This window comes from Podarcis pityusensis (genome assembly GCF_964106645.2).
Source record: "Podarcis pityusensis genome assembly, chromosome: 6".
Taxonomy (NCBI): Eukaryota; Metazoa; Chordata; class Lepidosauria; order Squamata; family Lacertidae; genus Podarcis; species Podarcis pityusensis.
Window position 1 is genome coordinate 930,233 of NC_138030.1, and position 140,506 is coordinate 1,070,738.

At 48.0% G+C, this 140,506-nt stretch overlaps 6 protein-coding genes and 1 long non-coding RNA gene across 9 annotated transcripts; 1 reads left to right on the forward strand and 6 right to left on the reverse strand.

The window, feature by feature from the left end:
* The first annotated feature begins 8,090 nt into the window (after positions 1-8,090).
* LOC308480216 (eppin-like) lies at positions 8,091-17,690 on the forward strand. Its single transcript, XM_081011667.1, has 4 exons — positions 8,091-8,252; positions 9,987-10,172; positions 15,515-15,682; positions 16,529-17,690. Exons 1-4 carry the CDS (start codon positions 8,156-8,158, stop codon positions 16,537-16,539), a joined length of 462 nt encoding a protein of 153 aa, XP_080867793.1. The 5' UTR covers positions 8,091-8,155; the 3' UTR covers positions 16,540-17,690.
* A 3,650-nt stretch (positions 17,691-21,340) lies between these two features.
* Positions 21,341-43,165, reverse strand: LOC308480027 (uncharacterized protein). Its single transcript, XM_081011240.1, has 14 exons — positions 43,008-43,165; positions 41,881-41,955; positions 40,802-40,945; positions 39,172-39,327; positions 37,535-37,762; positions 34,662-34,796; positions 33,721-33,861; positions 33,429-33,584; positions 29,350-29,487; positions 29,058-29,240; positions 26,107-26,154; positions 24,097-24,264; positions 22,806-22,973; positions 21,341-22,085 (listed from the first exon to the last, which is right to left on the reverse strand). The coding sequence occupies exons 2-14, from the start codon at positions 41,921-41,923 to the stop codon at positions 22,075-22,077; spliced, it is 1,719 nt and encodes a 572-aa protein (XP_080867366.1). The 5' UTR covers positions 41,924-41,955; positions 43,008-43,165; the 3' UTR covers positions 21,341-22,074.
* A 3,833-nt stretch (positions 43,166-46,998) lies between these two features.
* LOC308480032 (uncharacterized protein) lies at positions 46,999-69,827 on the reverse strand. 2 transcript variants are annotated; one of them, XM_081011251.1, is made up of 14 exons: positions 69,632-69,827; positions 68,664-68,852; positions 67,064-67,204; positions 64,865-65,008; positions 62,595-62,738; positions 61,155-61,265; positions 59,604-59,714; positions 58,788-58,934; positions 54,867-55,019; positions 53,144-53,308; positions 52,075-52,137; positions 50,985-51,050; positions 49,465-49,602; positions 46,999-47,165 (listed from the first exon to the last, which is right to left on the reverse strand). In XM_081011251.1, exons 1-14 carry the CDS (start codon positions 69,696-69,698, stop codon positions 47,122-47,124), a joined length of 1,683 nt encoding a protein of 560 aa, XP_080867377.1. In that variant the 5' UTR covers positions 69,699-69,827; the 3' UTR covers positions 46,999-47,121. The 2 variants fall into 2 exon arrangements, with proteins under 2 accessions (XP_080867377.1, XP_080867378.1); XM_081011252.1 differs by having other exon boundaries at positions 53,159-53,308; positions 69,632-69,825.
* Positions 69,828-74,842: 5,015 nt separating this feature from the next.
* Positions 74,843-79,771, reverse strand: LOC308480135 (waprin-Phi1-like). Its single transcript, XM_081011507.1, has 4 exons — positions 79,578-79,771; positions 78,401-78,550; positions 77,605-77,757; positions 74,843-75,572 (listed from the first exon to the last, which is right to left on the reverse strand). Exons 1-4 carry the CDS (start codon positions 79,684-79,686, stop codon positions 75,541-75,543), a joined length of 444 nt encoding a protein of 147 aa, XP_080867633.1. The 5' UTR covers positions 79,687-79,771; the 3' UTR covers positions 74,843-75,540.
* Positions 79,772-84,889: 5,118 nt separating this feature from the next.
* LOC308480329 lies at positions 84,890-85,714 on the reverse strand. Its single transcript, XR_013988047.1, has 2 exons — positions 85,278-85,714; positions 84,890-85,244 (listed from the first exon to the last, which is right to left on the reverse strand). It is a non-coding gene; the product is annotated as an uncharacterized lncRNA (long non-coding RNA).
* A 3,723-nt stretch (positions 85,715-89,437) lies between these two features.
* On the reverse strand, positions 89,438-97,111 carry LOC308480221 (WAP four-disulfide core domain protein 2-like). Its single transcript, XM_081011678.1, has 4 exons — positions 96,943-97,111; positions 96,481-96,630; positions 90,565-90,717; positions 89,438-89,619 (listed from the first exon to the last, which is right to left on the reverse strand). Exons 1-3 carry the CDS (start codon positions 97,049-97,051, stop codon positions 90,566-90,568), a joined length of 411 nt encoding a protein of 136 aa, XP_080867804.1. The 5' UTR covers positions 97,052-97,111; the 3' UTR covers positions 89,438-89,619; position 90,565.
* A 17,742-nt stretch (positions 97,112-114,853) lies between these two features.
* Positions 114,854-121,425, reverse strand: LOC308480225 (WAP four-disulfide core domain protein 18-like). Of its 2 annotated transcripts, none has more exons than XM_081011682.1 (4): positions 121,201-121,425; positions 120,233-120,367; positions 117,472-117,606; positions 114,854-115,520 (listed from the first exon to the last, which is right to left on the reverse strand). In XM_081011682.1, the coding sequence occupies exons 1-4, from the start codon at positions 121,292-121,294 to the stop codon at positions 115,504-115,506; spliced, it is 381 nt and encodes a 126-aa protein (XP_080867808.1). In that variant the 5' UTR covers positions 121,295-121,425; the 3' UTR covers positions 114,854-115,503. The 2 variants fall into 2 exon arrangements, with proteins under 2 accessions (XP_080867808.1, XP_080867809.1); XM_081011683.1 differs by having other exon boundaries at positions 117,462-117,606.
* Positions 121,426-140,506: the final 19,081 nt, after the last annotated feature.

The following is a 140,506-nucleotide window of genomic DNA, read 5'->3' on the forward strand; positions in this document are numbered from 1 at the left end:
ATTAATTATTGTTTTCTCTTATCCTTTTAACATCATCTTTATAGTTTCTATATTTATTTTTGTTGATTGTGTTTATTTTTATATTTCGACATACCATACATAAGAATGTTTTGCTATTAATTAAATTCAATAAAGCATTTTTATTTATTTTTTTGGGGAAAATAAGTGTTTACTCAAACCCTGCTAGTGAGTCCATTTCTTTACATTGTAGATATAACATGAATGGTTCCCAGTCTTTTTTAAAATTCTCTGTTGTCTTTGTCTCTAAGTCTTTCTGTTAGCTTCGCCATTCCAGCATATTCCAGCAGTTTTTGTAGCCCAACCTGGTTATTTCAGACCAGTCATTGGACACTTGGGGTTTCTTCCATCTTTTAAGAACAGACGGGTGCGGAATACAGTAAAAAAGGAAAGCTAAAGTCAAGCCGGGCACTGGGAGAACAACGCTGAGCTAGATGGCTACTGGCTTCATCCAGCCACATGGGACTTCTTACGTTCTACATTACGGAGGTGCCCTGTCTTAGCCCGTTCAACTCGTCCGTTAGTATCTAGACCTGTGGCTCCCAAATTTGTTTGGGTCTCCTCTCCCCTGGTTCCATAAACTCAGTCTCGGTGCTCCCCACCATAGCTGTCAACTTTTCCCTTTTCTTGCGAGGAATCCTATTCAGAATAAGGGAATTTCCTTTAAAAAAGGGAAAACATTGACAGCTATGCCCCCCACCCTACCCTATGAAAAGCATTATTCAGAATACGTAGCAGTTTGCAAGCCCCACTGAGGAATCAAAGAATCAGGAATTGCTGAGCTGGGAAGGACCTTGAGGATTGTCCAATCAAATAGCACAAGATATCTGAATCAGATCCAGAACAGTAACAATTAACTGCACATTTGTCCAAAATCCAATTAAAACCATTTAGGTTAATTAACGTGGCAAAATTGATTTACTTGATCTAGTGATGCCGGCTTTTCGAAATCTGATAGGCATTTGCACTGCCAGCTCCTAGTTTGTGCACTAGGCTTTTCAATGTATTTTATTTTTTTAACGGCGAAGTGCAGTTAGAAATCCAGGTGGGTGAACAGAAGGGCTTTAAACATATCTATGGACAAAATTTAAACAGCAAACACTACCAGTGGGAATGCAGAATACAAAGACTTCCACTAGTATGGCAGGTCTTTCTTCTCCGCTTTGCCCCCAAAATTAGCTAAGAGACTGAGAAGTGATAAGATAGCCATCTTCAAATATTTGAAGGGCTGGAAGAGGGAGCCTGCTACTAGGGGAAGACTTAGTATAAAGGATCCTAATTGCAAGGAAGGAGATTCTGACTCAACGCTAGGAAGAACTTTCTGGCCGTATAATAATAATAATAATAATAATAATAATAATAATAAATAGTAATAATAAATTTTATTTATACCCTGCCCTCCCCTGCCAGAGCCAGGCTCAGGGCTGCTAACACCAGTAAAATTACAGTAAAAACATCATAGGAAAAAAACAACAACCCCAAATTAAAATACAGGTTAAAATGCAATTTAAAATGCAGCCTCATTTTAAAAGTAGCCCATAAATCAAAATCAAGATCATAAGGGGAGGGAAAACATAGGGGTCAGACTGAGTCCAAACCAAAGGCCAGGCGGAACAGCTCTGTCTTGCAGGCCCTGCGGAAAGATGTCAAGTCCCGCAGGGCCTTGGTCTCTTGGGACAGAGCGTTCCACCAAGTCGGGGCCAGTGCTGAAAAGGCCCTGGCCCTAGTTGAGACCAATCTAACCACCCTGTGGCTTGGGACCTCCAAAATGTTGTCATTTGTGGACCTTAAGGTCCTCCGTGGGGCATACCAGGAAAGGCGGTCGTGTAGGTACGAGGGTCCTAGGCCACATAGGGCTTTAAAGGTCAAAACCAGCACCTTAAATCTGACCCTGTACTCCACCAGGAGCCAGTGCAGCTGGTAAAGCACTGGATGAATATGCTCCCATGGCAGAGACCCCGTAAGGAGCCTCGCTGAAGCATTCTGCACCCGCTGGAGTTTTTGGGTCAGCTTCAAGGGCAGCCCTGCATAGAGCAAGTTACAGTAGTCAAGCCTGGAGGTGACCGTCATAGAATCATAGAATCATAGAATCATAGAATCATAGAGTTGGAAGAGACCACAAGGGCCATCGAGTCCAACCCCCTGCCGTCGCATGGATCACTGTGGCCAGGTCGGGGCGGGAAAGGTAAGGGACCAACTGCTTGATACAGTAGGAGCTGTTTGACAGTGGAATGGACTGACTCCCCTCTGGAGGTTGTAGACTCTCCTTCCTTGGAGGTTTTCATACAGAGGTTGGATGGGCCCCCATCAGGGATTTTTCAGCTGTGATTCTTGCATCACAAGGTGGTGGACTAGACGGCCCTTGGATGCTAGTCCAACTCTACAAGTCTAGGATTCTGTGATTGCATCACGCAAGGAGAAATGCTTGAGCTGGTGGGGAGATCTGCTTAGTGTTGCCCTGAATGCCTCTCCATGTATCTTTAGATATGGAAATGAAAGTGCAGGCACAGGAAAATGAAAAGGAGGATTAGCAAAGAGACGGATGAGGGATGGCCTAAGCCACACAGGCACTAAATGGATGTTTGAGGTCAGTAGAGGCTACACACCCCGAAATCCTAGGCAGAAGCAGCCTGCCAGGGAGCGAACATGGAGTCATGGGTTGAGTCATGGCCTTGGTCTGGGAAGACTCCTGGTTTTGAATCTGACCTTGGGTCTGTTTCTCTCTCTCAGTCTCACCTGCCTTGTGAGGATAAAACTGAGGGACTGAACAACATAGAGCTATAGCCAATGTTGTCTTACTCAGAGTAGACCCATTTAAATTAATTGGTAGGGCTGGAAGGATCTGACAACTTCAGTGCTTTCCGTTTCATCAGCAAAAATAAATAAATGCATCCACATTTTTGTGTGAATTTCTCATAATAAACACATTTTTTTGTCTGGAGTTTTGACCGAAATACACATTTTCGTAAGCAATTTCCCTAATATAATGCATTTTTTGTGAACCCTGTTTAGCTGGAGAGCTGCATCAGGAAAACTGGATGATTTATTTTATTTATTTTAATAAGACTGATGCACCACTGGATTGTAAAGAAAACCCTCCAAGCGGTGTACAAAAATAGGTAAAACATCAAAATTATCAATAAGAAAAAATAACAACAGTAATTTAAGAAGTAAACCACAGGTTAAAAACAGATAATTAGCATCAACTTTCTGACGTAGGCTTGTTTTAGTGTGATGGCTTCATGATGGGTTGTCTATTGTTTTCAAAAGTGCAGATGTGATAAATTCAGCTTTAAATGTAAACCAGGGTTGAATTTCTTCTCCCTCCCTAACTCAGAGCAGGACTTTCTCTCTGGGCAGTCCCAGACCTTTCCCCCTCAAATTTACCAAGGCAAGTGAGGTGTTTATACTGCCAGGACGTGGGCTATAATGTTCCTACAAAAATTACACACCCAAGAAATTCCCGTCCAGCGTGGAGATACCCACAACAATCACACTAACATTTCTGTTTCCCATTTCTCTGCCTCGCCCTTGTCGCTTCTGAATGGGTTTGTGCAGGAATAACATAGAGGTTCTTGCAACTGAAACAGAGAAGTGAGCAACTTAATTACTCCATTTCATAGTGGGATGGTGCACTTAAACATTTCCTTTATAGACGGCAAAGCCAGAAGCTTCAGGGGCAAAGTAACTGGAAATTCCAGGATTGCACTTCTGGATGGATTTTGTCGAATGCAAATCAGCCGTGGGCGGCTTGAGGACAGTACCTGGCCCTTCCCTTCCAGGCACCCATCCATTCAAAACCACACTCTGGAAGCCTGTAAGATGCAACATTGCGGATTTGTGCCAGGATGGATTCCAACAGAGTATTAAAATACAGTGGTGTGTTAAACTACCAAGAAGGCCCTCTGCCTGGTTCCCTGTAACTTGGCTTCTCGCAGGGAGGGAACCACCAGAAGGCCTTCGGCGCTGGACCTCAGTGTCCGGGCAGAACGATGGGGGTGGAGACGCTCCTTCAGGTATACAGGACCGAGGCTGTTTAGGGCTTTCAAGGTCAGCACCTTTGAATTGTGCTTGGAAACGTACCAGGAGCCAATGTAGGTCTTTCCAGACCGGTGTTATGTGGTCTCGGTGGCCGCTCCTAGTCACCAGTCTAGCAGCCACATTCTGGATTGGGTTTGTGCACCTTCAAAGGTAGCCCCACGTAGAGCGCATTGCAGTAGTCCAAGCGGGAGATAACCAGAGCATGCACCACTCTGGCGAGACTGTCTGCAGGCAGGTAGGGCCTCAGCCTGCGTACCAGATGGAGCTGGTAAACAGCTGCCCTGGACACAGAATTAACCTGTGCCTCCATGGACAGCTGTGAGTCCAGAATGACTCCCAGGCTACGCACCTGCTCCTTCAGGGGCACAGTTAGCCCAATCATGGTCAGGGAGTCCTCCACACCTGTCTGCCTCCTGTCCCCCAAAAACAGTACTTCTGTCTTGTCAGGATTCAACCTCAATCTGTTAGCCGCCATCCATCCTCCAACCACCTCCAGACACTCACACGACCTTCACCGCCTTCATTGGTTCTGATCTGAAACAGAAGTAGAGGGTTGTTTTTTTGTTTTTGTTTTTTTTGATAATATGTCTTCTTATAACTTTGAAATATATATATATATATATATATATATATATATAAACAGAAGTAGAGCTGGGTATCATCTGCATACTGATGAACACCCAGCCCAAACCCCCTGATGATCTCTCCCAGCAGCTTCATGTAGATGTTGAAAAGCATGGGGGAGAGGACAGAACCCTGAGGCACCCCACAAGTGAGAGCCCAGGGGTCTGAACACTCATCCCCCACCACCACTTTCTGAACACGGCCCAGGAGGAAGGAGCGGAACCACTGTATGACAGTGCCCCCAGCCCCCAGCCCCTCAAGACGGTCCAGAAGGATGTTATGGTCGATGGTATCAAACGCCGCTGAGAGATCCAGCAGAACTAGGAAACAGCTCTCACCTTTGTCCCTAGCCTGCTGGAGATCATCGACCAGCGCAACCAAGGCAGTTTCAGTTCCATGATGAGGCCTGAATCCCGACTGGAAGGGATCCTTAAGAACATCAGAACCTCCTGGATCAGGAACAAAGGACCATCTGGCCCAGCATCCTGTTCTCACAGTGGCCAAGCAGGTGCCTGTGGGAAAGCAGGATGCAGGATCCGAGGACTGAAGCCCTCTGGCCTCCTGTGGTTTCCACCAGCTGGCATTTATAAGCACTGCTGCTTCCAACTGTGCAGGCAGAGCAAAGCGATCGTGACTAGTATCCATCAAAAGCCCTCTCCTCTTCCATGAATCTGTCCAGTCCTCCTTTCAAGCCATCTAGGTTGGTGGCCCTGGCTGCCTCATGTGGGAGGGAGTTCCACAGTTTACCCTCCTCCTCTGGCAGAGCAGCAGGGGGCAAGAGGCACGAGAGGAGTCTGAGATGCCCAGTCCCTGTGCCTGGGGCTGTAGGTCTAGCTCAGGGCATGGGGGGAGGCCTTGAACCCCGAAATGCCTTGCACCATTGGGTCAGGAGCCAGGAGGATGTCTGGGACCAGGGCAAGGTCATGCACAGGTGGTGGTGGAAGCCCAGGCCAGGTTCATTTGGGGCAGGAGGCTGGCATGATGGTGGGAGAAGTAAACAGGCAAGGCCTTGTTGGCATATAACTCCCATGCCCAGAGATCTGCACTGGTTGCCTCTTTGCTGCCGGGCCAAGTTCAGCTATTAGTATAAAGGTAAAGGGACCCCTGACCATTAGGTCCAGTCGTGGCCAACTCTGGGGTTGCGGCGCTCATCTCGCTTTATTGGCCGAGGGAGCCGGCATACAGCTTCCGGGTCATGTGGCCAGCATGACTAAGCCGCTTCTGGCGAACCAGAGCAGGGCACGGAAACACCGTTTACCTTCCCGCTGGAGTGGTACCTATTTATCTACTTGCACTTTGACGTGCTTTCGAACTGCTAGGTTGGCAGGAGCAGGGACTGAGCAATGGGAGCTTACCCCGTCGCGGGGATTCGAACCGCCGACCTTCTGATTGGCAAGCCCCAGGCTCTGTGGTTTAACCCACAGCACCATCCGCGTCCCTAACTATTAGTATACAAAGCCCTTAACAACTTGGGTTCAGTTTACCTGCAAGATCACCTCACCCCAGAACTCGCCCTGTAACAGGTGCCACACAATGCCTATTCTGAAGTTGCAAGAGCTCACTCTTTCTGTTGGAAGCTGCCCAGTGTGGCTAGGAAAACCCTGCCAGATGGGTGGGGTATAAATCAATTTTATTATTATTATTATTATTATTGAGCGTGGCAGCACCTGCACTTTTGAGTCCTCTGCCTTTCAGCATCAGGCAAGAGCCATCGCTGGTGCTTCTTTTCAGTGCCTGCTAAAAACATTTCAGTTTAGGCAAGTCTACCCAGATGTTATTGCTATTTTAACTTTGCCAAAGTCTTAAATGATGGCTGGTTTTTCTCGTATCGTTTTTGTAAACGGCTTTGAGGGTTGTTGTTCTTTTTCCCAGTTGCAGTGCCTGCGTTTTCCTTCCCATCCAGCCCTGGCTCCCGGTCTCCGCAGCTTCGATTGCCCTGCTTGCTGCAGCAATCCAGGTGTGCTCAGGCCTGCCAGTCAGATGCCAGGGCGCTTAGCCTGGCTAATGATAAGCCATAGCTGAACAATGGAAGAGGGAGGGTGGGGTGAGGTGCACTTTCGGTGGCCACCGAAAGCCGCCCTGTCCTTCTGGCGAACTCTGCACAGTGTGGGAGGCAGAGGGGGCCAAGAGGACTGGGAGGAAGGTCACACGGGTGCTGCCTCTCGAGTCGCCAGCCCAGCCCGACCGAAACACAGCTCTCTGTTGAAATTCGCATTTCTCTGAATTTTGCAATGCAATTCTCCACACCCCCAAAAGGTACAAAATTGCATAGACTGGGGGGAAATGTGCACAGAGGTGCACGTCTCTGTAAAAACTGCACACAAAATCCATTATATTAGTATAATGAAATGCTATTATTAGTATTAGAAATATTATTATTAAGAATTTCCTGCCCTCCACCCGAAGGTCCCAAGATGAGTCACAGCATCAAAAGACAATTTTAAAACAATGATAATTACATTGCCATATGTCTATCTGTTTGTCTGTCTATCTATCTATCTATCTATCTATCTATCTATCTATCATCTATCTATCATCTCTCTCTCTATTATCTATATCTATCTATCATCTATCTATATCTATATCTATCTATCTATCTATCTATCTATCTATCTATCTATCTATCTATCATCTATCTATTTATCATCTATCTATCTATCTATCTATCTATCTATCTATCTATCATCTATCTATCTATCTATCTATCTATCTATCTCTATCTATCTATCTATCTATCATCTATCTATCTATCATCTATCTATCTATATCTATCTATCTATCTATCTATCTATCTATCTATATCTATCTATCTATCTATCTATCTATCTATCTATCTATCTATCATCTATCTATCATCTATCTATCTATCTATCTATCTATCTATCTATCTATCATCATCTATCTATCATCTATCATCTATCTATCTATCTATCATCTATCTATCTATCATCTATCTCTATATCTATCTATCATCTCTCTCTCTCTCTCTCTCTCTCTCTCTCTCTCTCTCTCTCTCTCTCTCTTTCTCTCTCTCTCTCTCTAAATGAAAGGAGTGAAAACCACATCCAAAAATCCCTTTGTCAGGTGAAACCCATCCTAAAACATTAGTGAGCTTTTAGGAGGATTAAATACATATATATATTGCAAATTGCTGCATGAATGTGGACAACTGAAATTAGGATTGGGGAAAATGGGAAACCTGGAGAGTGGAGATTGACAGCTCCCTCCCCCTGCCAGGCTCCAGTCTGACTGGTCTCCCTGCGGTCGGGTGTCGCCCTGTGACGCCTCCCCCGTGTTTGGGAATACGCCGACCTGGGTAGGGCTGTTGCTCTGGGGCCGGATTAGAAGGGAATCCAGTGAGCCGGCTTGTGACAAGCCTTAGCGCGTCCCCCGTGAGCCGGCCCCGCCTGCCTGGCCCTTTAAAAGCCCCCGGGCTCGGCTGGCAGGCCTCAGACACGGCTCTGGCAGCACCATGAAGGCAGGTGGTCTCCTCCTCCTCCTCCTCCCTGTGGCCCTGCTGGCCCTGGGGGCCCATTGCATGCCCTCTTTGGACGCCAAGGAAGCAGAAGGTGAGTGGAACTGGTCAGAGGGGAGCTTGGGGCCTCTGAGGCTGGGCTGGGGGCACCTTGGGTGGTCACTGGAACACAGAATTGTAGAGATGGAAGGGACCCAAAGGTCCTCTAGTCCAACCCCCTGGAATGCAGGAACCACAGCTCTAGAATCCCTGACATATGGCCACCCAACCTCCAGTGAAGGAGAGTCCACCACCTTCCAACGTAGACCATTCCACTGCCCAACAGCTCTTACTGTCAGAAAGTTCCTCCCAAGGTTTGGTCGGAATCTCCTTTCTTGTGACTTGAAGCCGTTGGTTCAAGTCCTCCCTTCTGCATCAGCTTGCTCCATCTTCCAGGAGACAGCCCTCAGGTGGCTCTCATGTCACCTCTCAGCCTTCTCTTCTCCTGGCTCTGCCGCTCCTTTTCCGCCCCACCCCACCCCCAAGACGCACACCTGAGGCAGCTGAGTCTGACGTTCCTTCTCTCTCCACCAGTGGTCTGTGGGTGAAGGCCAGGAATTGATGGGACCCCTCTGGCACAGTGTTTATATAGATGCCCTACAAGGTGCGCTGTCCAGACTGGGATGGGGCTGTTTGTTTTTTAGGGGTGTGCATCAAGCAGCAGGCGACCTGAGCATTGCTCCCCAAGATATCTTCTCTTGGAACTGATGGTGCTTTAGGGGGTGGGGGACTGCGTGCGCATAGGGGCACAGCCTGGGCAGGGCCCCTTCTGCACCAGCTGCTGTCTTTAGGTGCCAAAGAGAATACTGCTAAGGGGTCTGCTTGACATCAATAGGCAGGGAGTTCCAAAGTGAAACTGCTGCCATACGAAACAACCAAGTTCTTACAAATACAGAAGAGGAATTACGTGGTTCATCTTATGTTGTTACCTCTTGCACTTCTTTGTGGGGGGTGCTCTGGAAAGTGGCCTGCGTAAGTGACCCTTTGTGGGTCCCTTAAGAATATAAGGAAATCCTGCTGGATGAGGCCAGTGACTCACCTAGTCCAGCATTCTGTTCTTACAGTGGCCAACCAGATGTTCATTATGGGAAAACCCATAAGCAGGATTAGAGCATTGAGAAGAGTCATCCTGGCTAGTAGCCTGCGAGAGCCCTCTCTGAATTTCTCTAATCTGTTTTTTAAGCCGTCCAGCTTGGTGGCCCTCATTGTGGCAGGGAGTTCCACAGTTTAACTCTGCACTGTGTGAAAAAGGATTTTCTTTTACCTGTCCTGAGTCTTCCAACATTCATCTTCACTGGATACCTATGAGTTATCGTGTTAGGAGAGAGAGAGAGAGAGAGAGAGAGAGAGAGAGAGAGAGAGAGGGAGGGAGGGAGAGGGAGAGAGACTTTTCTCTTTCCCCTTTCTCCATGCCAGACATTGTTTTATAAACTTCTACATGTTGCCTCCCAGGGCTTTTGCACACCTGTTTGCCCCACTGCTTTCCCCTGGGAAAACCCAATCTTTAGCACCAAATTGGAACAAACAGCAATCAGGTTTTCCACGAACTGCCATTTGTTCTGATTGATCACTAAAGAGCAGGTTTTCCGGTAGAAAGCAGTGAGACAAAAGCAAAACTGTTTGGACTCGTGCTTTGTAGACACAGGACAAGTGGAAGTGTAGATGATCACTTGGCCACCTTTAATCAAAACCCAAATGTCCCAAACGCTGCAACCTTTGCTCCGCCCCCTTGATAGTTTTGACTGCCCTTCCCTGTCCCTTTGGTGAGCTTCACCTGTGGCTCTTGCAGGCAAGGACGGCAAGGACGGCTACTGCTACAACGTGCCACCCGTGGTGAACATCTTCGAAGAGAGGAACTGTAGCGCCTGCCTCCAAAACAAGTCCTGCTCCACCTGTGACAATGACTCCCAGTGCCCGGGGACCCAGAAGTGCTGCCCAGGGGACTGTGGCTACGTCTGCCAGGAAGCCGTCATTGGTGAGTGGGGTGCTGGCTGGGGCCCCTACCTGTCTGCCCCTTGCCTCTCCCCACTGCTTCCTTTCTGTGTCTTGGGGGGGGGGTCCATGGGAAGCGGGCAATCTAAAAAGTTCACCCCACCAAAGCTCTCCTAAGTTATTGTGGCAAGGATGGGAAACCCTATTCCTCAATTCTCGCTTTCTTTCACATTCGATAAATTTCTGCACCCCACCACTGGACTCCTAAAGGATATTGTACATGATTGGCGCAGATTCTCCCCCCCCCCTTTTTTGCTATACTGAATCATGTTATTGGGTCCCTCCCCCCATATGGCTGTAATCATATAGACAAATGTGATTTAAACATGATATTCAACCTTTATTCAGAGCCTTAAGTGAAAATGCTTTGGATTGGAACACTAAGACAATGTACCTTATACGGCCCTTAAAATGCTTAGTTTTTTTAAATTTTCTTTTAGAAAGCTGCTGAAAACTGTTAGAATACTGAATTCCAAGGGTCACTAACACTCGGGTCCAGTCCCAACGGCCTTCTGGCAGTTCCCTTGCTGCGAGAAGCCATGTTACAGGGAACCGGGCAGAGGGCCTTCTTGGTGGTGGCACCCGCCCTGTGGAATTCCCTCCCACCAGATGTCAGAGATAAACAACTACCAGACATTTAGAAGACATCTGAAGGCAGCCCTGTTTAGGGAAGCTTTTAATGTTTGATGCATTACTGTATTTTAATATTTTGTTGGAAGCCGCCCAGAGTGGCTGGGTAAGCCCAGCCAGATGGGTGGGGTATAAATAATAAATTATAATATTATTATTATTAACTTCCAGTCCATGCAAAAGGTGCAGGTGCAAGTCAGTTATTATTTGGGAATTGCAAGAAGCATCCCTGCCACTGAGTGCTGTTCCCCCCACCCATATGTTTATTTATTTCATGAGATTTCTAAACAGCAAAGCATAGCCACTGTGGCTAATAGCCCTAGGTAGCCCCGCACCTCTCAGGGGGCAGTACTGGCCTCTTTGGGACCCACTGATCTAGTCAGCCGGGGGAATCGGCTTTCAGCCGCCCAAACATTCCCAGCTCAGTGAGGGCTTGGCAAGTTGGGGCTTCCAGGGAAGCTGCATGTTCTGGCTTGTCTTTGTCTGGGGAGCCCAAGGCTGAGCAAAGGGAGGAGGGAGGTTTCAGGGTCCCACAGAGTGCCCAGGCAGCATCATCCAGGTGGGACAAAAGTGATGGATGGGGCAGGTGAGCAGGAGAAGTAGGAGGGCCAGGAGCCTTGGCTGGTTGGAGCGAGCTGTGGGTTTCTTAGGGACCTGGTTCAGCTCCTGAAGGCTGCATCTGGCCATGTTCAAAGTGCGAAAAATAATATTGGGTGTGGGATTCTCAAGCAACAACTGAATAATTGCTGCCTTTAAAAAGTCATAGAATTGTAGAGTTCAGGGACTGACAGGCGTCATCCTGCAATGAGGGAATCACAGTTGAAGATTCCCAGCAGCTCAAGTCATCACAAGGTGTGCATGTGTTCTAAAAGGGACCTTCAAAATGCAATTTTGAAAATCAGTCTTCAGAACATCGCTCATTCTTTGGTGGCTCTGACTTTCAGGGAACGGAGAGATTGAGGTGTTGGGAGACCCCACGGATGGGAAATGGGAATTGTAGTTTTTCTGCTACAGGACACAGATGTCTTTATCAACGACTTGGATGATGGACTCAAGGGCATCCTGATCAAATTTGCAGATGACACCAAACTGGGAAGGGTGGCTAACACCCCAGAGGACAGGATCACACTTCAAAACGACCTTGACAGATTAGAGAACTGGGCCAAAACAAACAAGATGAATTTTAACAGGGAGAAATGTAAAGTATTGCACTTGGGCAAAAAAAATGAGAGGCACAAATACAAGTTGGGGGACACCTGGCTTGAGAGCAGTACATGTGAAAAGGATCTAGGAGTCTTGGTTGACCACAAACTTGACATGAGCCAACAGTGTGACGCGGCAGCTAAAAAAGCCAATGCAATTCTGGGCTGCATCAATAGGAGTATAGCATCTAGATCAAGGGAAGTAATAGTGCCACTGTATTCTGCTCTGGTCAGACCTCACCTGGAGTACTGTGTCCAGTTCTGGGCACCACAGTTCAAGAAGGACACTGACAAACTGGAACATGTCTAGAGGAGGGCAACCAAAATGGTCAAAGGCCTGGAAACAATGCCTTCTGAGGAACGGCTAAGGGAGCTGGGCATGTTTAGCCTGGAGAAGAGGAGGTTAAGGGGTGATATGATAGCCATGTTCAAATATATCAAAGGATGTCACATAGAGGAGGGAGGAAGGTTGTTTTCTGCTGCTCCAGAGAAGCGGACACGAAGCAATGGATCCAAACTACAAGAAAGAAGATTCCACCTCAACATTAGGAAGAACTTCCTGACAGTAAGAGCTGTTCGACAGTGGAATTTGCTGCCAAGGAGTGTGGTGGAGTCTCCTTCTTTGGAGGTCTTTAAGCAGAGGCTTGACAACCATATGTCAGGAGTGCTCTGATGGTGTTTCCTGCTTGGCAGGGGGTTGGACTCGATGGCCCTTGTGGTCTCTTCCAACTCTATGATTCTATGATTCTATGTGTGGCAAGTGTAAACTGCTTGACATTTGAGGGGTGCTTTGCTGCGCTCCCCTACAGGGTAGACTTTCCTTGCTCTTAACATTCCAAAACAAGGAGAATTCCAACAGGCGCAATTTTTCCAAGCACGGCGCTGTGTCGGCGAAGGGAGCCGTGCCTGCAGGAATTCTTCACTCTGCGCAGCAGTGCCTGCAATGGAATCTGGAAACCAGCCAGTAGCTTCCTGTGCCAAATCCCTCCTCACACCTGAGACGTTCAGCTTGAAGGTGTGAGCACCTGTGTCTCGGGAAGGGAGGGAGGGAGAAAGAGGCTGAGCTGTGTCCCCACACCCTTCAGTGTGGCTCACCTCACGTTTCTTTGTGGTTCTGTGTCTTGCGCTGGGTGGGAACCGCCTCTGACTGCCTCATGAGTAGGGCTGGGCCGGGCTGGCAACACAATACCCAAAAAAATCTCAGAACCAGGATGATGCAAATGTCGTGAGTTTCTCCATCGTCCTCGCCTTCCTCAGCACCACACAGAGCGACACATCACCAGCTGCCTCTTGCCAGCTGTTGCCAATGCACCTGTGGCTGTTCATAGGCAGGAGAACCCACCTGTGCAGGTGTGACTTGAAGCCCTTCCAACTTCGTGTATGTGAGAGACCAAGCTTGGCTTGAGCCTTTGCTTGCGTCCCCAAAGGTACAAAGTGAAAGGAACTTCTGCACATATTCAAAAGCAAATTTGGAGCAAAATTATAGTGGGTTTTTTTTAAAAAACAAAGCAAATAAGAACTTAAGAAGTGCCGCTCTCCCCTCCTGCCTTTTCCAGCAACTCATATTCAGAAGCGTTATTGCTTCCAGCTGTGGAGGCCTGGGTCCTGTATACCTGAAGGAGCGTCTCCACCCCCATCATTCTGCCCGGACACTGAGGCCCAGCTCCGAGGGCCTTCTGGCGGTTCCCTCGCTGCGAGAAGCGAGGTTACAGGGAACCAGGCAGAGGGCCTTCTCGGTAGTGGCACCCGCCCTGCGGAACGCCCTCCCACCAGATGTCAAAGAGAAAAACAACTACCAGACTTTTAGAAGACATCTGAAGGCAGCCCTGTTTAGGGAAGCTTTTAATGTTTAATAGGTTATTGTATTTTAGTGTTCTGTTGGAAGCCACCCAGAGCGGCTGGGGAAACCCAGCCAGATGGGCGGGGTATAAATAATAAATTATTATTATTATAATTATAAATTATTATAATTATAATTATAAATTATTATTATTATTATTATTATTATTATTATTATTATCATCATCATCATCATGGCTAGCAGACAGACTTATCCTCCATGAAACTGGCTAATCCTTTTTCATAGAATCGCAGAATTGTAAAGTTGGAAGGGACAACAAGGGATCATCTAGACCAGGAGTTGTCAACCTGGTCCCTACCGCACACTAGTGGGCGTTTCAGGATTCTAGGTGGGCAGTGGTGGGTTCTACAACACAAGCTGAATCCTCCTTCCATTGAGCGCTGGTGGGCAGTAAGGAAATTTTACCATCAAGAAAGATGCATAAGTGGGCAGTAGGGATAAAACGGTTGACTACCCCTGGTCTAGTCCAACCCCCTGCAATGCAGGGATCTTTTGCCCCAAATGGGGCTTGAACCCCAACCCTGAGAGTCAGAGTCTCATGCTCTCTGCTAACTGAGCTATCAGTTGGTGGCTGCCATCGTCTCCTGAGAACTGAGTTCTGTAGTTTCCATCCCTTTGTTTGTACTCCTGTCAGGGTCAGATTTAGGTTTCATGAGGCCCTCAGCTCCTGAAGGTAATGGGGCCCCAGTGGTGTAGCGTGGAGGGTGCAGGGGGGGCCGGCCGCACAGGGCGCAACATCTGGGGGTTAGGGTTAGGGGGCGCAAATCCACAGGTTAGGGGACGCAAATGCACGGGTTAGGGGGCGCAAATTACTTGCCTTGCCCCGGGTGCTGACAACCCACGCTATGCCACTGTGGGGCCCTTTATATGTCCAGCTGTCCTTTGCCAAGAACAAATTGTCGCTGTTTTTTGTGTTGCTATATGGTAATTTATGGACCTAATAGGTACCTCAAGCTGTTTGCACATAACAATCAGGAGCGTACACAACACAAAACACTGTTGCTGTATGTAGGTTTTATTATATTTGTTTTTTATCTTATATTTTGGAAATGTACATCCAGTTTTTTTTATCCTTTAAATTGTTTTGGGGCCCCCAAGCGAGTGGGGCCCTAAGCTATAGCTTGTTTAGCTTATATGTAAATCCGGCGCTGACTCCTGGCCTTTCCCACTTTTAAAATTGGTTTATGTGAGAAATATGACCGCAGTGTTTAAGTACCATCTTGTCTCCTTCGACAATTCTCTGGAAGTTTGCTCTTTCTAAAACCTCGAGGCACAATTTGGACCAGGAGAACTGAAAAGGAAGGCGAGGACAGCTGGCATTTTTTGGGCATGAGCTCAGCCATGGTTTTTCCACCCGAGGGTGACATTTGTCACCAGCCAGCACATGCCTGAGCATAAACATCTGAGGCCTCCCTGAGTTTGTCTGTGCATTTCCAGATCCGGTTTGTCCAGTTATGCAAAGAATTATCCTCCGTCCTTCTTTCTCCCCTGCATGCCAAAAAGATCGATCAATAGGGTAGAAAATCAAAGGCTGCCAACAAAGGTGGGGGCCTTCTGACGTTTCCTTCCTCCTAAGGCCTGCCTCACATTGCTTTGCACTCTTCCTTCTCTCCCTCTCTCTGGACCCCACAGACTTCTGCCGCCTGCCCTCGGTCTGCGGAAACTGCAAGGCAATGTTCGCTCGCTACTTCTACAACGCCTCCACCCAGAAATGCGAGCAGTTCGTCTATGGCGGCTGCGGTGGGAACAAGAACAATTTTGACACAGTAGACGACTGCATCCGAACCTGCGGGAAGTCCCGTGAGTATTCACTTTTAAGCTTGGCATTAGCTAACAGTGTGATGCTGCAGCAAAAAAGGCGAAGGCTATTCCAGGTTGCATCGACAGAGGTCTAGTGTCCAGATCAAGGGGAGTCATAGGATCACTCTATTCTGCCTTGGTCAGATCCCACCCAGAGTCCTCTTTTGGGCACCATTTCTTAAGGTGGATATGGACAAGCTGGAAGGTGTGCAGAAGAGGGTGACCAAGATGATCAAGGGCTTGGAAACCAAGCCTTATGAGGAACAGTTGAGGGAGCTGGGTGTGTTTAGCCTGGAGAAGAGACGACTGAGAGGTGATATGAGGAAGGGCAATGTAGCTCAGTGGTAAGAGCATCTATCTTGCAAGCTGAAGGTCCCAGATTCAGTGGCACCTCCAGGTGGAGTTGAGAGAGACTCCTGCCTGAAATCCTGCAGAGGCGTTGCTGCCAGTCGGTGTAGACCAGCCTTCCTCAACCTCAGCCCTCCAGATGTTTTTGGCCTACTACTCCCATGATCCCTAGCTAGCAGGACCAGTGGTCAGGGATGATGGGAATTGTAGTCTCAAAACATCTGGAGGGCCGAAGTTGAGGAAGCCTGGTGTAGACAATACTGAGCAACGTGGAACAATGGTTTGATTCAGTATAGGGCAGTTTCCTAGATTCCCATATGATCGCCATCATCAAATCTCTGAAGGGGTGTGATATGGAGGATGGAGCAGCTGGAGTATTTCTTCGGAGCTTCTTGGTGCAGTCATCCAGCTGATCAGGGGATTGATATTTGGACCCACCAAGCTCCAGAGGAGGACATGACTTGCTCTTTCTCTAAATTGTCCTCCTTTCTTTTCCAGGGACAGCCTAGACTGAGAAAGCCATCGGGGCAGACCTGTCCCCTCGCTGCGAGATCTGACTCCGTCCTCCTCTCAGCAGCTGCACCTTCTTTCCTGGCCTGGTGGAGAAGGGGCTCAGAGACCCCTGACATCTTTGACTGTTTCAGAAAATGGGATGAGGGGAGCAAGAGATCCTGGGTGCGCGTTCTGCCTGCTCTCCAGCCTGCCAGCTCCTTGATCGTGGTTTCCTGGGAATGCCTCACCCTCTGCAATGCCTCCCACATGTTTCTGCATGAAAGCAATACCTGTGTCGAAAGCCCGTGTCACAATCGATACTTAACCCCCGTCTGACACTTCTCTGCTGTTTCCTGTTTCCAGAGTGATAGTCTTGGCAGGGGAGACCAAGAATTTGTGCTTCAGGCCTCTTGGTCCACATCTTCGTAGATCCTTGATCCTGTGGAGAAGTTTAGGGATCTCCAAAATCATAGAATTGTAGGGTTCTAGACCAACCTGCTGCAATGCAGAATCCATGACAGGTGGCCATCAAACCTCTGCTGATAAACCTCCAAGGAAGGAGATCATTTTACCCAAGGAACGCCGCTGACGTAGCTGCCCCCTCTCATGGTTTCCGTTGCTCCTCGAATGCTGCTTGCAGCCCCCACTGCCTGCTCCCCTGCAGCTGTCCCTGACCTCGGTGATGACCCGAGTGGCATGAGATGCACTTGTTTGCGCTTTGGAAGGGGAGAAGGGCTTTGATAGGATATACGGCTGCGCTTCTCACCCCAAGGAAACGAGAAGCAAAAACTGCATTTGCCCAAGCAAAGCTCATAGCAGATCCTCTTCCCCATTTGGAAACTGAGCCATGCAAGGCAGGTGCCCGCTGAGAAAAAGATGTCACCTTATGTCCAAGACACAGAAAAAGGCAGATATTGGCCGCCTCCTGAGTGTTAAGTTCCTAGAATCCTAGAACAGTAGAGTTGGACCCCAAGAGTCATGGGCATAGCCAGGATCTTTGCTGGGGGGAAGAACCTCAGTTAGCTATGTATTTTTTAAATTTTTTATTGATTTAGGGGGCAGCTGCCCCTCCCTGCCCCCCGGCTATGCCCATGCCAAGGGTCATTTAGTCTCTCTGTTGATGTGTTGGTGCTTTCTAAATACTCAAATAAAGAAATAAATAAACAGATTTTGGCTGGTGCTCATAAATGAATGAATGAATGAATGGGTACCGACTGTCACCCGTGGGTGGGTCTATGTTCCAGGCAGCACCTGTCCAAGCACAGAGGTGTAGGCAGAGAGGGAGGGGGCTGGACAAGGGGGGGGGGACTGAGAACCAGTCTTGTTTGTGATGCCAGCCCTTCTTAGGTACTCCTTAAAGGTCAAGGGACCCCTGACCATTAGGTCCAGTTGTGGCCGACTCTGGGGTTGTGGCCTCATCTCGCTTTATTGGCCGAGGGAGCCGGCCTACAGCTTCTGGGTCATGTGGCCAGCATGGCTAAGCCACTTCTGGCAAGCCAGAGCAGTGCATGGAAATGCCGTTTACCTTCCCGCCGGAGCGGTACCTATTTATCTACTTGCACTTTGAGGTGCTTTCGAACTGCTAGGTTGGCAGGAGCAGGGACCGAGCAGCGGGAGCTCACCCCGTCGTTGCAGGGATTTGAACCGCCAACCTTCTGATCGGCAAGCCCTAGGCTCTGTGGTTTAACCCACATCACCACCAGCATGACTAAGCCGCGAACCACAGCAGCGCACGGAAACGCCGTTTACCTTTCCACCAGAGAGGTACCTATTTATCTACTTGCACTTTGATGTGCTTTCGAACTGCTAGGTTGGCAGGAGCAGGGACTGAGCAACGGGAGCTCACCCTGTTGCGGGGATTCGAACCGCTGACCTTCTGATTGGCAAGCCCTAGGCTCAGTGGTTTAACCCACAGCGCCACCCATGTCCCAACATGGGTGCTCCTTAGCTGGGTCTAAAGAGACATGTAAACTGGGCTGGACTGGCCAAGCTTCATCCTTTGCAGATCTTTCTCTGGCGTCCTCAGGTTCAGGTCCTGGCCAGCAGAGAGAGCTGTGTCAGCTGCTCACCTTATTTGAAGGCAGAAGTTTCCAAGCTGTAGCAGTGAGACCTGGACAGTGCTGGATTTACGTATAAGCTAAAGAAGCTATAGCTTAGGGCCCCACTCTCTTGGGGCCCCCCAAAAAAATTAAAGGAAAAAAACCCTGGATGTACATTTCCATAATATAAGATAAAAAATAAAATAAAATGAAACCTACATACAGCAGCCGTGTTTTGTGTTGTGTGGGCTCCTATGATGTAAGTCATGGTCCCCGCCTGCTCGCCTGCTCCCTAAAATATCACTGGTTTGCTCATTTCTATATATTGGGTGCAACTCTTGAGAGTCCCATGGACTGCAAGAAGATCAAACCTCTCCATTCTGAAGGAAATCAGCCCTGAGTGCTCACTGGAAGGACAGATCCTGAAGCTGAGGCTCCAAGACTTTGGCCACCTCATGAGAAGAGAAGACTCCCTGGAAAAGACCCTGATGTTGGGAAAGATGGAGGGCACAAGGAGAAGGGGACGACAGAGGACGAGATGGTGGGACAGTGTTGTCGAAGCTACCAGCATGAGTTTGACCAAAATGCGGGAGGCAGTGGAAGACAGGAGTGCCTGGCGTGCTCTGGTCCAGGGGGTCACCAAGAGTCGGACATGACTAAACGACTCAACAACAACACATTCTGCATGGACTGGTTGCATGACCACGTGTGCAAATGGCTTCAGATACCTATTAGATCCATAAATTACCATATAGCATATATTCCACACACAAAGAGCAACAATTTGTTGTTGTCAAAGGGCAGCTGGACATATAAAGGGCCCCATTACCTTCAGGAGCTGAGGGCCTCATCAAACCTAAATCTGGCCCTGGACCTGACCCAGAGGACGCCATGACCCTCATCCTGCTTCAAAAAGCCCTTTTAGAGCTCGTTTGCATCCCCTCAGGCTTCCCACAACAGCTGGGGCTAGAAACTCAAACCTTCAGCAGGAATCCCCCACTGCTCTGCAATTTTCCAGATCCTTTGATTCAGAAGAATTTGGGGTCCGGAAAATCCCCACAAAGCCGCCCTCGCATGGCACCAGCAGTCAACAAAGCTGGGAGGAGAGTGGTCTGGCATTGGAGTCTGTGCTGAAGCTGCTCACAAAACCTTGGGGTAGGTCTTGTGGAAACGGGAGCACGACGAGCGATTCTACCACGAGCTCCCCAGGCCTGGCAGGCTCAGAGCAGTGGGGCAGTGTTGCGGTGCTGTGAGTTTTGGGGTCAGTCTGGATGATGCCCCTTCCAGTTCTTGGGAGCCTACGAGGGCGAAATGGAGGAAGCCAGCTGGCCAAACGAGTCTCTTTGTCCAGACAATGGCTTTGGCTATTTATGCACCACCATTAGCTGAACTTCTCTGTGCCATAGAACAAATGGGGGGCGGTTTTCTTCCACCTCCCTCACCTAGCTGCTAGGTAGGTGTTACGTCCTGGGTTGAATAGGATCCAAAAGGCAGCAGTTTGATTGGCCCTAGAACAATAGGATTCAGAATGCAGCAGTCTGATTGGCCCTAGAACAATAGGATTCAGAATGCAGCAGTCTGATTGGTCTAGAACAATAGAACCCAGAATGCAGCAGTCTGATTGGTCCTAGAACAATAGGACCCAGAATGCAGCAGTCTGATTGGTCCACAGGAGCCACCCAATCCAGCTCTAGGTGGAAGTGAATCCGCAACCTGATTGGCCTACAGGTGAATCCCGGAATTAGCCAATCATGTGGGGCCCATTGTGTAAATAATGTACATAAAGCAGACATTCTGGGGGAACTTCCATTCCTCCTCACCACTATGAATAAAGAGCAGGAAATCTACTCTCGACTCCGGATATATTTCAGTAGGAGTCAACTGAGATAGAAAGCAGGCTGGAAGCTGGAGACACGGAGACCTGCTTGCGAGAGCCGTTTGGGTGTCTATGCTGTGAGCCTCCAACCCCATCCTGTTCTTTGGATGTTGTTACAGAGCAGAAGGGGGGGCAGGTTTGTTAGGTCCCCCTTCTCAGAATACCTTCAGATACCTCAGTCCGACGAGCTAGGTGGCAGAGCAGCCTCGCACCTAGATTTCCGTAACAATGTACATGAGTGTAAATAAAACCCTCTAGTCTAAATAAACCACAGTCTTCTCTGACCTTTATTTCAAGGAAACTGTGCCTGCAATTCCAGGAGCCCATCACCGTTTGGCGACTGGAGTGTCATGTAACAACACAATCACCAGATTTTCCAGGCTGCAGATAAGGCAGTGATTATTATTTTATTAATTTTTTTAAATGTTTTCACATAACAAAGTATTCCAACAAATCATCTTCATTATGTTTCCCCCCATTTTTCCCTCCCCTCCCCCCTCCCTACGACTTCCCTCAGCTCCTCTCTCTGATTTTTTAACACATATTATTCTCTGCAGGCTATAAAAAGGTAAAGATCCTCAACTTATCTATCTATTATATTAGTAACAATAAGTTTGTGTATGTTTATTCAAAACCTGCCAAGGAGTCCAGTTCATCTTGTTGTTTTTTAAAATAATTTGTAAAAGGTTCCCATTCTTCTTTAAAGTCACAGTTGTCCTTATCTCGCAATTTATATGTCAATTTCGCGATAAGGCAGTGGTTTTATGGCAGGGTGCACAAAGCTCAGCTTAACCCTCCAAGCAAACCAGCAGCTGGAACAGCCTTATAATGGGGGGGGGGGGGTGGAAATAGTACCAGCAAGCATGGGCAAAGCCAGAGCCCTCCTTAAATCCTCCAAAATGACCGAAAAGTATTAAAAATACAAAATTCACTGTGGTTCTGCCACACCCCAGCAGAAGCCTGCTCCCTAACAACTCCCACCCCCGACAACAAAAATCCTGGCTATGTCCATGCCAGCAAGGCATATGGTGAGTACCAGAAGCAAAGTCAGGTCCCTGCCCCCAAAAGCTTACAATCTGATGGGAAGCAGGGAGGGTAACGAAGGATGATTGTATTGTGCAAAGACTTTGCAGAAAAGGAGTTTTGAGAAACAAGAGAGATGGTATCACAGGGCTATTCTCTGGAAGGGGGGAGGAGGACACAGAATCATGAAATTGTAGAATCGGTAGGGACCCCAGGGCTCATCTAGTCCAACCCCTGCAATTCAAGGATCACCATTGTTATTGTCACACGGCCTTTCTATCTCACCCAGCAGAATCATAGAATAACAGAAGTGTAGCATGGCTTAAGTTGGGAGATGGGTGACTTGCCCAAGGTCACCCGGTGGGCTTCATGGCAGAGTGCTCTAACCACTGCACCACACTGCCAGAAGGGGCAGCAAGGCAGAAGGAGTCCCTCTGAGGGAGCAGGGACCCTTCTGAGGGCTGTGGCTGGAGAAGCAAAGATCGAGGTCTTAAGATATAAGTGTGGGCAAGCGAGGGGGAGAAAGAGAGGAGAAGGAAGGGGGAGTCAGCCTTGGGTTGGTGGTCTTTTCTTTGGAGGGTCCCAGGAGCTTTGTATCTTGCCTTGGAGGGGGGTCACTGTCTACCTGTAAAAAGAAGAGAGGCACCTCCCATCAGTCTCAGAGGGCTCGTCTTACCAGCTGGAGATTTGGAACATGATAAACCCATCAGAAGACATGCTGGGTCAGGCCAGGGACCCACCTAGACCAGCATCCTGTGAACACAGTGGCCAAACAGATTCTTGTGGGAAATCAGCATGCAGGATCTCTTGCGGTTTCCAGAAACTGGCAGCTAGACTGGTGATTGGGAGTGGCCACCGAGACCACATAACACCTGTCTTGAAAGACCTACATTGGCTCCCAGTACGTTTCCCAGCACAATTCAAAGTGTTGGTGCTGACCTTAAAAGCCCTAAATGGAATCGGTCCAGTATACCTGAAGGAGCGTCTCCACCTCCATCGTTCTGCCCAGACACCTGGGTCCAGCTCTCAGGGCCTTCTGGTGGTTCCCTCCCTGCGAGAAGCCAAGTTACAAGGAACCAGGCAGAGGGCCTTCTTGGTGGTGGCACCCGCCCTGTGGAACGCCCTCCCGCCAGATGTCAAGGAGATAAACAACTACCAGACTTTTAGAAGACATCTGAAGGCAGCCCTGTTTAGGGAAGCTTTTAATGTTTAACAGAGCACTGTATTTTAATACTTTGTTGGAAGCTGCCCAGATTGGCTGGGGAAACCCAGCCAGATGGCCGTGGTATAAATAATAAATTATTATTATTATTATTATTATTATTATTATTATTATTATTATTACCATGAGCTGCACAGAACTGTAGGCAGTCTTCTTTCGTCAAAAAGTTGTTTCCGTTGCCTCCGTGCCCTCGATAGATGAACCCCTCACAGGTCCTGGAGGTGGGGCTGTAGTAGAAGCGAGTGCGCAGAGCATCCCCGTTTCCTTGATGCTGTGGGAGCTGGCAGACACCTGGAACGAAACAGCAGGAATTTGCCAAAATCTTCCTCTGTGCAGGCACAGGGCCTTCTTGGTGGCGGCGCCCTCCCTGCGGAACCCCTCCCGTCAGATGTCAAGGAAATAAGCAGCTACCTGACTTTTAGAAGACTTCTGAAGTCAGCCCTGTTTAGGGAGGGCTTTAAAGGCTCGGTGTTTTCATTATGTTTTCATTTCATTTTCATTTTTTAAATTTTGTGTCTTTTATTCTTAGGACTGTTTTTAGGAGACTGAACTTAGTTTGACTTCACACAGAATATTTTCTGACAAAGGGAAGAGCCATGTAGAATCAGATGCACAAGTAGCATACTTTTTAATCAGAAATGTAAGAGAACTTTTAAAAAGATGAATTTAATTTAATGAAAATGGGGGTGGGGAGAAATTTATTAAGTTTTTAGTTATGCTGCAAACCGCCCAAAATAGCTGGAGAAACCCAGCCAGATGGGCGGGGTATAATAATAATAATAATAATAATAATAATAATAATAATAATGTATTTAAGAGAATACTGTAAACAACCATGTGGCCCCTGAAAGATTGTCCATGAGGGAATATGGCCCTCAGGCATAACGGGCTCCTCAGCCTGGTCTAGGGCCTTTTCAGTGGTGGCTCCACATCTGTGGAACTCCTTGCCCAAGGCAGTCTGTTTGGCCTGCTCCCTTCTGGACTGTAGACAGCAGGTGGAAAACATTTGTTTCAAAGAGCTTTAGACTGTAGGAAACTTTAGCCCATGAGTAGACAAACTAAGGCCCAGGGGCTGGATCCGGCCCAATTGCCTTCTAAATCTGGTTCGCGGACTGTCCGGGAATCAGCTTGTTTTTACATGAGTAGAATGTGTCCTTTTATTTAAAATGCATCTCTGGGTTATTTGGGGGGCATAGGAATTTGTTCATTTCCCCCCCCCAATATAGTTCAGCCCCCCACAAGGTTTGAGGGACAGTGGACCGGCCCCCTGCTCAAAAAGTTTGCTGACCTCTCATTCCTTGGCCCTTCTTTCATCTTGCATACAGTATTTCACGGCATGCATAAAGCAAACAGAGAAAGGGATGAATTTACCCTCCCCGTCCCCAACCCACTGGACTGCCCCCTCCCTGCTCACCAGGATCCGCGCACGTCTGCAGGCAACTCAGCTGCGTCCCAAAGTTGTTCCTGTTGCCCCCGCAGCCTCGGTAGAGAAACTTCAGACATTGCCCCGTGTGGGAGCTGTGGTGGAATCGAAGGGTGGAGTTGTCGCAATGGCCGGGGTCACTGGGGAGGTTGCAGAAATCTAGGCATGGAGGAGAGACCCGTTTTACAGACTGTGGAGAGGTCAGAGAATCATAGAATGGTAGAGTTGGAAGGGACCCCGAGGGTCATCTAGTCCAACCCCCAGCAGGAAGGAATCTCAGCTCAAGCATCCAGGACAGATGGCCACCCAAGCTCTGCTTAAAAACCCCCAGGAAAGGGGACACTGGGTGGCGATGGCGCTGTGGTCGCAATATGTATGGCGCTCAGAAATAAAATTCACAACAGCAATAAGATGACATGGGTGGAAATGTAAAAAGATAAAATAAACTTTGGGGAATTATTTATAATGAGCTAAAAACAATAACATTTAAACTAACTTTCATCAAAAAACCAGAAGCCTTCCTTTTAGGTATCATGGCAGCAGATGTTCCGAAGGAACTGAGGAAGGTATTCGTGCATGCAACCACCGCCACGAAAATGCTGATAGCCAAATGGTGGAAGGGACACAAAATGCCAGCTAAAATGGCGTGGCAGGCGAAATTATTTGGCCATGTAGAATTGGCAAAGATGACAGGGAAAATTAGGAAGGAGACAAAGCAAAAGTTTAACAAAGAATGGGATACGTACAGATTATGTTTAAAAGAACATTGTTCACATATGAAATCTTTGATGTGCTTTGATTAACTTCTGCAATGTTATATGCTACAAAGATCATAGATAATTTATGATAAGTTAAAGGTCACACAATATGCAGTCAACAAGGAAACGAAGAACCCATGCTGAGGATGACGGAAGTCTCAACGTATGGAAGAATTTATTTTATATGTAACATTTCCTTTGTAGTTGATGTGTTTTGTTTTTCCTTTGGTTCTTTTTGTGGGGAATGGATTCAATATTTAAAATCGATAAAGATTAAATTAGAGAGAGAGAGAGAGAGAGAGAGAGAGAGAGAGAGAGAGAGAGGACATTGGAAGAGCCAAAGGAGGTCAGGAGAAATAAGCAGGGTGGGAGGGGAGTGTTGGTGGGTGGGTGGGAAACATTAAACTAATAATAATAATAATAATAATAATAATAATAATAATAATAATAATAATTTATTTATACCCCGCCCATTTGGCTGGGTTTCCCCAGCCACTCTGGGCGGCTTCCAACCAAATATTAAAATACAGTAATACATAAACTAAGAACATAAACACATCTCATTCAGGATCCTGTGTTCACAGCGGCCAACCAGAGGCTTGTGAGAAACACAGGAGCAGGATCTGAGCTCAAGAGCAACTCTGCCCTCCTGTGGCTTTCCAGCAAGTGGCCTTTGGAACCATTCACTGCCTCTGACTGTAGAGGCAGAGCAGAGCCATTCTGCCTAGGAGCCATCGATAGCCCTCTCCTCCTGCTTAAATCAATCCAAACCTCTTTTAAAGCCATCTGATTAGCCCAGCGGTTTTCAACCAGTGTGCCATGGCACCCTGGGGTGCCTTGAAGGATGGTGCTGTGGGCAACCCTGGCCTCCATCCCTCTTTCCTTCTCTGTGGGGTGGGCATGGGGCTGTTCAGAGACAGAGGAGTGGCAGCAGCGGCTGCTGGAGGGATTCCCAAGGAGGCTGAGGGAACACTCCACAAGGGGCTGCTGGCTTTGTGGTCAAGGGGTGGCGTAACTGGGCTCCCAAGCCCCACAGGGGTGCCACAGAAAGAATGTTGTTGGTCAAGGGAGCCGTGGACTCACAAAGCTTGAAAACCTCTGGATCAGCCAAACAATTTGCGAATAATGTGAAGAGAGAGAGAATGCTAAAAACACGCAGAGGAATGTTTGCCATCCTAGAGGCATCACCAGCCTGTTGAGAAAACTTGGGAAGGTGCCTTCACATCACAGACTTTACACTTACCAGGAACAGAATGGGATGCCAGCTCCATCAGAAGCTCCTCATCAGCTCCTAAAGGCAGAGATAATGGCAGGTGAAATTCAAGAGGCCAACTTTAAGTTCTGTGTAGGAGGGAAAGGCTAGAAATTAACTGGGTCATGTCCGCTTCCACGTGACACTTGGCATCACTCCTAACATCTTTCTCAGTGGGGCCCTGTCCCAGAAGCATCTTAATGCCAAACTAGAGGGACCTTTCCTTGTCATTGCATATGCCAGGTGTGGGGAACCTTTGGCCCCCCGGGTGCTTGCTGAACTACAACTCCCATCTTCACCCAGGGCATTGGGCATGCTTGGTGAGGTGGAAGGGAGTTGTAGTTCAGAAACATCTGCATGGGCCATGAATGCCCCGTTCCTATTGCAGCACAGCCAGCTGACATAATCCAAAACAGCTGCCAGGACTCAGGCTAGAAAAGGCTTCACTACCAAGACCTGCCCCCAACACCTGGAGGGCAGAAAACACGCACAGCTGGACATGCAGGGCCACCAAAAGCAGGTTTGGCCCCTGGTGAAATTTTTTTGGGGGGCACCTCTGCAAAGGCTAAGAATCTTTACATGGATATAAAATAACGGCGTGGTCTCATTTTTATGTTAATAATAAATATGATGGTATCCATACTTGTTGAGAATATCAAGATCCTAATGACTCATATCAATAATACAAGCACCCACACGATTGTTGCAGAACCAACCATGCACTTTAAATGTTAGGCCTGCGTGGGCAACACAACCCAATGTGTATCACACAAGCGCTTTGTTGTATTCACACGGGCTTCGCTTATGAAAACATACAATCAGAAAACGAGGCTGTGCTCTCCTGCCATCAAAGCGCAGGAGCGAATGTTCCTATAGATTTGGAAATGCTCAGAAAGGCTCAGTTCACAGCACAAGTGTGCAAGCCATTGCTCAGAACTGTGCGTGCATTGAATGTAAAATATGGATTTGGTTAAGAATTACATAAATCAAAAGAATCGGACTGCCAGGCCCCAGGAATTTGGACCTCACCTCAGCCCTGTGAACCTGCAAGCGCTGAGGGCGAAAGGGCTAAATGCTTCTGGGCAGGACCACCCGGCGCAGTCCTTGCCTGGTTGTCCTCATGAGTCCCCCCTGGCCTGGGCAAACAGAGACCACCCTCAGGTGGGGTGCACGGCCGCCATGTCCCCCACTCACCCCTTGGCAGGTGACGCTGGCTCTCATCACCACCAGCAGCAGCAGAAGAGTTGGCACGGGTGGACAGAAGCCCCAGAAGCAGCAGGAGAAGGGCAAGGTGGAGCTGCATGGTGGTCTCTGGAAGTGGAGTGGGGGCTCCCTGGGGGTGGGACCTTCTTATAAGGCAGCTGGGGGAGGTGAGCCAGGAGCAGTTTAACCACAGGCAGCAGGCGACAGTTGCCCATGACTGGCGCAACTTTCCTCTGGGCCAGAGAACGACATTGGGAAACCAAATAAAAAATTCCTTCCAGTAGCACCTTCTTCAGATACACTGAAACAGAAATCACTAGACCTTTATAGATGGCTAAAAATAGCTTTATCATGTATAATGAGATAAGAATCCAATGTCTCTATTCAGACCAGGTCTCTCCATGGTTTTAAGTTTGGCGAGAAGTTGCAATTCAGCAACTTCTCTTTCCAGTCTATTTCTGAAATTCCTTTGTAATAAGACAGCTACTTTGAGATCTTGTATAGAATGTCCTGGGAGATTGAAGTGTTCTCCTACTGGTTTCTCTGCCTTGTGATTCCTGATGTCAGATTTATGTCCATTTATCCTTTGGCGTAGGGTTTGGCCTGTCTGTCCAATATAGAGGGCTGAAGGGCACTGTTGGCATTTGATGGCATACACAATGGTAGAAGATGAGCGATTAAATAGGACTATTACAAAATAATTTCTCATTATACATGATAAAGCTATTTTTAGCCATCTCACCCCTTGCTTTTTCCTGTAAGACCAATTGCAGTCGTTAACAGTCTTCTACAGGTTTACCACACCTCTCAGCCAGTCACCCATTCCCACCCCCCTTCTGAGTAATACCCCTCCCCACCCTCTCACTATATATAAGGGTCTGGTGACTTCTGTTTCAGTGTATCTGAAGAAGTGTGCGTGCACATGAAAGCTCATACCAAGAACAAACTTAGTTGGTCTCTAAGGCGCTACTGGGAGGAATTTTTTTCTTCTTTTGACTATGGCAGACCAACACGGCTACCTACCTGTAACTGGGAAACCAAACCCCTAAGTGCCTGTGGCAGTGAGGAACCCCAGAGCAACTAGGGGTCTTAGCAGACTGCAAGCTGAACATGAGTCCACTGTGGGATACAGCAGCAAGAGAGCTGCTCCTATTCTAAGCTGTGTCAGCAGAGCTATAGTGTCCAGGTCAAGAGAAATAACAGTACCACTCTATTCTGCATTGCAGGGGGTTGGACTAGAGGACCCTTGGGGTCCCTTCCAACCTTACAATTCTATCATTCTATGCTGCCATGGACTCCCTTGCACAAATGTGCATGGATGTTCAGTCTGTGTGTATGTGTGTGTTTGTGTACGTGTATGCACAAAATATTTTGAAGAGCTGCCTGTTTAACAACCACTTGGCTGCTGAATATTTTGCAACTGTCAGGTCTAACCACTCCAGATAGTATCGCAATTGCTGCATCAACAGTTGTAGAAATACTCCTGGCTGTTGCTGCCACCAGCTGGGTTTTCCTGGGTAGCACAGAGCCAGGATAACTCCCCAAGGCTGAGTTTGAATGAGACTCGTCTACCTGCAGAACTCTTCTAATGTCAACCTGCCATTTCTTTATCCCAGATTCGAATTGTGAGCTGAGAGTTTAGTGGGCGGCAGAGTCCATGATGCACCCTTTATTCTTTTTTTAATTTTTTCTTTGCAGTCAATAAATATTAAAAAAAAAACAAGGCAGATGTTCCATACCTGCCTTGGTTTTCCCACAGGACTTCTGACATTCCTCCTTTGTGCTAAATCGGTTGCTGTTGCCCCCGCAGCCGCCATAAACAAACGGAAGGCACCTCCTCCGCACTGGGCAGTAGAAGTAAAGCTGAACGTACGCTCTGCAAAATCCGGTCTCAGGGGGCAATAGGCATCGGTCGCTGGGAACTGTGGGAGGCAGAGGGGATGGAGGTCAAGGAGGGGGTGTTCTTGGGCCCCAGAGCTCTCAGGTCTGTGCCCTTTCTGTGCCAGTGTTGTGCAGGTGTTGTGCCAGTACCTGGGTCCAGGCAGTCCCGGCCACAGCCACTGAAGCAACATTTCTTGGTGATGTCACAGTCTCTGTCGTCTCGGCACTTGTCCTCGCAGGGGGCAAAGCTATGCACCACTTTCTTTCTCGGACACATGCCAGGGTGCTCTGGGGGAAGAGAAAAGAGTGGCGAAGGAGGAGAGGTTTGCATCTGTGCCCTGAACCACAGAAGCAGGAGACCAGTTCTAAGTAGCTTATTTTCCCTTCTTTTAATAAGTTCAATGTGGTGGTGGGGGGGGGGGTTGACAAGAAATGTTCTGCACGGGGTGCCACCTGACCTTGCTACGCCACTGGTTCTACCTCCTCCAGCCACACTCTTGTCTGAATGACACCACGAGTCCCTTCCAGTTCTTGGTGTGGGATGTGAAACACAAGAGCAGTCAAGTACCGGTACAACATTCCTAGAGTGAATATGCTTACACGTGGGGAGGAATGTTTGTCTTTAAAATATATATATATATATATTTATTGCTTTTAAAAGTTACAAAAAAGTAGAAAAAAGAGAGAGAAAACAAAAAAAGAATAAAGAAAGAGAAAAACAATACAATATATAAACAATATAAGCCCACCCTAAACCCATTGAACTAAACACATAAACAAAGCAAGACAAAAACAATTTAAAAACATCCCTCCTTTTCCATACTCTGTCTTTCATTCCCTTGTTTCCTCGACTTCCTCACACCTCCCTTCTTGTATCCCGCTTCTAGTACTTGTTTCAGCAAATCCTTTCCATCTTTCTCTATTTTCTGTCATATTGTGAATAACATATTCTTTAACCTTATTTCCCATTAACGGTTGATTACTTATATACACCCAACTTCTTATAGCATTTCTGCTAAATCCATAAAATATCATTCCACCATTTTTCTGACAGTCATTACTTTAACAAAATTTCTAAATAAACACTTTAAATTTTCCATTAATCTTCCACTATCTCCTCTCCCTGGCTTCGGATTCTGCCAGTCCTTTTTGTCAGTTCCATATAATCCATCAACCTGGTGCCCTTATATCCGAGGCTCTTAAATCTCTTCCAAGTCCCTTCTGCAGGTCTTCTTCATATTCTTTGATGCTCAGGAGCAAATCTCGGGAAAACTCCAGCCTAGCAATTCTTTTGTTCCTTCTGGACAGTTCAGCCAAATTTCCAAAGTTAAAAGTAAAGTCCATAGAGTGTTTCAGAATGTATTTCAGGATTCCTCCAATTTTAGCGACCCCCAAAACTTCAAACTCCTCCAAGCCCAGGTCCATGTCCCAAAAGTCAGTCAATCCCTGGATAGAGGGTTCTTTCCAACTTTCCTTCTTCAATCCAAGCCGGGATCCTAGCCTCAAAATTTGACTTTTGCTAAATTCAGTCATGAAAGACCTCAATTTATAATCCTCAATCTGCTTCTGAGAAATTAAGGATCCCGCTTGTACTACTTTTGGTTTCACATCATCAGCTTTCTCCTTTTCCTCCACCATTTGTCCAACCAAGATATGTTCCTGTACCCAATCCTGAGTTGTTTCTGTACTGACACTCACTTTTTGATTCAAATTAATCACGTTCTGTTCCAAGTTGTCAATTTTAGAGATCGTGTCATCTGTCTTTTTATGAAGCTGTTCCAGCGAGTAGTTTATCTTGTATAATACAGTCACAATGGCTTCTCCTATCAACATTTTGAGTGATCCAAGGTCAGACTCTATTTTTCAGAATCTTATCTTGCAGCTGGAGCTCTCCCTGTTGCACTCCTGTGACAGTTTCACATGCTCCCTCTAGAGGGAAACAGTCTCCGTTTGTATCAATTCTTTCAAACACAACTCAAGCAAGTAACAATAGTTTCAATTTTCGGTTACTTTTCCCTCCATTTTTAAACGCAGAAGAGGACAATGGAGACAGTGCCTTTCTTATTTTAGCTAGCTGTCAAATCCGTTCTGTCAATAAACATTCCCCGAACGTCATCTGGCAGCCCTTTTCCAGGTTCAGAGCAGTGGCAATTTAATTTTGACTCTCTTCTGCAGGCATACTAAATCCAAAACTTCCCCTCTCTTCTCCTGCTTCCAAGAGGGGTTATATATTCTTGTCCGGTGGGAATTTAATCCTTTATCAAAAGCTTTCAAAGACTTTAGCTTATAACGTCTTTGCTTCAATCTATTTACAAAATGGGAGGCGGACTTCCTGTTTAGAGCCTTCCCGCTTCAGCGCCAAATTAAAGTGTTTCAAAGTCCAATTTTCCGTTCTACTCACGGGTAGTCGTTTAAAATCCAATTGTCCACAGGAAAAAGTCAGCGCTCTCCGGCAACAGCAATGCGGCTTCACTCCGTGAAAGAAGTGATCGATTCAAAGCACCACGCCACTCACCCCACGTCGCTCCGGATCCCCAAAACAGGGTTTCCCCGCGAGTAGGAGGGGCGCAAATGGTGCCAGCTGAATCCCAGGTTCACAGGCTTCTCCCGCCTGTGATTTCTATGGGTCTCCGCCTGGGGAGGAATGTTTGTCCAGCCAGCAGGTAAACTTCCTGTTTCCTTCTGGGCTGGGACAGACTTCCTCTGCATGTGACTAGAGGTGGGCGTGGCCTCACCTGTGCAGGTAACCACAAAAGCACAGGGCAGGGCAGCCATCTCTCTCTCTGTGACTACCTGCATCGAAGAAGCAACATCTGCTTAGCCAAAGATGCTCTCCTGGCCTCCAGCCAAGAGAGGACAAAGGGACTGTCTTCTTATTAGATAGTTTCCAGGTGTGTGTTACTTTTCTAAGCTAAGTATGCCTTCTGGGATCCGATTGTGAACAGAATGATATGTGAGTAAACTCTTCTTATACTTTTATAGAAGACTGTGTCGTGTCTTATCTTTTATGAGGGAATAAGGGGGAAATACCAGAACAGTTATTATAGAGGCTTTAGCGAGCCTGAGCAAATGCATCCGCTGCAAGTTTAAAAAGGGGAATGTTGCTCTGCTAAATTGTGAACTTGTTAACACAAGTTGGAAAAGGATATAATCAGACAATATATTGCATCCCTGAACATTCCCACACTTGGGGCCTTGCACCCAGGGAGGGTTAGAACAGAACAGTGGGGGTTGCTGAGCTAGTCAGACAAGTCTCTTTGTGAGCCATTGGCCTTGGCTGGCCCCTTAAGTGTCCTCTTCGGCATTCCCAAAGGATAAGCCAGACTGCAAGAGCCACAACTAAGTGATGAAGCTCTCCAGGCTAATGGTGTGTGGGGAGCTTTCCTCAATCCCCCTCACCCGAGTGCTACATAGCAGGAGTTTTTGTGTGTGAGCTGAGCTGGAAGCAGGCTGGAAGCTGGAGACACAGACTGAATTGCTCTGTGCTGTGGCTAATGGAGAAGCAGGGTTTATTGGGGTGTTAATGCCATGAGCCCCTCCATCCTATGCCCAGGCTGGATATATGTGTGAATACAATCACATATCCTAAAGACACCACAGTCTGACCTCCAAGGAAACTGGACCTGGGTAATTGCCTGGAACCCCTGTTTAGGGAAGTTTTTAATGCTTGATGTTTTATTGTGCTTTTAATTCTGTTGGGAGCTGCCCAGAGTGGCTGGGGAAACCCAGCCAGATGGGTGGGATATAAATAAATTATTATTATTATTATTATTATTATTATTATTATTATTATTGACTCTCTCCCTTCTCCTGGCCAATGCTAATGGTCTCTCTTGTCTTTCATAGCCGCATGTACCTGAACTACCATCTCTAGACATCTCTGAAAAAGGCACTGTGGCAACAGAGTCCAGAGGCTTTGGTTGGTGTTTTGAATGCCAGGGCTCAGTCCTAGAATGTGTGAGGAAGTGACAAATGAGAGTGCCGCTGAGCATGTGCAGAGTGCATTGCTCTCTCCCACCCCTGGGTCCCACAGTACTACCACAGGCAATCACAAAACAGCTGGGCATTAGGGAGTGGAGATTCTGCAAGTGGCCTCTGCACCACCCCTTCTTGGGCAGGATCCATGCTCTGGGCTCTACAAAGCACCATGAATAGTGACACTGCTGAACATCCTTCCCAAGTCCTGCTGGCATCGCCCCCCCCCCCCGTCATTCCTGGAGAAGCAATACCTTCCTCAGCCTCCAGGCAAGTCTGCAGATGACCGTAACTGCAGCACTTCTTCTTCCTTGGGGACTCAGTGCCTGAACCACAACTTAAGTCAGAAGAACAATTTGCTACATTCTGGCTGGATTGGGGAGGCTCCCTGGGGCAGTATCCTCTGGGCACTGGGTAAAAGAAGAAAGGGAGAAGATTGAACAGGAGGAAATTCTGGAAAGGCTGCAGGGAACGTTGAGGATGATCTGGCAAGCCAAGCTGGAGAACGTCCCCAGTGTTTTCTTCTATGGCCAGGGAGTTTCTCACCTCCGAAAGGGAGCAAGCACTGCCGCCCACACATGGTCTCGCAGCAGAGCTGGTCCCCTGGGCAGCTGACATCCGTGGAGCAGAACTGCAGGGGCAGAGACTCATTGCCTCGAGCCAGAGCAGGGCAGATGCCAGGCTTGACTGTAACAGAGAGAGAGATTATATTGAGCCCTTCATTGGCGCTGAAAAGAGAGAGGATTTCAGCTCTTCTGCTTTTGCTTTTATTAGGTATTCTGTTTTCTTATTTTGTACAGTGGTACCTTGGGTTAAGTACTTAATTCATTTTGGAGGTCCGTTCTTAACCTGAAACTGTTCTTAACCTGAAGCACCACTTTAGCTAATGGGGCCTCCCGCTGCTGCTGTGCCCCTGGAGCACAATTTCTGTTCTCATCCTGAAGCAAAGTTCTTAACCCGAAGCACTATTTCTGGGTAAGCGGAGTCTGTAACCTGAAGCGCATGTAACCCGAGGTACCACTGTATTTTCATGTTGTGAACCGCCCTGTGATCTTTGGATGAAGGGGCGGTGTACAAATCAATCAATCAATCAATCAATCAATCAATCAATCATAAAAACATCAATTCCATTTTCTCTCAGTTTCTCCTTTTCCCCAATCTTAAATTCAGTTATCCACATTTCTGTATCATTTGGCACTTTAAAAAAATCACCAGAATCTCCTCCCTACACATTTTCTTTTTATTCAGTTTCCATTCTTTGCTTTCTTCGCCAAAGTTCTGTCCAGTTCGCCCAGGTGTAGAAGACCCACCGCCCCACAGCTACCCCACAGCTTGCTCAGTTCCAGATCCAAAGAAGTGACTCATGGAGAAGCGAGATCTGCTGGGGTGCTGACGCTGCGAGCGCCTCCATCGTAGGCTAAGGTTGCATAGATGTGCAAATGAAGGTGCTCAGAGCGATGGCTTGGGCACCCACTGACTTCTCTTACCTCCAGTGACTTTCATGCATTCGTGGCCACAGCCGTTGCTGCAGCACTTCTGCCCAAGCGGGCAAGAGGCATCACTGTGACAGAGCTCTGCGCACGTCCCGGATCCATGGGGCACAGGGCACTGTCCGGGGCGCACTGAAAGAGAGAAAGTGGACTCTCACACTGGGATGCTCTACAGAGGTGGGGTGCAACCAGACGCATCACAAGGGGGGTGCGGTCTGCCCCAGGTGTCATACTTGGGGGGGATGACAAAATCCCCCCTGGGCGGATCGGCATGGTGGCGCTCGTGTGGGATGTGAAACACAAGAGCAGTTAAGTACAACATTCCTAGAGTGAACATGTTTTCACATGGGGAGGAATGTTTGTCCAGCCAGCAGGTAAACTTCCTGTTTCCTTCTGGGCTGGGACAGACTTCCTCTGCATGTGACTAGAGGTGGGCGTGGCCTCACCTGTGCAGGTAACGACAAAAGCACAGGGCAGGGCAGCCATCTCTCTCTCTCTGTGTGACTACATGTCTCGAAGAAGCAACATCTGCTTAGCCAAAGATGCCCTCTTGGCCTCCAGCCAAGAGAGGACAAAGGGACTGTCTCCTTATGAGATAGTTTCCAGGTATATGTTACTTTTCTAAGCTAAGTCTGCCTTCTGGGATCCGATTGTGAACAGAATGATGTGTGAGTAAACCTTTTTATACTTTTATAGAAGACTGTGTTGTATCTTATCTTTTATGAGGGAAAAAGGGGAAAATACCGGAACAGTTATTATAGAGGCTTTAGTGAGCCTGAGCAAATGCATCCGCTGAGTTTTTAAAAAGGGGAATGTTATTCTGCTGAATTGTGAACTTGTTTACACAAGTTGGAAAGGCTAAAATCAAACAATATATCCTCTCCTGCATCCCTGAACATTCCCACAGCTCGCACCTCCGGCGGGCAGATTTTTGCGATTGGCACAATCGTCGTCGTGAAAATATGCCCACTGATTGCACAAATGCGCCTGGCGATCAGCCTGGCACCCCCTGGTGGGTGGTGTTCCCACCCCTGATGGGTGGCACTCGCAGCCCAGGCGGGAGGTTTTATGAGATCAGCGGTTGGATTTTCACGATTGGCGGGCGGTGCTGGCACCCCCAATGGGCAGTGCTCGCACTCCCAATTGGCAGCGCTGGCACCCCTGGAGGCCGGGGCTCGCACCCCTGGCAACGTTCCCCAAAATTGCAATGTGTGTGTGGGGGGGTGACAAAAATTTTTTCGCACTGGGTACCACCTAACCTTGCTATGCCTCTGGGTGCAAACAGCATCTGCAGGAGCCTCTCACTGCTTGCCTTGGACCACTGAGAAATGGGTGGGGGGCTTTTGCACTTCCTAAAGACAGTCAATGGCTATGCAGAACTCTAGACTTGGAAGTAGTGGCTCTCCAAGGCTCTTGGTTCCTTTCACCCCCTTTTTATGGAACCTCAGACTGAAGCCATGAACAAAATCTTCTAACAAGTACAATATGGGCATGTCTTTAAGTTAACACCTTACATTAAAAACCTGACAGTACCAAATTATCGAAGGTTATTCACCAAAGCCAAAAGTCTTTCCTTCTGCAGTGTTGGATGGCAGGTTGAGAGGAGTTCCCTACCAGGACAGACTTTGCTCATGTGCTCAAGACATTGATTCTATAAAACATATTTTGCTGCACTGGGAGAAATATGAGCAAGCCAGGGCAGAATTGATATTATTCTTGCTGGTACCTTTCCCAGGAAAATCAGAGGCTCACTATGTCAGGTTCCTATTGGAAGACCGGACAAATGCTAGAACATTAGCAGTGGCGAAGTTTTTATCGGTGGTCGCAAGAACCAATGATCCCTGTCTTTAAGTCTGAACAAAATGCTTGTTTAACCTGGAGGTAGGCTGTCTGAATTGTGCATTGTTTTGTAATGATTTGTTAGGTCTCTGGACCGTAATAAAGATTGATTGATTGATTGATTGATTGATTGATTGAAAATCAATCTCCTAAGAACACACTTCCTTTGGGACACCTGCCCAACTGTGGAAGACCCACCACCCCACTTCTGTCCCTGTTCGCCCTGCCTTCCTCTGAAGGAGGGGGTTAGGCCCTCTTCCTGGAGTCATCAGTAGCTCTTGACCGCCCTACAAGGAGGCCAAAATGAGAACCCTGCAAACGGGCAGAAATGACTGGCAGAATCCGAGACCAGGGAGAAGAGTCAGTGAAAGAAGACTGGAAGAAATTTAAAGACTATTTACAGAAATATTGTAAAATTAAGGAATCTTAGAAGGATGTTGGATAGAAACTAAGTGGTTTCCAGCTGTAATGCTTTAAGAGATACAAAAAAAAAGGTTTACAAATGGGTAAAAGCTTAATGGTAAGGATTTGCTGAACTAACAAACTGAACTGGAATACAAAAAAGGGAGGCACGAGGAGGTCCGGGGAAATAAGTATAAGGAAGATATGCTTTGGAAAATGAACGTGTTTTTAACTGTTTTTATTTTGTATGTTTCTTTTTATTTTTCTTTTTTTTTGTTATATCTTAAAAACTTTATTCTTTTTTCTGTATTTTGTATTTTCTTGCATTTTTATTTTTGGTTTTTGTGTAATTTTTGTACTCTTTGAAACTTTAATAAATATCATTTAAAAAAAAAAAGAGAGAGAGAATCCTGCAAACGTTCCCAGTGCTGCTGCTGCTGCTTCTGGAGCCTCGCTTCCATGTTTAGCGCAGTTTAGTGCAGCGCACGGGGACTCGCCGGTTAAACAACCCTCGTGAGCCACTTGTGGCCCATGGGCCTTAGGCTGCCGACCCCTGCCCTAGAGCATTGCAAGGTCCTTGGGTCCCTGCCAACTCTACAGTTCTCTGAGTCTGTAGTTCCACAACTCACCTTTCTCCTGCCCGCCATGGCCGCTGGGCTCAGCCTTCTCCCTTTCCCAGAGCTGCCTGTCGCGCTGCCCGCTGCCCTGATGGTGAATCTCGGGGTTGACACACTTCAAGCCACAGTCTTTAAAGCAGCACTTCAGCCCAAGGCTGCAACTTCGGTCGTCCTTGCACTCGCTGTCGCACAGGCGGAACGCGGGCAAAAGGCGGCTCTTGGGGCAAAGGCCCCTTTTTTCTGGAGAGGAAGGGAAGAGTGAAGCAGGGGAAAGGCATCCTGAGTCTGTTGCCGTAAGAACTTAAGGACATAAGACGAGCCATAAGAAGAAGTTGCATTGGAGGAAATTTCAATTCAAAATCATGACCAGTGATTCGTGTATATGGATTGACAAAGGAAGATTAAATCTACTTGATTAACTGGGGAAATAGTTAAAGAAAAGTCTCAGCAGGAATTGAACATGAGCAGTCAATGGCAACAGAGAATGGATGGGAAAGTAATAGAAATTAGGAAGTATTTTATTGTGAGCAGCAAAGGAGGGAGGGAAGAGAAACGTTTTGAAGGGGGGGTTAAAAGTCAACTTTCAAGTCAAGTACTTTATTACAGTCATAGACCAGCATAAGCAAAACATCCAAATAAATAGCATAACAGTATGAATCTAAGCGAATAATTATTAAATAAATAGGAGCAAGAACCAAAGGTAGATTTAAACATATACATTGAATACTTAATTAAGAATAGATAATAGGTGAGTAAAAATGAAGTCGACATTTAAATTTGTGTTAAATTTGAATTAATTTGCTGTTAATCTGTTAAAAATTTGGAAGATCAATGAAAATGAATTGGCAAAAAGCAGAGCCCTAGGAGGAGGCTGCTGGATCAGGCCAGGCTATGCCAAGTCATCTTCTGGAAGGGGAGGAGCAGACCAGGCAGGGGATGCCAACGGGCTCTTGGCTTGAGCCACGTCCATGATTCACAACCCTCCCTGCTGTCAGGTCTGCTGATAAGGCAGGGTCATCCTGACACACCCTTAGCACCTTTGGCACCAAACCTTCTCCTGTGGCCGCATCATGGCTGGCCGGCTGCCCAGGGGGCTTTTCCTTGCCAAGGACAGCAAAGGTTGGTGGCTTGGGACAGGTTGGCAGGACTGAGTTGCTCTTGGGTACAGAGTCTGAAGGAGCGTCTCCACCCCCATCGTTCTGCCCGGACACTGAGGTCCAGCGCCAAGGGCCTCCCTGCGAGAAGCCAAGTTACAGGGAACCAGGCAGAGGGCCTTCTCGGTAGTGGCACCCTCCCTGTGGAACGCCCTCCCACCAGATGTCAAAGAGAACAACAACTACCAGACTTTTAGAAGACATCTGAAGGCAGCCCTCTTTAGGGAAGCTTTTAATGTTTGATGCATTACTGTGTTTTAATATTTTGTTGGAAGCCGCCCAGAGCGGCTGGGGAAACACAGCCAGATGGGTGGGGTGTGTGTATATATATATATATATATATATATATATATATATATATAAAGAATCAGGGCTGGGAGCGGGTGCTGGAAGGAAAGATCAGCTCTTCTGCCCCCTGGTGCTTGCTTTGGCCCTTCTGGAGGCCCCTGCAGTGTGGGGTGGGGGTGCTGGGGCCTCAGGTGCTAGTCACGGTACCTGGCTGAGCCTTGGTGCATCTCCTGAGACCACCCCTCATGCAACACTTCTCCTCTGAGGTGCACTGGGAGTCATCAGAACAGGGGCTGGAGGAGGAAGAGGAGGCAGCAGCAGCAGCAGCATGATCTTCTGAGTGGGGACAGTAGCCCCGATGCACTGCAAGGGAAGAGGGCAGTTAGTGGATCTCTTGTGCCACAGGCGAGCATTCTTCTGCTGGGTTTGTTGCTGCTGGAGGTGGCCATAAATGAAGGCTGGAGCATTGCAAGTTATTTACAGTCATACCTCGGGTTACAGACCCTTCAGGTTATGTTTTTTTGGGTTACGGACTGCCAAAACCTGGAAGTACCGGAATGGGTTACTTCCGGGTTTCGGTGGTCGCGCATGCGCAGAAGCACTAAATTGCACTTTGCACATGCGCAGACGTGCCGCTGTGGTTGCGGACACTGCGGGTTGCAAACGTGCATCCCGCATGGATCACGTTTGCAACCCGAGCATCCACTGTATTTATTACATAAAATGTAAGCGCCAGCGAAAGAATAAAATAAAACACTAATCAACAACAGCCATGTAAGGCTTTTGAAAAGTTAAATAGGGCTGCCATACGTCCGGGTTTTCCTGGACACATCTGGGAATCGGGCTGCAAAACAGCATATAGGCAGATTTTTGCTGAATCGGCAAAATTAAGATTAAGATTCCCACAGATGCAGAACGGGAATTTTGTGGCACCTGCAGTAGTGCCCATTCCACTGATTGAAGTGGTGGAGTGGGAACATGTGAGGTAAGCTGATCTCATAGGTAAACTGGTCCCAAGTTAAGTGTTTTACTGTATAAAGGTAAAGGGACCCCGACCATTAGGTCCAGTCGTGGCCGACTCTGGGGTTGTGGCGCTCATCTCGCTTTATTGGCTGAGGGAGCCGGCGTACAGCTTCCGGGTCATGTGGCCAGCAGGACTAAGCCGCTTCTGGCGAACCAGAGCAGTGCACGGAAACGCCGTTTACCTTCCCGCCGGAGCGGTACCTATTGATCTACTTGCACTTTGATGTGCTGTTGAACTGCTAGGTTGGCAGGAGCAGGGACCGAGCAACGGGAGCTCATCCCGTCACGGGGATTCGAACCGCTGACCTTCTGATCGGCAAGTCCTGGGCTCTGTGGTTTAACCCAAAGTGCCACCCGCGTCCCACTTTACTGTATATACTTGGCCCAATTGCAGATGAGCAACCAGGGCAGATCTCTGAGCACAGGAGTTACACGCTGACGAGGTCTCACTCCTGTCAGTGCAAAGTGCTTTACCTCCTCATCCACTCAGGCCTCTGTAAGGCCACTTACTCATGGCAGAGGAGATCAGGAAGGGGTTTTTCTTAGGGCGAGGCTCAGCCATTGCACCCTGTAACTCCTCCAGATGCAAGAACCTCAACTCTTGGATTCATGGCTGTGCGCAGAGGGCAGCGTAGGCAGAGTCCTTTCTCAAGGGCACTCTGGCAAAGAGCAGGGATTTCAGAGGGCCCCTCCAGGGTCTTGAGCATTGCTCCATCCCAGCCAGGAAAGTAGCTGCTGATTTTTAGAAGAACCGTGTCCCTTTCCACCATGCATGGCACTGGGATATGGGGAACAGGAGGGGCAGCATACATACCTCCTTCAGGAAGAACACACTTCAGAATATTCCCCACACGGCAGCACTTCTGGTCTCCTGGGCAGGGCTTCCCCTCGCTGCAGTAGGCAGCTCCCAGGTGGTGATGGGTGATAGTAGCAGGGCACATGCCGGGCGTCGGGGACCCTGGGCAGGAAAGGAGACGAGAGGGCACCATTCACCAAAGCACAAAGGCAGTGACGGCCACCAATCTGGGTGGCTGTGAAAGAACACAAGACTCTTCGACGGAGGAGAGGCCTATCAATGGCTGCTAGACACGATGGCAATGATGGTGATGATGATGATAATTTATTTATACCCCGCCCTTCACGGTTCAAAAGCCAGGCTCAGGGCAGCTAACAACAAGTTTAAAACACTTAATTATAAAAGCAGCATAAAATACAGTATAAAAACAGTATAACAATAAAATTCAAAAATCAGTTAGATAATTCCCCAGGGCTAGCTGGTGGAAATGGTCCTACTTGGGCCAGCGAGGATGCCAGGGGAGAATTAGCTGTGGGGTCTCAGAGCGGGTGATCTTCATAAAAGGGGAGGGGGAGGGAAGAGAAGGGGAATAAAAGATCAGGCTGAATTCAAATTAAAGGCCAGGCGGAATAGCTCTGTCTTATGGGCCCAACAGAAGGAGGTTAAATTCTGAAGGGCCCTGGTCTCCTGGGACAGAGCAGTCCACTAGGCCGGAGCCATCACTGAAAAGGCCCTGGCCCTGGTGGAGGATAATCTGACTTCCTTAGGGCCCGGGACCTCTATGGTTGTTCATGGACCTTAAGGTCCTCTGCGGGGCAGACCAGGAGAGGCGGTCCCGTAGATACGATCTCCACGGTCATCTGAATACCAGCTGCTGGAAACTGCAGGAGGGGGAGAGTTTCTCTTATGCTCGGATTCTACTTATGGGCCTCCCATAATGGGACCTGGCTGGCCACCATGAGAAAAGGGTGCTGCACTGAGTTTCACCTGAACGTGGACTGATGCCCACCTGTGGGGTCTTTGGTCCACAGCTTGAGAAATGCTGATGTCCCAAAAGCTTGTTAGACTCCTGCTGAACTTTGCAAATAGTTTCTCACCATTTGTTGAGCGCGCTGGAGTCTGGAAGGTCTCCTCATCCATGTGAATTTCTCCTGCCTCGTGATGATACGCACCTACAAGGAGGAAATAAAAATAATTGATGGCTTTTACCATCAGCAGCTCAGCACGGAATTTACCCTCCATACAGCTGTTAATAATAATAATAATAATAATAATAATAATAATAATAATAATAATTTATACCCCACCCATCTGGCCGGGTTTCCCCAGCCACTCTGGGCAGCTCCCAACAGAATATTAAAAACACGATAGAACATCAAACATTAAAAAATTCCCTAAACACTGGGCTGAAACTGTCATTGAGCCACCTTCACAACCCCAAAATCTCCTTCCTGGTCAGTCCACACCAGTTCAGACTCTGTGATGTGTGTACATGTGAACAGTCGTCACTTCTATGCCTCAATGCACATCACTTTACACTTGCTTAAACTCAACAGCGTTTGTTGGAAGATTCAGGACAGATAAATCAAAGTACTTCTCCATGTAGAGCATAGTTGATCCCACAGTAGGATCAAACTGAGAAACAAAGGCACAGAACTTATAAATTTGTTTCTTAAAAAAAAATCCCCTTTTCTCTCTTCCCAGCAGCTTCTGCTGTTCTTAACAATGTTGTTTACTGATTATAGCTCAGCTTTTAATACCATTCTTCTGGACATTCTTATCAAAAAGCTGATGGAACTAGACCTTTCTTCTACCATCTGTGACTGGATTAAAGACTTTCTGAGGGATCGGACACAAACAGTGAGGATTGAGCCTGTAACATCTACCTCCCTGAAGCTCAGCACTGGCGCCCCACAGGGATGTGTGCTGAGTCCCTACCTGTACTCGTTGTATACATATGACTGTATTTCATCTGATCCATCTACTGCAATTATTAAGTTTGCAGATGATACTACCATAATGGGACTAATTACAGGTGGAAATGAATCAGTGTACAGGGGGGAGGTTCAAAAAGTATCTACATGGTGCTTAGAGAATAACTTGCACCTAAATATTAGCAAGACAAAGGTTGGACTTTCAGAGGAAGAGAGGGGAACTAGCCCCATTATATGGGGGGGGGGGTTGTGTGGGGAGAGTCTCTTCCTTTAAATTCCTGGGAGTTTACCTTAGTGAAGACCTCACTCTGAAAAACAGTATAACTCAGGTGGTAGAGACTCCATTTCCTCAGGGTCTTGCGAAAGAACCATGTTAAACAACAATTGATGACCTCCTTTTACTGGTCCACACTAGAAAGTGTCCTTTCATATTGTATCACAGTGTGGTACATTGGCTTGACAGCCACAGACAGAAAGTCTCTACAGAGGGTGGTGAACACAGCACATGATATCATGGACTGTCTCCTGAGCCCGCTAGATGACATCACAAGGGATCGTGGCCTTAGGACAGCAAGGAAAATTCTCAGGGACGATTCTCACCCTGGCCAGCACCTCTTTAATCTTCTACCCTTGGGCAGGAGATATAGAAGTAGAATCAGCCATAGGTAAAGGTAAAGGGACCCCTGACCATTAGGTCCAGTCGTGGCCGACTCTGGGGTTGCGACGCTCATCTCGCTTTACTGGCTGAGGGAGCCGGCGTACAGCTTCTGGGTCATGTGGCCAGCATGACTAAGCCGCTTCTGGCGAACCAGAGCAGCACATGGAAATGCTGTTTTCCTTCCCACCAGAGTGGTATCTATTTATCTAATTGCACTTTGACGTGCTTTCGAACTGCTAGGTTGGCAGGAGCAGGGACCGAGCAACGGGAACTCACCCCGTCGCAGGGATTTGAACTGCCAACCTTCTGATCGGCAAGTCCTAGGCTCTGTGGTTTAACCCACAGCACCACTCGCGTCCCATAATCAGTCGTACCAGCAGGCTAAAAAACAGTTTCTATCCGTGGACTGTTAGGCTGCTGGACGGAAAATAATATAGTGCAACTGACTTTCGGGGTTGGTGTGTTGTGCGACAAGCGCACAGAGTGCAATGAGATTGAGTGTTTGTGTGGTGGGGAGGGAGGCTCGGTTAATTTCATTGTACACAGGTTGCACATTGGCAATAAGGGTATTATTATTATTATTATTATTATTATTATTATTATTATTAAAGTCGTGGTTTGGGAAAGGCTCCTAGGGCTGGATGGTGGGGAAGCCAGCTGGAAAAAGCTATTGCCTGATGAGCAGCACAAAGTCTCTCTCCCCTCACAGTTCTTCCTCTGGAAACAGCTCCCTTGGGAAGCCTCCTAGGGCTGGAAGGTGGGGCTTCTGAATCCTAGTTTCTGAAAGCTACAGGAGAGGAGAGGGCCACTCTTGGGCTCAGATCCTGTTGGGAATTTGACAACGTGCAATTCTGTGCAGCTGCGCACAGAGTCAATTAAGAGTTGGCCAACAGCCAAGGATGACTGAGCAGAAAGGAGAATTTCTGCCTGGAGAGATAGGAGCCTGGAAACAGCTCTACCCTTGGTCAAGGTCTCACACAGGCATAATGATTTATGACCTACTGACTGGAATGTGTTCGTGAACTTGGCGCATGCTCTGCTAAGGTCCTGCAACAGGTCAAAGTTGCAGAACACCAACGGATCCTGCTTGGGGGCTTCTCCACTGGGGCATCTGGTTGGCCATTGTGAGGATTCTGGACCAGATGGGCCACTGGCCTCAACCAGCGGGCTATTCTTAGGTTCTTATCTTTAATGCCCATTTCCTGGGCAGTCACTGCCACTTCAGACCCCATTACTCCCCATGTAAAGTTAGAATTTCCGCCCCCAATATGCATCATTTTACACTTGCTTATGCTGAACTGCATTTTTGTTTTAGCCAGGCCGAACATTTCTCTCTCAGCAGCAAATTTGGCTACTTCGCCGCTCACTGTTCACTCCGAACCATTTATGAACAAGTTTAAAAGGAAAAATTTCAAAGTTGCTGCTCAAGGGACCATCCGGAAAACTCCCCATTCATTCCCACTCGCTGCTTCTTGCCATGTGGCCGAGTTCTGATCCATCGAGGGACCTCTCTCCTCTTACTACATGACTGCTAAATTTATCCCAGAGTCTCTCTCTTATAAAGCCACCCCAAGGAGTTTCTTAGATCAAGAGCAACTAACAATGACCATCGCCTCAAAGGCCGTGGGCCATCACTGCCTCCAGAGGAAAGGAGTCTCACAGTTTAACTATGTGTTTCATGAAGAAGGGTTTCCTTTCATGCGTCCTGAACCTTCCAACATTCAGCTTCAGGATGTCTGCGAGTTCTGGTGTCAGGAGAGAGGGAGAAAACGTTTCTCCTTTGCCGCTGCCTGTCATATCAAACCCAGAAGCCCCTCAGCGCCTTCTCCTGACTGCGTTTCCCTTGGCAAATCAGTGCTGGGGTTTCCAGCAATTGCTTTTCAGAAGCATTGCCAGTATCTTATTGGGGGGAACAGAAGGATATTGTGCAAATATCCTCTTTTGCACTCTTTCTTTGAACAACGAGGATTCCCTAAGCAAGAATGATTCCGTTTCTGCCTGGAATGATTCTGGAATGGAAATGCGGGGAAGGAGAATTTCTGCAAGCACCAAACTTGTTCGCCCCACCCACCCGAACAGCAGAATCAGCACTCACCCTGTGCCCTGTGCTTCATCATTTTGGCAGAACTGGGCTCCACTTGGAGGGCCAAGAGCCCCAGAAGGAGGAGAACGGCAAGGTGGGCTCTCATGGCTGTGGCTGGAGCTGGCAGTGCCTCTGCCAGGGTGGGCGAGGCTGGAATATAAACCCCCCAGGCTGGACCTGACTGTTCTGCTTGTGACACACACAGCTACCTGCCCACCTCTTGGTCAGCTGGTGACAATTCCCAGAATCCTGTGTGCGGGTCACTCTGCCAGGGTGTGTCAACAGCCTTATCTAGTGGCCCAGCAAATCTGCTTGGGGCAGGTCAGCGTGACTCTGGCAGGAAGGCAAATGTTGTGAGCTTTGCAAAAACTGCCTGCTTGGGTCTTTCACCTCGCCACCCTTAGCAGCCACCCGGCCAGCCTGGCTGACTCTGGTCTGCAGGGCCCCATGAAGGTGGCCTCACCCCTTGAGAAGCATCTTTTCAGCCACCACCTGGAGGTGGCTCAGTCTCAGATGGGCCGACAGCAGCACATCCCAAGCTGGACCTTCCTTGGGCCACACATGGACATTTGCCTGATGCTATGCATCTTCTGCTTCTTGGGAGAAAAGCAACGACAAACCTAGACAGCATCTTAAAAAGCAGAGACATCACCTTACCAACAAAGTTCTGTATAATTAAAGCTATGGTTTTCCCGGTAGTGATGTATGGAAGTGAGAGCTGGACCATAAAGAAGGCTGATCGCCGAAGAATGGATGCTTTTGAATTCTGGTGCTGGAGGAGACTCTTGAGAGTCCCATGGACTGCAAGAAGATCAAACCTCTCCATTCTGAAAGAAATCAGCCCTGAGTGCTCACTGGAAGGACAGATCGTGAAGCTGAGGCTCCAAGACTTTGGCCACCTCATGAGAAGAGAAGACTCCCTGGAAAAGACCCTGATGTTGGGAAAGATGGAGGGCACAAGAAGGGGATGACAGAGGATGAGATGGTTGGATAGTGTTCTCGAAGCTACAAACATGAGTCTGACCAAACTGCGGGAGGCAGTGGAAGACAGGAGTGCCTGGTGTGCTCTGGTCCATGGGGTCACGAAGAGGCGGACATGACTAAATGACTAAACAACAACAAACATGCATCTTCCAAGCCCTCTCCAGGATCCTGGAGCAGTTGGACCCTAAGACATTGCACAACTGGAGTTTCTGCTCCTCTGTTCCCCCTTGCAGAAGTTACTTTATACAATAAGGAACATTTCCATGATAAGATTCTGGCCTCATTTATTCCGAAGGGAAGAAGAGCTCAGAATCGCACTCAAGCCAGCCTCACAGTCAGACTGCAGCATGAATCAAGACAGTCAAGTTTCACGCAGGCAAAATGAGGCCTGGGTTACCCGCGGCACCAATCCAGTTTTGTCTTAGATATACTGGGCTATTTTCCAAATAGCTAGTGTAGCAGCAGCGCTTAATCCTTGCTCTGACTCCAGTTAATTCTACATTTCCAGGTTTTGCTGTTCTTTATTGCGTTAAAAGAACAACAACCACACACGATATTAAATATTGAACTTTATTTGTTCCCTTCAGTTTCAGCATAACAGTGTCAACAGTTAAAATAAGAGTGTTAAGTTCCAGGTGAAATATTTACTTCATTTTAAGCAGCCTATGGGTTCTACTGGTTATTTATGAACTCTGTAGACAGAGGCCTTCTTGGTCATCACACCTGTAAAAGATAATGCACACAAGTGACAGGTGAATAGGACATTTTTAGTGAATCATAGCCTCAGATACATTAAGGATGGGATTTCTGGGCTAATGCCTCCTTAGTTCCATAATCTCATCCCCAATTTTTGCAGAACTGGAAGGGGCACAAAGGGTAATCTAGTCCAACCCCTTGCAACACCTGTGAAACAGCTTGTGAGCCAAGAGCTTGGCCCTCTTCCCATTATGGCATTTCATCATTATTATTTTTTAAATGGGTAAACCATTCTTTTCAACGCTGCTTCACTTTACTGCAAACTTTTTCTTAACACGGAGTTCATAACTGTGTAAGTAGAAAACGGCTTGAAAATTATGACCACCTATTTTGTCCTGGTCACACATATTTAGAAATGGCTTTACAAGACTGCAGCATCTTCTGATTCATCAAATGCTTTTTTAAGAGTCGAAACAAAATAAAAAAATTCCTTCCAGTCGCACCTTAGAGACCAACTAAGTTTGTTATTGGTATGAGCTTTCATGTGCACGCACACTTCTTCAGAGACACTTTGCATGCACACTTCTTCAGATAGTGCATGCACACGAAAGCTCATACCAATAACAAACTTAGTTGGTCTCTAAGGCGCTACTGGAAGGATTTTTATTATTATTATTATTATTTTGTTTCGACTACAGCAGACCAACACGGCTACCTACCTGTAACTTTTTTTGGAGTGTGTGAGTAATCAGAAAAGGACAGTATTGTCAGCTGGCTGAGCAGATTGTGCTAAATATGGTCTTGCCACAATTCACCATGGGAAGAACCCAGACTGCTGACCTCAGGTTCAAGACTGATGCAGGAGCCCACAGGTGAAGTTGGTGCTTCAGGACCATGGATAGCTCCAAGCGAGCCACTTGCTCCCAAAAATGATGAGCGCAGATTGATGTTTTTGAAACCTCTATCTCCTGACCCCCTATTCTAGACTCCACCCCCTTGCAGAGACTTTTCTAGATTCATACAGGACCAATACTGCAGGAAATGCAGCTCACTGGGTTCAAGCAGCTTGGAAGTTTCCTAGACCTTCTCATGTATAAAAAAAGGATATGGACAAGCTGGATGGGGTACAGAGGAGGGCAGCCAAGACAATCAAGGGTCTGGAAACCAAGCCTTAGGAGGAACAGTTGAGGGAGTTGGGAATGTTTAGCCAGAAGAAGAGGAGACTGAGAAGTGATAGGATAGCCATCTTCAAATATCTGAAGTCACCTGGATGAGGAAGCAAGCTTGCTTTCTGATGCTCCAGAGGAGAGGACTCAAACCCATGGATGTGAATGATAAGAAAGGAGATTCTGACTCAAAATTAGGAAGAACCTTTCGATGGCAAGAGCTGCTTGATGATGGGAAAGACCACCTTGGAAGGTGGTGGACTCTCCTTCAATGATGGTTTTTAAACAGAGGTTAAATAGCCTCCCGCCCCCCGTTTGATTTGATTTATTGTGTTTCCTTGCCGCTTTTCATTGAAATGAATCTTAAAGCAGCTTACAAACATTAAATAACAATAATGTAATAAAACATAATGGAAAAAACACCCATGATTTAACTGGGTCACTCGTTTCATGATCATGGAGGACCAGAGGACCCCAGCCCATGTTGCATTTGGGTGAGCTGTCTTAACAACGGGCATTATGAGTATTTTATGTGTAGCGAACTGAATAGAAAGATTATGAATCACGGGGGGCAGGGAGAGAGTGCATATGAACTTAACAATGCTCAGCTTATTTTTTTAGTTGCTGTTTTGTTAATGCTCTTTTATAGATTATAGAGTGGCTGGGGAAACTCAGCCAGATGGGCGGGGTATAAATAAAGTATTATTATTATTATTATTATTATTATTATTATTATTATTATTGATGCCATATCAATTGCTAATCGTGTGATACGCCTTTTGCTGTAATTGTGATGTTTGGCTTATTTTTTTTAGTTGCTGCTGTCTTAATAGCGTTTTATAGATTGCAGTTGTTTCATGCATGATATTAAATAGCCATTTGTTGGGGATTTTGATGCTGTGATGCCAGCACTGCAGGGGGTTGGACTAGATGACCCCCCGGGGCCCCCCTTCCATTTCTGCAGTTCTATGATTCTATGAATTCTGGCCTCCACAATCTCTTTGGTGCTTTGCAACTCATCACGGTTAAGAGCATTTTGTCCAGAGCAGCTGGAATTGTGGGTGTTGAGCAAAGGCTCCTGTTGCAAAGGGATAAAGCTGAGTGACCTCCTCTTGCCAGGCAGAAGGTGGGGGGTGGGGGTGGGGTCTGACTGCCCTTACCTGGCTCCACACACTTCCAGGAACAGCCACTCAGGCAGCACTTCATGGTCCCACTGCAGCTGCTGTCGCTCTTGCATTCATGGGTGAGCATTGTCTTCCCACACTTGTATGCCGACTCCCTGCAATGGCCTGGTTTTGCTGTGCAAACAGAAAGACACCCGAGAATGGAAAGGCTTGAGTCCCCTGGCCAAAAGCTCTGGGCTCAGGCTGACTCCACATTGCCTCAGATGCTGGGATGGGAGCCTCTGGCGTGGGAGAAGCAGAAATTACACCCCCCCACACACCCAATGTTCTCCCCCAATGCCTTCCTCAGCACAGTTGATTGGGCTGGGGCTGCTGGGAGTTGTATATACTTATATTCAGGTCATTTATGAACCGCTACGTCTTTCTTTCTTTCTTTCTTTCTTTCTTTCTTTCTTTCTTTCTTTCTTTCTTTTCATTGTTCGTGCTCAATGTTTTGTATTTTTATCCTACCTGTTTCTCCAAGGAGATCCAAGTGGCATTTAAAAAAAAAAAATCAATGCAAAATTACAACAAAAATTACAAACATTGAATCCAAAATAAAACAGTACTAACAAACAAAAAGAAAAAAAAAGAAAACACAAAAGAAAAAAAGAAAACCCCCCCAAAAAACATAAAGCAAAAACACACATCTACAAATAAAACCATATCATCATTATAATCTAGTCATTACCTACATATACACATGTTGACTTCCTTCCTTTGTTCTAAGACCTCGAAATTTTTACTCTTTCTAAGTTGTTGTGTCTAACGTAGATTACCTCTATCTTTATACTTTTCGCACCATTTTTCTCTTTCTTTAACCCTGCAAAGCATCATTCTAATGAATGAACTGCTACGTATTTCAAGGAAAATCTCCTAAGCGTTTACAACATCCTAAAAAATATTATAGATAGAAGTCCAATACAACAAGTACAGTTTTTTAAAATAAATAAATAAATCACATTTTAGAGCAGCATAGATAACAGGCAAGAGATCGTTAATCATCAGCATGAACTGAAACAACTAGCATGCAGGGACTAGAATGAGTATTAGGAGATCAAAAATTGAGAAATACAGGGAAGGAAAAAAATCCCATCTGTCAGTTAAATGCCTTTATAGGTGGAAGAAGCACTCTCGCTTCTGATGTTTTAAGGAACTTCATTTTTGAAGAGCTGATTTTCCAAAAACTGGACCTACAAATCATTTGTTGCCAGGATTATCTGGTGTAGGGAGACCTTGTTGGTCTATTTGCTTAGTGGTTTTCTGAAAGTGAATAGTTTTATATTTCATTGATCTTTATACGAAGAATGCATGAAGTTTCACTATTCACTTTTGGGGGGGCAGCAGGTGAAGGTCCTTCAGGAAGGTTGTGTCTTTCTATCCCCCATCCCCACCTGAGAGACGTGAGCTACCTGAGCAACCAGCTATGGCCCCTCATTGGTCAGAAAGGGTTGCAGTCCATCATGTCTAGCAGGTGCCACGTTGGCGAAGGCTCTCCTCTCTCTCGTCCTCCTTACCTGCTGATATCGGTGACTCTGTTGCCTTCTCTGTTTTCCTCAGAAGAGGCATAAGAGTTGGAGCCCCTGGGGAAAAGCACCGTGAAAGAAACAAGAAGCTGTAGATGGACACCTTAACCCTTGATATTTAATTGGTTCTTGGAATTTGGGCAATTTTCTGGGTGTACAGGACTGCCTCTCTCTAGCAAGAAATACCAACAATAGAAGATTGGCAGATGAAGATGTTGGGTTTTTTGGAGCTGGCTGACCTGACTGGAAGAATCCGCGACCAGAAAGAAGAGGAGACACAAGAGGATTGGAAGAAATTTAAAGAATATTTAAAGAATATTTGTAATATAAGATTAAATAGAAAATTCTTGGAAGTAACAAATAGGCTTAGGGGTAGAATAAGAATATGTGGTAGTAAATATTAATGATTGGAATAATAATAAAAGAGAAGAGGTTAGTCAATGAAAGGAGTTAATATTATTAGAAATATGAAATTGGAGAACAGCTATACAGGTGATAAAATGAAATTCAGATAGAGGGCATTTGAGGAAGTCAGTTACCAATGTTAAGAGATTTAGGTATTTGAAGTAATAATTTTTATTTTGTGTTTATTGTCTCTCTTGTGTGCTTTGTCATGTTTTTTGTCATGTGTGAAAAATCTGGAAAATCAATAAAAAAATTTGAAGGAAAAAAAAGACTGCCTCTCTCTAAAGAGTCTCCAATGGCAGAGTCTCTGAGAGAAGAGGGAAGGGTTTCAGTGGGAAATGATAAAAGCTGGCATGGTGTAATGGTCAGAGAGTCAAATTAGGACCTGGGAGAGACCAGGGTTCAAATCTCCCCCTCAGCCATGAAGCTCCCTGGGTGACCGTCTCTCAGCCTTGCCTACCTCCCAAGGTTGTTGTGGGGTTTCATTGAGGAAGCAAGGAAGCATGTATGTTACCTTGAGGTCCTTGGAGGAAAAGGTGGGATATAAAGGTGAGAATAAAATGGGACCCTTGATATCCTGGGGGCAAAGGGATCCTTTTATAAGTCCACCGGGGGGGGGGGGGGAGAAAAGGAGCAGCCCCCTCCCTTCTTCCTTCTGTTCTTTCTCTCTACCAACCTTTGGCTCCAAGTTCTGTCTGGGCTTCAGCGCTGAATGTCGGTGGTTCCATAGCTGGACTATCTAAGAGAAGAGCATTATCAACGGCTTGGCATTAATGTTGCCTGGAGGCAGCAATGGGCCACAGGAGATTGAACAAATGGCAGCTTAATCCAGACCAGACAAAGGTGCCCATCATCATCATCATCATCATCATCAGACATCTGAAGGCAGCCCTCTTTAGGGAAGCTTTTAATGTTTGATGTATTGCAGTATTTTAATATTTTTTTTGGAAGCCGCCCAGAGTGGCTGGGGAAGCCCAGCCAGATGGGCGGGGTATAAATTATTATTATTATTATTATTATTATTATTATTATTATTATTATCATTTATTATTTATATCCCGCCCATCTGCCTGAGTTTCCCCAGCCACTCTGGGCGGCTTCCAATCGAGTGTTTTAAACAATACATCATTAAACATCCATCATAACATGGATCCAGCCTCTTTTGAATGGGGCATGACTCCCATTCAGCAGTCCAGATTACAGTCTAGGGTGCTCCTTGACTTAACCTCATTCATTCATTAATTCATTTCCTATACCACCCTTCACCAGCAGTTCACAGGGTGGTTCACAATATATAAAAAAACAAAAATACATACCATGATAGCAAACGAAAACAAGAACCCCTCCACACACCGTTTAAAAGGCTATAGATTGATTAATCAGCCAAAGTTCTTGTTATAGAGAAACCCCTGGCGTTTAATAATAATAATAATAATAATTTTTATTTATACCTCGCCCTCCGTGGCCAAAGCTGGGCTCAGGGCAGCTAACACCAGTAAAATTACAATGGAAACATAATGGGTGGGGGACCCCAATTTAAAATACAGGTTAAAATGCAATTTAAAAAGCAGCCTCATTTTAAAAGTAGCCCATAAATCAAAACCATAAGGGGAATAATTAGTGGAGGTGCCACCCCCAAATGGGCAAATGAACCTCCAATCACCAGCCCTGACTCCAGGATGTGCCCAGTTCATGTCCCCCCCCCCAAGTATCCTCTGCCCTCCCCAGCCAATCCTCAGCCTCACCTGGGGGAGCCTCACCTGTGACAGCCAGGCAGACCCACCCGCAACTCAGCCAGCAGCACTTCTCGCTGGGCCCGGAGCAGTCGTTGTCTCTGACGCAGAAGGTCAAGGTGGAGCAGTCCGGCTCCTGGCTCTTTGCAGCTTGGAGGGGGCAGGTCCCAGGGCGCACTAAGGGGGGGGGATCAAAAGGGAGGAGGGAGAAACTGGGGTCAGAGCGGGTGGCTGCAGTGGGCAGCCCCAGGACTCTCTTTCTCCTTCCCCCTACTTTTCTTGGCACGAACGGTGGATTTACTTCCAGAATTTGAATCTATACATATAAATTAGCATATGCAAGTTGTGTGCAAATTTGGGCCATAGCTGTCAAGTGTCCCTTATTTGGCGGGACAGTCCCTTATCCCAGCGCCATGTCCCGCTGCTGTCCCTTATTGATGAGGCTTCATTTGGCTGCTGGCTGGGCTTTCTGCCTTTGGCTCAGAGGGGCTCAGAAGTTGAACATACCTGTGCCCGGAAAATCCCTTATTTTGGCTGCTGATCCCTTATTTTCGAGGCTGCTGGTCCCTTATTTTCAAATCTGTAAGTTGACAGCTATGATTTGGGCCATAGGACTGCAAACCAAATCTCTTTAGGGCCTAGCAATGCCCCAACTGTCCAGGCTCCTAAAACCCAAAACACAATGGCGGAGGCTCTTACTTGTAGGTAAGAGTAGTAGAATTGCAAAGTTGGCCGGGAACCTAGGGGTCATCTAGTCCAACCCCCCTCCAAATGCAGGAATCACAGTTAAAGATTCCCTGACAGATGGCCATCCAACCTGTTTGAAAACCTCCATGGAAGGAGATTCCACCACCCTCCAAAGGAGTCAGTTCTGTTGTCAATCAGATTTTACCCTTACGAAGTTCCTCCTGATGTTTAGGCAGAATCTCATTTCTTGCAATGTGGAGCCATTGATTCAGATCCCAGCCTCAGGAGGATAGGGACATGAGCTTGTTCCATCTGCCATGTGACATCCCTTCAGAAATTTGAAGATAGGACTGCCAATCGCCCATCAGAAACAGTGTCCTGGCAGAATTTCTTAAAATTCCCCCTTTAAAAATACCGTATTTTTTTGTAGCTCAAAAACATGGTGGGGTGTTTTTTGGTTTTTTTTGAGATTTTGCAAAAAAGCTCAACAACTTTGTCCAAAAAAGCTCCAGATTTTCACTTATTGAAATATGGCAACCCTATTTGAAGATTGCTGTCATATCTCCTCTCTCTCTCTCTCCAGGCCCTTTGTCATCTTGACCCCGTCCTCTGCACACGCAAGGAAAATGTCTTTTTTAAAGCAGAGTAACAGTATAGACTCAGCGGATGTAACCTTTAGTGAAAATGTAATCATACTTGGTGACACAGTAATTGTATAGCAATCTGAATGCAGTACTTTATGGAAATGACCTTTCTGAGTCAAGAGTCAGGAGAGGAACAAAATATAGACTAGAGCAGATCCCCGGGTTAAATGTGGCAGAGTTTGTTTAAGCCTTGAGCAGGATGCAGCCCTGTGGATCACCCAGTCTCTTTCCGCTCAGCTGCCCATTAACTTCCGTCTCCAAACTTGCTGGCCTCCCAGTGTGTGGCCCCTCAGCTGTGGCCACCAAGAGCTCTCCTAGCCAGGCCTAGGAACTGGAAGGGAGGGGAAGAGACAGGATGGGTTTGTGTGGCCCCCAGAGCCTGGGGAGAAGCAGGGCCGCCTTACCTTCTTCCGCCTCCTTGCAGACATTGGTGCAACTGATGGAACAGCATTTCTTGGTGCCCTCACAATCAAAGTCATGGCTGCAGTTCTTCAGGGATGGTTCCGGGCAAGGCCCCATGGAGCCCCTGAGCTGCAAAGGACACGCTCCGGGCTTCACTGCAACACACAAAGCCCATGGACCTCTGAGGCACAAAGGCAACGGTGGTGAGGATCCCACCAGAGCAGGCTGGAGAGGGGTCAGGGGACGGATGAAGCAGGAAAGCTTTCCAGCGTCCATCTGGCTGGGCAGTGCAATTCCCAGAGAGAAGGAGCTGGGAGATGGTGACCAGGAGATAACCTAGGAAGCTACCATTGGCTCATCTCGCTCAGTAATGTCAGGGCCGTCTTCACCCACAAGGGGTGTGGGGCACCCGGGCACCGAATTCTGGGGGGCACCAGGCGCCTGGCGCTGAAGCCGCCTAACCTCTTAACTACAGTGGTACCTCGGGTTAAGTACTTAATTCTTTCTGGAGGTCCGTACTTAACCTGAAACTGTTCTTAACCTGAAGCACCACTTTAGCCAATGGGGCCTCCCACTGCCGCTGTGCCGCCAGAGCACAATTTCTGTTCTCATCCTGAAGCAAAGTTCTTAACCCAAGGTACTATTTCTGGGTTAGCGGAGTCTGTAACCTGAAGCTTATGTAACCTGAAGTGTATGTAACCCAAGGTACCACTGTATCTACCTGTTATGAAATAATAAATAATTTTGATCAAGCTAGAAAAACAAAATACATATATACCTAGGTATTACTGAAATGTGTACCTACTGTTTCACTAAAGGACTTTCAGCTTTCTGTGCTCATTTACCAAAGCCATGCTGCGCCAGAAGTGGCGCTTGTCATTCATAATGGCGATGCTTGTCAGACTCAACAACGGCGCGTGTTATTCTCTCTCTTTTTTAAAAAAATAATTTAAAAAAAAAATTTCCATGATACAAATTCACCATATCAAACAATTTTCACAAATTTCAACTTTTTGGACTTCCATCAGCTTCTCTGCCAATCATCCATATTTTCCCATTTTTACACATTTTCTAAATTTAATATTGCATTTTAATATTACTCTTACTGTCCTATTTCTGTTTAACAATACTCCTCTAACTTTCACAAAGCCTCTTTAAATCCCACTAGCGTTGTTTGTTCGTCACATATACTTTTCAGATATTCTGCAAATTTTCCCCAGTCCTCGATGAACTTGTGGTCCCATACAATGGCGCGTGTTATTCTCAACGGCGCCATGCACGTGAAATTAACTCTTGTTATGTTACATATTGTATTGAGCTGCTGTGCAGCAGAGGGGTCAGTGGCACCTTTGACACGACTGATGTTTCTCCTAAGTACGTGCCCAAACAATACTTATAAGTTTAAGTGTGGTGGTGTTGTATACTTAAGAATAAGTATATTGTGAATAAATGGGCAAATAAAAAAGTTTGTTTCTTTTTCCTCCCTTCCTTTGTAAACAAGAGATAAGGCATAAGCATGATGTCTGACATAAGCATAATAAAAGTTAATTTGGAGGCTAAACTAAATTTGGGGGCGCTGGGCACATCTTTGCACCCCGGCGGTGCATATGCTAAAGAGGGCCCTGAGTAATGTCCGCACACTGACCGGCCACAACTCTCTGGGGTTAAGGCAGGGAGTCTCTCCCAGACCTGCCTGAAGATCCAGGTGGGGATTGATACTAGTCAACCTCCTTGCAATGCAGGAAAAACAACTAGAGAAGTTTGTGGATACTTTTTGGGCAAGGACTGCTCCTTAAATAAAGAGGAGGTTGGGGTTTGCATGCCACACTAAGCTATGGTTAATGTTAACAATGGTTTGTAAACCAACTACAAGCCTCTAGCCATAGTTAATAAACCTCAAGGAAGCTCCTGAGCTGCGTTCACACACAGCAGAAAGCCACAGCTTACTGAGCCATAGCTTAGCAACCCATGGTTTTGTGTTATGTGTGAACCAGGCGACTGTGGAAGATCCTGAACTAATGGACCAATGGTCTGACATTGGATAAGGCAACTTCCCATGTTTCTATGTAAAATACCATTAAGAACATCAGAAGAACATCTGCTAGATGAGGCCAATGGCCCATCAAGTCCAGCATCCTGTTCTCACAGTGGCTAATCAGACGCCCCAATGGAAATCTTGCAAGCAGTTGTTCGGCACATAGCCTCCAGACTTGATTATTGTTAACTCGCTCTATGTGGGGCTGCCCTTGAGACTGACCCAGAAACTTCAGCGGGTGCAGAATGCCGCGGCAAGACTCCTTACAGGGTCCTCCCCACGGGATCACATTCACCCAGTGCTATACCACCGGTGGAGTACAGGATCGGGTTTAAGGTGCAGGTTTTAACCTTTAAAGCCCTATATGGCCTAGGACCCTCGTACCTACGGGTTATGTATACCCTCTCCTGGTATGTCCCACGGAGGACCCTATGATCTTCAAACAAAAACATCTTGGAGATCCTGGGCCACAGGGAGGTTAGGCTGGCCTCAATCAGAGCCAGGGCTTTTTCGGCCGTGGCCCCGATCTGGTGGAACGCTCTGTCACAAGAGACTAGGGCCCTGCGGGATTTGACAACTTTCCGCAGGGCCTGCAAGACAGAGCTGTTCCACCAGGGCACAGCCTGACCCCCTCCTTTGGTAATCCCCACAGAACTCTAGCCCAATGGTTGCCATTAATCTGATTGGAATTAATTTTATAATGAAATGATTTTATAATGTTTTATCTTTTTTTTTTAATTGATATTTATTAAAGTTTCAGAAAGAATAAAATCACATTAATAAACAAGAATTTTTTTAACAAAAACAGAGAAAAATACACCATACCAAATACAAAATACAAAAAAGTAAAAAAAAAGAAAGAAAAAAAAGAAAACAGTTAAAAATAGTTCCGTCTTTTCATAACTTCTTTTACATTTACTTGTTTCCCGGACTTCCTCATACCTCCCTCTTTTGTATTCCAATTCAGTTGTAAGCCCAGCAGTTTCTTTCCCTCCCTTTTAATTCGAATCCTAAATCTTAATATATTATGACATTAGATTTTTACCTATTTAAAACCAATTTTTCCATTTCTTTTAACCTTTTTGATCCTAATCCTTAATCTTGATATATTTATAGCTTTAAAGCCTGTACAGCTAGAAGCCACTTAACTTCAATCCAACATCACAATTTTATAATGTTTTATCATTTTACTGTTGTTAGCCGCTCTGAGCCCGGCTTCGGCTGGCAAGGGTGGGATATAAATAAAATATTATTATTACTGTTATAGCCCTTTCCCCCTCCTGCAGTTTCCAGCAACTGGGATTCATAAGCGTTACTGCCTCCATTCGTGGAGTAATCATTGGCAGCCTCCTCCTCCTCCATGAATTCATCTGATCTTCTTTCATAGCCTGCTAAAAACCACATTAGTGCACCACAGCTGCCTCTGTTCTCATGTGTCCTCTGAAAGCCACACTCCTCATGCGCATGGTGCAGAATGAAGCATGTTTCTGCAGCACCCCTAATACCTGAAGGAGCGTCTCCACCCCCATCGTTCTGCCCGGACACTGAGGTCCAGCACCGAGGGCCTTCTGGTGGTTCCCTTCCTGCAAGAAGCCAAGTTACAGGGAACCAGGCAGAGGGCCTTCCCAGTGGTGGCGCCCACCCTGTGGAACGCCTTCCCACCAGATGTCAAAGAGATAAACAACTACCTGACATTTAGAAAACATCTGAAGGCAGCCCTGTATCAGGAGGTTTTTAATGTTTGATGTTTTATTGTGTTTTTACTATTGTGTTGGGAGCTGCCCAGAGTGGCTGGGGAAACCCAGCCAGATGAGCGGGGTACAAATAGTAAATTATTATTATTATATTATTATACCTGACCCGTAACCCCCTCCAAGAGGCAACTTACCCAGGAGAGGCACCAAACAGACGCGGGCACAGCCATTCCAGCAACACTTCCTTGCTCCGGGGCACTCGCTGTCAGCCCTACACCCCTGCCAGCACCACTGTGGGGTATTTGGGGGCACGACAGGACAGGCTCCAGGCCGCTCGGCCTCTGACAGGAGAGGGAAGCAGAGGGGGAGAGTTTAGGAATTCCATTTGTTTCCACGATTGAAACTTGTTCATTGGTTACCGCGTAGATGCCCACTTTGCCTTTCTCAGTGTTTGACCACTTTGACCACCAGAACCGGCACTGTTAGTGGTTCTGCACAAAACCCATTCTGGCTTTGTAAGACATGGATGTTCCAGCACCTGAACTTGGGAACTGTCTGCCTCTTGATATCAAGTAGCCGCCTTTACCTGCGCCGGCTGAAAGCATTCTTGTTTAATAAGCAAGCAAATTCTTATTATGAATTTTAGGACAAGATTTGCCAAAAGATAAGGAGAATCTATTCATGTATACGACAACAGCAGCCAGAATTTTATTAGCTCAAAGATGGAAAAGTGATGAAATGCCAACGAAAGAACAATGGCAATAAAAATTGGTGGAATACGCTGAAATGGCAAAATTGACTGAAAGACTTAAAGACAAGGACAGTGATGACTTCAAAAAAGTGAATTGTGAACGAGCCTCTACAGAGGAACTCTAAGGGGTGTGGCGAACAGGAAAGGTGTGTGGGTCTGCGATTTTTGAGGAGGGTTTTTTTTGGGGGGGGAAGATTCTTGAGTTTTCAGGGGAGGGCTGTGCCCTTGTAGCCCCAGTACTCCCTCCAGAGTCACTCACCTGCAGGTGGGGGGGTCAGGATGGGGCCCTTGCCCGACTGGCCAGGCGCGTAAACGGTGGCTGAGGTGGGTCCCACGAGTCTTGGTGCCACGGTGTTTGTTTTGGTTGCAGCTGGGGGGAAATGGGGCAGAATCAAGAGCAGGACCAACTAGAACAGGGATGTCCAACCGGTTGATTGCAATCTACCAGTCGACTGCGGGGCCTTCCTGGTCGATCGTGTGATACTTTAAAGCCCTTTGTGGCTTAGGGCCCTCGTATTTTCGGGACCCCCTCTCCTGGTCTGCCCCGCAGAGGACCTTAAGGTCCATGAATAACCATAGAGGCCCCGGGTCCTAAGGAAGTTAGACTATCCTCCACCAGGGCCAGGGCCTTCTCAGTGATGGCTCCGACCTGGTGGAATGCTCTGTCCCAGGAGACCAGGGCCCTGCAGGATTTAACCTCCTTCCATCAGGCCTGTAAGACAGAGCTATTTCGCCTGGCCTTTAATTTGAATTCAGCCTGATCTTTTATTTCCCTTCCCTTCCCTCCCCCTCCCCTTTTATGAAGATCACCCACTCTGAGACCCCACAGCTAATTCTCTCCTGGTCTCCTCGCTGGCCCAAGTAGGACCAATTCAGTCAGCTAGCCCTGGGGATTATCTAATTGATTTTTGATTTTCATTGCTATTCATGTTTTTATATTGTATTTTATGCTGCTTTTATAATTAAGCATTTGAACGTGTTTTAAATTTGTTGTTAGCTGCCCTGAGCCTGGTTTCTGAACTGGGAAGGGCACAGTATAAATAAAAATTTATTATTATTATTATTATTTATTATAATAAAAAAAGAAAAAAGAAAAGAAAAAAGAAAGCATTCTTGTTTAGACCAGCTGGTACAGACGCATTGGGTGCTGCTGGTGCACATTTAATCTGTATTTAGTTTATTGCAGAACTTATTTTTTGAATCTTTTCAAGAGTGGCTTTCAATGACCATTTTATTGTTTCATTCTCTTTGTGAACTGCTTTGAGGGTTGTTTCTGGGTTTTTTCAACCATGAAACGGTGCACAGATTTCAAGATCCAACTGGCACAAAATACTCCACATCCCCCTCCTTCCCCCCTCCAAGGGCTCAGAAAGAGGGAGGGACCTTGTTGCCATAGCTACATGCCTGGGTGAGGATTGGCAGAGCAGTGCAAGGAGCTGACTGAGGAGGAGGAGAAGGGGAGACTGGCAGAGATGCCCCTCTATTGGCTCCTCCACACTTCACTGATGCCTCACCCAGAGAGCATGGCAGTCTGGAGAAAACTCCCCTGGGGAAAACCACTCTCTGGTGCTCAATGGGAGCAAGCAGGAATTTCCCCCTGGTGGTCATGCTTTCTAGGCAAGGCACAAGTGAATTGCGAATGAGCCCCTACAGAGGAACTCTAAGGGGTGTGGGGAGCAGGAAAGGGTGTGTGGCTCTGAGATTTTGAGGAGGGTCTTTTTGGGAGGGGAAATATTCTTGAGTTTTCAGGGGAGGGTTGTGCCCTTGCAGCCCCAGTACTCCCAGCAGAACTCCCTCCAGAGTCACTCACCTGCAGGTGGGGGGCTCAGGATGGGGCCCTTGCCCGGCTGGCCAGGTGCAGAAACGGTGGCAGAGGTGGGTCCCACAATTTTCGGCGCCGCTGTGTTTGTTTTGGATGCAGCTGGGGGGAGAAGTGGGGCAGAATCAAGAGCAGGAGAAGCGCTTCTTATTAAGACCAACTAGAACAGGGATGTCCAATCAGTTGATTGCAATCTACCGGTCGATCGCGGGGCCTTCCTGGTTGATTGCATGATCCTGATCGATCGCTGCCCCCCCTCCAAAAAAGCTCAACAACTTTGCTGAAGTCTCCCCAGAAGAAGCTGAACAACTGTGGGGGTTCCTCCCCAAAAAAACTCAACAAGCTCAACAGCTTGGGTCAATCCATTGGGCAGATCACTGCCAGTGTTTTCATAGTGGGAGTAGATCACAGTCTCTTGGGAGTTGGGCATCCCTGAACTAGAACAATAGATCTAGTTACAGTTAGGTAGCCGTGTTGGTCTGTCATAGTCGAAACAAAATAAAAAAATAAAAATTCCTTCCAGTAGCACCTTAGAGACCAACTAAGTTTGTTATATGCCTGTTGTCTTTGTCCATGGAGTTTTCTTGGCAGGGATACTGGAGTGGCTTGCCAGTTCCTGCTATACAGCATCTTAAAAAGCAGAGACATCACATCACTAAATGACAAAGGTCCGTATAGTTAAAGCTATGGTTTTCCCAGTAGTGATGTATGGAAGTGAGAGCTGGACCATAAAGAAGGCTGATCACCGAAGAATTGATGCTTTTGAATTATGGAGCTGGAGGAGACTCTTGAGAGTCCCATGGACTGCAAGAAGATCCAACCTCTCCATTCTGAAGGAAATCAGCCCTGAGTGCTCACTGGAAGGACAGATCATGAAGCTGAGGCTCCAAGACTTTGGCCACCTCAGGAGAAGAGAAGACTCCCTGGAAAAGACCCGGAAAGATGGAGGGCACAAGGAGAAGGGGATGACAGAGGGTGAGATGGCTGGACAGTGTTCTTGAAGCTACGGACATGAGTTTGACCAAACTGTGGGAGGCAGTGGAAGACAGGAGTGCCTGGCGTGCTCTGGTCCAGGGGGTCATGAAGAGTCGGACATGACTAAACAACTAAACAACAAGTTTGCTATTGGTATGAGCTGTCGTGTGCATGAAGGTATCTGAAGAAGTGTTCATGCACACGAAAGCTCATACCAATAACAAACTTAGTTGGTCTCTAAGGTGCTACTGGAAGGAATTTATTTTATTTTGTTAGAACAATAGAATCACTGAATTGCAGACCTGCAAGGAACCCCAAAAGACATTCAGCCCAACCCTTGCAATGCAGAGGTTTATACTGGGGGTGTGTGTGTCACCTGACAGACTCCAGCCTTCCTGCGGTGGCTTGAGAAAGAAATGGACCTTTCAGGAGTGCCACAAGGGGAAGACAAGGTACCTGGGTGAAGCGCTGAACACTTGAAGCCGCAGTCCGTGGAGATGCACTTCTCGCCTGCTGGGCAGTCAAAGTTATCCCTGCAGAAATCAATGCAGCTCTTTGGAGTGGTTTCGGCTGGTGCCTCTGAACACGGAGCGGGATTTTCTGGAGGGGGGAAGAGGGTTGTTCACAGTCACAACCTTGCTCACTGCCTCCTGCAGGAGGGAGTTCCACAATTAACCCTGCGCCGCATGACGAGAACCCTGTCTTTTATCTGCCCAGAACACAGCTTCATTCGATGCCCACAAGTTTTAATGTCATTCGTTTATTTTATTTTTTAATTTTTAATCTGTGTATCAGGGCAGTTCACAAGGTAAAAATACACATAAGTAGTTAAAACAAAAACAACAAAACAATAGCACCCCACCTAAAAACACAGTGCTTTCCCCCCCTTAAAAATGCTTAGGGGTTACTCTCATTTTGACTCAAGAAAACCACAGTTTTATAGTTCAAATTGGGAAAAACACTGTAAATGGACAAAAGTACAAAGATTCACAAAATGTTTGGGGTATGTGTCCCCCCAGAAAAAAGCACTGTAAAAACACATTTGAAAGGCTGTAGAATATTAATCAGCCAAAGGCCTGGTTGAAGAGAAACATAGTTTAATTATGGATGTTGATATTTTAATGACTGTATACTGGGTTTCTATGCTGGGAAACTGCACGATAAATAATAACAGGAGTTGGTTTAGCATTTTAAATCAAAAGGGAGAGAAGCATTAAAATTGTTTGAATAAGGCACATGAGAGAAAGGGCCTGGCAACCCTTTAAATTGCACAAATAAATCACTGTACCAAAAAATACATTTGATTTGTCCCATGTGCCACATTTACTGTGTGATTAAAGAGACACATGTGCACAGATGACCTGTCAGGGACTGTTTTTCTTTCAGGTCACACAAGCCCACGTATTCAAAACTTTTCCAATGATGTCTTTGGGTTGCTGTTTTCTCTGCTGCTTTTATTTCGCTGTGTTTTATGTCATTGCGAACTGCCCTGGATAACAAGGGCAGCAGATAAACATTTCCTTAGTAAACATGATGGCAGAAAGTGAGGAGGAATTAAAAAACCTCTTTATGAGGGTGAAAGAGGAGGGAGCAAAATATGGTCTGAAGCTCAACATCAAAAAAACGAAGATCATGGCCACTGGTCCCATCACCTCCTGGCAATGTGGGAAGACCTGAGTACATTTCTTCCAAATCCTTTATATTTTAACCCTATGCTTAAAGACACCCCTGTCCAGGAACAAACCTCTCCCATTCTCCAGGCTCCCTGGCCCACAGCCTCTCAGAGCTCAGCCCTACTCCTGGGAGACAGTTGGGAAAGGCAGAGGTTTGTTGTGCAAAGAGGCCTTAACTGGCTGCGGAGGATTTTCTCAGAGCCTTGGGAACTGGCTCCTGGCCACCTTCTCTTAGATCCAGCAGCGAGTTTGACAAACAAAACCTGCTGGTGCATTTCATTGAGCAAATAAGGTTAGCAGGAGGGTCACTGGCACAAAACTCCCTCCTCCCTCTGCTCTCTCCTACAACTGTTTTCCAGGTATCGCTGCACCTCCTTCATCCCTGCCTTGTCATGTGACACAGATAACTAAGTATCGGTGGGTCCATTTAGTTTAGCATTGCCTGCACTGACTGGCAACAGTTCTCCAGGATTCCAGGCAGGGATTTTTCCCAGCCCTACCTGGAGATGCTGCCAGTGGGGATTGAACCTTGCATGCAAACCAGGCACACTGCCACTGATCTGCGGCCCTGCCCTAGGGCTGCTTCATTCCAAACTTGCTTTCTGTGGGGACCAGAAACCAGGAAGGACATCGCCTGTCCAGGACTTTTCTGCCCAGGAAAGGGTGCCCAATTTGGAGAGTCTGGGAGTTCCCCTCTTTTCTCATCTGGTATGATGTGGCTGGGCTTGCTTGCTTGAGCCACCTGCAACTATTTGCACTGTAAGCAGCTGACTGCTAAGGTCTGGGTGGCCTGGCTTGATCTGTGAGAGGCCGCCTGGCTAGCAAGTTTGGTGTCATGGTGAAGAATCAGACGGGATGGCCATGCCTGCGTTTGCAACCTTTGGCTGGATGCACCTGAGAGTTTAGAATCACAGAATGATAGAATTGTAGAGACTGAAGGGACCGTGAGGGTCATCTAGTCCAACCCCCTGTGACGCAGAAAAGTGAAGCACCCAGAAACTCCCCACCCCCATGCTTTGTGCCCCAGAGATGCTCATGAGATGGCTCTGGTACCTGCAGAGAGGTTCAGGCATTCAAGGCCACAGCCAGCAAAGCAGCACTTCTGGTCCTCAGGGCAGTCTCTGTCATCTTCACATTGGTTCCGGCAGGGGGTGCCATTCGGCCATGCCATCCTCCGTGGGCAAATGCCAGGCCTAACTGGGGCAGAAAGAAGCACAATGCCATTCAGTCGAAGCCTTTGTTCTCCTGCTCCAAGGTTGCTGCTCAAGAGCCTTTCAGTATGACATATATTGCAGTGTCTACACTTTGGGTTAGACCCAGAATGCAGATTTCTCAGAGACCTGGGGTGCGCATACCTCCCCCTCCTCAGAAGCAACATTCCTGTCCTCTGGTGCTAGTTATGCAAGTTTATTGATTTGGAGTGTTTATTTTGCTTCCCTATCTCGGGACCGCCAGGCCTCTTCCTGCCTCTGCCCATCAACGCTGCCATTAATCTTCTGTCCCAGTGACCTGTTTCAGTCTGTTCCCTAAACATGAACACCATGATTTAGAAGAGGCAACACGGAGGGCACCTACCGTTTTCGCAGGCAGCGAGTGCCAGAATGTTGTCATTGTTGCCACCTGGAGAGCTCAACCCCTCGCAAGCGGAGAAGGAACGTTATGTGCCCATTACAGAGGTCAAAGCGGTTGGCGGGATACTTAGATTGCGGGGGAAGGCGATTCTTGGACTGAACTGACTCTGAGCTCTGGAGGGCTTTATCTACTCAAAGGGAAGCCTTTGAATTTGGCCAGGTAACAAATTGGCAGCCAGGGCAGATCTTTGAAGAGGGAGGATTTCTTCACTCAGCACATCTGGGCGTTAAGCCATGTGCAAATAAATAATGTCTGGTATCAGCAGTGCTCCCCCCCCCTAGAAAAATAGGTGCTGGCCATGAAGTTGTTGCAGTAAGTGCCACACTTTTTAACAACAACAAAAAGAGGTGCCAGACTACATACCCTGGAGTGCCCCCTGAAAAAAAGCAACATCACGATGTCTGCCTGAAATCATGGAGAGCTGCTGCCAGTCTGTGCAAGCAGTGCTAAGCTAGGAGGCCCAAGGGATAATAAGGCAGCTGCTTATGTTCCTAGGAGCAGCTCTCAATTGCCTTCATTTGCTTCATGGATTTGTCTGATCCTCTTTTAAAGCCATATAAATGAGTGGCCATCATTGCTCCAGGTGGGAGCAAATTCCATAGTTTAGCTGCATGCAGAGTGAAGGATTCCTTCCTTTAGTGACTGGTCTGAATCTCCCATTTTCTGTTTCATCTTATGCATGTGGCATAAGGTCTATTCTACCCTGGGTCCAATTCTGAGCACCACAATACAAGAAGGATATTGACAAGCTGGAAGGTGTGCAGAGGAGGGTGACCAAGATGATCAAGGGCCTGGAAACCAAGTTTGAGGAGGGAGTTGGGGAGGTTGATTGCCAAAGAATGGATGCTTTTGAATTCTGGTACTGGAGGAGAATCTTGAGAGTCCCATGGACTGCAAGAATATCAAACCTCTCCATTCTTAAGGAAATCAGCCCTGAGTGCTCACTGGAAGGACAGATCGTGAAGCTGAGGCTCCAAGACTTTGGCCACCTCATGAGAAGAGAAGACTCCCTGGAAAAGACCCTGATGTGGGGAAAGATGGAGGGCACAAGGAGAAGGGGACGACAGAGGACGAGATGGTGGGACAGTGTTCTCGAAGCTCCCAGCATGAGTTTGACCAAACTGCGGGAGGCAGTGGAAGACAGGAGTGCCTGGCGTGCTCTGGTCCACGGAGTCACGAAGAGTCGGACACGACTGAATGACTAAACAACAAAGCCTGGAAAAGAGGAGTCTGAGAGGAGATATGAAAGTCATCTTCAAATATCTCAAGGGCTGTCACATGGAACAGAGAGCAAGCATGTTCTCTCCTGCTCTGGAGGGTAGGACTCAACCAATGGATTCATGTTACAAGAAAGGAGATTATGACTAAACATCAGGAAGAACATTTGGACAGTAAGAGTTGTTTGACAGTGGAACGCACTTCCCTCGAAGGGTGTGTCTCTCCTTGGAGAGGTTGGAAGGCCACCTGTCAGGGGTTCTTCAGCTCTGATTCCTGCCTTGTAGTGGGTTGGACTTGGGGATTCTTTCTGAATCTACAGTTCTGTGATTCTTTGGTTAGGAAGACAGGCGAGAGCTTCCCTCTCCCAAGCTGAGATCTGCCAGCTCAAAGACCTCCGCTTACCTGGGGCAGCTGCCACACAGTGCATGTGGCAATCGTCAGGGCAGCACTTCTCCCCCGGGCCACACCAGGTGTCCTCCAGACAGCTCACTTGGCAGGCCTCCTTCAGTCCAGAGCAGAGCTTCGGACAGTAGCCTGGGCTCACTGGGGAAGAAGAGGGATGGGGGCCAAAATATGCCAGTGTGATTTCTCATATTTCCAAACTCAAGTTCAGTTCCCCATATTGCCATGGATTTTCTTCTTGAAAATTCACCATATGAAGAGCTCTGCTGGATCAGACCAGTGGCCTATCTAGTCCAATCTCCAGTTCTCCCAGTGGACAGCCAGATGCCTCAACAGGAAACCCACAGGCAGGATCTGAGCTCAAGGTCTCTTTCCCCTCCTGTGGTTTCCAGAAACTGGTATCCGGAAACATTTACTGTGTCTGACATGGAGGCAGAGTATAACCGTCATGGCTTGTCACCATTGGCAGACTCTTCTGCATGAAAATATACATGTTTGTGTGTGAAGTTTTGCTAAATATACAAATTTTGCAAGGAATTTGCATGTTAGTTTCACGTATGCATGCATTTTTATCCACACACTCCCCTGTTATTTGCAGTCTTGTACACATCTCTCATCTTTTTTTAAAAAAAGTTTTTTTTAATTTATTTATGCTTTTCAGTTATATACATTTCAATACTTTTACAATCATTCTCACATTTCAAAACTTGACTTCCTTCCTTCCTCCTCTTTCTGTGGTTCCTAATTTTATTTTATTTTATTTTTTACATTTCCTGCATATTCTAAATTAACTTATTCTTTCATCAGATTTCTCATGTGGGAAACTGCGCCGTGCTGGAGAAGTGAAAAATTTGGAGGATGCCTGCATTTTTGGAAGGAGTAAATCGGGCAGGTTTGTCTGGAAGTGTGACCTGAACGGAATTTCACCCCATTGGCGAAGACTTCAGCGAGAAGTCTAAATGTAGATACTTAAAATAATCCTTTTCCCTATGTATTTTTAAAAAGCACTATTGTATATCTATATTTTCCATTTTGTCTTTATATGCAGATACAGTTCAAGCCTTGAAATAAAATTATTTGTCAGCATAACTTTTGTGAAAATTATTTATATACTTACTTATTTATAAGACTTCAGTTATCCCCAGGGTAAAAAAAAAGGGGGGGGGGCAGATTATCTACCTGGCCTGGGCCTCTGCCTGGCTCTGCAAGGCCCTGGGTGGCCATCCAACCTCTGGTTAAAAACCTCCAGTGATGGAGAGTCCACAACCTCCCGAGGGAGACCAGCATCCTGTTCTCACAGTGGCTCACCAGACACCCACTATGGGAAACCTGCAAGCAGGACCTGAGGGCAAGAGTGACTCGCCCCTCCTGTATCTTCCAGCAGCTGGTGTTCAGAAGCAGAGCCATCCTGATATTCATCTCCTCCATGAACTTGCCTAATTCTCTTTTCAGGACATCCAGACTGGTGGACATCACCTGCCTCTTGCGGGAGAGAGTTCCATAGTTTAACTCTGTGCTTCTAGAAAGTCAAACCATTTGGCCTCCCCTAAGCAGGTGGTTCTCACCACCGCTGCTCCCATCCTCTGTCTGCCCCACTTACCCATTGCAGGATGCGCACAGATCCTCAGAGTCCCCACGTTGCAGCACTTCTCACTGCCGGGACAGGAAGTGTCGGAGAGGCAGAAGACCTTGGAGGGTTGGGCATCTGGATTCCTCCCTGGTGGGCACAGGCCAGCTTTCTCCAGGGCAGAGGTAGGAGTTGAGGGCAGCGGGCTTCCCTTTTCAGCGTCTGCGGTGGAAAAGTAGAGACCATTTGGGCAGCAGAGCCTGTCAGAGACAAGTCACAGCCCTGCCTCCCAGCCTCCTCTTGGCCTGCCGGCCTTTCTTGTGAATTCCTCTGCTCCAGAGGAAGGAGAGAAGGTGTTTCTCTGGAGAGGAAGGTCTTCCAGAAAAGCTGCCAGTGGGTGCTGCTGATCCCTGAGTGGCAGAGCAGCTGCCATGCAAGCAGAAGGTCCCAATCCCCAAAGGCATCTGCAGGCAGGGCTGGCAGAGAGTCCTGCCTGGAGCTCTGGAGAGCCATTGTAGGCAACACTGGACTAGGTGGACCAACAGTCTGATTCAGGAGAAGACAGCCTCCTAGTGGGAGCCAGTACAGTGTAGCGGTTAGGGTGTCAGAGTAGGACCTGGGAGAGGCCAGGGTTCAAATCCAGCCCAGGCTATGAAGCTCACTGGGTGTGACCGTGGGGGGGGGGAGATGGTGCCTCTTAGCCTAGCCTACCTCACAGGTGTGGGGATTAAATGAGGAAGGGGGGGGACCACGTACGCCACTTTGAGCTCCTGGGAGAGAAAAAGGTGAGATATAAATGCAATTAGTACAATAAAAAATAAATAGTCCCTGAGCTGCCTTCGTACCAGCTCCTGGAGAGGAGAGGAGAGGAACTCCCTGCTTGTGCACGAGAAGAGTCACATCTCTTTCTTGCAAACCCAAACACACAAACACACACACACACACACACACACACACACACGTTTCTCTTTGGCTCAGCTTGCACACCCTTCTCCACTAACCTCCCAGCCCAGGCTTGGCCACTGAGACGATCAGCCCTGCGAGAAGGCAGAGGGATGGGAGCTGCATGGCGCTGCACGGAAGCGTCTGGCCTGCCCGGAGTTGCACCACCTTGGGCTATATATATACATTGGCCTGGCGGCCCTCCCCCCCTCGCCGCCTTCCCAGGAGAACAGGGGGCGCTTGCACAGGAGTTTCCCATCTGAGCCGGCGGTGGGTCCCTGCCAGCATGAAAGCAGCCTCTGCCCTCCTTCTTCAGGGTTTGGTTATCCTGGTTCCCGGCAAGCCACGATTTCTCATCTGCAGCTGTCACCTTGACATGAGCAGAGCTGCTGGGTCAAGGCCTTGGAGCAGCGGAACACCGACCCAGGGAGGCCTGAGCACTGAGCCGTGGAAACACAAGAAGCGCTGGAGGAGATGGCTCTGCCGTGCTTCTGAATTCCAGCTGCAGGAAACCTCAGGACAGAAGAGAGTTGCTCTTGTGCGCAGATCCTTCTTGCTGGTTTCCCATAATGGGCATCTGGTTGGCCACTGTGAGAACTGGACGCTGGACTCAGTGGGACTGGGAATCTCCCCTACCTAAGCCTGAAATGTTGCTGTCAGCCAGTGCAGACAATACCGAGGTGGATGGACCAACCCTCCAATTCAGTATAAGGCAGCTTCCTATGTATGTTTCTACACAGTAATACTAGAAATATTGCAAAAATGTAGTACTGTTTTGTTGTAAACAAAATCTGCCCTTTTTCCCTTATGGGGTATCCAAGAGCCCATATAGAGTCCTTACGTGGGTTCCCTATCGGTAGGAGAAAATAACAGAGGCCAGCCAGAGAATATTGAGAAGCAAAGCAGCTAGGAAGCCTGATCTTTATTAAACTGTTGCAACAGGGTCCTCACTCACCACACGCAGGAGGGAGGAGGAACCAGAACCAAGGTGATAAGTTGTGGGTGAACATATCAGACGACACAGCAATTCTTCAAACAGTTCTTGTTTATTCACAGGCCAGAACAGAACTGAACTGAAGGGTTCAGCCAGCCTGCTTATATAGAGCTCCACTAGAATGCAACAGTAACCATTTTCTATAACTATCCAATCACTGAACGTCACTGTTGATCCCTTATTTGCATATGTGGACCTGACCTATCTACAGTATCCCCCTGCTGGCCCAGGGTGAGAACTTCAGTACATAACACAAGGTGTGCCCGCCCTTATAGAGACATTTTAAATTCCCCGCCCTGGAGCTCAAGACCACCCCTCCATACATCATACGTACATCACAGAAGGGGTGTAACCCAAGACCACCTCCCACAAACATCATACCTACGTCACAGAAGAGGTGGTCTACAACAGAAATTTGAGTGTTGTTGCTTTTCCTGTCTGCCAGGTTATCTGATAATGCCTTATCTGATTGCCTTTCCTGGTAGTCTGGCCATTCCTTTGAGATGGTGATTTCCCAGTTCCTGAGACAATGGGAAGGCTCCCCCACCCCCTCCCTCCTTGCAGAGAAAACATTTGGTCAGTTTGGGAGTCAAAATGGTTTCAGGTCGGTCTTCCTGTGCTGATCTATGTCAGTGCTTGGTTGGCACATTTATGAACATTTATTTTATATATATAAGACCTTAAAATTATTATAACAGTTTCATTGGAGTTAAGCTGTCTTTGTTGGCAGGAACTGGTGGTAAGGGATGCAGTTAAAATTGAAGTGATTGGGAGGGTGAAGTGATTGGGAGTGATTGCAAGAGATATTTTTCTGCTGCACTGCTGCCTGGCTGTGTCCATTTGTCACCAGTTGCCTGTCCATTGTTCTCTGCAGTCAGTGAGGGGAGGACAAGAGGAATTGGAGTCGGTTCACGTTGCCAAGGACTGGGGGAGTCCAGAAGCAACAGAGGTTTCCCGCTTTGCCCATTGAATTCCAGGACAATGCATCTCTGCTCCTCCAGCCAGAGGCCACAGAAGCACATTGCCAAGTTTGCACAGCTGTTGCAAAATTCTACAGTCATAGAATTGAATGATTAAGGCCTTAAATGATAATTTTAGCTTATATGTTAGTGACTAAGTTTTAATTTATATATTTTTTAACTGTTACTATATCTGTATTGTCCCTGTTATACCTAATTGCAAATTCAAATGTATCCCTATCGTGTTTTATGATTTCCTTGATATTGTATGTCGGCTGGAACTGGTCTGTGACCAAAATAATAAATTCTTCTTCTTCATAGAATTGAAGAGTTGAAAGGGACCCACAAGGGTCATCTAGTCCAACCCCCCTTCTGCAATGCAGGAATCACAGCTAGAAACTTCCTGACAGTTGGCCATCCAATCTCTGATGGAAAACCTCCAGTTAAGAGAGTCCAGCACCTTCTGAGGTGATCAGCTCTACTATCAAGCGGTTCCTGCTGTCAGAAGGTCTAGTTGGAAGCTTAATTCTCCTTTCTTGTCATTGGAATCCATTGGTTTGGGTCCTCTGCTCCGGAGCAGCAGAAAACATGCTTGCTCCATTTTCTGCAGGTCTGCCATTTCCTAATGAAGGGCTCTGGGTCTCTTGGGTGCCAGTCTGAGAAGCCGGACAAGGAGGAGATGGACTCAGCTGCAACTAAGGCAGAGTCCTCTGACACCTCATAGAATTGTAGAGTTGGAAGGGACCCTCAAGGCCGCGAGGAAGGAGATTCCAGCTGGACATCAGGAAGAGCTTTCTGAAAGTGAGATCTGTTCGGCAGCGGAGCCAACTCCCTCGGAATGTGGCGGATCAAGTATTTTCCAAAGACTGGAGTAAAATTGTCATTTATTTAGAAGACCACTGTAAACAGTTAAAATCTTCGGCAGGGATGGAAAGACGCTTGTAATGTTGAATTGTTGTAATGGTAATTATGGTTATATAATAGCTTGATGCAGTAACTTTAATCTTTAAGATTAAAGATGGAAGCCATGGAGAGAGAGAAGGAAGTCTAAGGGTTTGAAAGAACTCTGCATTTTGATGTTTGAAATGGCTTTGTTTTATATGTATATTTCCCCAAAAAAAACTTAATAGAAAATTATAAAAAAAATTAAGGTGGTAGATTCTCATTCCTTGGAGGTTTTTAAACAGAGGTTGGATGTGTGGGGTGTGAAACACAGAGAAGTCAAATAGAACATCCCTAGAGTGGACATAAAAAGGGGGTGTCTGGACCAGCCAGTCGGAACTTCCTGTTTCCTCCTGGGCTGGGACAGACTTCCTCTGCATGTGACCAGAGGTGGGCATGACCTCACCTGTGCAGGTAACAAAATACCCCAGCGGAGGCTGCCATCTCTCTCTCTCTCTCTCTGTCTGATTCCATTCGTGGAAGAAGCAACATCTGCTTAGCCAAAGATGCTCTCTGGGCTTCCAGCCAAGAGAGAACAAAGGGACTATCACCTTATGGGATAAATTCCACGTGTATATATTTTGTAACCTAAGTCTGCCTTCTGGGATCCTTCTGTGAACAGAAAGTGAGTAAACTATTTCATATACTTTTATGTCGTGTCTATCCTTTTAAGAGGGAATAAAAGGAGAATTACTAGGAAACTTATTTTAGAGGCTTATGCAAGCCTGGCAAACCTATCCACTTTGTAAGTTTAAAAAGGGGAATGTTACTCTGCTAAATCATAGAACTTGTTAACACAAGTTGCGAAGGATATAATTAAACAATATATCCTCTCTTGCCTCCCTGAACATTCCCACAGGATGGTCAACTGCCAGGAGTTCCTTAGTTGTGAATCCTGCCTTGCAGAGGGTTGGACTAGATGACCCTCAGAGGTCCCTCCTGACTCTACAATTCTATGATTCCCCTGGAAGAGCTATTTGTATTCAGAAGAATCCACCTTTGGGCACGTGCCCTCCGCACCCCACACCAGCTGATACCATTTGTGCATTTTCAAATAAAAACCTTGCCCTGGGTCTGGTTTGACCCTCAGATTGTCAGCTTGCAGGCTGGGCCTGTTCCTTTTAATATGATTAATCTGCAGCATTGAACTGTTCCTCTAGAAGCAGCAGGAGTCATTCATCTTTTTAATTTACTCGCGGGTTTTTAAAAACCCTCCTCCTCCTTCAAAAAAAAAGGTGCTTTCCCATAGCAGGTATATTGCAACCACCAATAAAAAAGAGACCAGCAGGATATGCCTTTTCTCTGGCTCATTTTATTTTATTTTTAATATCTTTATTGGTTTAAAATGCAAACATACAAACATACAACGAAGATAAGTATAGAAACAAAAAACAAATAAGTCTGAAAAAACAAGAAAAAGGGAAGAAAAGAAAAGAAAACCAAGGATTTATACAACATCATATCTATCAAATAAAATTTCTCTAGCTCCTTTTAATGGATAATTCCATCAGGACTCATAATACAAAAATCTGGGACCTTCTTGGTCCCTTGGCCCATTTGTGACATTGAGCTGCCACAACAGTGTTCCTGGCTCCAGAGACTGGAAGGAGGAGCACCTTGAGAAACTGGCGACCAGAGAAAACCTGTTGATGCATTTCCACGGCCATGAATAACTCCAAAGAAATGCCGATGCCCACTTTTTTGGCTCGCTTTATGACACCTCGTAATTCATAAGATAAAGCTTGTTTTTCTCAGATGCAGGAATTTGCCCTCTTCACCTCATGTAGGCATGGTTCCTTATAACCATTTATGTGACGGTGTTTGTAGAATTTGTACTGTGAAAACAGGAAAGGGGTCAAACCACCGCAAGAGGTGCTGAAATTTTGGGAGGTTGGATAGTTACAATGGAATGGTCTCGGGGGTGGGGCACACATTTCTATTCTTATTTATTTTTTATTCTTTTTTTATTATGGAAGTGAAAACTGGACCATAATGAAGGCTGATCGCCGAAGAATGGATGCTTTTGAATTATGGTACTGGAGGAGAATCTTGAGAGTCCCATGGACTGCAAGAATATCAAACATCTCCATTCTGAAGGAAATCAGCCCTGAGTGCTCACGGGAAGGACAGATCGTGAAGCTGAGGCTCCAAGACTTTGGCACCTCGTGAGAAGAGAAGACTCCCTGGAAAAGACCCTGATGTTGGGAAAGATGGAGGGCACAAGGAGAAAGGGACGACAGAGGACGAGATGGTGGGACAGTGTTCTCGAAGCTACAAACATGAGTTTGACCAAACTGCAGGAGGCAGTGGAAGACAGGAGGGCCTGGTGTGCTCTGGTCCAGGGGGTCACTAAGAGGCGGACACGACTAAACGACTCAACAACAACAACAACTTTTTATTATTACGTTGTCAAAATAAAAAATATATATAAAAAATAATTATTGATGGCGATGGTGATCATAATCATTTATTATTTATACCCCCCCCCCCAATCTGGCTGGGTTTCCCCAGCCACTCTGGATGGCTTTCAACAGAGCATTAAAAACAGAATAAAACTTCAAACATTAAAAACTTCCTTGAGCAGGGACATGACATGAAATGTTTTGAAGAATTTCTTCAACTCCATAATTAGCAGGAAACACAGGGCACAGGGGGCACATGTGCAGAACAGAACAACAAACCCTTAATTCTATTGTACATGATAAGAAGCACCTTTAATGCGTTTGCTTGTGGTATATGATCTACATGGCTGCTTTCTTGGCTTGGCTTTCATTCTGAGCCAGGAGGGAGGGACAGGAAGTGGGACCCCAAATCCAAAAGGGAGGTCCTACAGCTTCCTGATACTGTCAGGTGTTGTGTGCATGCACAGAGTGACGGGCGCAGGTGGTCTGGAGGACGGAGCAAGCAGTGGTGACTAAGCCATATGAATTGAGGGCTACTGTGCAAAGGGAGAAAGTGGGTGAGGGACTCCAACGAACATGGCGAAGGTGAAGAGGAGACCAAGTGCCAAGAGATGAGGGAGGCCAGTGGTTGTCATGGCTCTGGGGTCGGGGTCTGTGGAGGGTCCCCCACCTCAGGTGTTCCATGGGGTCTCGGCTTCTGGATCTGCAGAGGGAAGATGAGAGAGGGATTAGTGAGCATAACTTTGCTGGAGGTGTGCAACACACTGTATGCGCGGTCTGTCCAGAAGATATTTGTGTTTCGGGGAGTTAAGTGATCCGTCAAACCTAGACAGCATCTTAGATAAACCTAAACAGCATCTTAAAAAGCAGAGACCTCACCTTGCCGAGAAAGGTCCGTATAATTCAAGCTATGGTTTTCCCAGTAGTGATGTGTAGAAGTGAGAGCTGGACCATAAAGAAGGCTGATCGCCAAAGAATTGATTCTTTTGAATTATAGTGCTAGAGGAGACTCTTGAGAGTCCCATGGACTGCAAGAAGATCAGACCTCTCCATTCTTAAGGAAATCAGTCCTGAAGCTGAGGCTCCAATACTTTGGCCACCTCAGGAGAAGAGAAGACTCCCTGGAAAAGACCCTGATGTTGGGAAAGATGGAGGGCACAAGGAGAGAGGGGTGGCAGAGGACAAGATGGTGGGACAGTGTCCTCGAAGCTACCAGCATGAGTCTGAACTGTGGGAGGCAGTGGAAGACAGGAGGGCCTGGCGTGCTCTGGTCCAGGGGGTCACAAAGAGGCGGACACGACTAAACGACTCAACAACAAGTGATCCGTCATGGTTACCCTTCCTGCCCCCTGTTCCTTTCCCCTTCCCTATCTCTTGTTAAGCTCTTTGATGGCTGAGAAACAGCCTTTAATCTCTTAATCTTTTGGAAGGAAGTGATAGTGCTGGGTACCTTCTGTGATGTCGGACATTGTTTGGAGAAAGTGAGGCGCTGGGAGAGGTGGCTAATGAATCATCTGCACGTAGCCAGTCAAGCAAGCCATGCAGGCTAACAGGCTAGTTAGCTATAAACTGGATGGTTTGGGGCATAGTTTCTGAGAAGCTCATGCACAGACTGATAGCTGTGGGGCTGTGCAAACTGAGGCTACCTGGGGGAGTCACTTCGCCACTTCTTGAGGGCTTCCCAGTGGCAGACTGAGGCTCTTCCTTGGCATGTATATATTGCTTGCTGTTAAAAACCAAATCTTCAATCTTTTCACTCATTTGTGTTTTGTGTCACTTCTGAATCTCATTTTAAAAGAACCGCCTTGCATTTGGCAAGACACACAGCACCATCTCTGTAGATGGTGTTTGTAATGTGCCTGTCCCAAAGGCTGTGCCATTTACAAGGTAGAGACACCTGACAGGAAGGGGACAGAAATGCAAGTGAACAGGGGAAGGACATGGGATGATTTCAGTTATGTATACAGTGCAATAGCATCTTATGCATGTTTAACTTGAGCAATTTCAACTGTATGCGGCTGAAGGTAGGATGGTTGAAACGGCACAAGTTAAACCCAAGCAAAGCGGAGAAGCTCATTTCTTGCCAGGTCTGCTTGGGTGCATAGAGAACTTTTAAACTCTCTGCTTTGATGGGGGGCGGGGGCAACGTCTGCTCAGCAAGCTGCATCTGTGAAGCTCAGAAATGATCTTGCAAGTGCCATATGATTTTCTATGAGATCTCGCACGACCATCCCTAGCCTTATTCAGCATGAATATAGCTTTTAAGCTCTCTACTTTGCTTGCCGGGCAAGGTCTACTCAGTGGACTAGGGTGGAATCTACACACATGTAAAAATAATGGTGTGAAACTGCTTTTTTAAAAAAGTGTTTTTTAAAAAAATATATATACATTGAATTTGCCATAGCTCACTTTCGCCATCTAGTGTCACATTTGTATATTGCGGTTTGCAACACACTTAAAACGTTTTATTTGCAGCTGTGTAGCTGAGTCCTGGGAACTCTCTGTCTTTGCTTCACCTGCTAGCTGCGAAGGAGCCTCCATCAGATTGCAAAAGTGTGAATCTCGGGCAAAATCACATTCAAAGGTGTTCATATTAGGAGAAACATGAGATCAGCTAAATGAGAAACCAGCAGCAATCAATACTGACAGGTTCACGGAGACCTTCATCTGAAGACCCACAACACAGAAATGATGTCTTCACCCCCCCAAATGCTGCTCTTCTGCCATTCACTTACCTTGCTCTCTGGGAGGGACGCAGTTCCATTTCTTGCAGCCGCTCATGCAGCACTTCCTGTTGCTGGGGCAATCAGAGTCCTCCCTGCACTGATCCCTGCAGATGCCCAGCAGTGAGATGATAGGGGGATCCGGAGGGCAGAACCCTGGTTTATCTGCATGGGGAGAGAGGGAGAGCATCAGACTCCTAATCTCAGGGTCGTGGGTTCAAGACCCAAGTTGGGCAAAAAAAAATAAAAAATCCTGCATTGCAGGGGGTTGGACTGGATGACCCTCGTGGTCCCTTCCAATGCTACTGTTTGCAGGCATTGCCTGGAGAGACAGGACATCCATCCATGCTGTCTTGGCAGAATTCCAGATGGGTTTCAGGCCGGCTCCTGCACAGCTTCCCCTCCCTCATCCTACAGAAGGAGTGGAATTCAGATTGTGCTCCTTTCAGGAATGCTTCACCCATCAGGAGTTGCTTGCTGCAGCCCACTCATCTCTCTGGCACCTCGCCAGCAAATGCTGTTAGGCCAAGTCACAATCTGAGCATTGGGCATGCTTTTCCTGGACACTCTCCTGCGCGGAGGGGCCCCTGCCTGGAGACGGTGCCACTGCTGGGCCCTTGGCACCATGGGCAACTTCCCATCACAGCTATTCCCCCACGTTGCATCCGGCACCTTAAAGTGCCACTCCTGCAGCGCAGGATTGGGCCCCTTCCAGCTCTACAGTTCTATGAACGTGGCATTGAGGCCCACCTGAGACTGGGTCCTGGGGGCAGGAGAATTGCAGGGGGCAAAGGAGGGCAAGTGTTACCGTTTGGGAGACGGCAAGAGGCCCCGCAGCCCGTCCAGCAGCATTTCTCTGTCCCCACACAGCTGGCATCGGACTGGCACTCTTCTGTGCAGTTTCCACGGGCCGTCCCCAGTGTTGCATTGGGGCATGTGCCAGCTTTCTCTGCAGCAACTGGAAAAGGCAAAGAGAAGTAGACATTATAAAGAACTTTCGGGCTTTAAAAGCTGTTTGGCCGTGGAACTGCCTCCCTCAAGAGGTTGTGGACTCTCCTTCCTTGGAGGTTTCGAAGCAGAGGTTGGACGGCCGTCTGTCATGGGTGCTTTGGCTGAGATTCCTGCATTGCAGGGGATTGGAATTAGACAACCCTCAGGGTCCCTTCCAGCTCTACAGTGATAGCCACCTTCAAATATCTAAATGATATGGGAGATGGAACAAGCTTGTTTTCTGCTGCTCCAGAGGGTAAGATCTGAACCAACGACTTCAAGTTATAGGGAAGGGGTTTCTGGCTAAACATCAGGGAGAACTTTCTGAGGCTGAGAGCTGTTGGTTGGTGGACTGGCAGCAGGCCTCCAAGATTCCAGGTAGAGGTAGCTTCCAGTTCTACCTGGAAATGAACCAGGGATTGAGAAGATGGGTCTTTCTGTCGGCAAGGCAGACACTCCCCCCCTGAGCTTTGGCCCTTCTGCTCCTTTGTCCAGCTGGGCCAGGCTGGAGACAAGGGCTTTCATGGAATCATAGAGTTGGAATAGACCACAAGGGCCATCGAGTCCAACCCCCTGCCAAGCAGGAAACACCATCAGAGCACTCCTGACATATGGTTGTCAAGCCTCTGCTTAAAGACCTCCAAAGAAGGAGACTCCACCACACTCCTTGGCAGCAAATTCCACTGTCAAACAGCTCTTACTGTCAGGAAGTTCTTCCTAATGTTTAGGTGGAATCTTCTTTCTTGTAGTTTGGATCCATTGCTCCGTGTCCGCTTCTCTGGAGCAGCAGAAAACAACCTTTCTCCCTCCTCTATGTGACATCCTTTTATATATTGGAACATGGCTATCATATCACCCCTTAACCTCCTCTTCTCCAGGCTAAACATGCCCAGCTCCCTTAGCCGTTCCTCATAAGGCATCGTTTCCAGGCCTTTGACCATTTTGGTTGCTTTTCTCTCCTTCTCTCCTAGGGACTGCCACCCGCTCACACCAACCTGTAACGTTCTTCCCAGGTGTGTCTATCAGGTGAGCTGAGGCTGTGAGAAGCCCCACCAGGGAGACGAGGAGGAGGTGGTGGAAGCAGCTGCTATTCCTGGGCGTCATGGTGATGCTGCTTGCAGAGAAGATGTTGTGGTCTCTGGCTGTTGCCAGCCAAGCTTTAAACTCTCTCAGGTGTGGCTGGTGGAGGGGGAGGGAGGCAGGGAGGTGGGGAGGGCAGAGAGAGGCTCCTGGGCGATGACTGGAGAGCAAGCGGAGCCCAGCTCCCTCCTCCTTCCATTGCACAATCGGATCAGGTAACACCCCTGGCTCTGGTGCGAACCAGGAAGCTGGAGGCTCAGAGAGCAGGCTCAGGCTCGGGGGCCGATCTTTCCTGAGAAGCACAGCCCAGGCCAGGTGGTTTGCCATCAGGAACCTGGAAGCCCAAGGAATGGCTCTTACCTGTGTTGGCCAGGAGTTAAGGGCTCCCCACAAATCCTGTGCTTGCATCTGAGCTGTGAGGGGTTCTCGGGGTGCAGCCTGAGGACCCTTGCAACTTCCATGCAGCTTCTTCTGGGGTGGGACATATCTAATGGTGCAGCAGGAAAGAATTACTAGCCACAGCAGTGCTTCTGAATACTGAGATAGGAATTTTGAGGTCTTAATGGTAAAGGTAAAGGGACCCCTGACCATTAGGTCCAGTCGTGGCCGACTCTGGGGTTGTGGCGCTCATCTCGCTTTACTGGCCGAGGGAGCCGGCGTACAGCTTCCAGGTCATGTGGCCAGCATGACTAAGCCGCTTCTGGCGAACCAGAGCAGCGGACGGAAACGCCCTTTACCTTCCCGCTGGAGCGGTACCTATTTATCTACTTGCACTTTGAGGTGCTTTCGAACTGCCAGGTTGGCAGGAGCAGGGACCGAGCAATGGGAGCTCACCCCATCGCGGGGATTCGAACCGCCGACCTTCTGATCGGTGAGTCCTAGGCTCTGTGGTTTAACCCACAGCGCCACCCGTGTCAGTTTGAGGTCTTAGATATATGTTAAATGTTCATAAGTGTACCAACCAAGCACGTACATAGATCAGCACAGGAAGACCGACCTGAAACCATTTTTGATTTCCAAACTGATTTCTCTGCAAGGTCAAAGGAAAATGGAAAAGCCTCCCCATTGTCTTTTCCTTCACAAATCCTGTCTTAAGGGCACATTTAAGATATAGGGTGTGAGCCTGACCTGGCTCAGGAACTAAGTATTTATCATTACAAAAGACTGGCCAGGCTCCCCAGACAGTCCAATCAAGTGACCATTAAACAGGTAACCTGAAAAAGTACTCAGATTTCTGCTGTAGACCACCCTTTCTGTGATGTAGGTATGATGTATCTGGAGTGGTAGTCTTGAGCTACACCCCTTCTGTGATGTATGTATGATGTTTCTGGGGGTGGTCTTGATCTACAGAGTGGCAATTTAAAATGTCTATATAAGGGCGGACACACCTGGGTTCTGGGTCCTCCTCCTTCTCCTGCGTGTGAAGGGGGCACCCTGTTGCAACAGATCAATAAAGATCAAGCTTATGAGCTGCTTTGCTTCTCAATATTCTCTGGTTGGCCTCTGTTATTTTCTCCTACCGATATAGGACCTATGTAAGGACTCTATATGGGCTCTTGGGTACCCCATAAGGGAAAAGGGCAGGTTTTTGTTTACAACAATACCAGCTGTCAGGTGACACAGGAGGGGAGAATGTTCCTCTTGTTCTGCTTGTGGGTTTCCCATTCAGACACCTGGTCGGCCCCTGGGAGAACAGGATGCTGGACTAGGTGGGCCATTGGCCTGATCCAGCAGGATCTCCTGATGTTCTTAGGAAGGAGAGAGCCTAGACTTGGTGGCTGCTGGTGCTACGGAAGAGGAAATGCCCCACAAGGGTGGTCTTTAAGGTGCCAGTAGAGACATTCCTCTGCCCTCTTTCAGGACATATCCAGAACTTCAGCCCTGTAAAGCTGCAAGGCAGCCTTTTTGCCCCCCCCCCCCGAGTTATTGGGGGTGAGGAAAAGCAGAGTTTCAGAGTGGGCACCAGTATTGGCTGAAGAATAATGCGCCAAATTCAAGCTTATTTGAAATGGTTGTTGAGTGATTTTTGGACCTGCTTAGTGTCGGTTGTTAGAGAGCACTCTCTCTCTCTCTCTCTCTCTCTCTCTCTCTCTCTCTCTCTCTCTCTGCTGTCGCACCCCCATGAGAATGGAGGCTCTTACTTAAGAGTAAAGGAGAGATTGAGCAGGACGATCAGGGCTGGGAGCAGCAGCCCACGTTGAAGGAGTCCACAAACAGGGCAAGGAGCTCAGAACTCCAGGGAAGCAAACTAGGTGGCCTCCTAGGAAGGGCAGGGCACATTTCCTCATAGAATCAGAGAATCGTAGAGTTGGAAGGGACCCTCAAGGGTCATCCAGTCCAACCCCCTGCAGCACAGGGATCACAGCTCAGGTGTCCCTCACAGGTGGCCACCCAAACTCTGCCTGAAAATCTCCAATGAAGGAGAGTCCTTCACCTTCTGAAAACATCCATTCCACCATGGTCAGACAGCCGTCAGAAAGTCCTTCCTAATGTTGAGTCGGAATCTCCTTCCTTGCCATTTTAATCCGTTGGTTCGGATCTTCCCCTCTGGAGCAGCAGCAGAAAACGAGCTTGCTCCATCTTCCATGTGGCAGCGCTTCAGAGACTTGAAGTTGGATAACGTATCGCTTCTCTCTATTGGTTCTTAGGTGGAAAGCCCTATAGGGCCTGGAGAAGCCAGATGGACCTTTCTGGGTCACTGAGGTCCAGCTACGTGTCTCTGCTATGGATGCCTACTGCACTCCTCCCTTTTGGGTCTGTATCATCTCCAGACATTGACCACCAAGGATAGCTCAGTTGGTTTGAATGTGGTGCTGATAACACCAAGGCTGCAGGTTCAATCCCCATGAGAGACAGCTGCATATTTTTGCTTGCAGGGGGTTGGACTATATGATCCTCAGGGTCCCCTTCCAACCTTGCATCTATATTTCCATGAACAGCAAAACCTTCCCTGCAGTTGAAGACTTTGTGGCCACTTGGAAAACTCCAGAGGTGTGACCCTGGCCTGTTGAGACAGGTGAGTCACACTTTCCTCTTTATGAGAAGGTTTCGCCTCTTCAATGTCACGTAGCTGGGTTGTGTTTGCAGCTAATTTGCAGACGGCCCCCGTCCACAGTCCCCTATGCAGCACCTCTGAAGCTTAGGTGAGCCACTGCTGCTGCCAGTCAGTGTTGGTGACAAATAGTGCTACATGGATGGTCCGAGGCAGCTTCCAGCATTCCTACCATATTGATGTAGATTTGGTTTGTTGCTTCCTCTGGATATCTTAGCATATACCAGTGGCACTGCTCCTTCTCTTGATCTGGATACTATACTTCTGGATCAAAAGTAGTGTCCAGGTCAAGGGAAGTGATAGTACCGCTCTGATCTGCCTTGGTCAGACCACATCTAGAATATTACGTCCAGTTCTGGACGCCACAATTTAAGGAGGATATTAACAAGCTGCAAGGTAAGCAGAGGAGGGCAGCCAGGATGACCAAGGGTCTGGAAACCAAGCCTTATGAAGAATGGTCGAAGGAGTTGGGTTTGTCTGGCCTGCATAAGAGAAGAAGAAGAGTTTGGATTTGATATCCCGCTTTATCACTACACAAAGGAGTCTCAAAGCAGCTAACATTCTCCTTTCCCTTCCTCCCCCACAACAAACACTCTGTGAGGTGAGTGGGGCTGAGAGACTTCAGAGAAGTGTGACTGGCCCAAGGTCACCCGGCAGCTGCATGTGGAGGAGCGGAGACGTGAACCCGGTTCACCAGATTACGAGTCCACTGCTCTTCACCACTACACCACACTGGTGTAGGAGGAGACTGAGAGGAGATATGATGGTCATCTTCAAATATCTCAAGGGCTTTCACATGTGAGAGGGAGCAAACTTGTTTTCTTCTGCTCTGGAGGGCAGGACACAAACCAATGGCTTCAAGTTAGAAGAAAGGAGATTCCGATTAAAGCTTGGGAAGAAATTTCTGGTGGTAAGAGCTGTTCAACGGTGGAATGGATGACCTTGGAAGGTGGTGGACTCTCCCTACTGGGAGGTTTTTAAACAGAGGGGATTATAAATCCTCAAGCACCACCAACTTGGGTCCCTTTTTACTTATGCAAGTTTCACTTCTGAAGTTTCACTTCTTCATTTACCTAGTGCCGGAAGAGCAGCAAAGGAACAGCTCTGCCCCTTTAGGAAATGGGCAGCCTCCACAGTGCAGCCACCTAGTGGCAGGAAACGGACATTGCCTGAAATGTACTTCATCTGCACAGCTGGTAGTCACTTGGGTTATTTCCGTTTTGCAGAAGAGCGACTGGAGGCGTGTCAGTTAGTGCAATGACAAGCAAAGTGATATTGGCCAGAAACTGTGGCTCAGCTTTCAGAGGAAAGCAGGGTCTGCTGTCCTGTAAGCACTTGCCCTAACTGGCATTGGACTGGGAATTTCGGGCCTAAGGAAGACAGAAGCAAAGTGAAACGGCTTTGCAAAGTTTCCTGGGCTGCAGGTGCATCCTGTTCCATGATACGGTTTGCAATAAGACTCGCTGCTGGGCCTCCTCCACGAGAGGCTCGGAGGGGGCTGGCTGTGACGCCCCACTTTCCATGGGGGGGTAGGAAGTGGATCTTGCTGCTGGGAAGGGTTGCCATAATAATAATAATAATAATAATAATAATAATAATAATAATAATTTATTATTTATACCCCGGCCATCTGGCTGGGTTTCTCCAGCCACTCTGGGCGGCTTCCAACAGAACACTAAAATACAATAACCTATTAAACATCAAAAGCTTCCCTGAACAGGGCTGCCTTCAGATGTCTTCTAAAAGTCTGGTAGTTGTTCTTCTCTTTGACATCTGGTGGGAGGGCGTTCCACAGGGCGGGTGCCACCACCAAGAAGGCCCTCTGCCTGGTTCCCCGTAGCTTTGCTTCTCTCAGCGAGGGAACCGCCAGAAGGCCCTGGGAGCTGGACCCAGGTGTCCGGGCAGAACGATGGGAGTGGAGACGCTCCTTCAGGTCTACTGGGCCGAGTCTGTTTAGGGCTTTAAAGGGCTTGCCGTAACTTGAAGAGCAAAAAAGAGGACAGACCAAGCTGCTGCCAGTCCAAGCTGGGGGAAGAGGCATGCGGGGCCGCCACTGCCATGCCCTTTTCCCTGGTTCAGGTTGGCAGCGGCAGTGGTGCGTAGAGGAACCCAAGTCCAAGCCACCCATGTCTGAGCCTGAGCCGCCCAAGCCCAAGAAACCACTAACTAACTAACTAACTAACTAAATCAATCCCCAAACCTGGACATTTCCCTTAAAATGTAAAAATCCCCCCAGATGGGCATGTTGGACCCCCAAAAGAGGACATGTCTGGGATTTCCCAGATGTGTGGCAACCCTACTTCTGGAAGAGCACCATCTTCTCCTTGCTCTGCAGCTTCCCCTCTGAGAGTGACCAGGCTGACCATGCAAGTGGGAACAAATGTGCAGAAAGTCATGCGCAAGGCAGGGGAAGAAGAAAGGTCCAGCAAGCCCCCCAGGAGGTTGGCGCCCTGTTGGAAGTTTGAGTGCTGAGACAGATATGGACCTCCAGATTCCCAGACTACCCTTCTACCTTTATTTCTATGCTGACCTCTCTCATTTCTACCTTTATTTTTATGCTGACCTATCTCATTGTCTCTTTTTTGGTTAGACTGATACCTCTCCGGTTGCATTGTGCTTTCAGCTTCCTCTGCCTTCTCACGCTCCTCTCTCAGACCTCGAGAGGTCATGCTGGAACGTTCCTCCAGGAGATCACAGGAGGAGCCAGCGTACTGAATAAAATAACACCACAGGCTAGTCAGTTAGTCTAGAACCAGGAGCGTTTCTATCCAAGTATGTAAAAAGGTAAAGGTAAAGGGACCCCTGTTGTCTTTGTCCATGGAGTTTTCTTGGCAGGGATACTGGAGTGGCTTGCCGGTTCCTCCTCCAGGTGGATCACGTTTGGTCAAAACTCTCCACTATGACCTGTTCATCTTGGGTGCCCTGCTCGGCATAGTTCATAGCATCTCTGAGTTCTTCAAGCCCCTTCGCCACGGCGAGGCAGTGATCCATGAAGGGGATCCAGAGACCAAATTGCAAACATGCGCTGGATTATGGAGAAAGCTAGAGAGTTCCAGAAAGACATCTACTTCTGCTTCATTGACTATGCAAAAGCCTTTGACTGTGTCGACCACAGCAAACTATGGCAAGTTCTTAAAGAAATGGGAGTGCCTGATCACCTCATCTGTCTCCTGAGAAATCTCTATGTGGGACAAGAAGCTACAGTTAGAACTGGATATGGAACAACTGACTGGTTCAAAATTGGGAAAGGAGTACGGCAAGGCTGTATATTGTCTCCCTGCTTATTTAACTTATATGCAGAATTCATCATGCGAAAGGCTGGGCTGGATGAATCCCAAGCCAGAATTAAGATCGCTGGAAGAAATATCAACAACCTCAGATATGCAGATGACACAGCCTTGATGGCAGAAAGCGAGGAGGAATTAAAGAACCTTTTAATGAGGGTGAAAGAGGAGAGCGCAAAATATGGTCTGAAGCTCAACATCAAAAAAACGAAGATCATGGCCACTGGTCCCATCACCTCCTGGCAAATAGAAGGGGAAGAAATGGAGGCAGTGAGAGATTTTACTTTTTTGGGCTCCATGATCACTGCAGATGGCGACAGCAGTCACAAAATTAAAAGACGCCTGCTCCTTGGGAGAAAGGCGATGGCAAACCTAGACCTAAACCTAAACCTAAACCTGTTTAGGGAAGCTTTTAATGTTTGATGTATTAGAGTATTTTAATATTTTTTTTGGAAGCTGCCCAGAGTGGCTGGGGAAGCCCAGCCAGATGGGCGGGGTATAAATAATAAATTATTATTATTATTATTATTATTATTATAGACAGCATCTTAAAAAGCAGAGACATCACCTTGCCAACAAAGGTCCGTATAGTTAAAGCCATGGTTTTCCCAGTAGTGATGTATGGAAGTGAGAGCTGGACCATCAAGAAGGCTGATCGCCGAAGAATTGATGCTTTTGAATTATGGTGCTGGAGGAGACTCTTGAGAGTCCCATGGACTGCAAGAAGAACAAACCTATCCATTCTTAAGGAAATCAGCCCTGAGTGCTCACTGGAAGGACAGATTGTGAAGCTGAGGCTCCAATACTTGGGCCACCTCATGAGAAGAGAAGACTCCCTGGAAAAGACCCTGATGTTGGGAAAGATGGAAGGCACAAGGAGAAGGGGACGACAGAGGACGAGATGGTTGGACAGTGTTCTCGAAGCTCCCAGCATGAGTTTGACCAAACTGCTGGAGGCAGTGGAAGACAGGAGTGCCTGGCGTGCTCTGGTCCATGGGGTCACGAAGAGTCGGACACGACTAAACAACTAAACAACAACAAAGGGACCCCTGACCATTAGGTCTAGTCGTGGCCGACTCTGGGGTTGCAGCGATCATCTTGCTTTACTGGCCAAGGGAGCCAGCGTACAGCTTCCGGGTCATGTGGCCAGCATGACTAAGCCGCTTCTGGCGAATCAGAGCAGCGCACGGAAACGCCGTTTACCTTCCCGTCGGAGCAGTACCTATTTATCTACTTGCACTTTGACGTGCTTTCGAACTGTTAGGTTGGCAGGAGCAGGGACCGAGCAATGGGAGCTCACCCCATCATGGGGATTCAAACCGCCGACCTTCTGATCGGCAAGTCCTAGGCTCTGTGGTTTAACCCACAGCGCCACCTGTGTCCCATCATCCAAGTATGTAGGTACGGCAATAAACGGCTTTGTGATTTTCCTACCTGCAAGCATCTCCCTGTTTGTGTGATTGCTGGTTGCCACAAGCAAAAGTCTTCTCTCTAACTGGGATCCACTCCCTTAGTGCTTCCTTGCTGGGTTTCAGCCAGTGACCCAGTGAAGCCCAGCACACTTGCAAGGAACTGCTCATTCTACCACCTGCATGCTCCAAATGAGTCCCTGTGCGCACACTGGAAGCAGCCCCAGAGAAACATCCCACGAGAGAATGAAATCAGGTCTGCATTTTCAGGAGGAGACACTCAGCCCTAAAGTCTTCCTTTCTGCTTTGAAATTTGACGCTCCAATTCTGTTTCATGTTGCCTCATTTGCACATAAAGTGAACTGTGACTTATTAGATGAGGCCTAGACCTGGCCAGGGGCTTAACTATGGGTTGTTTCCTGCCAACAAGCAACCGTCTGAAGCCATGGTTTATTATTTGTGGCTTGACAGGCCATCTAGCAGCAGGTTCTTGCCAGGAGATAAAGGTAGAAGGAAAGAAGAGCCAGGCAGCAGACGCTGGAAATACAAGCCATGGTCTGTTTGCTTATCCTGATTTATTTATTTTTTAATGTGTTTGTGGGAGGGGGTGCTATTGTTTTGCTTTTGCTTTTATTATGTTTTCCATGTTTTGATCTTGTATCTTTATGCTGTGAACCAACCTGACATCTACGGATGAAAGGAAGTATGCAAGTTTAATAAATAAAATAAGTAAATATTCAGGCACAGATTGTGGTTAAGTCTTGCGTTGTTAAACAAAGCAAGTAATTGTCAAGTAATTTAAGCTTTGCAAAAACTGAGCTATTTGGTTAGAGCGTGGTGCTGATGCCAAGGTTGTCCCCATCTGGGGCAGCTGCGTATTGGACGAGATCCTCAGGGTCCCTCCCAATGCTATGATTCTTTGAGAGCAACCGCTCTTGCTTTGAATAATTTCCTTAATCCCATAACTAGCAGGTGTGATAGGAATTATAGAATCATAGAATCATAGAGTTGGAATAGACCACAAGGGCCATCGAGTCCAACCCCCTGCCAAGCAGGAAACACCATCAGAGCACTCCTGACATATGGTTGTCAAACCTGACATATGGTTGTCAATTTTGAAGTCTTAGATATATGTTAAATGTTCATAAGTGTACCAACCAAGCACGTACATGGATCAGCACAGAAAGACCGACCTGGAACCATTTTTGATTCCCAAACTGTCCCAAACTGACCAAATGTTTTCTCTGCAAGGTCAAAGGAAAATGGAAAAGCCTCCCCATTGTCTTTTCCTTCACAAATCCTGTCTTAAGGGTATGTCTGTGTTTGAATAGGGTGAGCCTGTGACCTGACTCAGGAACTAAGTATTTATCATTACAAAAGACTGGCCAGGCTCCCCAGGGTATCCAATCAAGTGAGCATTAACAGGTAATCTGCTAGACAGGAGATAAACAACACACTCAGATTTCTTTTGTAGACAGCCCCTTCTGTGATGTAGGTATGATGTATCTTGGGTGGTGGTCTTGAGCTACAGGGTGGCAATTTAAAATGTCTATATAAGGCCTTGAACGCCATTGTTCTGGGTTCCTCCTCCTTTCCTGTGTGTGAGGGGAGCACCCTGTTGCAACAGATCAATAAAGATCAAGCTTCCTAGCTGCTTTGCTTCTCAATATTCTCTGGTTGGCCTCTGTTATTTTCTCCTACCAATCGGGAACCTACATAACGACTCTGTATGGGCTCTTGGATACCTCATAAGGGAAAAGGGGCAGATTTATGTTTACAACACAGGAAACACAGGGCATGTGTTACTGTGCAGTCTGCATTTCGGCACACGATCTGTGTGGCTCTTTTCTTGGCTTGGCTTTCACTGTGAGCCAGGAGGGAGGAATGGCAGATGGGAGGAATGGGAGGTGGGCCTCTCCGGGGGGTGGGGTGCTCCATCTCCCACTTCCTGGTGTGTCCCCCAGAGCAAGGGAGGCGGGTGGTTAAAGGGCAGCGCAAGCGGCAGCAACAAAGCCACAGGAAGCAGGGACTGCTGTGCAAAGTGATTTACTGCAAAAGTGGGTGAGGGGGTCCAGCAAACATGGCGGAGGTGGGGAGGTGACCAGGTGCTGAGAGGAGAGCATCAGGGAGACGGTGGTTGTCACTGCCCTCAGGTCAGGGTCTGTGGAGGGTCCCCCACTGCTGCTGCTCCACAAGGTCCGGGACGCTGCATCTGGAGAGGGAAGATGAGAGAGGGAGAGGGTGAGTCCAGCCTCGGTGCAGGCGGGCGCCTTTGCAATTATTACCATTTATTAAATTTAGACTCTGCCCTCCATCTGAAGATCTCAGGGCAGTTCACAACATAAAGGTGGGAAAAGGCGCTGTTGCAAGGCCTGTGTTTTGCAGGCACTCCAGAGCTGGGCTGGCAGAATCCAGCCCACGACACTCACCACCCCGGCATCATAAATGTCCCACAGAAATCCTGCTAGTGGGTCGATACCGTGATGCCTAAGTAAACCCTGTGGGGAGCTCATGGCAGGTTATGGGATTTGTGGGATGTGAAACACAAGAGCAGTCAAGTACAACATTCCTAGAGTGAACATGTTTACACATGGGGAGGAAAGTTTGTCCAGCCAGCAGATAAACTTCCTGTTTCCTTCTGGGCTGGGACAGACTTTCTCTGCATGTGACTAGAGGTGGGCGTGGCCTCACCTGTGCAGGTAACGACAAAAGCACAGGGCAGGGCAGCCATCTCTCTCTCTTTGACTACATGCATCGAAGAAGCAACATCTGCTCAGCCAAAGATGCTCTCTTGGCTTCCAGACCAGAAAGGACAAAGGGACTGTCTTCTTATGAGATAGTTTCTAGGTATATGTTACTTTTCTAAGCTAAGTCTGCCTTCTGGGATCCTATTGTGAACAGAATGATGTGTGAGTAAACCTTTTTATACTTTTATAGAAGACTGTGTCGTGTCTTATCTTTTATGAGGGAATAAGGGGAAAATACAAGAACAGTTATTATAGAGGTTTTAGCGAGCCTGAGCTAACGCATCTGTTGTGAGTTTAAAAAGGGGAATGTTACTCTGCTAAATTGTGAGCTTGTTAACACAAGTTGGAAAGGCTAAAATCAGACAATATATCCTCTCCTGCATCCCTGAACATTCCCACAACGGGGTCACCTCAGAATTCAGGAGTGGAACAGGCCAATTTGCCGCAGCCGTTCTGGCAGCATTTCTTGTCCCCTGGGCAGTTCGAATCCACTTCACACGCATTGTGGCAGGCGCCCAGCATGGAGATCCCGATGGAAAGGCTGGGGCAAGTGCCTGGCTTATCTGCAAGGGGAGAAGAGCAGAGAGTGAGCAGGCAGAGACGTCTGGAGCCACAGGGAATAAAGGAAGGCAAGCGCAGAGGCAGCCTCTGCCACCCATCTGGCAGTGGGTCTTCTCCTCCAGGGCAGCCCAGGCTTTTCACTGCTCGTGGACAGGCGGGTGAAGGCAAGGGAGAGCAATGTTTGGAGTGGAATCACAGAAGGATCCTGCAAAGCAGAAGACCAAGGAAGGGTGGAAGGAAGGGGAGGAAGAAGGAGATGGTGCTTCAGAGTCACAAAGAACACCAGAAGAGCCTGACGGCTGGATCATGCCAGTGACCCTTCTAGTCCAGTGGAAAACCAGATGCCTATTGTGGGGAACCAGTAAGAAGTGGAAGCAGCAGCAGTTGCCTTAAAGGGGAGGCCTCTGCTGCAGACGGACGGCTGCCACCCCAAGCACACTTTCTAGGACTGGACAAGACTTACCTCTGAGGTTGGACACAGGAAGCCTTTGAAGCTCACACCAGTTCCTTTTCCACACTGCACTTTTCATAGAGTTGTAGAGTTGAAAGGGACCTCCAAGGGTCATCCAGTCCAACCCCCTATAACAGAGGTTCTCAACCTGTGGGTCCCCAGATGTTGTTGGACTACAACTCCCATCAACCCTGAGCTCTGGCCTTGCTAGCTAGGGAGTTGTAGATGGGAGTTGTAGTTCAACAACATCTGGGGACCCACAGGTTGAGAAAGGCTGCCCTATATTGTAGGATTCTCAACTAGATCATAGATCATTTGTACAAATAAGTATGCAATTGGACACACAATAACATTGTCTAAAGCAGCAGCTATAATAATAATAATAATAATAATAATAATAATAATAATAATAATAATATTTATACCCTGCCCTCCCAGGCCAAAGCCGGGCTCAGGGCAGCTAACACCAATAAAATCACAGTAAAAACATAATAGGGGAAAAAGAGAGGGGGGGGGACACCCAATTTAAAATACAGGTTAAAATGCAATTTAAAATGCAGCCTCATTTTAAAATAGCCGATAAATCAAGACCATAAGGGGAGGGAAACATAAGGGTCAGACCGAGTCCAAACCAAAGTCCAGGCGGAACAGCTCTGTCTTGCAGGCCCTGCGGAAAGATGTCAAGTCCCGCAGGGCCCTAGTCTCTTGGGACAGAGCGTTCCACCAAGTTGGGGCCAGTACTGAAAAGGCCCCGGCCCTAGCTGAAACCAATCTAACCTCCTTGGGGCTCGGGACCTCCAAAGTGTTGTTATTTGCGGACCTTAAGGCCCTCTGCGGGGCAGACCAGGAGAGGCAGTCCCGTAGGTACGTGGGTCCTAGGCTGCACGTCCTAGCTACTGCTAGTCCTAGCTACTCTCTGTGTTGTCCGTGCACACAGGTGGGCACCCTTACAAACTAGTGTGCACCAGTGTTCTGTGTTCCCCTCCCCTCAATCACTGTTTCCGTTAACTTTTTTTCTACTTTTTATTTTAATGGTGGGTGTTCCAAGGGTTCTGCATATACATACCCAAACCCCTGGGGCCCAGCCCAAGACCTTTGGGCACACGAGTTGAACCATCAAACGGTGCCCCCTGCCAGGGAAAAAAGGCTGAGTGAAGATCTACATTGGAAACAAGAGTGTGGGGTTGGTGGGGGTCAAATCAACCTTCAATCTGGGAATCAAAGGCTGCTGCAAGGCGGGGGGGAAAGGCCCACTGAAAGATGCTGGGCGGTGCAAACCCCAGGAGGCGCCAGAAGGCAGCCCCCGCCCTTTCCTCCCTAGGGGTGGGGAAGAGTGTCAGTGCCACCTATTCACCCAAAGGCCACTGTAGAGGCAGAACTGGGGGGGGGGCACCTGAGGAGGGTGACAGCCTTCCTTCCAAGAAGTGCACCAGGAGTGTAACACAGCTGTTGCTATCACTGCAGGATCAAGAGCAGGCGCCGGCGGTGATGCATTCATCGGAGGCTAGATCTCCTGCCACGTGGATCACGCTGCCTGAGATACTGGTACTTGCCTCACATTGCCTCACAGTAGATGCAAAGATAGATAGATAGACAGACAGACAGACCGATAGATATAGATAGATAGATAGATAGATAGATAGATAGATAGATAGATAGATAGATAGCTTTTTCTGGGGGACGCGAGGGTATGCATGTCAGGAGGTCCATTCTGCAGCTTAGTTTAAGCTGGAACACCCTTTTACTGTCCTTATCAGACTGCTATAAATCAAGCCTTCTTCTGCTGGCCTTTCTGAACAGGCTTGCCTCGTGCTGCCAGTTCCAGGAGACTCCAACCGGGACAAAAACAGCCCCGGTTCTTCCTCTGCTGGCATTGGGTGTGTGGCCCCAATCCCTGGGCCCATAACCATTGTCAGGAGCTTGACCTGCACTTGAGTAGGACCCTGGCAGAGACACATGCCCGACCGGCATGTTCTTTCCCTCTTGGTCGATCGTTCAGGAGCTTCAAAAGCTTTCTTCAGCCCGAACATCATAGCGACTGATGCCAACAGACATCAGCACACTTAGGGATCCACAGAGTCTTCGCAGCTTGCGTGACAGACCTCAGCAACTCAGCATTTTGGCTAATCTACTTTATTTACATATAAGCACACACAGAGCACTGCAACATGGCTCCCTCTCTCTCTAGCATCAGACAGCAAAGAGAAAAAGAACAAAGGACAATAGTCCTACTTCACGGAACACAGTAACACAAACATCCTGTCTCCATCACTTCCCACTCTGGAGTCAAAACATACACCGTCATGTGATAGACAACAATCACATGACTGCAATCACGGAGCAGGAATTCTAATATCGCATACACCTAAACATTTTGTGAATCTAAGTTTGGCTTCATTGAGGGGAAGTATTTCAATATAAGTAGGAAAATGAGAGTACTCCTAAACATTTTGGGGGGGGGGGCGGGAAGCACTGGATGGATGGATGGATGGATGGATGGATGGATGGATGGATGGATAGATAGATAGATGATAGATAGATAGAGATAAAGATGATAGATAGATATCAGTCTACAGAGATGGCAAGGTTGCTGCCCTGCTATCCTGCCTATTTTATACAGTTGGAAGGGGACCCCCCCCCCTCAAATCCCGTGATCATAGCTAAAGAATTTCATTCATAGACATGTTAAACACGGGAAGTGGAAAGCACAGCCCTGCAAAGTTCGTCAGTCTGCTGCAGTCGAAGGTGACCTCAGAAAGCTCCATGCAGGCCATGAGCTCTTGAGAAGGGCCTTCTTGGGACAAAATGAGTTAAATAGTGCAGACCCTTGGGGTCCCTTCCAAATTACAATTCTATGATTCTAAGGACAACATGGGGATGATGTTGCAGGCACAGGACCCCCCAAACGGCACCTGCACCCATCAGTGGGTGCGCCTGATCGTACGGTTTGTACACGCCCTGAGTCAACACTAAGTTCTTGCCTGTATGAGACGCCCATTAAAGGATTTCAACAGGGAAAGAAGCACTATATTAAGCACTATATTAAGTATTTCCTGGAACTGCAGCTGGTTGCGAAAGAGAAATGCCTCAGCGACGAGGCAGGAGTACCTTCTCCGAATGGGGAATGTCGGCCCCGCAGAGACGAAAAGGAGATTCTCTTAAGAAGTAAAGTTCTCCGCATCTCTATCAGCCTAGATGGGGCACCATCTCACCTCCGAAGGCCAGCCCAGCCCACGGGGTTGGCAGGCTTAGCCTGGCATTTAACAGCATCATGAAAACGCAGAAGTGAAAGTGCCCAAATAGAGGAATCCCCACTGCTTTGTGAAGAAGCTCAGCTGAAGACTTGGGCAACTTTCCAAGGGGAGCCTGGAAGTGTTTTGGGGCTACCCAGGGGATCCCTGCACGAGCTCTTCTTGCCATTTCTCACTTCTCCAATGCCACCGCTTGTGCCTCCTGCCCGCCCCATCCTGCCCCCCACCAGAGAACCAAGAAAAATGAACAGCCACTTCTCCTGTGGTGGAGGCTGCCTCCAGAAGCCCCTGCCACAATCATACGACCCCAGCAAGCCAGGCTTCAGAAGGGGTGGGGTGCGCTTGGAACCTGAACATTTTGCCTCAGGCAGCAAAATGGGCTGTCCCAGAGCCTAGGACTTGCCGATCAGAAGGTCAGCGGTTCAAATCCCTGCGACGGGGTGAGCTCCCGTTACTCGGTCCCTGCTCCTGCCAACCTAGCAGTTCAAAAGCACGTCAAAGTGCAAGTAGATAAATAGTTACCACTCCGGTGGGAAGGTAAACGCCGTTTCCGTGTGCTGCTCTGGTTCGCCAGAAGCGGCTTAGTCATGCTGGCCACATGACCCGGAAGCTGTACACCGGCTCCCTCGGCCAATAAAGCGAGATGAGCGCCGCAACCCCAGAGTCGGCCACGACTGGACCTAATGCTCAGGGGTCCCTTTACCTTTTCCTTACTTCCAAAAAGCCACCAGGAATTCCCGTGAAGGCCTCCCTAACCGGAGGAGGGCAGAGGGTGAGCAGGCACCTCTGCACCCCATCCTGCCCCACTGGCACATGGGGCTCCAGTCACTTAAGGAACCTGGTTACTCTTTGCAGACTGGAGTGGCAGGACATTTCTGCCCTGCTGGGTGCTGGGCTAGATGTAGGGAATGGCGCATCCAAACTGTTATGCAAGGGTTAATGCTGTAGCACAGAATCCTATGATGTTAACACCACTGTTGGGTCAGTGGTCAAAGGCAGAGAGCGTGTTTTAATTGTGAGAGCAGCCGGTGTTATTTTGATGCTGCTGTGTGTCTGTAAATATTTGCCAGTCTCATATATGAATTCGTGTAAATATGTTTCAGAATACCAAGTAAAAGTAAAGTGTTATTTTCAAACAAAGTGTCTTGGTAGTCTTTTTTAGGAGAGAAAAAGAGAACTATTAAATAGGGCCAAATGACCCCAGGCAATTTCCGCATAACTGTGTACAATTACCACACAGATGACCCCCGGGGTCCCTTCCAGTTCTCCCAGCTCTGCCATTCTATCATTCCACAAAGAAGATGCTTGTCTCCTGCTTGTGCAGGATCCTGGTTGTCACAGAGAGGCTTCAGGCTGGATCCTGCACAGCTCTCTCACCCTCCTACCAAGAAGCTTAGAATCACAGAACCATAAAGTCGGGACCCCTGAAGGTCCTCTAGTCCAACCCCCTGCAATGCAGGAACCTCAGCTAAATCATCCAACCCCTGTTTAAATGCCACCTCCCTCCTTTGTGCCACAGAAGGAGCAAAATCCCAAACACTGCTCTTTGCAAGGACGTTCCACACATCAGGAGACCCCAGGCCTCACCTGCATACCTTGTATGCCCAACTTATAACCTGACCATTCTGCATCCATTCAGAGGGGCCTGGGCATGGGGCCACTGACTGCTGGAAAGATGGGGCAGGGGCTTCCATAACAGGCAGCCCACCCCCCACTCATAACATCTGGCACCATGGTGCTGAAGCTGAGGCCTAAGATTATAAGAGGAGCTGCTGGATCAGGCCAGTGGCTCATGGAGTCCAGCCTCCAGTTCTCACAGTGGCCCATGGAAAATTTGCACGCAGGATCTGGGTACCAGAGCCCTCTCCCCTCTGTGGAGAGAGAGCGGAAGCATCCTCTCCTCTGCTGAGATATCCAAACCTATTTTTAAAGCCTTCCAAGTCGGTGCCCATCAGGGTCCCCTGTGGCAGTGAGTTCCACAGTTCAACCTTGTGCTGCCTAGCTGAGACTGGCTCCTGGGGGGCAGAAGGATTGCAGTGGGGGCACAGGAGGGCCAGCATTACCATTTGGGAGATGGCAAGAGGCCCCGCAGCCCGTCCGGCAGCACTTCTCGACGCCCTCACAGCTGGCATCAGACTGGCACTCTTCCGTGCAGTTACTGCTGGCACTCTCCATCTCTGTATCTGGGCATGTGCCCCCTTTGACTGCGGCAACTGGAAAATGCAAAGAGAAGACAGTGTTGCCTTGAGGGGTGCCACCCGGCCTCTTCTTGGGGGCCCTTGATGTGGCCGCAGGGAGTTCTCCTGCCCTTGGGGTGGCAAGCTGGCATCAATGCCCATGGCAGGCATTGCAGCAAAAGCCTTTTCTGGGAGGGTGGAGAGCAACTGCCCTGGGCTCCCTCCCAGGCACCCACTGCAGGTAAGAGAGTTTCCTTGCCGAAGGAGAGTCAGACGGCCCGGGCCTCTTCATGCAGCTGGGCCAGGCTGGAGACAAGGGCTTTTCTCTTCTTCTCATCTCACACCCACCTGTAATGTTCTGTTTGAGCACCTCTATCCGCAGAATCGAGGCTGTGAGAAGCCCCACCAGGGAGAAGAGGACGAAGAGTTGGAGGCAGCTGCTATTCCTGGGCGTCATGGTGCTGTTCCTCGCAGAGAAGATGTTGTGGTCTCTGGCTGCTGCAGGCCAAGCTTTAAGCTCTCTCAGGTGTGGCTGGAGGAGGGGGAGGGAGGTGGGGAGGGGGAAGAGAGGCTCCTGGGCGATGGACAGAGAACAAGTGGAGCCCAGCTCCCTCCTCCTTCCATTGCACAATCGGTTCGGATCAAGTAACGCAGCTGGCCCTGGTGTGAACCAGGAAGCGGCAGGCTCAGGGAGCCATAAGAGAAGATTCTGGGAGTCTTTGCTCAGCTGGCTAGGGACCCTTCTGTCTCTCCACCAACTCCTGGTCTCCTTGCAGCATGCAGATGCTGAAGATGCTCAAGCAAGCCCCTGTTCTTCCCAGAGGAGACGTGCAAGTTGGACCAGCATCCTGAAGGCCAAGGGCATTGGGCCATCAAGCAAAAGCCCTCCACCAAAATCTCATTTCCCCCTCTGAGCCTGCAAGGGGTTCTCAGGAGACCTGTCAGGGCAGGTGGCGCTTGCCATCGAATATGGTGCCACAGGGAAAGGTTCGGAGGAAGAGAGGCTGGCTGCTGGCACTGCAAAGGTCCAGGAGCACATGAGGCAGAGAAGGCAGCAGAGTGGCAGAGACTCTGCCTTTTTTCAGGGTATACCCAGATCTTCTTGTAGTGCCTCCCATGCCACCTGAATTGTGGTCGATGGTAAAGGAGGATGCAATGTTTGATGATAAGAAGAGCCTGCTGGGTCTGGTCAGTGGCACACCTGGCACAGCATCCTGTTCTCACAGCGGCTGAAGTCTTTGGTGTTGTTTGACTTACTTGCTTGAGTCCTCAAGAGCTACTGGCTCTCTCAGTCCTTCTCTAGCAGAGTGATGCCCCGCTTTGCACAACCAGCCCTTGAGCAGGAGAGAGAAGAGGCAAGCCTGTCATCTGAGGTACCAGGCTGGCTGTCCAGGTCTCAAGTTTCATGTTAGCCCGGCTGTGGGGCCACCCAGGTCCCTTTGCTCCCTGTTGGGGTCACAGGGCACCTGGCAGCCTCCCTCCTTGTATGTGTTCTCACGCCAATTAAATCCCCGCTGTCAACAATGAGGCAAGGTTTTGGGAATGCTGGAGCTGATGCTTTGTTTGCCGTTGCAGGCACCATGCCTGATCAAGGGACACAGATGTCCGCTTACGTAATGGGGGTTTAACTCTCCCAGCTTCCAGGGCAAGCAAGATTATCGCTGACCATTGTGGCCCAAGCCTAAGAGGATAGCCTAAGAGGGTGGGCTACGAAGGTGCCATGAGCTCTGATGGAAAAGGGACTGGTTGACAAGGAGGGGCGTTTGGCTTCTGCCCAAGCGTCATAATAGCAGGTGAGCACTTCCTGGCTGAAGCGTTCCTTCACAAGAACATAAGGAGGTCCTTTTGGACCAGGCCAATGGCCCATCTAGTCCAGCATTCTCTTCTCAGAGTGGCCCAGGAATCACGAATGCTTCTTAGAACCTCATAAGATTCTCTCCTGTTGACGGTCCGAATCCATTCTTTTCACACTCATTCTGATAATGGCAGGAAAGCCGTCCAGATGGGCTCCCTGCAGCTGTGTGTGCAGAGGAGCCAAGGAGCCTGGGTGCAGCAGCAGCAGCTCTGATTTCTTTACACAGGGAAGGGTGACTGGCGGGCCAAGGGGCAGATCCGGATCTTCTTTCCATATTTGCACATCTCCAATCGAAGCACAAAGTGAGCAGGAGAGCAGAGCGACCAAGCTCTGGAGAGGAGCACACCTCCTTTTATGTTGAGAGATTCCTAATCTTTGGGACACATTAACAGCCCACAACCACATTTGCCCACATTATCCAGAAATATTTGCAAGAGCCTGCTGGATCAGGCTGATGGCACATCTGGTTCAGCATCCTTGTTTCTTGCTTCTTGCTTTGGAGTTTATTGCATTTTTATTTTCCTTGGTGGGTCCTGCAAACCTCTATTCTGAACGATGCTTTTTATAGGGTAGGGCAGGCGGCGCAAGAGTTGAGTTTATGAAACCAAGGGAGTGGGTCCCCCAAAAAGTTTGGGAACGACTGGCTCAGAGGGACTGCTGGCCTGGCTTGTTGGCTTCTGATGTCCCTCAGCCCTCCCAGACTTTTCTTTCTTCTTATGCCATTTGCTTTGGTCCCTGCTGGCTTATCTAATCTCTCCCTTCGCACCCATCAGCTGTGTAATTGTTCCTAGCCTTACCTTTTGGCTTAGGAAGCAAAGCAGAAAGAACCGACAAAGGAGGAAGATGTGGTTAGAAAAGGATCTGTTTGCAAATGGCAGGGAGGCATCCCCACCTGCTCTCTTTGTCCTTCTCTTCAGTGAACCATGTTTTCATGGCACAGCTGACTCTGGTGTATTGCCCTGGCTCCTTCTGAAAGTTTGCCATGCTCAGGAGAACAGCGAGGTCTGTTTCCTGCTTCCCTAATAAGCTCTGGCTAGATGAAGGGGAAACAGGCAAAATGCCCTTAGCAGCCCCTTGGAGCAGGTCATTCTGGTACTTGGCACAGCACTGAGGGACACATCCAGGCTTCCTTTTGTGCAATATTCCTAGGCACAGGTCTGTGCTTTAAAGCACTTTTATTTTGGCCCTGGCACTTCCCCCAGGAAAACCCGCTGCTTACTGCTGGATCAATGTGAACGTCAATCGGCAGAAATCCCAAATTGCCGTTCGTTCCAATGGAGCTTTAAAGAGTGGATTTTGTGGGGGGAAGCACTGGGGCAAAAAGAAAAAGGTGCTCAAACACAGTGCTTTAAAGTGTGGACTTGGACCTAGCAAGTGTGGGGTAAGTGTGGATGAGCCAGAGGTCAGCACAAGCATCTGCTGATGTTCTTGCAGAGCAGGCAGCCATTCTGGCTGAGATGCAGAGTCTGATGTGAAATGCTGGCAATTCTGTTTGCCTTGTGTGCTCCAGAATTCATAGGACAGAACTAAGCCTGAGAGTTTAGGAAACATTTCCGGAATTAAGACACTCTTGTGTTGCATAGGGGTTTGTGGGCAGAGGGCATTATTAGTTTGCCTTGTTTGAGTTCTTGTTTTCATCTTGGATTTTTATGCTGGGAAACCACCCTGAGATCTACAAATGAAGATAAATAATAAAATAATGGGAGACCAGGGCTCTATTGTTCCCCCACCACCACCTTAACTGCTACAATGGGGATATTTTCCCCCCTTTGCAGGGCCAGGGACCTCCCTGGTCATCCTTGGCTGCCACATGGTCAGAGCATGCAGGAACCATGCATCGCAGGGCTCTGAGCCAGGTGTCCCTTTGTGTTCCGTCCACTCTATTCTTCTATGGTTCTGTAGGGAGCAGGGGTCTAGGACAGTGCTTTATTGCTTGGAAGAAATTATATAGGCCGAAGCAAAAGCATCCCTCCCTCCCTCCCTCGGTCAACGTTTTGTGCAAAACTGCCCTACAATCCACACCAGATCCATTTTCACCTGAGAACAATCCAGCCTGTGTCCTTTGAGCCGCATTTTGAGAAGAGCATTTGGGCATGTTGTGTGCCAAAGATGAGCTCCTGGACAGAACACTTCTCGCAGCCATGGCGGCAGGGACTTGGAAGGTGGTCAAATTCAGGGAGGGGTTTAGGAGAGAGAGAGAGAGAGAGAGAAGAGAGAGAGAGAGAGAGAGAGAGAACTACATTTCTAGCCAGCTTCTTTGGGCCAGTCAGCAGTTTGTAACCTGAGTTGTCGTCTGTTACATAAAGGATTAATTGGTACTTACCTTGCAGATGATAACTAGGAGGGCGAAAGCAACAGTGGCAAAGGGGGGGGGGGAGCAGGGGGGGTGGCCATTGCATTATAGGACTTGTTTTCTGCCTGATGTATTTGTGTTTGCTCAGCCTGAGGATCTGCTCTGCCTTTCAGCAACCTCTCTAACTGCTACCAAATTGCAAGCAGCTGCTTATTTTGTGCCCCTGCCTTTAGGGCAATATGGTCCCCATCCTGGCATGGTTGGGTCGCTTTCTCTGCCACAGCCATGCATTTGTGCATTTGGTGCATGTATATAAGGTTGCTTCTTAAAAATGTTGCACAAAACTCATGGAGTCATGATATGGGGAAACTCACGGCTGTTGGATTATTGCAAGCTCTGGACGGCTTGGAAGTCCGGCCTTCTTATCCTAACAGGTCACAGTTTACTGTGTACTTGACCGCCTCTAGCAGTCTGCTGCAAGGACCAAAGGCAGAAGCCCCAGGGCAGCAGTGCCTGGATGAGTCTGAAGCCAAGCAAGGTTGGGGTTGCTCAGTGCCTGGATGGGAGAACTTTGGTCATCATGTTGGAAAACATGCAGCATGTAAATAGGAGAAAATCAAGGGATTCCTGCATTGCATGGGGGGTGGACTAGATGGCCCTTGGGGTGCCTTCCAGCTCCACAGTTCTATGATTCATTGCACTTCTCACCTTGAGGATGGGGCCAGGGTCTGGAAGGGAGTGGGCAGGAGGGCAGGTGGACCTGATTGGCTGGCCAGTCGGCCGGCCCAGAAGACCTCCCCCTCCAAGTCTCTGTCCGGTCTGGACTCTGTCCAGATTAATGAGATTAGATGTGGACTTGATGTATCCAAAGATTGACTTTCGCCATGACGTCTGCATTCCTGCTCCGGAGGACAAAAGGCTCCCTTGCCACAGAAAGCCCTGCCCTTGTTTGCTTTCTAGGCTCAGAGCAGCAAGTTTGGGAGGAACTTGCTGGTTCCCAGATGAGCAGTTGGGGTCCGGTGGCAAGAAGATGAGGGGGGGAGGGGCGGGGGTGCAGCAGGAGGATTGGGGGTGGGAGGGAGTTTTCTCTGCTCTTTCTTAGAGGTCAAGAAACCTGGAGCCACCCAAGGAAACTGAGAAGCCACCTAGCTCAAGATGAACAAAGTAAGAGAGCTAAGAGAGGAGAAGGAGCCCATGGAGTTCACTGCAAATTTCTATGGCCCCTGGAGTTGTCTTTGAGCTGGTGACTAGTTCTAGCCATGATAGAATCACAGAATAGTAGACTTTCAAGGGACCCCCAAGCATCATCTAGGGGTGACCCACACTTACCTTTCCTCTGCTGTTTCCAGGCACAGTCCCTACTTTAAAGCTCTTTGTCTGAGAACTCTTTTATTTTTGCTCAAAAACCTGCTCTCTAAAGCTAAATTGCAGCCAACATCAATATCTGGATTGCTCCAGTTCAGCTTTAAAGAATGAGAAGATTACAATACAAGTAAGGAGAATACACCAATTAACAAAGCTTCCACAATAACCCTGCAGGGTAGGACACTGTCACCCCCATCTTCAGATGGGGAAGCCACATGCTCAAGGTTGTGCAACAAGTTAATAGAATCATAGAACTGAAGAGTTGGAAGGGACCCACGAGGGTCATCTATTCAACCCTCTGCAATGAAAGAATCTCAATCAAAATTCCGGTGCTGTGAGGAGCTGATCAAGATCCCTTAGACCCGAGCCATGAGCTCTGGCCACTGGACCACTGTGTCTCTCAGGGCATCAATGGAAGGGTACTCTTGTCCACAGACGATTCTCCCAGAATAAAAGTGCTAGCCTTTAGTGTTCCACATGCAGCTAATCTTGCAGCAGACTAACACATGTGCTGGAAACGGGTCTAGTCTCTGGCTTCCAGCACACATTTTGGCGCAGACATAACTTTGGGTTCTGCAGGTTGCCTCCGGGTTTGCTTTTAAACTGGCAGAAATCCTCCTTCTGGCAGTGAAGGAGTTAACCTGCTTTTGCCTCTGCAGTGGTTAATGTTTGCAAGACCCCCCCCCCAGCTCTGCCCACCTCCCTGCTCTGGTCCCACAGCATTCCTGAGCCTGTGTGGGTCAGAGAGTGCAAAGCAAGGGATATGGGGCTCCATGGATTTTCTGGCAATCCAGAAACGCTCTCCTTCTCTCTCTCCTCCTCTCTCTGCCTCCGTCTCTCATCCCCTCCCTCCAAACCCCATCTTAAAATCCCCTCACGTTTGCTTCAGTCCTCAGGGTCATCCCAGCCTCTGCCAGGTCCTCCCCCTAGCATCCCACAGGTGAAACGCACACTCACCTGGGATCTGAGGCAGGTGGTGCCAGCTGGCTGAGCACCAGCCGAGTCACAAATTACAAGCTGCCAGTTACAAACTCACATAGAATCACAAAATTGTGGAGCTGGAGGGGACCCCAAGGGTCATCGAGTCCAACTCCCTGCTGGGCTGCGTCTTAATTTGTCTGTCTACATTTACAACATGCTTCCTTTTTCTATAACAAACTTCTAGGGTGGCTGAGAGCCTGAAACCCTTTTTAAAGCAGCCAGCCAATAAAACAATGACTAGGAGCAGCTCAAATGTGGCAGGCGGATAAGGACTTGTTTCAAAGGATGGAGGAACGAAGACTGAAAGGTGATATGATAGCCGTCTTTGAATATCCCATGGAAGATGGAGCAAGCTTGCTTTTCTCCTGTTGTGGAGGGGAGCACCTGAACCAGAGGATTCATGTTAGAAGAAAGAAGATTCTGACTAAACATCAGGAGGAACTTTCTGAAGGTAAGAGCTGTTCCATAGTGCAACGGTCTCCCTCGGGTCTCTCCTTCCTTGAAGGTTTTAAAGCAGAAGATCTGTCTTGGATGCTTTAGCTGAGATTCCTGCATCTCAGGGGGTGGACTGGATGGACCTTGGGGTCCCTTCCAACTCTACGATTCTATAAGGTGTCAGAGGACTCTGCCTTGGTTTCGTTCAGGTCCACGTCTCCGTCGTCCAGCCTCTCTGACAGGCACCCAAGAGACCCAGAGCTTGTAGCCCTTCAAGAGGAAATGACAGACCTGCACTCACCTTGGGAAATGGTTTTTGGGAGAGGAGATGCTGCAGCTGATGGAGAATTGGGCCCAAAGAGCTCTAGGCTGAGCCCCAGCAGGAGGACGAAGAGGGTGAGGACCAGCTTCATGGTGCTGCCGGCGGGAAGGGTCATGGAGCCAAGTGGAGCCGAGCCAAGATATAAACCCTCTGGCATGCTGTGTGGGTGTGGGTGGAATTGGGGGTGGGAGGGGCCGCTTCAAGGTGACCTTCGTTGACTAGTCAAGGTCCCCCCCTCCATTTGAGGCTGGTTCTCCTTGCCCGAGGCACTAGCAGCCGGCCCCAGACGTGCCTGAGACTTGATGGGTTGCCTGAGTGACTGCCCAGTGGGTGCAGCCATGCGATCGATGCAAAGCCACCTCGTCACCTGCCTCATTCCTCGGACCCAGAACGCAGCCAGGAACTTGCTTTATTGGAAAAACTGAGCAACAAACGATGCATTTCCAGGGGACAATGTCAGAAGGGTAGATTTTGCAGAGGTCTGGTGTGATTTCATGACAGATGTCAGTATGGACGAACATGGTCTGCCCCCTCCCTCTGCTTATCAGTGGATTTGGTTGATTCAATAATATGTGATGTTGTTCCTCTAAGATTTGCCCCATCCATGGCAGTACTAATGGGTTTTATTCCATTCTATGTTGAAAATCATACTCAGCCTTCTATTTTTATTGCACCAGCTCGAAGTGGGTCTTTCTTTTGCTGCTGCTTCTGTTAGCCCAATGATGTTTTTTCTTTAAGTCACTTTTCTCGCTTTACATTTATTTAAAACTCATTTAAAGAGGGAGAGAGAAAAGCACAGCCACTGATTTCTAAGCAATTGGGGGGGGGGGTGAAAGCTTGCTTTATTGGAAAAGTTGTCTTACAAACAACACATCTCCACCTGACAGGGACTCCTTAATGTGATTCCTGCCTTGCAGGTGATTGGACCAGATGTCCCTACAGTTCTATAAGGCAGCCAAACCCACAAAATTGCCATTTTTTTTAATAAACCGGAAGCTGCAGGCAGTAAATGGTGTTGAACTGCAGGACTTGACATCTTGCCACAGGGCCTGCAAGACAGAGCTGTTCCACCAGGCGTTTGGCCAGGGCACAGTCTGACCCCCCTCTCCTTCTGTAATCCTCATAGAACTCTAGCCCAATGGTTGCCATGAATTCGACTCTGAACTGATTTTAGAATGAACTGATTTTAGAATGTATTTCAATGAATTGATTGTGATTTTATGTAAACTGTGTTGTTTTTACTATTGTTAGCCACTCTGAGCCCAGCTTCGTCTGGGGAAGGCGGAATATAAATAAAAAAAATCATCATCATCATCATCATCTAAGGGCCACCTGGGCATTCCAGAATTCGAACCTGGATCTGCCAGCTTGCAAGATGGCATTTTAACCATTGGGCTTTGCTGTTTCTCACTGGACAAAGGAGGAGGTGGAAGGCACCACCGCGCCCCCACTTTCGCTTCCAAACAGCAAGACCCACCTTTGCAAGGCTGCATGCCCAGCTAAGCCCAGTGCCCTCCCTGCCAAGGCATGTCTTTGTGAGCTGATGGTGTTGTGTTGCTGCTGCTGCTGCTGTGTGTCCAGGTTACTTTTTAAGGGTTACATAACACATTGTGTTCCAGGCCTGTCCAAGGTCAGAGAGGTCGCCCAGGCAGGGAGACCCCGGGGAGGCGGCTGGGCTGAGCGCATCTGTGTGCTTGAAACATGGTGCCTAAGTGTGTCAACAAGGCTGCGTGTCTCCGTGTGTGCGATGCACGAGGGCGTGCCTTTGCAAAGACGGGGATTAAGGAACAAGCAGAGTGTGAAAGGATCCCAAAGGGGGAAAGTAAATGTAACAAATTCCAGAGGAGGAGAGTGCACTCTAAAAGGAAAGGGGAGAGATTAAAAGATAAAAAGCACATGGTCACCTTGGCAGCCCATCAATCATCCTGTTTTTATTGCCAGTTTCACCTGAGCAAACAATTTAATCATGCGCTTTGACACAAGATACAAGATCACCAGGAACATAACAAAATAGTAACAAGGGGATAATAGTCACAGGATGTAAAACCAAGCGGGCAGGACATCTGGTGTTTGTAGCAGAGTGCTGGACTATTTTATTTATTCGTTCCCACCTTTTCTATCCCACCTTTTCCTCTACAAGGAACTCAAGGCAGCAAAGATGCTTCTGCCTCCTTGCTTAGTTAATCCCCACAAGAACCCTGGGAGGTCGGTTAGGCTGAGAGGCAGTGACTGGTCCAAAGGGAGCTTTATGGACAAGCAGGGAATCGAACTCTGGTCTCTCCCAGGTCCTGGTAAGACATTCAGACTCTGAACCACTCTGGTTCTAGGGATGAGGGCCAGGGAATCCCATTTTCCAATTCTAAAAACACCAGCGGAGCCTGACTCCAGGATCAGGCCAATGGTCAATCTTGTTTAGCATCCTGCTCTCACAATGACCAGATGCCTCTTCTGGGAAACCTGCAAGCAGCTTCCGAGTGCAGGACCAGCTTTCCCCTCCTGTGGGTTCCAGCAAGTGGGATTCAGAAGCCCTGCTGCCTCAAACTTCGGAGGCAGAGCAGAGCCCTCCTGGTTAGAGGCCATTGATAGCCCTCTCTTCCTCCATGCATTTGTCCAATCCTCTTTTAAGGCCATCCAAGTAGGTGGTCATCGCTGCCTCCTGTGGCAGGGAGTTCCATAGTTTATCTGCGCATTGTGTGGAGAAGTGGCCCTCAGTTCCAAAGATTGACCACGTGCTGCAAAAAGAAGCAATTCCTTTTGTGTGTCTTGAATCTTCCCACATGCAGCTTCAGTCCTTTCTTAGCCATGTCCTTAAGCCAATCCCTGTTACCTCAAAGGGGTTTTGTGAGGATCAAAGGATGTGGGCAACCTGCCACCCTCAGGCCCTTGGAAGGATAACATGTGGAAGGGTTGTGTTCAGTTAGCGTTTGCTTAAGAGTACCTTCCTCCCCATTGAAATGAATGGTTGGTTAATAGGATGTATGTGGACGTTAGTATCCAGTAGGTTAGGGGGCCTGGAAGTTGCCCATCACAGTTGCGCACACCAGCACCTGGACATCAGACAGCACAGCTCACCTGTCTAAAGATGGGATTACTTCTACATTTGCATCTCTATGTATAAATTAGCAAATGCAAATTTGATGCAAATCTATGCCCACCTTTTTTGTGAAAATGTTTCGCTTTTTGGGCAGTGGCGGGGCACCAAAACTGTTCTTTCTCCAGGAGCCACGAACTTAACAGGTGGCAAGACTGCCACAAGGTTCCCAGTGCCAGAATTTTCAGAGTGGGAAGGTGAAGGTAGAAAATAACTATTCCACTGGGGGTGTCAAACTGAAAGAGGCTGGAGACGACCCAGAACACCTTTCCTTGCCAGCTCCACCTGGATTTGCCACCAAACAAATCAACTCGACCTTCCCTAGAGAGGTGCTAAAATTAGGATTGTTGCAACATCTTTCTGCAGCTGTAGCAAAGTTACCTTTTCAGGAGTGTGGATGGTGTAAATATGAAAACAGCAAAATATGAGCGGTGCTTACATACAACACTGCTGCTGTGTCTGGGCCGGGGGAGGGGGGTGGATGTCACAGAGGCTTCTCAAATTTATGCCCACCCCCTTCCCCAGTATTGCACAACCTCAACAAAGCCAGTAATGCAGCTGCAATGTCGGGCAACTTCTTCCTCCTGTATCCTGCATGGGGTGGAGGCATAGCTGTCAACTTTTCCCTTTTCTTGCGAGGAATCCTATTTGGAATAAGGGAATTTCCCTTTAAAAAGGGGGAAAGTTGACAGCTATGGGTGGAGGGATCCTCACAGAGGGCGATTCAGTCAGGAGGAACATGGCTGGGTGTGCCAGGGGCATGCAGAGCGCAGGGTGAATTGCCCACCTGGTGAAAGGGCTGTGGATGTTCCCCATCACTGAGGTGTTGTTGTTGTTTAGTCGTTTAGTCGTGTCCGCCTCTTCGTGACCCCCTGGACCAGAGCACGCCAGGCCCTCCTGTCTTCCACTGCCTCCCGCAGTTTGGTCAAACTCATGCTGGTAGCTTCCAGAACACTGTCCCACCATCTTGTCCTCTGTCGTCCCCTTCTCCTTGCGCCCTCCATCTTTCCCAACATCAGGGTCTTTTCCAGGGAGTCTTCTCTTCTCATGAGGTGGCCAAAGTCTCGGAGCCTGGTAGATAGAGATGGGGAGGAGTCAGTAGTCATGGTGCAGGCTGGCACCAATGATATAGGGAAACATGAGGTCCTGGAAGCCAAATGTAGGATGCTGAGAGACAGGACCACCAAGGTAGCTTGCTCTGAAACGCTGCCTGTTCCATGTGCAGGGTCACAAAGGCAGACACAGCTTTGCGGTCTCAATGCATGGAAGAGGCAGTGGTTTCAGGAAGAGAGGGTTGGATTTGTGAAGCACTGTCTGGGGAACATTCTGGGCAGTGCCAGATTTATGTATAGGCTAAGTAGACTAAGTCTAAGGGATGCGGGTGGCACTGTGGGTTAAACCACAGAGCCTAGGGCTTGCTGATCAGAAGGTCGGTGGTTCGAATCCCCGCGACGGGGTGAGCTCCCGTTGCTAGGTCCCTACTCCTGCGAACCTAGCAGTTCGAAAGCACGTCAAAGTGCAAGTAGATCAATAGGTATCGCTCTGGCAGGAAGGTAAACGGCGTTTCCGTGCGCTGCTCTGGTTCGCCAGAAGTGGCTTAGTCATGTTGGCCACATGACCCGGAAGCTGTACGCCGGCTCCCTCGGCCAGTAAAATGAGATGAGCGCCGCAACCCCAGAGTCGTCCACGACTGGACCTAATGGTCAGGGGTCCCTTTACCTTTATGTAGGCTGAAGCCAAGGGGCCTCCCCAGCCCTCCCACCCCCCAGCAGGCAGTCTCCCCTCTCCTAAAATTGCAAACCCAAGACTTCATGCGAGGGCAGGGCAACCAGGGCCCAGCAACTATGAGACTCAGGGCCAGTCAGTGGGGCCCAATTTGAAACTCTAAGGCCCAACTTGAAATTTTTTTGTGGGACTCTAGTTTACAGCCAAAATCTGCAGAACCTTAAGAGATATAAATCTGTGTGCTAGGTCATTTTCACAAGGTCAGCAAAGCCCTGAAGAAATCAGACCTGTTACTGAGTTCTTGTGCAAGTTTGTACAGTTCACTTCTGGATTTTTTAAAGAGAAGATTTTGATGAACTTGAGAAACAAGCAAAAGCCACCTTGCCAAATGTTAACAACAAAACAAGGAGACGAAGAGTGAGGGAATGACAAAGAAATGACATAAGTGCACCTGATGCCTTAGATGCACTTTCTTCAAGAGATAATTTTAGGATAAAATCTTTTATTCCTATATTAGATGCACCTGAACCAAATTTAAAAAGTACTGTGTACAGTGATGTTGCACAATTGTTTTTCCATTCTTGCTATTCTGATAGCATCTAAGCAAGAAATTCAGCAAGGTGTTGAACTGTTGATGGAAGCATACCCAGAAGATATGGACCTGAAACTTATTTAACTTTGCACTTTCACCTGTATGTGAGACAAAGCCATAGGCTTACAGAAGAACACTCTTCATCTCATACAGAGCTTTATCAAATTATTGACAAGAAAAAAATTCAGATGGCCTTTCCTAATGTGGAAGCAGTTTTGCAGCTATTTCTTAGCTTTATGGTCACTAACTGCTCAGGAGAGAGGAGTTTTTCCAAGACCCAAAAGAATTAAAAATGCATTAAGGGCCACGATGTCTCAAGAGAGGTTGTCTGCACTGAGCATTCTGTACATTGAAAGTGACAAACTTAGACAAACAAATTTTGATGAAGTTTTCTGATGTCCTTTAGAGGAGAAATTGTGAATTGCAGAATTCACAATACCCATCATCATCCTTGGCTTCATTCAGTTTTGTTTATAACACTCTTCTGTTTTCTAGTCGTGAGGCTGGGGGGGTTGGGAGGGGCCTCACAAGTGGAGTAGCCGAGGGCCTCTCTTCATCTAAATCCAGCCCTAATTCTGGGGCAAGAAGAGCTCCACCTGAACCAGGATAGAACCAGGCTATTGGCACTTAAAATATAAAAGTTTACAGGGCAGGCTTAATTGTTGGTGGAGTGAGAGCTGAGGAGGCTCTGGTTTAGAAGAAATCTCCCCCCGGGATGTAGATGATAAAAACCAAATAAAATTTAAACGGGGGTGGCAGAGAAGGAGGCATCGTTAGTGCAAGGGCACAAGAGAGGAATTCAGAGAGGCCAAAGCATCACAGTTCAAAACGCAAATGGCAAAAGCAGCTGGAGAGAGAGGAAGCACACAAGTGGTTCTATGATAAAGGCCCTAAACGCAATATTAGGAGCTCAGCTGGAGCGTATGGGGCTGAGTTAAACTCTGGAACTTTGCTCCTACAAGACGCATTGTTCCATTTAACATTTGTTAAAAAACCCAAGGCATTTTTGTTGGGGATTGTAGGGAAAGACCTGCCAAAAAAGCTGAAAAACATCTTCATGTATGCGACAACGGCCACGAAAGTTTTAATAGCACAAGGATGGAAGACTGAAGAAACCCCAACTAAAGAATCATGGCAAGAAAAATTGACGGACTATGCAGAACTGGCAAAACTGACATATAAGCTACGGGACAAGGATAACTGTAACTTTAAGGATGAATGGGAACCTTTCACAAAGTATCTGAAGACGCAACAAAGCGAACTGGACTCCTTGGCAGGTTTTGAATAAACATCCACAATTTTCTACTGATAATAATTAGCTAAACAGTTGGAGGATCTATACAACTTTGTAACATGCAGAAAACAGCATTATTGGAGAAACCAAAGACTGGAACTGAGGGAAGTTGGGGGGTGGGGTGGGGGGGGTTGTGTGGGAGGGAGGAAAAATGGGGGGGGGACAAGGATGATATGTTTTTGGATAATATGCCTTGTTTTAATTTTGAATAAAAAAACTATAAAAAAGAGGCATTGAGGGCCACCAATTTGGGTGTCTCAAAAAAAAAAAAAATTTTGGACAATTTCATGGGAGGAGAGGGCTCTCCATGGTTCCTGTTTAGGATGGCTAAGCCTCCACAGCTGTAGGCAGCTATGTTTTTGAATGCCAGTTTCTGGAAACCTCAGGAGAGAAGTGCCTGCTCTTGTGCCCAGGTCTTGCTTGCGGGTTCCCCACAGGCATCTGGTTTGCGCCGGTGAGATTAGGATGCTGGACTATCAGGGCTCTTCTGATGCTCTTGTGGAACCTCCAGGCACAGAGGCAGTCTACCTAGATTCCTGGGATGCTTGGGGCATTTGGCCACTGTGAGAAGAGGATGCTGGACTGGACTGCTGGGATAACTCAGTCAGTAGAGCATGAAATGGGCCATATTTGGCCTGATCCTGCAGCCTCTTCCTATGCTCTTCTTCAGGTGAGCTGTAATTCTTTGTGAGGGAGCTAGAGGCCAAGCTGGTGCCAATTCCTGGGTACATTGGTGACTGCAGATTGTACAGCCCTTTGAGGAATTGTAGTTTCTCTGCAACATCAAAAAAACAAAGATCATGGCCACTGGTACCATCACCGCCTGGCAAATAGAAGGGGAAGGAATGGAGGCAGTGAATGGAGGCACTTTCTTGGGCTCCATGATCACTGCAGATGGTCATGTAATTAAAAGACGCCTGCTTCTTGGGAGAAAAGCAATGACAAACCTAGACAGCATCTTAAAAAGCAGAGACATCACCTTGCCAACAAAGGTCCGCCTAGTTAAAGCTATGGTTTTCCCAGTAGTGATGTATGGAAGCGAGGGCTGGACCATAAAGAAGGCTGATCACCAAAGAATTGATGCTTTTGAATTCTGGTGCTGGAGGAGACTCTTGAGAGTCCCATGGACTGCAAGAAGATCAAATGTATCCATTCTGAAGGAAATCAGCCCTGAGTGCTCACGGGAAGGACAGATTGTGAAGCTGAGGCTCCAAGACTTTGGCCACCTCATGAGAAGAGAAGACTCCCTGGAAAAGACCCTGATGTTGGGAAAGATGGAGGGCACAAGGAGAAGGGGATGACAGAGGACAAGATGGTGGGACAGTGTTCTCGAAGCTACCAGCATGAGTCTGACCAAACTGCGGGAGGCAGTGGAAGACAGGAGTGCCTGGCGTGCTCTGGTCCAGGGGGGTCACGAAGAGGTGGACATGACTAAAGGACTAAACAACAAGAAGAAGTTTCTCTGCAACAGGCAGGCGGGGGCTGATAGGCGCAAGTGGAACTCCGGCGGAGCTGGACCTGCGTCTTGGTTCCCTTTGCTTCCCAGGTGCCCCTTGAGAATCCTCTAGAATCCTTAAACTGTAGAGTTGGAAGTCACCCAAAGGTCATCTAGCGCAACCCCCTGCAATGCAGTCTTCTTGGCGCTCGGCCGGGACTGGGCTCTCGGCTGGCGGCCACAGGGCGGGTCCTACGCCCGGGTCCTGCAGCCCTCCGCACCTTTGCCGGGAGAGGTGGAATCAAGGAGGCAGAGGCGGATTGATGGCTCCCCCTCCCTCATCCAACGGTCCTTGGAGATGCTGGAGGGGACGGATCCTGCAAAGCAGGTGCTCACCCCGCTGGGCCTCGATCATCCCTTCCCCAACTTCGCAGCCAAGCGCACCGCGGAGAAACCCGCGTCGGGAGGCCAGCCCAAATGTCGCAAGCTCCTGACAGTTGGAGGGTCGGGATGCTAACCCGGGGCGAGTCGTGTGTATGTGTTTGCCCGCGAGGGAAGCCCCAAAGGCGTGCAGTCTACGACAGTCCCCGACTGCAAGCTGCCCGGGGCGGGGATGCGTCAGTGGCAGCTTCCCCTTCTGCAAACTTCTGCTCCCCAATTTCATTCCGTAGGTGGCAATTCCTAGGGTGCCCGAGCACCCACAAAATTCCCCATGAAGGGGCCAGGAACCCACAAATTTCGGTGCCGGGGCCATGCACTCTGCACGGCACCCACGGCCCGGGCACTCACGGTTGCGGGCCAAGCTGGCACTCCTGCCAGTCCCTATATTCGGTGCGCAAGAGGCGCAAAGGCACTCGATCGGTCCGCGGGCAGTTGCGCCTTCTGACCACGAGGAGGCATCCACTCCGCGGCTGGTTTTTGTTCGGTGGTGTTTGAAAACAAGGAATTCTGGGAGTTGTAGTTACTATGGGGAGGGAGAGAAAGCGACTGATTGTTGCCACGTGACGGGGCTGGAGGGTGGAATTGGGGAGCTGCAGTTTGGATGGAGGTGCCTTGAAGATGACGAGAACAGAAGCCGAAGTGTTATAAGCCAAAAATGGCTTATCTTCTGAGTTTACACCAATAAAACTCAGACAGGAGGAGTTAGGAGTCCGTTGTTGTTTATTGCTAGGCAACAGGTTATAGTCGAATTGTTTTGCAAAGCTGCAACCCCGCCCAAGGGTATTTATAACATTTCAAACAAAGGATTTCATTTTTCACCAATCATGTACATCATTACCTCATTTCATGTTTAATACACATGCGCAATAAGCATTGCTAACTAAGCTTTGATTCTCACTGTGATCTGTTACATTGTTTTAGTGTGCACGTTGGGAACCTGTGTTACGTGTAGCCATTTGCACCATGTAGCAACTTACGTTCTAGTTTATGAGCTGTATCTTTGTGATTCACATATTATGTAGCTGTAAAGGTAAAGGTAAAGGGACCCCTGACCATTAGGTCCAGTCATGGACGACTCTGGGGTTGCGGCGCTCATCTCGCTTTCTTGACTAAAGGTACAGCGTACAGCATCTGGATCACGTGGCCAGCATGACTAAGCCGCTTCTGGCGAACCAGAGCAGCGCACGGAAACGCCGTTTACCTTCCCGCCGGAGCGGTACCTATTGATCTACTTGCACTTTGACGTCCTTTCGAACTGCTAGGTTGGCAGGAGCAGGGACCGAGCAACGGGAGCTCACCTGTTGCGGGGATTCAAACTGCCCGACCTTCTGGTCGGCAAGTCCTAGGCTCTGTGGTTTAACCCACAGTGGCACCCGTGGGTGTACTTCTTCCCTAATGGGGGCAGCCACTTGCAAAATCATCAGTTTCATAAAGCAACAGGTTACCATAACTTCTCTATTTGAAGCACACTCAAGGATTTATAGGGGTTCACATTATCACATTCATTACGGCCCTGTGGGCCTCCACCACAGAAGCACTGGGGATACTTTGCCTTTTAGAAAGATATTGCCTGCGTCTCAAAGGTGGCTTCCCAGGGGCAGGCAAAGGAGGCAGAAGAGGAGGGCTGTTTGGGCTGTCTCCTGCCCATTCCTTTCTCTGCCCTTATCTGGAGTTCTGAAGGTTTCCAGAGGACTAGCTTAGAATCCATGGCATTGTAGAGTTGGAAGGGACCACGAGGGTCATCTAGTCCAACCCCCCTGCAATGCAGGAATCCTTTTGCCCAACAAGGGGCTTGAACCCACGACCCTGAAATTAAGAGCCTCATGCTTGACCAACTGCAGCAAATCGCATATTAGAATTGTCTAAGACAACCCTCTGAGATGCAAGACGCATAGCTAAATACAACCCAATTCCTCGATGCGCCTCTGAATGATTTGTTAATCATTTCCCTCTCACTTCATTTTTCACAATCTCTCTGCAGTGTGTAAATTTGAGCTCATTCCTGGCCTCTCCTCCCACGTGACCTGCCCACCTACTTATGCTCGAAATGATAAATGCATAGTCATAGGATCATAGAATTGTAGCGCTGGAAGGGACTCCAAGGAACATCTAGTCCAACCCCCTTCAATGCAACCTGCCACTGAGGTTGGCATATTTGCAGGTGGGGTAATAAAAGGGCATTTTCCATTTGTAAATGTGGAGCTGCCCCGACACTTTAAAATAGAAAAGGAAGGTTAGGACTCAGAAGATTCAGCTGAATGGGGTCAAAGCTTCCTTTGGGCTCCAACTGGAACATTTCTCCTTGTTTCCAAGGGAGGCCAGGCCTGGGAAATAGTTCTGTTTGTTGTGGGCAGTATTGATGAAATAGCTGCAATCAAAGCTTGCCCTGCCTCATGGATATAACCAAAACCACATGAGTCAGCGAGTGGAGAAGGAGTCCTGTTGTCTTTTATTTCTGTACAGAAAGGACCAGCAGGGCTTTTGTTGTCCCAAATCAACTGGCCGCCAGATACAGCGTTCCAAACACTTTTATACATTTGGCAAAAATTCCACACCTTCCATTAAGTTTAAATTTCCTATCCAATCAAAGTACTCAGTTCCTCTTACCCCATTTCCTTATAAGGCACTTAACCCTGTAATTCCTCTAAAGTTACTACAGTGAGAAGCATGCGTACTAGATGCGCCTTCAGACAAAGGTCTGCTAGAATTTTATTGGCAGGATTAGATTTCACCTCCAGTTACCGACCATATTCCTTCTGAGCATGCTCTGTAAGTCGAAACCTTATATGGTACAATTATTTATAATTCTACTTTGCAAGTGTAAATGGGAGTTGTGGGGAGAGTTCTGGTTGCTTGTTCCATGCACGTTTACTAGAGAGAGCAAGAGTCTCCCCCTGTAAGACAGTTGTGTGAGACTTGAAGCAGCTGTTCTCAAGGCGCATCTGTTCCAGAAGCATTGAAGAAGCAGAAATTCCAGGTGGTTGATGGGAGAACTGCCTGGGCTCATGAGTTGGGAGCCCACCTTTGGCGAGCAGTGAAGCTGTGTCCTTCAGCTGGACTCCTCTGGGCCCTGCTGCCCTTTAGGCCTTATCAAAACCTGGGAAGAGCAGAAGGGAACATTTAGAGGGAGGTGAAGGAGTCGTGCCCTGGGTGAGCTGCTCCATTTGTAGTGTCTTGTTTTCTGGGGGTGGTAGACATTGAACCTGAGACCTTCTGCATGCCAGTCAGCCATCCTTGCCACCACTGAGCAATGCCTATTCAACCCCTGGCCTTTGGATGAGGGACCAAATGAAAGGCTCGCTTGTAAAAAATAAATAAATGCAAATGAAGGGACAGTCAGGAACTAGAGAGAGATCTGAGGAATGGGCTCAGGCGGGGCCAGTTTTCAGTAGAATGAAGCAATGGTTTATGCAAAGCTGTGGGCAATTGGGCAAGATCCAGGGCAACCTTGGTGGAAGACAGTTACATCTGTTCAGGCCAGGAGCTTCTCTGCCTGATGGACCCACCCCCTCTTTTGTGACGACAAGAGGAATATTTGGAAACAAGGCTGGTTTCCTCACCATCGGTCACTGTTAAGAAAGAAAAAAGATGGTTGCTTTTCCTGCTCATTTATCCGCTGCACCAAGGGCTCTATCAGAACACAGGAATGTCAGAAGAGCCTGCTGGATCAGGCCAGCACTCTGTTCTCAGTGTGGGAAATCAGCTAGCAGGATCCAAGCTCAAGAGCCAGCTCTCCTCTACCATGTTATCCTACAAGTTACATGTTATCCATTCCCACCACCCTTCTGAGTAATACCCCTCCCCACCTTCTCACTATATAGAAGGATCTGGCAACTTCTGTTTCAGTGTATCTGAAGAAGTGTGCATGCACACGAAAGCTCATACCAAGAACTAACTTAGTTGGTCTTTAAGGTGCTACTGGAAGGAATTTTTTTATCCTACAAGTGGTATTCAGAAACACAATGGAGGCAGCGCATGGTCATCCTGGCTGTTGCTGTTTAGTCGTCTCCAACTCTTTGTGACCCTATGGACCAGAGCACGCCAGGCACCAACAGACTTCTCCTCTATTAATTTTTCTAATCCTCTTTTAAAACCATCCAAGCTGGTAGTCATCACTGCCTCCTGAAATGAGGTGCGCTTGCATCTTGTGGGGAGAAGAGAGGGACATAGCAATGGTCAGGAGAAGAAGAAGAAGAAGAAGAAGAAGAAGAAGAAGAAGAAGAAGAGGAGGAGGAGGAGGAGGAGGAGGAGGAGTTTGGATTTGATATCCCGCCTTTCACTCCCCTTCAGGAGTCTCAAAGCAGCTAACATTCTCCTTTCCCTTCCTCCCCCACAAGAAACACTCTGTGAGGTGAGTGGGGCTGAGAGACTTCAGAGAAGTGTGACTGGCCCAAGGTCACCCGGCAGCTGCATGTGGAGGAGCGGAGACGCGAACCCGGTTCCCCAGATTAGGAGACTACCACTCTTAACCACTACACCACACTGGCTCCTGGGCCAGACTCAGTTACAGACTGCAACCGTGTGCCGAGGAAGAACTCGGAGTGGAGTTTTAATGGCAGAGTTTGTTTATGTTCTCTGGGACTTATTTGTAGCTGCAGCCTGTATGCGAGTGATGAATAGCGGAAGTTGGGATGTGATCTTGCAAACACTGCAAAGACTGAACAAAGGAAGATGATAATCGACTCTCCCAGCACACCAGGTCTGAGACAACAAGAAGATTACGAAGGACTACAGACATGAAATGGATTTTATATTCATAAGAGGTGCTGCCCAAGAGGAGGAAATAATGGCTTGCTGTAAGAATGGACAACAACTAATAAAGGATGAAATGAATATTAAAGAAGAGATTATATATCAACAGGAGGAAGAGATGGACATGTTTGCAACAGTAGCAGAAAACCTGATTTTTAAAAAAGAAATTGTATTAAATCAAAGTAATTTGGACTGATTTGTAATGATTTGGAAATCCAATAAAAAATAATATATTTTAAAAAGGAGAGGACCAGACTCTAGTCGTGTGCTTCAGCCGCTGCACCACCTGGCCTCACCTGCCGGGGCGCAAATCTTGCTGCATCCCATTGGGCAGCATTTGTCGGTCCCTTTGCAGTGGTTGTCCTCGCAGCAATCCATTTTGCATGGCAGCCCAGGAGGGATTTTGAACTTGGGGCACTCGCCGGGTTTTACTGTGGGGAAAACACACACAAAAGAGAGACTGTAAAACCATGGAACTCACGATTTCCCATGGATCCAGTCCTGTCCTCTTGAACTTATAAGCCACCCAGAGCCCAAAGGCTAGGTGATGGGCAGCACAACAGGCGTACTGCAGAATGGACTCTCCCCAGGTGGAGGAGTCCAATGGTCTGGGTCTGGGGTGTGGGCGCTTTCCCCAGGTTGGGATTTAGGAGAGTCACCCACCTTGGGAATAAAGGTTATAACAGCAGATTTTCAAATTGGGGGTGGGTGGGTGTGATGTGTGGGAATGTTCAGGGATGCAGGAGAGGATATGTTGTTTGATTATAGCCTTTCCAACTTGTGTAAACAAGTTCACAATTTAGCAGAGCAACATTCCCCTTTTTAAACTTGCAGCGGATGCGTTTGCTCAGGCTCACTAAAGCCTCTATAATACCGGTAACTGTTCTGGTATTTCCCCCTTATTCCCTCATAAAAGATAAGGCACGACACAGTATAAAAGTATAAAAAGAGCTTACTCACATTCTGTTCACAACCAGATCCCAGAAGGCAGATTTAGCTTAGAAAAGTTATATATGCCTGGAAACTCTCATAAGGAGACAGTCCCTTTGTCCTCTCTTGGCTGGAGGCCAAGAGAGCATCTTTGGCTAAGCAGATGTTGCTTCTTCGATGCAGGTAGTCACAGAGAGAGAGATGGCTGCCCTGCCCTGTGCTTTTGTCGTTACCTGCACAGGTGAGGCCATGCCCACCTCTAGTCACATGCAGAGGAAGTCTCTCCCAGCCCAGAAGGAAACAGGAAGTTTAGCTGCTGGCTGGACAAACATTCCTCCCCTTGTGTAAACATGTTCACTCTAGGAATGTTGTACTTGACTGCTCTTGTGTTTCACATCCCACATGATGGGATCCTGGAAGAGGACGTGAAGTTCCTCTGGATTCCATGGCAGGAGATGCCTTCATCATCTCTCCCTCCCACAATGAGCCAAGACCAAGGACCCTTCTGATCCGCACTGGGTTTCGGGGGGGGGGGTGTTGACTGCATCCTCCCCAGGGTCCTCATAACTTTATTTGGGAAGCAGGTGATGGTCTGCGATGTCCTCTTTCAGCTTTCCCCACTTCGTTGGCTTTGAGAGGGTCTGGGAAGTCACACCTCTGTTCCTTTATTCTGATGTTGGTGTTGGGGTCAGTATCCTAACCCCACAGACTCTGGCACTCTCGAAAGGCAGTGTTCCCCCTCCTTTCCCAGCACAGAGAGAGTCAGCCAGCTGGCACAGGGCTGGCTCTGAATAACTCAGAATCGTAGATGACCTGAGGGCAGTGCTTTTTCTGGGGGGACGTGGGGGGTGCGCATACCCTTAAACATTTTGTGAATCTTAAGTTTGGCTTCATTGAGAGTCAGTATTTCAATATGAGTAGGAAAATGAGAGGGATGCAGATGGCTCTGTGGGTTAAACCACAGAGCCTAGGACTTGCCAATCAGAAGGTTGGTGGTTTGAATCCCCGCGACGGGGTGAGCTCCCGTTGCTAGGTCCCTACTCCTGCAAACCTAGCAGTTTGAAAGCATGTAGATAAATAGGTACCATTCCGGTGGGAAGGTAAACGCTGTTTCCGTGCGCTGCTCTGGTTCACCAGAAGCGGCTTAGTCATGCTGGCCACATGACCCAGAAGCTGTACGCCGGCTCCCTCAGCCAATAAAGAGAGATGAGCACCGCAAACCCAGAGTCAGTCATGACTGGACCTAATGGTCAGGGGTCCCTTTACCTAGGAAAATGAGAGTACCCCCCAAAAAATTTTTAAGGAAAAAAGCACTGCCCGAGGGTCATCCAGTCCAACCCCCTGCAATGCAGGAATTCCAGCTCAAGAATCCCTGACAGATGGCCCTCCAGCCTCTGCTTAAAGACCTCCAACGAGGGAGTGTCCATCCCTTTCCAAGGGTGTCCATTCCACTGTGGAACAACTAACTCACTGTCAGAAAGTGATTCTTAATGTTTAGTCAGGATCTCTTTTCTTGTCATTTGAATCCATTGGTTTGGGTCCTCCCCTTGGGAGCAGCAGAAAACAAGGGCCAAATTGTCCATGCGACAGCCCTTCAGATATTTGAAGGGCTGTCTCACTTGAACAATTGTTTGACGTATGCAATTGTTTTGTGCCTTTTTTAAAGATACACTTGACCTTCCAATACGATTGTAATGATTGTAGCATTTGTTAATTGCCATTGTTAACTACTGTGAGCTTGTATGACCTCAGCATTGTTGTTGGAATAGAAATATTACTGGTAAAACACATGGTGATTAAAAAAGATCATTAGTGGGAGGTTTTCTCAGAGACAAGGGCTACACTTGTCCCTTTGAGTATTTCTCAGGAGTGCTTGAAAGCCTTTGTGCCAGAAGCACATTGAAGTCCTGGGGAATTGATAAAGCTAAGAATCTTAACAGCTGCTGAATGGCTGGATTCTGACCTCTCAGTTCTTGCTGAGCTCCTCAGTAAAAAGTGGACAAGCTCACAGGTCCCAGCTCTTTCCCATACACCCCACCTCCCTCTGATATAGGTGACATCCCACTGAAGGCGAGACTGGTGAACCCCAAGACTCTAGTCTGCTTCTGAGGGGAAATGACTTCTTACCGTTTAGTGGAGTTTGGCAAGTGTGGCCACAGTTGTTGCTGCAGCACTTCTTGTCCCCAGGACATGAATCATCTCCAGAACATTCCTCCACACATGTTCCAGCACCATCCGGTGTGGGGCAGTATCCTGGCTTCCCTGGAACAGAACAACCACATGACTTCCCAGCAGTGGAGTGGGGGTCTTTTAAGTCAGCTTACTCTGGGCTCCAGGCTCTCTTATAGATTTGTAGAGTTGGAAGGGATCTCCCAGGGTCATCAAGTCCAAGCCTCAGCTCAAGAATCCCTGCAGGTGACCATCCAACCTCTGCCTAAAGCCCTTCAAGGAATGAGAGTCCACCACCTCACGAGGGAGCCTGTTCTACTGTCAAACAGCTCTTATCATCAGAAAGGTATTCCTGATGTTGAGTCATCATCTTCTTGTAATTGTAATCCATTGGCTTGGGTCCTACTCTTCGGAGCAGCAGAAAAACTGCTTGCTCCATCTTCCATGTGACAGCCGTTGAGGCATTTGAAGAGGGCTCTAAGTCTTCTCTTCTCCAGGCAAAATATACCCAACTCCCTCAACTGTTCCTCACAAGGCTTGGCTCCCAGACCCTTGATCACCTCTGTTGCCCTCCTCTGCACACCTTCCAGCTCGTTAATATCCTTCTTAAACTGTGGCACCCAGGACTGGACATGGGACTGTATGTGTATATAATAATATAACACAAAGGGCTAGGCTGGGCAGGTGGGGAATGCAGCTGTCTTTTAGCAGCACACCAAGATCACAGCATTCCAGAATTGGAACCTCAAAGGTTCATCTAGTCCAACCCCCTGTGACACAGGAATCCCAGCTAAAGAATCCCTGACAGGTGGCCATCCATTACTACGTATAAACCTCAAGTGAAGGAGAGTCCACTACCTTCCAAGGGAGCCTCTGCCTTTGATTAACCGGCAGTTTGAAGGCCCCTTCCTGGCAGTGCTGCTTACCTTCTGACTCGCAGTCTGGCGTCTGAGAACCTGCCGTTGTCAGCTCAGCACAAAGGATGAGGAGCCCCCCAAGGACCACGAGGGCAGACTTCATGGTGCAGCTTGAAGAGAGGCGTGAGTGCCAAGACCCAGCCCCTCGGGGATATATAAGCCCTCCTTGAAGAAGAGGTTGGCTTTGGAACCAGAGCCAAAAATTAGCAGGTGATGCAACGATGAGACGACAGTTTGGGTGACCTTTTCACACAAAAAATGGGTTTTGGCAGGAAATGAAGACATTGCCTCCGGAGATTGGTTCATACCTGTTTGGGGCCATTGTTGGCAACTTTTTCCAGTCAAAACTGGAGCTTCCTGGTTCTGCTGGCTTCTGGCAGGAGTAAACCCCAGGACATGGGGAAACCCCACAGCCCTGACCTGGCTTGGCAGAAGGGGGGTTGCGTGCGAGGTGGAGGGCAACATTGCTGGTGATTCTCAATGGGCAGCTCTTTGTCCCCTGAGTAAAAAAAAATAAAACAGCAAAAATGTTACCGCTAGCAAAAGTGTAGCTGAGAGCATGAAAATATTATTACAATCAATATCAATATCCGACTCCAGCCCGTCTGCTTGAAGTCCGGGAAGGGTTAACCACCAGTAGGGGGAGTCCCGCTGATGCACATCAACTAGGAACTCCCCCGGGGTCACCACTAGGGGGCGTGCCTTGGGCCCTAACCTCCTTAGGCTTTGGACAGGGCCCCTGGAATCCTTTATTGGACTACCCTTCAGTAAGTGGGGCAAGTGATGGCGCTACCTCACCTCTTCCATCTACAGAACAATACTGAACAATATTGGCCTAACCGCCAATACCCAGACAGTTGTGACGATTTGCTACGAGGTAGGCGAAAACCAAGTGGCCGGTTCCAATTTGCCAAGTGGAAAAATTCAACGGCAACCAACGAAGGTCCATAGCAAGGTCCAGGAACAAAAACCTTATAGAGTGGGAGGGTGGGAAACAGGAACAGCTGGTGGACCGGCAAAGAGGGTGATCCCCTGCTGCGCCTGTGTTAAATAGGGCAGGCCACACCCTCAGAGCCAGCTGATTGGCTGGCCAGGGGGTGACGCAGCTGGGGATTCCTGCAACCCCACCTCCTCTGCAGGGCGGAAGTGGCTCTGTTGAACAGCTGCATGAAACTGTAGGGAGATCTGGAACATGGTATTGGCAGCCTGAGAACGAGAGCGGTCTTTCCCCCCTCCTCCTCCACATATCCCAAGAAGGCCACAGAGAGACAGAAGGTGTGCTGAGATAACTGAGATCACATGCAGAAGCATCACTGGTCATTCCCCAAGTTGATGAGGTTCATTTGACAGCAACAAGTAGACTAAGCTTTAGGGTTATTGGCCAAGTCCTGTGGAACTCTCTGCCACTAGAGATTCAACAGGCGCCTTCTGTGCCAGTTTGCCTGCTGAAAATTTTGCTATTCCACCAGGCCTATGCAAGCAATTAAGAATAAATTGTTCCACAATGTTAATCGATGTCTGCTTTTAACTTTTTTATTGTATGGGTTTGTGTTTTTATTGCTGTAAACCACACACACACACACACACACACACACACACCTGTGGTGTACAAATATCTAAATGAATGAATGAATAACCGTTGCTTGAAAGCAGCCAAGGACCAGATCACAGAAGCTACCAAACTGGAAATGGATCTAGGCAACAAGGCGGACACTTTGCCAGAGAATTAGCTAATCTGTGGCTAAATTTACAACCGGTCTTGGGTGGAGCTGCATTTTGTCATCTGAGTTCCACCTGAGCCTTGAAAGTGCTGCTGGATGTGGGTGCTCAGCTGGGAACTGCGGCCAGAAGTCTTATCACAGAACATCTGCTGTGTCAGCTGCTGTAAGCTGTTCCTGGAAAAGGCAAGCTGGCAAGCTGGCACATGCCTCAGCCACATCCAGAGGAGGTTCTGGCTACTACTATAATTATTAGGACGCAGGTGGTGCTATGGGTTAAACCACAGAGCCTAGGACTTGCCAATCAGAAGGTTGGCGGTTTGAATCCCCGCGACAGGGTCAGCTCCCATTGCTCAGTCCCTGCTCCTGCCCACCTAGCAGTTCAAAAGCACCTCAAAGTGCAAGTAGATAAATAGGTACCACTCCGGCAGGAAGGTAAACGGCTTTTCCGTGTGCTGCTCTGGTTTGCCAGAAGCGGCTTAGTCATGCTGGCCACATGACCCGGAAGCTCTACGCTGGCTCCCTCGTCCAGTAAAGCAAGATGAGCACCACAACGCCAGAGTTGGTCACGACTGGACCGAACGGTCAGGGGTACCTTTACCATTATTATTATTATTATTATTATTATTATTATTATTATTACCTTACCCTGCCTTTCTCCCTGATGGGACTCAAGGCAGCTTAAAGATAATAATAATAACCACTAAAAGCATAGAATAAAACACAAATTGAAAACAACAATTAAACATTGTGTGCATGTGTGTATCTCATTTATTAAAGCCAAACAAATAATTACAATAAAAACAGCACCACACCAGCCCTTTCATTAAAACAGCACTTCCCGAAAGCCGGTTGGAAAGTCTTCACCTGCCAGAAGGACAAGGAGGGAGCCAGTTCAATGGATGCAAAGTGCAGCAGCCCAAGTCCTTGTGAGGAACGGCTAAGGGAGCTGGGCATGTTTAGCCTGGAGAAGAGGAGGTTAAGGGGTGATATGATAGCCATGTTCAAATATATAAAAGGATGTCACATAGAGGAGGGAGAAAGGTTGTTTTTGTGGGATGTAAAATGCAGGAGCAGTCAATGACAACATTCCTAGAGTGTACATGTTAGAACATGGGGAGGGATGTCTGTCTAGCAAGCAGGTAAACTTCCTGGGGACAGACTTCCTCCGCATGTGACCAGAGGTGGGTGTGGCCTCACCTGTGCAGGTAAATGATAAAAGCACAGGGCAGGCAGCCATATCTCTCTCTCTCATCTTCATCTTCTGAAGGAGCAACATGCCCTCTTGGCCCTCAGCCAAGAGAGGACAGTACTATCTTCCTATAAGATAGATTCTGAGTGTATTTTACCTTTTTTAAGCTGTCTGCCTTCTGGGATCATATTGTGAAAAGAACGTGAGTAAACTCTTTTATACTTTTATAAAGACTGTGTCATGTCTTGTATTTTAAGAGGGAACAAAGGGGAAATTACCAGAGTAATTATTATTGAGGTTCTAGCGAACCTGTGCAGACGTTACCGTTGCGAACTTAAAGGGGAATGTCTATAAACTCTGCTGATATTTTGGGAACTTGTTAGCACAAGTTGGATAAGGATATAATTAGTCAATATATCCTCTCCTGCACCCCTGAACATTCCCACAGTTTTCTGCTGCTCCAGAGAAGCGGACACGGAGCAATGAATCCAAACTACAAGAAAGAAGATTCCACCTAAACATTAGGAAGAACTTCCTGACAGTAAGAGCTGTTCGACAGTGGAATTTGCTGCCAAGGAGTGTGGTGGAGTCTCCTTCTTTGGAGGTCTTTAAGCAGAGGCTTGACAACCATATGTCAGGAGTGCTCTGATGGTGTTTCCTGCTTGGCAGGGGGTTGGAGTCGATGGCCCTTGTGGTCTCTTCCAACTCTATGATTCTATGATTCTATGTGCTAATTCCTCAAAGTAAACAAGGTTGAATTGACACCAGTCAATCAGCAGACTCTGGGAGTTCTATCAAGACTGCTTGGAGTGCAATTCCTTCTGTGGTGTGCAGTGACCTCCAGATTGAACGTCCTTATTCTAAAAAGTGCACTTCTGCTAGAAACCAGGCATCATGAGAGTCTGAATGGATGCCCATAATCTCGCCTCCCCATCCTGACAAGGGGGAGTCCAGTCAAGGGGCTTGCTGGTGCCATCCTGCTTTCATGGCAATGCCCACTTTTGTTCATTGACACACCTATGTGCTGGTGGATGGGTCCTTCACAAAGATGGAGTATCCCTTGAGGACTTCCTTCCTAGGCAGCCTTGCCTTTGGGCTCAATCTGGGTCCTGTTTGACTCCACTTTCAACATGTCCTGCTCACCTTCCTCTCTGCCAGGCACTTCTGGCTCAGTAAGGGGCTGGGATGTTTCCCTGTCAGTGTTATGCCTAATATCATAATGCTACAGGGCTGCCACTTTTTGGACTCTGTTTGAAACAGGGTTGCCATATTTCAAACAGTGAAAATCCAGGTTTTTGGGGGTGGGCAAAGTTGTTAACTATTTTTGGGCAAGATCACAATAAATAAATAAATAAATAAATAAATAAATAAATAAATAAATGCACGGGCAGCCATGTGCCAGATTTTCATGGGTATTTGGCCGATTTCCGCCCAGACGCTGCTGACAAATGAGGAAGTATGGCAACCCTGAGATCAGTTGTTGGCACCACAATGATCTGAGCCAGAGTCCCGCTTCAGGCTGTTAGGCAGGACTGAGGGAGCAGAAGGCAGCTCAGCATCATCCACCCCACAACCATCTGTGGGGAAGGGGGAGGCCCCAGGAGTTCTGGTCACCCTTTCTGTCCATCATTGCAGGGTGGTTCTACGCACCCAGATGGTGCCACCTTCTGCCCTGTTCCTTTCAAAAGAGGAAGGTGGGCAAGTAAGCAGGCAGTGCAGGGACACGCTCCAAGAGAGAGACTACCAAGGACCTGGATCCGAGAAGTGACACATGAGACACACACATTTTGCCCACCAAACCCTGCCTGGTGAGGTGGTCAGATATTTGGGAAGTTGGGACCATAGAACTCAAGAGGGGTGGATTTGCCCTTCACCCAGTGCATTTCCCCTCCTAACTCTGCCCCATTGCGAAGCTGCCCTTCCCTGGCTGTATGTGTGATCCCTTGGGTTTCCACAGCCCTCAGCCAAGGGCTCTTCCTCCCTCCCTCCTGCCAACACCCTTTTGGAAAGATATAAGCAAGCAAGACTCAAGAACAAGACACTCTGGTATGCAGGCACAGGAATCATTTTATTGCAGGCAGGGAAGGAAGCTGGATCGGGCCCATTGGGTCAAGAGGGAGCTGGGTTTATCGTTGCCTTCACTCCTTGGGTGCTGGGTTCACCTCTCCAAAACTGTAGAAGTTGCAGGGATTTCAGGCTGTGCATCACTGCCATCAGTTTGCTGCGGGAGTAAAAGAGGGTTCAAGCATTCAAGAACCCTAGAGAGATCGGTGCTCATCACCCTAGCTAAGCAGACGACAAGGGTTTCCCTTACCTGGAGATGCCCAGATGGAGCCTGGCACCAAGGTGCTCATTGACAGAGCTATGGCCCCATCCCCCTGTTCCCATGTCATGATTATGGACCATCTCTTAGCTGTCAGTTCAGAGGCAACAGGCATCCCTTCTTGAGCAAAACTTGGACAATTTGTGCAGAACTGCTGTCTTCAGCCCACCTAGTTCCTTTCCTGACTGCATTCAAGGTGCCTACATTAATGTCTAATGCCCTAAATAACGTAGGCACCAACTATCTGAGAGAGCTTCTCCATACTTGCGGACTCTCTTGGGAGTAAACATCAGAAGGCAGTTCCTCCACCCTGACAAAGTCATCTCTGGGGCAGCCCCTAAGTTGGGGGAACTCCCTTCCCACAGAGGTGTGTCTGGCACCCTCATTGTGTTGTTCCCACCTGATAGATATCTACATCTTTGGCGGACCAACTCTATTCCTGCAATTTGTTTTAACTGCAGTTTCAAACTGCAACACACACTGGGACCCCATAGTGAAGGGAAAGGGGGGGGGCGCAATAAATAACAATAAAGCATCCACAAGGGGCTCAGCATCTTACTTGGGTTTTCGCAGACCATGGAGCAAAATTTTGAGCAGCATTTCTGGACGGAAGGACAATCATAATCTGTAGTACACCACTTAATGCAAGGTGGCTTCACTATTGCAGCATAGAAAGGGCAATTTCCAGGCTTCCCTGAAACAAAGAACATCATTATGGCTCAGAGACAACATTTGAAAAGCCTTTATTTACCCCAGCCTTTATAGGACGAGCACAGCCCAGATGAATAAGTTTCCTCCTGTTTTTCTCCTCCCTCTAAGCAGAGTTGAACATGTGGGTTGCAACTGGATCAGTCTTTGCTGGGGCTGGCTAACGTCTCCCACAATGGCCACCCCCAAACCTTGATGGGGATGTGTAGTGTGGTGGAGTGGTTCAGAGCAGTAGTCTCGTAATCTGGGGAACCGGGTTCGCGTCTCCACTCCTCCACATGCAGCTGCTGGACAACCTTGGACCAGTCACACTTCTCTGAAGTCTCTCAGCCCCACTCACCTCACAGAGTGTTTGTTGTGGGGGAGGGAGGGAAAGGAGAATGTCAGCCGCTTTGAGACTCCTTTGGGTAGTGATAAAGCAGATATCAAATCCAAACTCTTCTTCTTCTTGATGGCAAGTTCTTTCCAGCTATGGACTGGGCACCAGAGACCTCCTTTCTGCACCTGCTTAACTCCTGGGCTGCAGCTTTAAGGGCCACCTTTAGTTGCTTGTGTGTGTTGGGGAGGTGCCTGCATCTCCATCCTCCCCTCCCCTCCTCAGCTATCACCCCACTTCTCTTCCTTCCTCCCATCCATAAGAACTCTCTGGTTTCCTACAGGAGATGGCAACACATTGAAGGATTCGCTGTGGAGCCACCTACAACATTCCCAGGTATAGCAGTGCCTCTGCTCCTCTGAAGAGCCTGGACTCTACACTTTTAAGGGTTTGGGGGTTTGGGATGAAGGGGGTCCCACTTGGAGGCCCACACAAAGCAGCATCAGAAGGATTGGCCCCAATGGGGTCACATACCTTGGGCTGAGGCAGAGGGCATCATGGCACAGAGAGCGAAGAGCCCCACGAGGAAGAAGACGAGGCCACCAGACTTCATGGTGAGGCAGAGCAGAGTGCTGTCTAGCCTGTAGCCAGGTGCTTTATAAGGCCCATCCTCAGGGGAGTCCTGCCCAGATTTAATTGGCTGTAGGAAGGTGAGGCCATCATTGCCCAAGAAATGATGAGAAGCATGTATTGCACAGGTTGTGGTCCCTGTACAAGGGAAGATCAAAGAGGTTGTTTTGCAATATATTCCCCATTTCCCCATTCAGAGACACAACAGCACATGTCCCACACAGAGGCTCCCCTGATGCTCCTGGTTGGCCACAGTGAGGATGGAATGATGGCGCAGCAGCAGGGTCTTTGGCCTGATCCAGCGCAGGGGGCTCCTCTTGCCTCCTCATGCTCTCTTCCAAGCGCAATCAGCAGACCACTTCACTGTGCACTCTTTCTGGGCCCAACAAGCACCTTCTGCCATGTTCGAAGAACCACAGGCTTGCAGAAAACAAACAAACCCCTTAACCGTTTGAACTGGAAGATTGAGAAAGCATTTGGAATACCATGTGCAGTTCTGACCACCTTCCCTCGATAGGATGTTTTTTTCGGAAAAGGTTCAGAAAAGGGCAACCAAAACTAGGAAAGGGATGGAGCCCAAGCCCTACAAAGAAAAGTTAATAATAATATTATAATAATAATAAATTAAGGTCTGTATAGTTAAAACTATGGTTTTCCCAGTAGTGATGTATGGAAGTGAGAGCTGGACCATCAAGAAGGCTGATCGCTGAAGAATGGATGCTTTTGAATTCTGGTGCTGGAGGAGACTCTTGAGAGTCCCATGGACTGCAAGAAGATCAAACCTCTCCATTCTGAAGGAAACCAGCCCTGAGTGCTCACTGGAAGGACAGATCCTGAAGCTGAGGCTCCAAGACTTTGGCTACCTCATGAGAAGAGAAGACTTCCTGGAAAAGACCCTGATGTTGGGAAAGATGGAGGGCCCAAGGAGAAGGGGAAGACAGAGGACCAGATGGTGGGACAGTGTTCTCGAAGCTACCAGCAGGAGTTTGACCAAACTGTGGGAGGCAGTGGAAGACAGGAGGGCCTGGCGTGCTCTGGTCCATGGGGTCACAAAGAGGCGGAGACGACTAAACGACTAAATGACTAAACAACAACAACAATAATGAATTGTTTTTTGTATCCCACCCTCCCCGGCCAAGGCTGGGCTCAGAGAAGCTAACATCATAAAAACAACGCAAGAAGCATAAAAACAGACACCAATTAATTAAAATACATCTTAAAATTAATTCAGACAAGTTAAAATCTCTGCAGGTGGCAATTATCAGGGTGGAACTGGGAGTGGTTAATACTCGCCAGGACCAACTGTTTCCACCGATCATACAAGGACCTGTGAGCGGGTTGGGGGCCTCCTTTGGGCTTGTTTTATACAATGGAAAGTAAGTCAAACTGCATCCTGCCCAAAGGCCTAGCGGAACAGCTCCATCTTGCAGGCCCTGTGGAAAGATGTCAAATCCCGCAGTGCCCTGGTCTCTTGGGGGGGGAGTGTTCCTCCAGGCCGGGGCCATGGCCGAAAAGGCCCTGGCTCTAGACGAGGCCAATCTAATTTCCCTAGGGCCTGGGATCTTCAAGGTGTTGTTGTCAGCAGACCGTAAGCACTGGCGGATTAAGGGGGGGGGAGTGCACTGCTTCTGGCAGCGTGATCCTGGGGGGTGCCATCAGGGCTGTTCCCCCGCCTGAACTGGGTGCCACGCCCCCGCAGGCAGCGTATCACAGCTCCAGGATGCGTGCCACACACCCCAGGACGCGCACAAGCTCAGCCACTGACCATAAGGTCCTCTGTGGGGCATACCAGAAGAGGCGGTCCCGAAGGTACATGGGTCCTAGGCTGTATAGGGCTTTAAAGGTCAAAACCAGCACCTTAAACCTGACCCTGTACTCCACCAGGAGCCAGTGCAGCTGGCAACCAAAACTAGGAAAGGGATGGAGCCCAAGCCCTACAAAGAAAAGTTGCAACATTTGGGATTTCTTTAGCTTAGAGAAAATACAAGTAAGGTAACAGGATAGAGGTTCATAAAATGATGTGTGGCATGGAGAAATACGGTAAAGTTTTTCTGGCAGCTCTCATAACATCATGGACCTCCATGGACATCCAATGTCTAACTGGAAATGGTTGGATTCAAGATGGAAGGAAGTCCTTCTTGATGCAGCTTTATAAACTGTGGAATTTGCTGCTTCAGGAGGCAGTTGGTGCCACTAACTGGGATGGTTTTAAAAGAGGGCTAGACCAATTCATGGAGGGCCACTGATGGCTTCTAGCCAGGATGGCTATGCTTTGCCTGCATAGTTGGGCACAGGAATGCTTCTGAATCCCAGTTCCTGGAAACCATGAGCAGGCAGAGGACTCCTGTGCTTCTATTCTGCTTGTGGGCTTCCCACCGTGCTTGAAATGCATGTCATTGTTTTTACCACAGCCACATTGTTTTTGCATTTTTAGTAAGTTTTTATTGTGTTTTTATCATTGATGTTCTGCAATGTGTTTTTAATGTACACTGCCCTGGGATCTCTGATAAAGTATGCTATAATCATCATCATCAGCTATCTCAAAGGCTCAGGGTGACCACAACCATCAACTCTGACTGGTACAATTGCAGTTCCTCCTCTGTGAAGCCACCATGTTTCCTGGTCCAGACAGGCTCCCTCCCATCACTTTGAAAGCCCTATATGATTGAGTGTTATGTCAACAGTGAAGACAGACCTGGCGTCAAGATGCAACTATGAGGAACAGCACAGCTGCTGGCCTAGCTGTCATGGAACTGCAAAGGCACAGGAGCCCAAGTAGAACTAGGCTCTTGGCCACCCCATCAGGTGACGCTTTGGGCTTCCCATTGGGACTTCTGCTTGGCCACTGTGAGAACAGGCTGCTGGACTAGATGGGCCAAGCCTTGGGTCTGATCCAGCCATAGGACTCTTCATGCGTTCTCACCTTTTGTGCTGGGGCAAAATAGATAAATCTCCTTTTTTGACCCTAAAATATGCAGTGCAGCCCTGAAAAGGTGCCTTCTGCCAAGTCTTGCTGGCCAACTGAAGAAACAGCTGAGACCACAGCCTTTGAAACAAACAATGTAGACAAAATAATTAAATCTCAGAAGGATCTTTTAGCAGTGCCTACACGTTGTAACTCCCACCTATTGATTCAAAGCTGGCGCCTTCACTGTACGCTTTTCGTGACTGCTAAAAACATTATTGTTTAGACACTCTTGTCCACATTGTTTACAAAGCTGATGTGAGTTTTAATCTGTTTCCAGCCTATTATTATTTTAACTTTTTGAAAGTCCTTATATTTCTTATGGATGATTGTATCATTCTTTCTCCTTTGGAAACGGCTTTGAGCTTCTTCTTTTTACAATCAAGCAGTGTATAAATTCCATGCATTAAATACAACTTTGATGGCTGTGCCACTGGGAAGCATAGCTGAAAATGCTTCTCCATCCAACAGCATTTGGGGTGACCCAGATAGGGACTGTTTTCACAAGAGCATGAAGAGGAGGAAGATAATGATGCTACCGGGAAGGATATTGTGCTGGGAGCAGCAGCCAAGCGTTGTTTGTCCAGGACAATGTCCTCTCCCAGTCTGCCTAGGCGCTGTTTCCCCGAAGTAGCAGGAAAGACAGGTTTGGGCTGGCAGATTTAATGTATTTTTCATCTCTTGTTGGAAGCCGCCCAGAGTGGCTAGGGAAACCCAGCCAGATGAATGGGGGTGTAAGTAATAAATTATTATTATTATTAAAAACAACACAGTTCCCAATCCAGTGAGCCTGCCTTTCTGTCATCCACCAGACTCCCATGTCATGAAACACATCCCAGAAGCAGGAGAAGTTAGGTGATGCTTGAAGTCCAAGGTCTCTTGGGTATTACTCCACTTGTATTAGCCCCATCCTAAGGTCAGCTTAAAGGGACGCGGGTGGCGCTGTGGGTTAAACCACAGAGCCTAGGGCTTGCCAATCAGAAGGTTGGCCAGTGAAGTGAGATGAGCGCTGCAACCCCAGAATCCTCCATGACTGGACCTTACGGTCAGGGGTCCCTTTACCTTTACCTTAGGATCAGCTTACTTACCAATTAAAAGAGAAAGCAGGAGACACTCTTGTCCCACCTGCAATCTCATACCCTCCAACATTTCTCCAATGAAAATAGAGATGCCCCATTCCATAACGATAATTTTTCTATTTATACCCCACACATCTGACTGGGTTGCCCCAGCCGCTCTGGGAGGCTTCCAACATATATCAATACACAATAAATCATTAAACTTTTTTTTTGTAAAAAAACCCCACTTCCCTGTACAGGATTGCCTTCAGACGGCTTGGGGGTCAGATGACTCCATACCCTCCAACATTTCTCCAATGAAAAGAGGGACATTTTGGCATCAGATCAGAAATGGGACAGCTTCTCTAAATCAGGGACGTCCCTGGAGAATAGACTCAGTATATTATAAAACGATACTTTGTAAGGGGTATGTACATCTTTGAATAAATAGGAGTATTTTTTTAAGGCATCAATTAACATTGTGGAAGGATTTATTTTTAACTGCCTGCATAGGCCTGGTGGAATAGCAAAGTTTTCAGCAGGCGTTTGATCAGCACTCCTTCAGTCTCTCTGTAGCCTTCTTGGAGAGGAAAGAGACCGCTGTCGCTCTCAGGCTGCCCATACCAATCCCCAGCAGTCTGAAGCAGCTGTTCAACAGCTGGAGAAGGAGCAGTGGGGAACCTGTCAATGGGAAACCCCCTCCTTGCATTGCAGGGCATTGTACTAGATGACCTAAAAACCCTGCTGCTGCGCCATCATTCCATCCTCACTGTGGCCAACCAGGAGCATCAGGGGAGCCTCTGTGTGGGACATGTGCTGTTGTGTCTCTGAATGGGGAAATGGGGAATATATTGCAAAACAACCTCTTTGATCTTCCCTTGTACAGGGACCACAACCTGTGCAATACATGCTTCTCATCATTTCTTGGGCAATGATGGCCTCACCTTCCTACAGCCAATTAAATCTGGGCAGGACTCCCCTGAGGATGGGCCTTATAAAGCACCTGGCTACAGGCTAGACAGCACTCTGCTCTGCCTCACCATGAAGTCTGGTGGCCTCGTCTTCTTCCTCGTGGGGCTCTTCGCTCTCTGTGCCATGATGCCCTCTGCCTCAGCCCAAGGTATGTGACCCCATTGGGGCCAATCCTTCTGATGCTGGTTTGTGTGGGCCTCCAAGTGGGACCCCCTTCATCCCACACCCCCAAACCCTTCCAGGTGTAGAGTCCAGACTCTTCAGAGGAGCAGAGGCACCGCTATACCTGGGAATGTTGTAGGTGGCTCCACAGTGAATCCTTCAATGTGTTGCCATCTCCTGTAGGAAACCAGAGAGTTCTTATGGATGGGAGGAAGGAAGAGAAGTGGGGTGATAGCTGAGGAGGGGATGGAGATCGAGGCCCCTCCCCAACACACACAAGCAAGTAAAGGTGGCCCTTAAAGCTGCAGCCCAGGAGTTAAGTGTAGGGGTCAGATGGTATTACCACGAGGAATTATAAAATATACATCAAGCCATCGTGTCCACGATGAAGACATTGTGTTGACTGGGTTTGATATATTGACGATAATTTCTGATTAAATCCCATAAGATTCTACATTCGTGCCCTTTTCATGCCCTTTTGCCTCTGCTGACCATTTCTCCTTGCCTGACAAGTCACGTACGCAGCCCAGTTGTTGCCAGGCAGGCATCTTGGGCCATAAAGATAGTGAACAAGCTTCTTTGAAGCAGTTTCTTATATATTAATCTTAGGATGTTAATCTTAGGGCCAGGAAGCAGATCTCACATTAAGGTGATAATGGTCACTGTCCTCCTGGCCATCCTCCTTATCATGTGTACTGATTGTTTATTACCTCCGATGCTCTTCTTTGTAGTTCTGTTCCTTGTTTACCCCAGAAATATTTGTGCTTAATTAGTTTTAGTAGTTTAATTTCTCCCCACGTGGGTTTGTGGAAATGCTCAGAAGAAATCTGATTGGTTCTTACGAACACTCTGTAAAACGTTCTTTTGTGAATTAAAGCAGCCTGGGCCAGGGGCTGAAAAGATCTCTCGGACAAGCACAGCGAGACGATTGTATGCACCCTTCCCAGAGTCTTGCTGGTTCAAGTCTCTGTGTTTACTCTTATTAATCAGAGTTCCATCCTTCCTTTACTTTGCGAACGCAACAGTTAAGCAGGTGCAGAAAGGAGGTCTCTGGTGCCCAGTCCATAGCTGGAAAGAACTTGGCATCAAGAAGAAGAAGAGTTTGGATTTGATATCCCGCTTTATCACTACCCGAAGGAGTCTCAAAGCGGCTAACATTTTCCTTTCCCTTCCTCCCCCACAACAAACACTCTGTGAGGTGAGTGGGGCTGAGAGACTTCAGAGAAGTGTGACTAGCCTATGGTCACCCAGCAGCTGCATGTGGAGGAGCGGGGAATCGAATCCGGTTCCCCAGATTACGAGACTACTGCTCTGAACCACTCCACCACACTACACATCCCCATCAAGGTTTGGGGGTGGCCACTGTGGGATAAGTTAGCCAGCCCCAGCAAAGACTGATCCAGTTGCAACCCACATGTTCAACTCTGTGCTCAGTGGGAGGAGAAAAACAGGAGGAAACTTATTCATCAGGGCTGTGCTCATCCTATACAGGCTGGGGTAAATAAAGGCTTTTCAAATGTTGTCTCTGAGCCATAATGATGTTCTTTGTTTCAGGGAAGCCTGGAAATTGCCCTATCACTCCTCCAGCACAGAGGCCACCTTGCATTAAGTGGTGTACTACAGATTATGATTGTCCTTCCGTCCAGAAATGCTGCTCAAAATTTTGCTCCATGGTCTGCGAAAACTTTAGTCCAATTAAGCTCTAATTAACAAGAGAACCTCTGCTTCCTAATGGAGGGTTTTTAACAGGCAAAGTGCTTTTGCACCCAGTGCCTCTCTGCCCCCCAAATTCCACCCATGGTGGACATTTGGCGCCCCCCCAACTCCCAAGCCTCCCCCGAGCTGTCAAAAAGAAGGGGGAAATTTAGTGACCTTATGCTGCTTTCAACCTGCTCTTATCCTATGAGCATTTATTCAAAAAGTGAACTCTATTCAAGTGGAGGAAGCCTAAAAGGCCATTAACTTTGTCTAACTCATCTTCGAATTGCCCCTCACAAAAAATCAAATTACCCCACACTGGGAACCACAGATCTAGAAGAAAGAAGAACGTTGTGAGGAAGCAATTAGCTGGGACATGAAAACTTATGGAAGTGACTAGCTTTCGCAGATTGCATTGCAAGAAAAACACAATGGGCAACATATTCCATTCTCCTCCTCCCCCCCCCCCATTCACCAATACACGCAAAGATGGAGTATCCCTTGAGGACTTCCTTCCTAGGCAGCCTTGCCTTTGGGCTCAATCTGGGTCCTGTTTGACTCCACTTTCAACATGTCCTGCTCACCTTCCTCTCTGCCAGGCATCTCTGCCAGGCACTTCTGACTCTTTAATAAGCTGGGATGTTTCTCTGTCAATGTCACGGCTAATATCATAATGATACAAGGCTGCCACTTTTTGGACTCCGTTTGGAACAGGGTTGCCATATTTCAAGCAGTGAAAATCCAGGTTTTTGGGGGTGGGCAAAGTTGTTAAACATTTTTGGGCAAGATCGTAAAAAATAAATAAAAAATGCATGGGCAGCCATGTGCCAGATTTTCATGGATATTTGGCCGATTTCCGCACAGACGCTGCTGACAAATGCAGAAGTATGGCAACCCTGAGATCAGTTGTTGGTACCACACTGATCTGAGCCAGAGTCCCGCTTCAGGCTGTTAGGCAGGACTGAGGGAGCAGAAGGCAGCTCAGCATCAGCCAACCCACAAAAATCTGTAGGGAAGGGGGAGGCCCCAGGAGTTCTGGTCACCCTTTCTGTCCATCATTGCAGGGTGGTTCTGCACACCCAGATGGTGCCACCTTCTGCCCTGTTCCTTTCAAAGTAGGAAGGTGGGCAAGTAAGCAGGCAGTGCAGGGACACGCTCCAAGAGAGAGACTACAAAGGACCTGGATCCGAGAAGTAACACATGAGACACACACATTTTGCCCACCAAACCCTGCTTGGTAAGATGGTCAGATATTTGGGAAGTAGGGACGATAGAACTCAAGAGGGGTGGATTTGCCCTTCACCCAGTGCATTTTCCCTACTAACTCTGCCCCATTGCGAAGCTGCCCTTCCCTGGCTGTATGTGTGATCCGTTGGGTTTCCACAGCCCTCAGCCAGAGGCTCTTCCTCCCTCCCTCCTGCCAACACCCTTTTGGAAAGATATAAGCAAGCAAGACTCAAGAACAAGACACTCTGGTATGCAGGCACAGGGATCATTTTATTGCAGGCAGGGAAGGATGTTGGATTGGGTCAAGATGGAGCTGGGTCTATCGTTGCCTTCACTCCTTGGGTGCTGGGTTACAGGGATTTCAGGCTGCGCATCACTGTCATCACTTTGCTGCGGGAGTAAGAGAGTGTTCAGGCACCCATGGAAATGTGGGATGTGAAACACAAGAGCAGTCAAGTTCAACATTCCTAGAGTGAACATGTTTACACAGGGGGAGGAATGTTTGTCCAGCCAGCAAGTAAACTTCCTGTTACCTTCTGGGCTGGGACAGACTTCCTCTGCATGTGACTAGAGGTGGGCGTGGTCTCACCTGTGCAGGTAACAACAAAAGCACAGGGCAGGGCAGCCATCTCTCTCTTTTTGACTACATGCATCGAAGAAGCAACATCTGCTTAGCCAAAGATGCTCTCTGGGCTTCCAGAGAGGACAAAGGGACTGTCCCCTTATGAGATAGTTTCCAGGTATATATTACTTTTCTAAGCTAAGTCTGCCTTCTGGGATCCTATTGTGAACAGAATAATGTGTGAGTAAACCTTTTTATACTTTTATAGACTGTGTCTTATCTTTTATGGGGAATACCAGAACAGTTATTATAGAGGCTTTAGCGAGCCTGAGCAAACACAGCCGCTGTGAGTTTAAAAGGGGGAATGTTACTCTGCTAAATTGTGAACTTGTTAACACAAGTTGGAAAGGCTATAATCAGACAATATATCCTCTCCTGCATCCCTGAACATTCCCACAGGAAATGCAGGTCAAAGAACCCTAGAGAGATTGGTGCTCATCACCCTAGGTAAGCAGATGACAAGGGTTTCCCTTACCTGGAGATTCCCAGATGGAGCCTTGGACCAAGGTACTCAATGACAGAGCCTTGGCCCCATCCCCTTGTTCCCATGTCATAATCTCTTAGCTGTCAATTCAGAGGCAACAGGCATCCCTCCTCGAGCAAAACTGCACTTGAGCAATGTAAGTAAATCCCCTTTTTCATTCATCTTACTAAAAATGCTTGGTTCATTCTCCACAACAGGGGTGAAGAGGTATTTCTGCTTCTCTTTCTCTTTCTCGTTCTCTTTCTCGTTCTCTTTCTCCAGATACATAAAGGCTACCTGATATTTTGATCTTGTTGTTGTTGTTTAGTCGTTTAGTCGTGTCCAACTCTTCGTGACCCCCTGGACCAGAGCACGCCAGGCACTTCTGTCTTCCGCTGCCTCCCACAGTCTGCTCAAACCCATGCTGGTAGCTTCGAGAACACCCTCCAACCACCTCGTCCTCTGTCGTCCCCTTCTCCTTGTGCCCTTCATCTTTCCCAACATCAGGGTCTTTTCCAGGGAGTCTTCTCTTCTCATGAGGTGGCCAAAGTATTGGAGCCTCAGCTTCACGATCAGTCATTCCAGGGAGCACTCAGGGCTGATTTCCTTAAGAATGGATAGGTTTGATCTTCTTGCAGTCCATGGGACTCTCAAGAGTCTCCTCCAGCACCAGAATTCAAAAACATCAATTCTTCGGCGATCAACCTTTCTTTGGGGTCCAGCTTTCACTTCCATACATCACTACTGGGGAAACCATAGTTTTTACTATACGGACCTCTGTTGGCAAGGTGATATCTCTACTTTTTAAGATGCTGTCTAAGTTTGTCATTGCTTTTCTCCCAAGAAGCAGGCGTCTTTTAATTTCGTGGCTGCTGTCACCATCTGCAGTGGTCATGGACCCCAAGAAAGTAAAATCTCTCACTGCCTCCATTTCATAGAATCATAGAATCATAGAGTTGGAATAGACCACAAGGGCCATCGAGTCCAACCCCCTGCCAAGCAGGAAACACCATCAGAGCACTCCTGACATATGGTTGTCAAGCCTCTGCTTAAAGACCTCCAAAGAAGGAGACTCCACCACACTCCTTGGCAGCAAATTCCACTGTCAAACAGCTCTTACTGTCAGAAAGTTCTTCCTAATGTTTAGGTGGAATCTTCTTTCTTGTAGTTTGGATCCATTGCTCCGTGTCCGCTTCTCTGGAGCAGCAGAAAACAACCTTTCTCCCTCCTCTATATGACATCCTTTTATATATTTTTTTTTAAAAAAATATTTTATTGGGTTTTCAAATATAAAACATGAAACACATATTAAAGATACATTGTACATCAAGAAAAGAAAGTAAAAAAAGAAAAAGAAAAACAAAACTTTCATGACTTTTTTATATAACTTATTGGACTTCCTCACATCTCCCTTACCCTGCGTTCTCAACAATAAAAATTTTTAGCAAATTATTACCTTGGGTCATATAATAATAATAATATAATAATAATAATTTATTATTTATACCCCGCCCATCTGGCTGGGTTTCCCCAGCCACTCTGGGCGGCTTCCAAAAGAATATTAAAATACTATGATACATCAAACATTAAAAGCTTCCCTAAACAGGGCTGCCTTCAGATGTCTTCTAAAAGTCTGGTAGTTGTTGTTCTCTTTGACATCTGGTGGGAGGGCGTTCCACAGGGAGGGCGCCACTACCGAGAAGGCCCTCTGCCTGGTTCCCTGTAACTTGGCTTCTCGCAGTGAGGGAACCACCAGAAGGCCCTCAGAGCTGGACCTCAGTGTCCGGGCAGAATGATGGGGGTGGAGACGCTCCTTCAGGTATACTGGACCGAGGCCGTTTAGGGCTTTAAAGGTCAGCACCAACACTTTGAATTGTGCTCGGAAACGTACTGGGAGCCAATGTAGGTCTTTCAAGACCGGTGTTATGTGGTCTCGGCGGCCGTTCCCAGTCACCAGTCTGGCTGCTGCATTCTGGATTAGTTGTAGTTTCCGGGTCACCTTCAAAGGTAGCCCCACGTAGAGCACATTGCAGTAGTCCAAGCGGGAGATAACCAGAGCACGCACCACTCTGGCGAGGCAGTCCGCGGGCAGATAGGGTCTCAGCCTACGTACCAGATGGAGCTGGTACACAGCTGCCCTGGACACAGATTTAACCTGTGCCTCCATGGACAGCTGTGAGTCCAAAATGACTCCCAGGCTGCGCACCTGGTCCTTCAGGGGCACGGTTACCCCATTCAGGACCAGGGAATCCCCCACACCTGCCCGCCTCCTGTCCCCCAGAAACAGTACCTCTGTCTTGTCAGGATTCAATCTCAATCTGTTTGCCGCCATCCAACCTCCAACCGCCTCCAGACACTCACACAGGACTGTCACCGCCTTCACTGGTTCTGATTTGAAGGAAAGGTAGAGCTGGGTATCATCTGCATACTGATGAACACCCAGCCCAAACCCCCTGATGATCTCTCCCAGCGGCTGCATGTAGATGTTGAAAAGCATGGGGGAGAGGACAGAACCCTGAGGCACCCCACAAGTGAGAGCCCAGGGGTCTGAACACTCATCCCCCACCACCACTTTCTGAACACGGCCCAGGAGGAAGGAGCGGAACCACTGTATGACAGTGCCCCCAGCTCCCAGCCCCTCAAGACGGTCCAGAAGGATGTTATGGTCGATGGTATCAAACGCCGCTGAGAGATCCAGCAGAACTAGGAAACAGCTCTCACCTTTGTCCCTAGCCCGCCAGAGATCATCAACCAGTGCGACCAAGGCAGTTTCAGTCCCATGATGAGGCCTGAATCCCGATTGGAAGGGATCCAAATGGTCCGCTTCTTCCAGGCGTGCCTGGAGTTGTTCAGCAACCACTCGCTCAATCACCTTGCCCAAGAATGGAAGATTTGAGACTGGGCGGTAGTTGGCCATCGTGGCCGCATCTAAAGATGGTTTTTTAAGAAGCGGTTTAATAACCGCCTCTTTCAGCGGGTCTGGGAAGGCTCCCTCACGGAGGGAAGCATTCACCACCCCACGAAGCCCATCGCCCAGCCCTTCCCGGCTAGCTTTTATAAGCCAGGATGGGCAAGGATCAAGGAGACAGGTGGTTGGTTTCACTCGTCCAAGCAGCCTGTCCACATCCTCGGAGGTAACAGATTGGAATTGATCCCATGCAATTTGACTAGACAGGACTCTAGCACTCTCCTGCCCCGGCCCTGCTCCCACGGTGGCGTCTACCTCTTCCCGAATCTGAGCGACTTTATCTGCAAAAAACT

Excerpts from the sequence above, each read along its gene's own strand:
- LOC308480216 (XM_081011667.1), top strand. The coding sequence starts at position 8,156 with ATGAAGGCAGGTGGTCTCCTCCTCCTCCTCCTCCCTGTGGCCCTGCTG. Across the intron at positions 8,253-9,986 it reads GGACGCCAAGGAAGCAGAAG|GCAAGGACGGCAAGGACGGC; the intron begins GTGAGTGGAACT and ends TGGCTCTTGCAG. Across the intron at positions 10,173-15,514 it reads CTGCCAGGAAGCCGTCATTG|ACTTCTGCCGCCTGCCCTCG; the intron begins GTGAGTGGGGTG and ends TGGACCCCACAG.
- LOC308480027 (XM_081011240.1), bottom strand. The coding sequence starts at position 41,923 with ATGGATGAGGAGACCTTCCAGACTCCAGCGCGCTCAACAAATG. Across the intron at positions 37,763-39,171 it reads ATGCACCAAGGCTCAGCCAG|AAAAAAGGGGCCTTTGCCCC; the intron begins GTACCGTGACTA and ends CTTCCTCTCCAG. Across the intron at positions 33,862-34,661 it reads ATGCATGAAAGTCACTGGAG|TCAAGCCTGGCATCTGCCCT; the intron begins GTAAGAGAAGTC and ends TCTCTGTTACAG.
- LOC308480032 (XM_081011251.1), bottom strand. The coding sequence starts at position 69,698 with ATGCAGCTCCCATCCCTCTGCCTTCTCGCAGGGCTGATCGTCTCAGTG. Across the intron at positions 53,309-54,866 it reads CTGCAAGGAGGCGGAAGAAG|TGCGCCCTGGGACCTGCCCC; the intron begins GTAAGGCGGCCC and ends CCCCCCCCTTAG. Across the intron at positions 52,138-53,143 it reads CACAGGTGAGGCTCCCCCAG|ATAGTCCAGCTATGGAACCA; the intron begins GTGAGGCTGAGG and ends CTCTTCTCTTAG.
- LOC308480135 (XM_081011507.1), bottom strand. The coding sequence starts at position 79,686 with ATGACGCCCAGGAATAGCAGCTGCTTCCACCACCTCCTCCTCGTCTCC. Across the intron at positions 78,551-79,577 it reads ACCTGGGAAGAACGTTACAG|TTGCTGCAGAGAAAGCTGGC; the intron begins GTTGGTGTGAGC and ends TGCCTTTTCCAG. Across the intron at positions 77,758-78,400 it reads CTCTTGCCGTCTCCCAAACG|ATAAACCAGGGTTCTGCCCT; the intron begins GTAACACTTGCC and ends CTCCCCATGCAG.
- LOC308480221 (XM_081011678.1), bottom strand. The coding sequence starts at position 97,051 with ATGACGCCCAGGAATAGCAGCTGCCTCCAACTCTTCGTCCTCTTCTCC. Across the intron at positions 96,631-96,942 it reads GCTCAAACAGAACATTACAG|TTGCCGCAGTCAAAGGGGGC; the intron begins GTGGGTGTGAGA and ends TGCATTTTCCAG. Across the intron at positions 90,718-96,480 it reads CTCTTGCCATCTCCCAAATG|ATAAGCCAGGCACTTGCCCC; the intron begins GTAATGCTGGCC and ends CTCCCCTTGCAG.
- LOC308480225 (XM_081011682.1), bottom strand. The coding sequence starts at position 121,294 with ATGAAGTCTGCCCTCGTGGTCCTTGGGGGGCTCCTCATCCTTTGTGCT. Across the intron at positions 120,368-121,200 it reads GCCAGACTGCGAGTCAGAAG|GGAAGCCAGGATACTGCCCC; the intron begins GTAAGCAGCACT and ends GTTCTGTTCCAG. Across the intron at positions 117,607-120,232 it reads TTGCCAAACTCCACTAAACG|TAAAACCCGGCGAGTGCCCC; the intron begins GTAAGAAGTCAT and ends TTTTCCCCACAG.